This window comes from Tachyglossus aculeatus, chromosome 4, assembly GCF_015852505.1.
Source record: "Tachyglossus aculeatus isolate mTacAcu1 chromosome 4, mTacAcu1.pri, whole genome shotgun sequence".
Classification (NCBI taxonomy): domain Eukaryota; kingdom Metazoa; phylum Chordata; class Mammalia; order Monotremata; family Tachyglossidae; genus Tachyglossus; species Tachyglossus aculeatus.
Window position 1 is genome coordinate 112,249,197 of NC_052069.1, and position 119,598 is coordinate 112,368,794.

The 119,598-nt window shown below is 44.7% G+C and overlaps 2 protein-coding genes across 3 annotated transcripts; one reads left to right on the forward strand and one right to left on the reverse strand.

The window, feature by feature from the left end:
- Positions 1-2,984: 2,984 nt before the first annotated feature.
- On the reverse strand, positions 2,985-20,394 carry GTF3C4 (general transcription factor IIIC subunit 4). The gene is made up of 5 exons (XM_038745982.1): positions 20,162-20,394; positions 10,525-12,351; positions 7,624-7,754; positions 5,283-5,371; positions 2,985-4,614 (listed from the first exon to the last, which is right to left on the reverse strand). The coding sequence occupies exons 2-5, from the start codon at positions 12,271-12,273 to the stop codon at positions 4,550-4,552; spliced, it is 2,034 nt and encodes a 677-aa protein (XP_038601910.1). The 5' UTR covers positions 12,274-12,351; positions 20,162-20,394; the 3' UTR covers positions 2,985-4,549.
- A 193-nt stretch (positions 20,395-20,587) lies between these two features.
- DDX31 (DEAD-box helicase 31) lies at positions 20,588-112,561 on the forward strand. Of its 2 annotated transcripts, none has more exons than XM_038745373.1 (21): positions 20,588-20,670; positions 27,297-27,406; positions 34,046-34,302; positions 34,416-34,491; positions 35,347-35,390; positions 36,098-36,168; positions 37,542-37,606; positions 39,346-39,390; positions 40,692-40,733; positions 41,549-41,613; positions 42,792-42,911; positions 43,042-43,148; positions 43,771-44,006; positions 45,386-45,547; positions 52,092-52,151; positions 60,972-61,022; positions 62,018-62,157; positions 66,945-67,026; positions 79,612-79,723; positions 88,216-88,396; positions 112,189-112,561. In XM_038745373.1, the coding sequence occupies exons 2-21, from the start codon at positions 27,299-27,301 to the stop codon at positions 112,334-112,336; spliced, it is 2,172 nt and encodes a 723-aa protein (XP_038601301.1). In that variant the 5' UTR covers positions 20,588-20,670; positions 27,297-27,298; the 3' UTR covers positions 112,337-112,561. The 2 variants fall into 2 exon arrangements, with proteins under 2 accessions (XP_038601301.1, XP_038601303.1); XM_038745375.1 differs by lacking the exon at positions 20,588-20,670 and adding an exon at positions 20,756-20,819.
- Positions 112,562-119,598: the final 7,037 nt, after the last annotated feature.

Genomic DNA, 119,598 nt, shown 5'->3' on the forward strand with positions numbered 1-119,598 from the left:
TAATAATGGCATTTGTTAAGTGCTTACTATGTGCAGAGCACTGTTCTAAGCGCTGGGGAGCATACAAGGTGATCAACTTGTCCCATGTGGGGCTCACAGTCTTAATCCCCATTTTACAGATGAGGTAAATGAGGCTCAGAGAAGTTAAGTGACTTGCCCAAGGTCACACAGCAGACATGTGGCGGAGTTGGGATTCGAACCCATGACCTCTGACTCCAAAGCCCCTGCTCTTTCCACTGAACCATGCTGCTTCACGATGATAGTAATAATCACAATAATAGTAACTGTGGTATTTGTTAAGCACTTACTATGTGCCAGGCATTGTACTAAGCACTGGGGTGGATACAAGCAAATCGGGCTGGACACAGTCCCTGTCCCACATGGGGCTCATGGTCTCAATCCCAATTTTACAGATGAGGTAATTGAGGCACAGAGAAGTGAAGTGACTTGCTCAAGGTCACACACAGTGGACAAGTGGCTGAGCCAGGATTAGAACCCATAATGTTCTGACTCAGGCCCCCAAAGCCATGCTGCTTCTCAACTGGCAGGGAAGAGAGAGTGAGACTGGTCCTGTTTTAAAGCATTATTACCACAATCTAATCCTTCACCCAGGTTCTCGGTCCTGAAATCTCAGGACTGAAGCTCATCCTTTGTTCTTGATGGGAAATTCCATCATCGATTTTATTTTCTAGTAAATTAGGCTATGTACCAGTGGTAGGCTGGAAGATCCTTTCATAATCTGCATTGGTCGGGGGGAGGATAGGAGATGATAAGAACCATTGTTGGCTTGTCAATTTATATTTAAAGGACTGTTATCTAATAGTTATCAAGAAAGAGGGAGGAAAAGAGTTGAGAAAGGAAAGACTCCCAATGCCAATTATTTTTCCAGGCTAAAATACTTGTTCATTGTCCATCTCAATCTCTGGGCACGTAAAGCAAGACTCCAAATTCTGTTAGGAGTTTGAGGAACTCCAGAGAAGATAGACCAGGTTGTTTATTAGTAACCTGCATCTATTCCTCTGAAAAAAGCTATTGCTATAAGAGTCCAAGTACGGACCCACTTTCATACAACATTTTATTTTACACAATTATTTTGCCACTATTGTTTTTCCTTTCTTTTGAAAAAAAACCCCTGAAAATCAGCCCATACTAGATTCCTGAGTTTGTGCGATACAGTGGCCTGATGCCAGGGAGAGCAGGAGCGAGCATCTCCCTTGAGAGGTGAGAGAAATAGAGGGAATAAGCAGACAGGATGGTCATTGCCTCTTGGGTAATCAACCAGCACCAGTAGGGCATCACCCCATTCTTGGGAGAAATCCGTCATCAAATCAGACAGCGCAATTGCTACGCTCCCAGTAGATGTTCAACAAATTAAATGTTTCAGTTCAGATTTAACAAGCACCAGTAAGTGTCAATTTTTCTATAGACTTATCTGATGCTATTATAACTTCAAGAGAATATAGTTTACTTTTCAATCATTTCTCTTTGCCACTGTTTTAGCCTAATTAACCCATTAGATTTACTACTATATATCCAACCCACACGCTACACATTAAGAGCCCGATAAACTACTTAGGAGGTGGGGGAGGGAAATGTCACATTCAACCAAGAGCTTCGTCAGTGGTTCTAATAACTTCTGACAATGAAAAATAATTGGTAGTTTTGGCAGGTATTATAGTGGGTAGAAATCACTTGAAGTCTAGATGGTGGACACATGAGGGTTTCAGAATGAATATCAAGCATAACAAGCAATCAATGACTTATCTAGGATAATAGGGACAAATTAACCCCAGGCAGAGGGAATGTGATAGGTATGCGGATATCAGATTACCCAAATGCAGCAATGCTGTAACTGAAAAAAGCCTAGTTTTTTGTCATCTTTACTACTGCACTTGAAATGCAAGGCAGCAGCAATCACCTCCATGACCAATTGGGTCCTGAAACATAATTACTCCAGTGCTCCAACTGAACAAAATTCCAAATGCATCTACTTTAAAATGACTGTTTCTGGGAGAGAAGAATTTGCCCAGAACGTGGTCAGGTTCACAAAAATCTGCAACCAAAAGAGAGCTACCATCATCCAAGCACCCAATTTCCAAGGTTTCTCTTGGCTCAAAAATCTGCATGTGACCAAAGGCACTGGCCCCAACTGGTATTAAGCACCTAAAAATGGGACGAGACACCCCCACCCCCCCCACCCCCGCCCCCCCGACAGTAGCACGTAGTAACTGGGATGTGAAAAGCAGGTAGCTATTTAGTTTTATCCCCACAATTCACCACTGATGAATTGATGAAATGGGACATCAATACAGGAGCATCTTTGATGACATAAGAACCACCAGCCACCTCAGCAAAACCAGAGCGGAGTCATGTCATTCATTCACTTAATCGTATTTATTGAGCGCTTACTGGGTGCAGAGCACTGTACTAAGCGCTTGGGAAGTACAATTTATTAGGACTTCAGGATTTTTCTGATGCGATAATCATCATAATAATAATGGTATTAAGTGCTTACTCTGTGCCAGGCCCTATACTAAGCACTGGGGTGGAAAAAGCAAATTGGGTTGGACACAGTCCCTATCCCATATGGGGCTTCACAGTCGCAATCCCCATTTTAGAGATGAAGTAACTGAGGAAAAGTGAAGTGACTGGCCCTAGGCCTCACAGCAGACAAGTGGCGGAGCCAGGATTAGAAGCCATGGCACTGGCAGTGGCGAAGTGAAAAGGCAATGGGTGTAAAAATTTCTAAGACCACTTCCCCAAGACTGTATGTGTTTTAAGATCTCCTCGGGTGCTTGGTTCTTGGGCACTATTGCTTACTTCAATACCCTGGACCCCAGAGAGGGGTGTTCTTGGAAGAGGCCTCAAGTGAGAAAGACAAGCAGGTGAAGAGTCCTTTTAAAGCCAAAATAGTAAATGAAAACTGGTATCATTGAAAGGTTTTGTCCCTTAAAGGCACTACTATTGCAGGGTCTGGGTCTCGGGTTATAGATGTCTACCAGGAGTTAATCAAGGTACTCAGAGCACCAGTATTCGAGGTGTTCCGGGGTTTTAAAAATAAAGGACTAAAGCTGATTACAAAGAGTCTTTTCTTAAAAGACCCCTGTAAGTGGTCTCCACCACGTGTACGAAGCACTTCTCCATAGCAGGAAACAAATGCTCGTACAAGGGATCAGGAGAAACAGTACGGCCAACAGCAGAAAATCTTAACTGAAGAACTAAATGCTTGTCCATCCTATGCATCTTTCCCACAGATGAGAACCATTTTAGGCTCCTCAGTTACACACCTATTGACTGAAGCCAGATCCTATACATCCTATTTTATGAATTCAAGTCCACTACAGTTCCAGAATACCCCCGCTGACATTTTACTAAAAGTAATTAGCAACTGACATCTCTTTTCCCACATAGACAAAAAAAAAAAAGAGATACACATTCCAAGTGACTAGGAATGCTGCAGATGGGGCAGTTTACCTGACTTTGTTCAACTGGACTGAACACATTTGGCTTATTTGCAAGACAGACAAAGGTTTCGATTTCTTAGCTGCCTACCTCTTTCCACAAACCCCAAGAAACTTACATAAATGACTCTCTGGGATATCAGTGGCTTGCCTGAAAACAGACAGACAGACAGACAGACACACACACACACACACACACAAATACTAAAAATATATTTAATACAATAGTGGTTTTCTTCCCTTTCCTTTTTGTCCATACAAGTTTCTGAAAAAAGGGAAAACTGCAAAATAAAATTACTTCAAAACTGATGGGGGTAGGAGGTAAGAAGAGAGAAATTTGAACACTTGATATCATTATGTACTTTTAAAAGAGTTGGGCCTGAGGGAGGGTCTAATTACAAGGAGAGTATAAGTTACTTATGATTATTAACATTTAACAGCTTTCTCTGATTCTCATTTGGCACAACACAACCAATTTTAGTCTTTCATTCCCAACAGACTATTACCATGAGAGACTGCTTTGCTCACTATGCAGGGAAACACGAATTGAAAGGCTGATTTCTCCATCCATTGAAAGGAGACAGCAGGCATGCAGGCCATTTACTAAGAAACAAATAAAAGGATCACACTTCAGTATTTGGTAGTACGGTGAAGGCCAGGGCTTGTGGAAAGTCAACTACCAGAAGACTGAAAAACCTCTCTGTAAATCTTTCTGACTGTTCCAGCCCAAGCCTAAAATGGGCATATCTGATCTTACCTCTTACAACCTGTCTAGAAAAATCCAGGCTGTTTTGAGAAAGGACAAGACATGCTTATCCCATTTTATGTCCAATTCGGTCAAAAGACACATGACAAATAAGAAGGCCAGTTGAATCTAAAGGGCGGTGGTCACCTCAACACTGCTTCGGCAAAACCCGTTACCAAGTTAAACGGGGGCCTTGGGCCTCCTAGGTCTGAATTTCCAATGTTCTATTTACATGGACCAGGAAAGTGTCTCTCTTCCAATGCAGAGCCAAGTCTGGCCTTTTCACTCCAGAATGAAGCTTTCTGAAGTAGAGGAACTGACTTCTCCACTCCACCACAGGGGTCTAGAAAACTGGAGAATCACAAAAAGTGCAGGGTCCTTGCAACAGTCTCTTAATCCAATCAGGATCTGCAAATAGGAAAATGAAGAAATTTCAAGCACTGAATCTTCCAACCCCTCATTTTTCTTTTTGCTATCAGGAGGTAAACCTAGAGTGCATATAATGCTTTATCTTAAAACAATGCTTTATCTCATCCATATGCAAGGCTTTTTAAACTGCCCTTTATGCTGCTGATCATTTTTTCTGCCTTCCCCTAAACCCCGCCCAAAGTTACGCTAATGGTAAAATGGTCAAGCCTAGGCCAGGTTAAAAGTTGTGCCCAAAGATACGGATTTCTGCAGATCATGCATATCATCTCCAGTTAAGTGACACTGTAGAGGAGGAGAAGAATATAAACTTTTAAGTCTTCTCTTGCCCTCATCTTAGTGAATCAACCCTGATTCAGTGTGCCCACAGAAACCAATTCTTAGCTGTGACATTTTAGTTTGAATCCATGGTCAGCTGCATCACTCAAAAGCAAACTTTAGATCAACCATATTAGAATGCAATGTGAACTTCCACATGACATTCTCCAATTTCCATTTTCTAACTAAGGCTGTAGCTACAAGACAACGTAGTAGAGAGCAGAATATTACCTTTGCTCTCTATCGCTGTCTGCATACTAGTAAATGACTTTGAGCCTGACCCGTACCATTATATTGAGAACTGACGCGCTCCCAACACTTTCAATCCTCACCTTCTGGGGTTGAATGACGTGCGATGCTGTCATGAAGCAAGCACCTTCGGTATATCAAACTCTGGCAGGACTGATAGGTTAAAAAGCAACTGAAAAAAGATGAGGTTGCATTATTGATGGGAGAATTTGTGACCGATAAAACCTCCAAGCCACGTGGCTCTAACTAGTTTCGCCATGGGCTGGCTAATCACTTAGCAAATGTAAGCTCCTTGTGGGCAGAAAATGTGTCTACCAAGTCTGCAGTATTGTACTGTTCCATGTACCATTGACTGAAATGAACTTGAGTGAAGATGAAATCAACTGATAGTATTAACTGAGTACCTGATGTGTGCAGAGAACTTTACTAAGCCCTTGAGTGATACAGTGAAGGCAAGACATGATCCTTGCCTTCAAGGAGCCTGGATTTCATAAACTGATAGTTACAATGTATGGCTTATGCAAGAAAGTTGGTAAAAACCACTGTCTGTGCAGTGGTCATGGTAGAGTGTATGAATGAGAAGGTCAGTAATTATGGGTCTTGTTATTTGGTTTACAGTTGTAACAAGCACAGGGATGATAAGATGATATGCTAATGAGGTCACTGGAGCGAGGGAGAATTTTTTTTACCGTTACTCTTTACTGGGGGGCAGTGTGGCCTAGTGGAAAGAACATGGCCCACACAACAAGCAATTGACAAAGTTGGGATTAGAACCCAGGTCCTCTGACTTTCAGGCCTATGCTCTTTCCACTAGGCCATGCTGCTTCTCATACAGATGTACCACAAACTGACTGAATAGAAAATGTACAGATGACAAACACCCTCAGTGAGTGTTCCCAGAAAATGAAGGTAGCTTGGGTGCAGTGAGAAGGCTGGGATGATAAGTGGATTTATGAGGGAAGACTCGTGGAAGAGATGGCTTCTGAATTGAGGTCTAGAGAGTTGGGAGGGTTGGCAGGAGATGGGAGACTCACAAGCCGGGTTGTTCTCTATGCACAAATGAGAAAACTTAAGTGACACACTGGAGGAGCTGGAAGGATTCTGGCACTGAGAAATTCCAGAAGAGTATTTTTGTCACTGCCTTTTTTGATGAAGGCAGGCATTCATCTACAACAAAGAACCAGGCTACGTGTGTTCAAATGAAAGAATCTGAAATTCCCCCAAGAAAGATGTCAAACTCATTCCTGTAAATGGGCTACGTATTCAGTTACTTGTTCGTACGTGGGTCAAACTTTTCAAAAGTTGCAAATTACAAAATGGTTCTTGGAAAAAATGATTAGCAGCCTATAACATTATTAGAAAATGATTTCCCTGGCAAAAACAACTAATAATAATATTAATAATAATTATGGTGTTTGTTAAGCACTTACTAGGTGCCTGTTTTAAGAACTGGGGTAGATATAAGGTAGTCAGGTTGTCCCATGTGGGACTCATAGTCTTAATCCCCATTTTCAGATGAGGTAACTGAGGCACAGAGAAGTGAAGTGACTTGCCCAAGGTCACACAGAGCAGACAACTGGAGCCGGAGTTAGAACCCACGTCCTCAGATTCCCAAGCCCATGTTCTTGCCACCAGACCATGCTGCTTCTGTTAAGATTTTCCTGTACAGGCAATGTTAATGGGTGGGGCTTCTAAAGGAGTAGGAAACAAACAAAATTTTTTTTATTGTATTTGTTACGTGTTTACTATGTGCCATACTAAACACTCGGCTAGATACGAGCTAATTGGGTTGGACAAAGTCCCTGTCCAACATTGAGCTTAATCCCCATTTTACAAATGAGGGAACTGAGGCACAGATAAATTAAGTGACTTGCCCAAGGTCACAAAGTAGACAAATGGTGGAGCCGGGATTAGAACCCAGGTCCTCTCACTCCCAGGCCTGTCCTCCTTCCACTAGACCACACTGCTTCTCAACAATATATATTAGCTTCAAGTTGCAGCATGGCCTAGTGGATAGAGACCAGACCTGAGAGTGAAAAGGTCAGGGGTTCTAATTCCGGCTCTGCCACATGTCTGCTGTGTGACCTTGGGCAAGCCACTTCACTTCGGGCCTCAGTTACGTCATATGGAAAATGAGGATTGAGACTGTGAGCCCACTGTGGGATGGGGACTGTGTCCAACCTGATTTGCTTGTATTCACCCCAGCGCTTAGTACAGTGCCTGGCACAAAGTAAACATTTAACAAATACCACAATTATTACCATTACCGTCATGAACAACCTAAATTAACTCCCTTTTTCCAGGATAAGACTTAGACCACACATGCAGCTGGCAGTAATACAGGGAGAAAACTGACTGTTTTAGCATTCTTCATCTAAAATGGAAGAGGAAGCAACACAACTGAGCTGGTTTAGATCGGCTTACCGGAGCCAAATATGTCCATTGGAGCACACGGCCTGTTTGCGATCTGTGAAGGGCAGGATCTCTTTACACAAACTGCAGTGCTCTGGGAAAGTCTGTTTGTTCATCTTCTTCAAGATATGCCCAATCAGCACCTAGGAAGACACAGCAATCAGCGGTGTTTAGAGGTGACTGCAGCTTCTCCTGAAAGCTGGGAGGAATTTCACAGGAAAAAATCCCACCAAACTCCAAAAAAAAAACCCCAAAACAAAGCAAAAAAAAAAAAAAACCCACCCATCCTCTGCTGTAGAATAGCTAGGTTTGCATTTCTTTTCGAGCTCATCTGCCATCTGAAGGAAAAAGCTGGATGACCTGGTTGAAATGCTGAAATAAAATGGAACTCATTTGGCTGGGGGCGGGGGAAGAGGGCAGCATACATTGACAATGGGAACTGAATTTGCTAAGTGCAAATTAAAATAAAACTACCTTCAATTGTTTTAGAAATGAGAACTTTACAAGAGGTTGTAAAGTGGGGGCCGAGGGCATGGGAGTCAAAATGATGATTTACAGTATGGTATGATTTTAGAAAGGAACATACTCAAACTGTCCTAGTCAAATAAACACACCTCCCTCTGCAGAACTACAAAATTAGCTTCTATGGTGAGGCTGGCAATTTAAGTGCTCTCTCACCTCGTTAAAAAATTATGAACTTCCCAAACAGCACAACTTTACCCTAAAAATAGCATTGTACAAAGCTTTAGAGACCCTTAAAATAACAGCAGAAATGGTGGATGCATTCTTAAAATTTATCATCCTTAATTTCAACAGGTGGAACAAAATACATTAATCACATAAGGCACAGTCAACTCAGGTGAGGATAAGAACTTTATAATCAGAAAGCAACAAAAGCATAACATAAAATAAAGGTGGAAAATACCCAGGATACTCTGAAACTTACATTCTGAATCTTCTGGTGACTATCAAAAATATGGAACGGTGCAAGGTGAATTGGCCAGAGTGCCTCCCCAGAACATTAAAGGGGAAAATGAATGCTTAAAAACATAGATTTTCATAGAATCAAATAAACCATAGGATTTTAAAGCCCTTTTAATTAAAGGCAATTTCCAACAGCTTAACACAGCAATCCTTCAAGTCACATAACGTAACCAGCTCTCCCAAAAGACACATGAGTCATAATCATTATAGATGGTTCTTTACCTATAGGCATTTGGTTTAATCCCTGATTTAGAATATAAAAAAAAAATGGAGTCCCCAATTTTTATTCCCAAGAAATATTTTAGGCAATGAAACATGTAGGGTCATCTGAGGACATGAGTGGGGTCACACAGAGTTCATAGGGTCATTTGAGGTGAAAATGGACATTGAGCTGCTTCCTGAAAATTTTCCCAATTTAATAAGTGAAAGTGGGGTCATCCGAGGACATGAATGGGGTCACAGAGAGTTCATCGGGTCATTTGAGGTCAAAAGGGACAGTAAATGGGTTTCTGAAATTTTTCTCAATTTCAAAAGTAAAAATGGGGTCATCTGAGGACACAAATGAAGTCACAGAGAGTTCATGGGGTCATTTGAGGAGAAATTGGATATTGAGCAGCTTCCTGAAAATTTTCCTGATTTCATAAGTGGGGTCATCCAAGGACACAAATGGGGTCACAGAGGGTTCATGGGGTCATCTGAGGTAACGAGTGATGTCACGGAGAGTTCATCAGGTCATTTGAGGTGAAATGAGACAAACTGCTTTTTGAAAATTTTCTCAATTTCAAAATTGAAAGCGGGGTCATCTGAGGACACAAATGGGGTCATGGAGAGTTCATGGCATCATAAGAGGACACAAGTGGGGTCATGGGGAGTTCATGGGATCATTACTCTATTTATTTTACTTGTACATATTTACTATGCTATTTATTTTGTTAATGATGTGCATCTAGCTTTATTTCTATTTATTCTGATGACTTGACACCTGTCCACATGTTTTGTTTCATTGTCTTGTCTCCCCCTTCTAGACTGTGAGCCTGTTGTTGGGTAGGGACCGTCTCTATATGTTGCCAACCTGTACTTCCCAAGCGCTTAGTACAGTGCTCTGCACACAGTAAGCGCTCAATAAATACGATTGAATGAATGTATCATAAACCTTGGGCAGAAAAAAAGAAAAAGACCCCCATACCGATGATCTTGATGTCTCTGAACACTGCCAAGGATATGAAATTTCAATGGCAAAATGATAACAATTATATTGTGTTTTGATAATAACAGGCTGGACTAACAACTCCAACTAAGAGAAGCTGTGCTCTGGAGCTTTTTAGAGAAGAAACAAACAGCTCTGAAAAATGGAGGCAGAGAAGAGATATGGAAGAGGGAAGGAAAAGGGGTAAGAGTGACAGGAATATCGTCTCTCTCAGATTTCCTGTATCAATCAATCGATCGTATTTATTGCGTGCTTACTGTGTGCAGAGCACTGAACTAAGCTCGTGAAAGTGTTAAAACACTGAAAAGCCGGGCATATAACCTTTTGAACCAGCCGGGCGCTTCTTCAAATTTTCCAAAGTGCTTTCACCCCAATGATCTCATTTCTTCCTCACAACATCCTGTGAGGTGGGTGGGGGGTGGGGGGTGGATAGTATTACCCCCATTTTCCAGATGAGGAGACCGAGGCACCGGTAGGCCGAGTGACCTGCCCAACTCACACGCCCACGGGAGAGCCTCGCTACTCGCTGGGTGAGAGGAATTCACCCTCCTTGGGAACCCGCTGGTTTGCCACTTATCCTCAGGCATCAACTTCTTGGCCACGTCACCGGAGATTATGAGATTCAATGCAGCGATCTGGGAGCCGAATGTCTTCCCATACTTTGAAGGAAGACCCAGGCTTTCCACCCCGTTTCTCACAGCCGCCGACTGCAAAACACCTACCCGTGCTGTTCTGTCGTCATACCCTTCGTCGGCCATTAAGAAGTCGCAGACTCCTCTGGTGGGGATGCTCGTGTTCTCCGTGATCCACGTGTGCAGGTAGACCTCGCCCAAGACCCGCTTCATGTGTTCCCTAGTCAAGTGCATTTCCACGGCTTCGATCCTGGCCTGGATCTCCAGGAGCTTCTCTTCCATTGGCTCGGGGCCTCCCGGGTCCCCGGGCAGGGTGAGGGGGTCCCCCGCCGCGTCTTCGGGGTCTCCGGCTTTGCCCTGCCCCGGCAGGCCCTGCTTGCCCACCTGCTTGGAAGCAGTCCCTTCTTCTTCGTGCTCATCCTCGGGATTGCCCGCCCCTGGAGAGTCCGAGAGGAAGATCTTGGCATCTTCCTGGTTGGGTCTCCACAGGACCTCGGCGGGGGTCTTCTGCATCGACTGGTACAGAACCCTCAGAAGGAAGAGTTTGAAGCGCCAGAAGTAAGTGGCCCCACAGCGTTCAATCTTTTTATCCAAAGCCTCCTGAAGGAACTGAGGGATGTGTTTGTCTTTCAGAATCTTCCAGCGGACGAGGTCCGTCAGGTCCACCTGCTTAAAGAGGTTCTGGACAGAAGACTCCAAGAGCTGGGCTGCGGCCTCTTCGAACGTTTTCAGGGTGACGAACTGCACCTGGTAGCTTTTGTTCACTGGGTGGAGGCCGTTGGCCATGCCCTCGGAGGTGATGACCGCCAGGTAGGCGCCGCAGGGGCTCACCGCTATCCCGTACGTCCTGACCGAGCCCAGCACCTCCGCCAGCCTGATCAGCTGGTGCTCAAACTTCAACGCGACGTCCGTGAAGATGGGGATGAGCTGCCTGACCTTCCCGTCGCTCGAGCAGGTGTACACCGTGCCATTCTGCCTGTCCGCGGTCAGGGACACGATGGGCAGGCTGTGGAGCCCCGTGACGTGGGAGTTGTGGACGTTCAGACCCGCCTTGGAGATCAGGAGGAGGCACCAGAACACGTAGGGTCCCCTCGCGGCCACCACTAAGCTGCATGTGCATTTCTGGTACGGGTGGTACAGGGGGATGCACTTGATGCTGTGCACGGGCAACTGGTCCATCTCTTGCCACAAGACGACGGGCTGCCTCAGCGTGAAGTAGCCTTTGACCGCCTTGAGGTTGACGGGCAGGATCTTGACGGGCCCGAAGGCGCTCCCCACGATCAGTCCGCTCATCTTCCGGTTGCTGTGCTCGTACTCCCACCACGACAGGACGGTGGGGGAACCGACCCCCGACTCGATGGTGCTGCACGAGGTGATGGATTCCTTCCCGACGAAGGGGAGCTGGAACTGCCACACGGCGATGTTCCCGTTCTCAAAGAGGACGGCCAGCAGCACGCTGCCTACGTCGCGGCACTCGTTGTTGTGCTTCACCTGCTGGGTGGTGCAAATGCCCGACCACTCCATCCGCACTGGCGCCTGCATGCTGTGCCTCCTCTGGAACTCGGCGAAGTCCTCCAGGCGGCCCCTGGGGGCCTCGGTTTTGGACACCACGTAGCTGGCCTCCGAGAGGCGCTCCCCGTAGATCTCCGTCAGGTCCGCCAGCTGCGCCCACTGCAGCCGGTTGAGGTTGGCCTGGACGGTCAGTCGGTTGTCCATGGTTAAGGCCGCCAGCAGGCACCGCCCGTTGGCATCGCAGCCCAGCGGGGACCAGCTGGTGTACTTGAACCCTCGCATCGGGGGCAGGGACTTCCCCTCGGGATTGAACACTCTATCCAACATGAAGGTCTGACTGACCGTGGGGTCCTTAGAGGTGGCAAATTTTTCCTTGCATTCAGCGACCTCTTTTGGGGAACCAACCTGAAAGAGAGAAAACGCTTTAAATCAGTCTCAAGTCTGTACTGAGTGGGGAAGAACAGATGAAAATGTCTCCCAGATCAACGTAAGAACGGATGAAAATGTTGGTTTAACAATCACACTCGTGCACTTTCAACTAGGGAAACTTTTTTTAAAAAATTTACATCATGACTGGAGATATGTGACTAATATAAGGGATGATGCTTTCCATTGTTCCAAATTATGCAGCAACTTGCTTATAAAGAGAACAGAAAGAATCACCTAAGCAGTTTAAAAACAACAGAGTTGGACACTTGCAATATGTCAAAAGCCAAGGACAGTGTATATCTCTGAGAGTTGACTGTTTTAAGCTCTGTTCCCAAACTAAAGAATGTCAAACTCAGATTTTCAAATTGCATTTAGGAGTAGTAGTGTAGAGTAATAGTAGGAGGAGAAGAAGAAGTAGCAACAGCGGCATTTACTGAGCACCCACTGGATGTGAGCCACTGTAATAAGGACTTGGGAAGGGTAAAACAAAGTGACATGTCCCCTGCCCATAAGGCACTTTCACTTTAATGCAGGGGTAGGTCTCTCAGGACGCCAACTGCCTTCCTTCCAGGAAGCACAACAGAATTATTCCCCTTACAAGACAAAAATGATCTCTAAGGCTCCAGTTCAATCTTCAAGTTTCTTATTTGAAACTTCCCCACTGAAACTACGGGGACAGTCAACTCTTTCAACTTAACCGGCAGCTCTTTTCTCAACGGTTCTCCGACCTACGCAACTGGAAGTACTGTGTTTTGGACCAACTTGTCTAAACAGGATTATATTTGGCCCAGGGAGAGTGTTTGATTGCTCACCCAGAAACTCATCCCACTGACCCTCTAAAGGCTCAATGAACGTTTCTAGGTAACGGTCAGGACCTAAAGCAGAGGTCTGGAATCTAAGGCTGGCGGGACACAAAGGGTTCTTCTTTGGACTCAAATGTGTCTCTTGAGCAGCGGCTTTTACCACAGGCAGTCGTGGCACCACAAGGGAAATGCCTTTAGTTTTGCCTCCCGAGCAGAAAGTTATGCACACAGCTGAGGGCAGGGCGTACCTGGGCTGCCTGTTCCCCTTGAGCCAGAAAGCTACTCTCATCCCCCAGTCCCCAAGTACACTGTCCAGAGCGAGCAGACGTCAGCATTGAAGTATAATAATAATGACGGTATTTGTTAAGCGCTTACTATGTGCAAAGCACTGTTCTAAGCGCTGGGGGGGTACAAGGTGATGATGAGGTTGTCCCACGTGGGGCTCACAGTCTTAATCCCCATTTTACAAATGAGGGAACTGAGGCCCAGAGAAGTTAAGTGACTTGCCCAAAGTCACACAGCTGACAGTTGGCGGAGCTGGGATTTGAACCCATGACGTATGACTCCAAAAGCTGGGCCAGAAAGTAACAGGGCACAGGGCAAGTTTGGCTGTTATGCCAGGCAGCCCAGACACTTGTCAAAGGCTCCCAGGCATGCCAGGTATGGACGTAGTAGCAGGGTAAAGCAGAGGCAGAAATCGGCTGACAGAGTAAATTGACTTTTCTTTCTCTCCCCTCTTTCTTTTCCCTTTTTTTCCCTCTCCCATTCATTCATTCAATCATGTTTATTTAGTGCTTATTGTGTGCAAAGCACTGGACTAAGCGCCTGGGAGAGTACAATAACAAGCAAGACACACGCTCTGTCCAGAATGAGCTTACAGTCTAGAGGGGGGAGGCAGATGTGAATATACATAAAATTATAGATACATATGTAAGTGTCGTGGGGCTGGGAGCGGGGATGAATAAAGGGAGCAAGCCAGGGTGATGCAAAAGGGAATGGGGGAAGAGGAAAATGGGGCTTAAATCAGGGAAGGCCCCTTGAAGGAGATGTGCCTTCAATAAGGCTTTCAACTGCTGTATTTCTACAAGGCAGCCACCTGGCACAATAACATCATCACGCTGCACTGTGCTTGGAATGATGTAATGACACGTCAAATGAAGGACCATAAATTGTACGGCTGTTTGTGCTCCAAGGTTTCATTTTGCTTGATTCCTCTTCAGAAAGCAGGCTGCCAATCTCTGAACCAAAGGAAAGTGGTTTCTAATCCCAGTTCTGCCACTTGTCTGCTGTGTGACCTTGGGTAAGTCACTTCACTTTATTCAACTGTATTTATTGAGCACTTACTGTTTGCAGGACACTGTACTAAGCGCTTGGGAAGTACAAGTTGGCAACATATAGAGACGGTCCCTACCCAACAGCGGGCTCACAGTCTAGAAGGGGGAGACAGACAACAAAACAAAACATATTAACAAAATAAAAGAAATAGAATAGTAAATATGCACAAGTAAAATAGAGTAATAAATATGTACAAACATATACACAGGTGCTGTGGGGAGGGGAAGGAGGTAAGGCAGGGGGTATGGGGAGGGGGAGAGGAAGGAGGGGGCTCAGTCTGGGAAGGCCTCCTGGAGGAGGTGAACTCTCAGTAGGGCTTTGAAAGTTACCTCATCTGTGAAATGGGGATTAAGACTATGAGACCCATGTGGGAAATGGACTGTGGCCAAATTAATTAGCTTGTATCTACGCCGACGCTTAATACAATGCCTGGCACATAGTTAATGCTGAACAAATATCATTTAAAAACCAAATGGGAAGCCCTACGAAACTTAAACAGAAGCAATCTGTTCAGAAAAAGGTTAGAATGTCAGGCTATTTCCTGCCGCATGAGATAGTTCTAACATTCCAGCAGAATGAAAGCATTTCTGTTCTTCACATCCCTAATGTGATTCCACTTTCTGTCACTGTTATACTGTGTTGAATTGTAAGCCACAAAGCAAGCATCTCAGGGCATCATCAATATCAAATACAGCTAATTGTAGAGCAACCGACCCCCAGCCTCCAAGTATGACTAAATCTGCCATAATGAAATTGTCCCAGATGTAATAATAATAATAATGATATTTGTTAAGCACTTATGTGCAAAGCACTGTTCTAAGCACTGGGGAGGTTGCAAGGTGATCAGGTTGTCCCACAGGGGGCTCAGTTTTAATCCCCATTTTCCAGATGAGGTAACGGAGGCACAGAGAAGTTAAGTGACTTACCCAAAGTCACACAGCTGACAATTGGTGGAGCTGGGATTTGAACCCATGACCTCTGACTCCAAAGCCCGTGCTCGTTCCACTGAGCCATGCTGCTTCTCCTCTTGGGACAGTCAAAGACAAGCGTGCTTGTATTTAACTTCCCTGAAACATCATCCCTAGAACGACTCAAGGACAGATTCAGCCTTCTATATTTACACAGTTCCTGCTAATGCACCTACATTCTGATGTACAGAAGCCTATTTTAGCACTCCAAGTACTATTTAGCATTGACACACAATTCAATCCTGGGAATCTCCAACTACACTGCAAGTTGGAAAAGTAGCTTAAAGTGATTTGTATATCACACCCGTAGGAAATGGAAAGCAAAGCGCTAATTTCTTCTCACAAAGTCTTTCAAGACTTCTCAGGGGGAACCATAAGAACGTTCAATCACTTAACACAAGGGTAGAATGTGAATCAGTGGGTGCGCCAGATTTTTAAACTCTTCTACGAGGTGATCGGGAGATATTTTGGGAAAAATGCCAGGCTGCTAGATGAAGCACAGGGAGAAGGAAAACGAGCTCTCTTTTGGTAAAGGAATCAGTTGGAGTTGGGGTTGGTCCAAGCCTAGGACTCCCCTGGGAAGGGTGAACCCAAACTCCAGCAGACTCACTGAAGAACCACCCTGAGGCAGACAGGCCCAATAGGAATTCCGAAATATAGCTAACGAACTTGGGAAGGGATTGACTGCAGTGGCTACCAAGAAAACCCACCTGCTAAGTTATGATGTTCTGGCCCAGCGCCTTGGTAATTTCCGTCATAAAATGGGTCCTACCCGTGAGAAAAATCTTTGTGTGCACTTGGGGACCGGGACTGTGTCCGACCTGATTAGCCTGCAGTGCTTAGTACCCTGTTTGACACATAATAATCAAATATCACTTATTATTTCAGTGCTAGGAATATAGTAAGCCAATAGCATAATTACTATTATTACTTTGTAATAGGTTACACTCCATACCCCAGTGGAATCATACCTGACAGGAGTAAGAGAAGGTTCAAATCAATCAAATGATGGTATTTATTGATGATGGTATTTGTTAAGTGCTTACTATGTGCAAAGCCAAATGATGGTATTTATTGATGACGGTATTTGTTAAGCGCTTATTATGTGCAAAGCACTGTTCTAAGCCCTGGGGGGGATACAAGGTGATCAGGTTGTCCCACGTGGGGCTCACAGTCTTAATCCCCATTTTACAGATGAGGGAACTGAGGCACAGAGAAGTTAAGTGGCTTGCCCAAGGTCACACAGCTGACAAGTGGCAGAGCTGGGATTTGAACCCATGACCTCTGACTCCAAAGCCCATGCTCTTTCCACTGAGCCACGCTGCTTCTTATTGAGCACTTACAATGTGCAGAGGACGGTACTAAGCACTTGGGAGAGTACAATCAACAGAGTTGTTAGACCCATTCCCTGCTCACCAGGAGTTTACAAGCACTATCACTATAATCAATTCCACCACACAGGTTCTTGGCCCTGTAGACAGTGAAACAAGGCTCATCTATTATTCTTGATGGGAAACTCCATCATCAGAGTACAGAAATAGTTTGGCTCTTACTGATTTTTGTTTGTGAGTCATTGATTAGAAATAATCAAATAATCCAAGAACAAAAAAAGCTAGAAATGAAACTAGGTTTCCTTTCAGTCTTCTTCCTAGCACAATGTGTCTCAAACATCAAATATTCTCAACCTATGACCTAGGGGCTACATCTGAACCTAACTGCTCCTCAGCCCGTCCCGGCCCCCCCTAAAAAAGGCCCTCAGTGTCTCCTTATAGCACTGTGAATTGGGAGAGATCCAAAAGATGGAAGAGGTCACTTTATCCATTTCATAGTTAGTTACAGTATTTATTACATGCTTACTATGTGCCAGGTACTATGCTAAGCGCTGAGGTGAATACAAGACAACCCGTTCAGGCTCGGTCCCTGTCCCTCGTGAGACTCAGAATCTGGCAGGGAAGGACAAACCTACACAAAGATAAACAAAGAAAAGACAATGAGAGCTTTGGAAAAAAAAAAACAAGAAGTAAAAGATGATGGGCAAAACAGAGAGAGGAAGAGTACTGATGTTCTGCAGTCTTTGCTCCCAAAAGGCTGAAGTTTCCTAGCAATCTCACAGTTGGTAAGGCAGGCTGTTTCTGGATCCTGACTCAAGGCATTAGGTGGGGGGCCTGCCTCTGCCATGGTCAAATAGCTGGGAATAGAGCTGCAAACCAAGTCCTTTCAACTGCCTTAGAAATGGATTGGAAGTCACACAACCAGCTGTCTAGTTTCAGGTCTATAGGGTGTAGCCTAGGACAAAGCACTTGACCTCTCTGGGCCTCAGTCTCACTACCTCCTAATTCAGAGGAATGTGGCATGGGCAAATGAAACACTATATGTGAAGCATGAGATCCTTGGACAGAAGTTCTTCCATAAATTCAAGACAGCCGAACTCTCTGAACTAGAGACTTGAATGAGGTTGTAAAAAGATACTAGTAAGTGCTATATGAATTTTTATATATAAAATTTAACCAAAGCTCACTTGTATCCCTTCCAAAGAAGCCTACTGAACATATGAATCAGTCTTATAACTGATCATTGTTTCTAATTATTGAAGGTCCATTTTTGAGTCCTAATGTCCGCCTGGAAACTAATGTGCAAAATCTCCATAACTGCATATACTTCTCAAGATGGCTGCCCCTAGCAATAGGTTAAGAAATGTCAGGTATGCAGAAATTTAAATCCTTTATTCTCCACATGGTGAGGGCAAGAAGAGATACTCTTGAACGTTCAAACGCGCTGTTGGCAGGAAATGTGACCTTACTGTTGTAGTATACTCTCCCAAGTGCTTAGTACAGTGCTCTGCACAGTAATTGCTCAATAAATGCGACTAAGTAAATAAATGAATGAATAACACCTGGCTAACAGGATCTCAATGAAAATTTTTTACAAAAACTTCGAGGGTAAAAAGATTTAATAAAAATAAACAATGTACTCCAATTATAACTCCAATTAGTAGTTTCCAAATACTATAAATATGCTATACTACAGAAGCTTTTTTCCTAAAGAAATTTATGAGACAGCTCAATGTTTGAAACAAGGACAATCTACCTCAGTTTCCAATTAGGCCTATCCTTTACTTCATAATCAAGCTAACACTGTTTTTCATCAATTGCCTGGGATTGTTGTGGTTTTGTTTTAATCAGGTCAAAGAGCTCCTGCTTTGTTGCCCAGTGCACTTCACCCACATGCTCAGCACTCCAGGAAGGGGAAACTTTATCTTAAGATTTTTGGAATTATGGAAACTAGCAAAAAATGGGGGTAACCTCGTCTAACTCAGGCAGGGGAGGAAGGCATATTAGAGTAAACAAAGCCAGCTGCGGGCTTCTAGGAGCAGGCCCCAGACAATAGGAATAGGGATGCAGGCAGATCTGGCGCTGGGTCCTGGGGTGTGTATAAATTTTATATATATCTATATATAAAGTAAAACAGGAGGTGAGAAGACAAGGCAGGGACAGTCAAAGCCCAAAGCAGGCCAGGAGCAGCAGGGGAGTGCAGGATCATTGGAAGAGGGGTGGTTTTGATGGGGGTAAATTAGGAGGTTTATGGCAGAGGGAAGGATGCTGACCTCTTAAAAGGAGAAAGCACCCTGCAAATTAACTAGCCACTGCCTCCTATACACTACTGGACCACCGTGGCTGGGCTCCCGGAGGAAGACAGGAAGGATGCTGAGGGGGGAAGAGGAGGAGGAGGAGGAAAGGCCGGGGGGAGAGCAAGAAGAGGAGGGAAAGGATAAGGGACGAGGAGGAAAAGCCTAGGGAGGGAAAGGATAAAGGACGAGGGGGAAAGGCCTAGGGAGGGAAAGGATGAAGGAGGAGGGAAGGCCGGGGGAAGGAGGGAGAGGAATTGGGAGACGGGAAGGGGGAGGAAGAAAGGCAGGGGGGAGAGGAGGGAGAGGGAAAGGATGGAGGAGGAAGAGGAAAGGCGGAGAGGAGGAGGAGGGAAAGGATGGAGGAGGAAAGGCAGGGAGGAGAAGGAGGAAGAGGGAAAGGATGAAGGAGGAGGAGGGAAGGAGGGAAGAGGGGGAGGATGGAGACGGAGGAGAAGGCCGGGAGAAAGAGGGGCGAGAGAAAGGATGGGAGAGGGAAAGAATGAATGAGGAGGAAAAGCAGGGAAGAGGGTAGAGGAGGAGGAGAGAGAGGGAAAGGATGAAAGAGAAGGAAAGGTGGGGGGGGGGGAGGGAAAGGATGAAGGAGGAGAAAGAAAGGCCTGGGGAAGGAGAGAAGAGTGGGAGGAAAGGTCTGGGGAAGGAGAGGGAGAAGAGGAGAAAAGGCCTGGGGAAGGAGAGAAGAGGTGGAGGAAAGGTCTGGGGAAGGAAAGGGAGAAGAGAAGAAAAGGCCTGGGGAAGGAGAGGGAGAAGAGAAGAAAAGGCCTGGGGAAGGAGAGGGAGAAGAGAAGAAAAGGCCTGGGGAAGGAGAGGGAGAAGAGGAGAAAAGGCCTGGGGAAGGAGGGAAGAGGGGGAGGGGGAGGGGGAGGAGGCCCTGGGGAAGGAGAGAAGAAGAGGTGGAGGAGGAGGAGGAAAAGGATGGCGGGGGGGAGGAAAGGCCTGGGGCAGGCAGGCAAGCAGGCAGGCAGGCAGGCCGGCCGGCCGGCCGAGGAGACGGAGGGAGAGGATGAAGGCGCGGGCGCCAAGGGCGGGGTTACCTTGAGCAGGCAGCTGGCGGCGGGGGCGGGCACGGCGGTGCGGTGGATGACCAGCTCGTGTCCGGGGCTGTGGATGTCGCAGACGAGCTCCAGCACGGCGACGCTGCGGGCGGTGGCCACGGAGACGCGGTGGTCCTCCGACCAGGCCAGGGGCTCCAGCCCGCTGACGGCGTGCTGCAGGCGGACCGGGGGCTCCCGCCGGGACGCCGGGGGCACGAACAGCCCGGGGGGCCCGAGCACCGAGGACATCTTCACCGGCCCCCCTCCCCGCACCGCCCCGCACCGCACCGCCCCGCACCGCCGGGGAAGGACCCCGACGTTGCCTAGCAACCCCGCCCGGCCTGCCCGGCGCACTGCCTGCCTGCCTCCCTGCAAACCCATCCCCATCCCCACCGACCCAGGACCGGCACCGGGAGCATCGCAGCGTTCAGCGTAGAGTTGCTCTCCCACCCCCGGCCTGCGGGAACCGGCCGCCCCGACGATCGGCCTTAAAAACCCGGCAGGTGCAGGTAATTCCTTCCATCGTATTTACTGAGCGCTCACTGCGGGCAGAGCACTGGACTGAGCGCCTGGGAAGTCCAAGTCGGCAACATAGAGAGACGGTCCATATCCATAGTCCATATAGAGACAGGCGCTGAAGCATATGTAAACTGAGCAGGTAGGATGACAATAATAATAATAATGACATTTATCATACATTCAATCGTATTTATTGAGCGCTTACTGCGGAGCGCTGGACTAAGCGCTTGGGAAGTCCAAATCGGCAACATAGAGAAACGGTCCATATCTGTCCATATAGAGACAGGCGCTGAAGCATATGTAAACTAAGCAGGTAGGATAATAATAATAATAATAATAATGGCATTTATCATTCATTCAATCGTATTTATTGAGCGCTTACTGTGGGCAGACCGCTGGACTAAGCGCTTGGGAAGTCCAAGTCGGTAACATAGAGAGACGGCCCATATCTGTCCATAGAGAGACAGATTGCTGAAGCATATGTAAACTAAGCAGGTAGGATGATAATAATAATAATGATGGCATTTAGCATTCATTCAATCGTATTTATTGAGCGCTTACTGCGGAGCGCTGGACTAAGCGCTTGGGAAGTCCAAGTCGGTAACATAGAGAGACGGTCCATATCTGTCCATATGGAGTCAGGCGCTGAAGCATATGTAAACTAAGCAGGTAGGATAATAATAATAATAATAATAATGACATTTATCATACATTCAATCGTATTTATTGAGCGCTTACTGTGGGCAGACCGCAGTACTAAGCGCTTGGGAAGTCCAAGTCGGCAACATAGAGAGACGGTCCATATCTGTCCATATAGAGATATACGCTGAAGCATATGTAAACTGAGCAGGTAGGATAATAATAATAATGATGGCATTTGTCATTCATTCAATCGTATTTATTGAGCGCTTACTGTGGGCAGACCGCTGTACTAAGCGCTTGGGAAGTCCAAGTCGGTAACATAGAGAGACGGTCCATATCTGTCCATATGGAGTCAGATGCTGAAGCATATGTAAACTAAGCACGTAGGATGATAATAATAGTAATGATGACATTTGTCATTCATTCAATCGTATTTATGGAGCCCTTACTGTGGGCGGAGCGCTTTACTAAACGCCTGGGAAGTCCGAGTCGGCAACATAGACGGTCCATATCTGTCCATATCCACAGTCCATATAGAGACGGACACTGGGGCATATGTAAACTAAGCAGGTAGGATAATAATAATAATAATGGCATTTATCATCCATTCAATCCTATTTATTGAGCGCTTACTGTGGGCAGAACGCTGGACTAAGCGCTTGGGAAGTCCAAGTCGGCAACATAGAGAGACGGTCCATATCTGTCCATATAGAGACAGATGCTGAAGCATATGTAAACTAAGCAGGTAGGATAATAATAATAATGACATTTATCAATCATTCAATCGTATTTATTGAGCGCTTACTGTGAGCAGAGCGCTGTACTAAGCGCTTGGGAAGTCCAAGTCGGCAACATAGAGAGACGTTCCATATCCATAGTCCATATAGAGACAGACGCTGGGGCATATGTAAACTAAGCAGGTAGGATAATAATAATAATAATAATAATGGCATTTATCATTCATTCAATTGCATATATTGAGTGCTTACTGTGGGCAGAGCACTGTAGTAAGCGCCTGGGAAGTCCAAGTCGGCAACATAGAGAGACGGTCCATATCTGTCCATATCCATAGTCCATATAGAGACAGACGCTGAAGCATATGTAAACTAAGCAGGTAGGATAATAATAATAATAATAATAATAATAATAATAATAATGGCATTTATCATTCATTCAGTCGTATTTATTGAACGCTTACTGTGGCAGAGCACTGTACTAAGCGCTTGGGAAGTCCAAGTTGGCAACATATAGAGACGGTCCCTACCCAACAGCAGGCTCACAGTCTTAAGGTGTGCCAGACGCTGAACTAGGCGCTGGGGCATGTATAAACTAAGCAGGTCGGATAATAATAATAATAACATTTATTATTCATTCAATCAATCATTCATTCAATCGTATTTATTGAGTGCTTACTGTGAGCAGAGTACTGTACTAAACGCTTGGGAAGTCCAAGTCGGCAACATATAGAGACGGTCCCTACCCAACAGCGGGCTCACAGTCTTAAGGTGTGCCAGACGCTGAACTAAGCGCTTGGGCATATAGAAACTAAGCAGGTCGGATGATAATAATAATAATAATAATGGCATTTATTATTCATTCATTCATCCATCCATTCAATCGTATTTACTGAGTGCTTACTGTGAGCAGAGCACTGTACTAAGTGCTTGGGAAGTACAAGTTAGCAACATATACAGACGGTCCCCACCCAACAGTGGGCTCACAGTCTAGAAGGGGGAGACAGAGAACAAAACAAAGCATATTAACAAAATAAAATAATTAGAATAAATATGTACAAATAAAATAGAGTAATAGCGCTTACTATGTGCAAAGCACTGTTCTAAGTGCTGGGGCATATATAAACTAATCAGGTTGGATGATAATAATGATAATGGCATTTATTAAGCACTTACTATGTGCAAAGCACTTTTCTAAGCGCTGGGGCATATATAAACTAATCAGGTCTGGTGACAATAGTAATAATAATGGCATTTATTAAGCGCTTACTATGTGCAAAGCACTGTTCTAAGTGCTGGGGAGGTTACAAGGTGATGAGGTTGTCCCACGGTGGGCTCACAGTCTTCATCCCCATTTTCCAGCTGAGGTAACTGAGGCCCAGAGAACTGAAGTGACTTGCCCAAAGTCACACAGCTGACAATTGGCAGAACTGGGATTCGAACCCACAACCTCTGACTCCAAAGCCTGGCCTCTTTCCACTGAGCCACGCTGGTAAGCGCTTAGCCCGGTGCCCTGCACACAGTAGGCGCTCAATACATGCGACTGAATGAATGAATGAAAGGGGAAGGGCAGGGGTCGCCCCCCGGGAGGTGGCTGGCTCCCCCTCTAGACTGGAAGCTCTTTTTGGACAGGGGGGAGGGTGTCTCTTTATAGTTAGAGGGCACTCTCCCAGGCACTTAATACAGTGCTGTGCACACAGTAAGTGCTCAGTGAGTATGATTGAATGAATACTGCACTCTCCCAAGCGCTCAGAACAGTGCCCTGCACACAGTAAGCACTCAATGACTATGATTAAATGAATACTGCACTCTCCCAAGCGCTCAGTACAGTGCTCTGCACACAGTAAGCACTCAATGACTATGACTGAATGAATACTGCACTCTCCCAAGCGCTCAGTACAGTGCTCTGCACACAGTAAGCGCTCAGTGACTACGATTGAATGAATACTGCACTCTCCCAAGCGCTCAGTACAGTGCCCTGCACGCAGTAAGCGCTCAATGACTACGACTGAGTGAATACTGCACTCTCCGAAGCACTCAGTACAGTGCTCTGCACACAGTAAGTGCTCAATAAGTACGATTGAATACTGCACTCTCCCAAGCGCTCAGTAGAGTGCTCTGCACACAGTAAGTGCTCAATGAGTACGATTGAATGAATACTGCACTCTCCCAAGCGCTTAGTACAGTGCTTTGCACACAGTAAGTGCTCAAATACGATAGACTGAATGAACCTGAATTTTGCACCTTTTTTATGGCATTTGTTGAGCGCCTACCACATGGGCTAGTGGCCATGTGAGAGTCAGAGGACTTGAGTTCTAATCCGCACCACTTGTCTTCTATATGATCTTGGGCAAGTCACTTCACTTCTCCATGTCTCAGTTATCTCATCTGTAAAATGGGAGGAGGAAGACTGTGAGCCCCATGTGGGACAGGAACTGTGTCCAACTTGATTACCTTGTAGGTACCCCAGCGTTTAGAACAGTGCTTGGCACATAGTAAACGCTTAATACCGTTAGTATTATTACTACTATGTGCCAGGCACTGTTCTAAGCGCTGGGGTGGATACAGGCCGATGGGCACGAGTCCATGGCCCACGTGCAGTTTGCAGTCTTAATCCCTATTTCAATCAATCGTATTTATTGAGTGCCTACTGGGTAGTGCAGAGCACTGTACTAAACTCAGGCATGTCCCCCTGCCCACAAGGCAGCGAGAAGTTAAATGACTCCCCCAAGATCACGCAGCAGACGAGTGGTGGAGCGGGATTAGAACTCAGGTCCTTTGACTTCCAGGCCCGGGCTCTCTCCACTAGGCCACACTTCTTCTCTGGCGCTTCTTGATCTGAGGCTCTTTTACAGACGCCTACCATCTTCAGCTTTAAAGGGAAAATTAGAATATTTTATAAAGTAAATCAGAATCGAATCCGGGTTCTGGCTGGGAGAAGCTTTTGCAGCTCCAGCATCCCTAAGTTACTATCCCGCCCTCCCTACCAAAAAAAGGGAAACAAGGGGGGGAGTAGTTTGATTTATTTTTGTTTTTCCCCACCAAAAAAGGAAACAATGGAAGTAGTTTGTTTTTGGTTTCCCCCTTCTATTCGTCATGGGTTCTAATTCCAACTCTGCTCCCCATGCAACCTCAGTTTACCCCCACCCCACCCCCCCAGGGGCTGAATGCTGGGAAGGTCTGGTGGCTAGTGAAGCAACATGGCCTAATAATAATGATGATGGTATTTGTTAAGCGCTTACTATGTGCAAAGCACTGTTCTAAGCACTGGGGGGGATACAAGGTGATCAGGTTGTCCCACGGGGGGGCTCACAGTCTTAATCCCCATTTTACAGATGAGGAATTAACTGAGGCACAGAGAAGTGAAGTGACTGCCCAAAGTCACACAGCTGACAATTGGCAGAGCTGGGATTTGAACCCATGACCTCTGACTCCAAAGCCTGGGCTCTTTTCCACTGAGCCACGCTGCTTCTCTAGTGGCACGGGCCCCGGGACCCAGAAGTTTGGAAGCAGTGTGGCGTAGTGGAAAGAGCCCGGGTTTGGGAATCTGCCACTTGTCAGCTGTGTGATTTTGGTTGTTACTTAACTTCTCTGTGCCTCAGTGACCTCATTTGTAAAATGGGGATTAATAATGATAATAATGAATGCATTTATTAAGCGCTTACTATGTGCAAAGTACTGTTCTAAGCGCTGGGGAGGTTACAAGGTGATCAGGTTGTCCCACGGGGGCCTCCCAGTCTTCATCCCCATTTTACAGATGAGGGAACTGAGGCCCAGAGAAGTGAAGTGACTTGCCCAAAGTCACACAGCTGACAAGTGGTGGAGTGGGGATTCGAACCCATGACCTCTGACTCCAAAGCCCGGGCTGTTGTCATTAAGCTAGGCTGCTTCTCATAAGGCTTTAAAGTTGGGGAGATCTGGGGTCTGGTTATATGGGGAAAGGAGGAGTTCAGGCCGGATGCGTGGCTCAGTGGAAAGAGCACGGGCTTGGGAGTCAGAGGTCATGGGTTCTAATCCCGACTTCACCACGTGTCAACTGTGTGACCTTGGGCAAGTCACTTCAGTTCTCTGGGCCTCAGTTCCCTCATCTGGAAAATGGGGATTAAGACTGTGAGCCCCCCTGTGGGACAACCTGATCACCTTGTATTCTCCCCAGTGCTTAGAACAGTGCTTTACACATAGTAAGTGCTTAACAAATGCCATCATTATTATAATTCATTCAATTCATTCAATCGTATTTATTGAGCGCTTACTGTGTGCTTACTGTGTGGGAAGTACAAGTTGGTAACATATAGAGGCGGTCCCTACCCAACAGTGGGCTCACAGTCTAGAAGCCCTCAGTATAGTGCCTAGCACAGAGTAAGTGCTTAACAAATACCATTATTATTATTATGGGTTCTAATCCCTGCCGTGTGACCCTGGGCAAACCTTTTAAAAAATAGTAAGCGCTTAACAAATACCATCATGATTATTCCCTGCTGTGTCACCTTGGGCAAGCCTTCTAACAAATAGTAAGCGCTTAACAAATACCATCATGATTATTCCCAAGGCCCTACTGAGAGCTCACCTCCTCCAGGAGGCCTTCCCAGACTGAGCCCCCTCCTTCCTCTCCCCCCCCTCCATCCCCTCCGCCTTACCTCCTTCCCTTCCCCACAGCACCTGCATATATGTATATATGTTTGTACGTATCTATTACTCTATTTATTTTACTTGTACATATTTATTTTATTTTGTTAATGTTTTGTCTTGTTCTCTGTCTCCCCCTTCTAGACTGTGAGCCCACTGTTGGGTAGGGACCGTCTCTATATGTGGCCAACTTGTACTTCCCAAGCGCTTAGTACGGTGCTCTGCACACAGTAATTGCTCAATAAATACGATTGATTGATTGATTCCCTGGGCCTCAGTTGCCTCCTCTGGAAAATGGGGGTGGAGGCCCACGTGGGACAGGCCCGGTGTGCTCGTATCCGCTCCAGCGCTTAGTACAGTGCCTGGCACGGAGTAAACGCTGAACAAATACCATTATTATTATTATTATTCCCCCCGAGAAGAGGGGCGAGGGAAGTGGGGAAGGGGGGAGTCTGTAAGGGCAGCTATGGGCGGGGTCCTTTCTCACCAGCTGTGACCGCATTCACATGTGGACGGGGACCATTTGCAACCCGGAGCCACCTCGGAGGCGGTTGCACATTTCGATCCAAGTCGATTGATCGATTTTTTTATTGATTTGCACCCCCTGAAATCAGCCATGGCGGCCGATGAAGGTTTGATTCTCAACGTATCAGAGGGCTGCCCCTCCAGCCTCGCCTTCAGCCTGGAGAGGTTCAACAAACCCCGGGGAGCTAAGGAGAAATGGGTAAGTTCTCCTTTCGTTCATTCAGTCTCAACCATCGTATTTACTGAGCGCTTTATTGCGTGCACTGTACTGAGCGCTTGGGAGAGCACAGTTTAACAGTGAAAGCCATCGTTCCCCGTTCTTGGGTGTAAGGTGATCCTGATGAAACAGAGCTTGAAAAAATCAGGGTGCTCCATTATACTAAAACCAGGTCGAAACAACAGCTCCGTTTGCAAGAAACCCTGCCTGATAGGGAATGTGTGGTTATAGCTGCGTTTTACTCTCCCTAGCGCTTACCACAGTGCTCGGCACACAGCAGGCGCCCAATAAATATGATTGATTGATGGCAGACAACTGCGATCGAAGGAGCAGATCACTTGTTAAACTAAAATACTGACGCAGTAAATGTGTTCTTCCGGGAGATCAGGAAGGGGAGGAGCAAGGACCCTGTCTGGAGTATGAGGATTTGAGTTAGAAGATAGACTTGTGTGTCGTAGAATTGTTAGATCCAAGATTGCTTTCCCAAGGAAGTTTACGGAAGCACCCCTGTCATCTTTACATTAGCATCTCTAAGAAAAGAGAGGAAAATAAGATTTGGATTCTATATGTCACAGGAAGACATGGTCGGGGGAGGGAGCCGGGGAGTTTCAAAATTTGAAATTATGCCAAACTGAGAAATCCAGAAATCCCCGGGAAAGTTGAACTATTTACCTTAAAGCTATTAAGGTCAGATCTTTGGGTCCTAAAAAGTCCATTTGAAAGCATTATTGTGAAAGATGAGCAAAAACAAGTAACTCTCCAACTGCTTTAGACCAGTGCCTGAGAGGAGGAGCTTGTCGGTATGGCTTTCCAGAGTCCGGAATCTAACCTGATTCAGTTTTCCCTTCAAAAGCAGACCCACCTACCCCTGGGGAATAGGCAAGAATGGCCACATCCTCACCATGTGCTCACTTTAGTCAGCTTTGCCCCAGGCTGACTCTAAGGGAACATGGTGATAATAGGGAAAATTGTTTGAGTTCATAGTGTCAAATTGGTGTGAAAACACTGGAAATCCTGAGTTCATGTTACTGTGTTGGATGTCTTTCTTTAGAATAGTCCCAGATTGCTAATTGCCCCTAACGAGTTAGGCCACAGCACAAACAGAATGATAATGTTTTCCTGAGAAACCGCATGGCCGATAGAAAGAGCTCATGTCTGGAAGTCAGAGTCAGAGAATTTGGGTTCTAATCCTGGCTCTGCCACTTGCCTGCTGTGTGACTTTTTTAAAAATATGGGACAGAGACTGTGTCCGATCTTATTATTTTTTATCGACCCCAACACTTAGTACAGTTCTTGGCACACAGTGAGAACTTAATAATAATAATAATAATAATTACGATGCTTGTTAAGCGCTTACTATATGCCAGGCACTGTTCTGAGTACTGGGGTAGATACAGATTAATCAGGTTGGACACAGTCCCTGTCCCACATGAGGCTCACAGTCTTAATCCCCATTTTACAGATGAGGTCACTGAGGCCCAGAGAAGTGAGTGACTTGCCCAAGGTCACGCAGCAGACATGGGGCGGATCTGGGATTAAAATCTGGGTCTTTCTGACTCCCAGACCCGTGGTCTGTCTACTAAACCACTCTGCTGCTCTCTTAACAAATACTGCAATTATTATTATTATTACAAGGGAAGAGACAGATACAGAGAGTTGTTTAATGCTGAACAACTCCATCCTGCTCCAATGCCATACTGATTCACCATCAGATAATTTTTTAGCCCCATCTGCTTTTGACCCCATGTCGGGTGGTATATAAGAAGTTCTACAGATCCTTGTCCCCTCAGAATTTACATGCTTTTAAATCATTATCCCAAGAGCTGCCAGCTGTGTCTGTTCCAATTGGAATGCACTTAATAATAATAATGGTGGTATTTGTTAAGCGCTTACTATGTGCAAAGTGCTGGTGGGGGGGCTACAAGGTGATCAGGTTGTCCCACTTGGGGCTCACAATCTTAATCCCCATTTTACAGATGAGGTAACTGAGACACAGAGAAGTTAAGTGGCTTGGCCAAGGTCACACAGCTGACAAGTGGCGGAGCTGGGATTTGAACCCATGACCTCTGACTCCCAAGCCCTCACTCTTTCCACTGAGCCACGCTGCTGCACTTTCACATGAAACAAAATTAAAATTAGTTTTTGAGTGCTGTTTATCCTGTGGTGTCCTTCAAGACTCTGTTTTGGATTCCTTTCTCCTTGTGCGCTTACTTCTTCACTCATTTTGTGCCTCAGTTTCCATATCTGTAAAAGGAAGATTAAATACTTGTTCTCCCTTCCCCTTAGGCCGTGATTTTTACATGACCCTCAAAAATTTCAAGCTCAACATGTCCAAAACTGAACTCCTCATCTTCTCCCGCTGGCATAAATTCTCTCCTCCACCTAATTTTCCCATCACAGCTGACCATATTACCATCCCCCCCATCTCTGAAGCCCAAATCCTTGACATTATCCTCGACTCCTCCCTGTCCCTCAAGTCCCACATAGAGTCTGTTGTTGCCCAGTCCGGTCAATTCTTCCTCCCCAACATTTCCGGGATCCAACCTTACCTCTCCCTCCAAAAGGCCACCGTGCTGGTCCAGGTACTTGTAGTATCTTGACTATTACATCAACCTTTCCTTGGTCTCTCCCCTTTCCAGTACATAGTTCACACTGCTGCCTGAGGATTATTTTTCTAAAATGTCATTCTGCCCATCTTCCCACCCTCAAAAATTATGCCCATTCCTCTCCGCAGCAAAGAAGAAACTCCTGTCAGCTTTCTTTTTCTTAATTGTCCACCCCAGTTCAAACTCTTCGGTTCTGTCAAGCCAGCCTATTCACTCTACCTCATTCTCACCTCCCATCGCAGATTTCTTTCTCACCCCCTCCCCACTGCCTGGTGCCAGGGGACTCTTCATATCCATTAGGCTGCAGATCTCCCCCATCCTCAAAGCCTTTCTGAAATCACAAATCCTCCAAGCAGTCTTTTCTATTTAGTTTCTAATGTCCCTTCCTTTTGTCCCCCAGTTGCTACTTCAGCCCTTCCACATCACCTAAGCATTTAAATTCTCACAACCTTCCATAGCAGTTATGTGTGTATCTTATTTTCTCTATCACTTTGACCTGTATGCAGTTTATTTAAGTATCTGTTCCCCCTGTTATATTGCAAACTCCTTAATGGCAGGGATGAAGTCTACTAACTCTACTGTACTCTCTAAAATGCTTAATACAGTGCTTTGCACATAGTAAACACTCAGTAAATCATAATAATAATAACTATGGTACTTGTTAAGCACTTACCATGTGCCCGGCACTGTTCCCTGCCCTACATGGGGCTCACTCTTAATCCCCATTTTACAGATGAGGTAACTGAGGCCCAGAGACATGAAGTGACTTGCCCAAGGCCACACAGAAGACCAGTGGCAGAACCGGCAGTAGAGCCCAGGTCATTCTGTCTCCCGGCCCATGTTCTTTCACTAAGCCACGCTGCTCCTAAATGCTATTGATTAAAAAAAAAAAAACTGTTAGGAAAGTAGGAAGGAGGGAGAAATTAAGAACGTGGAGGTGGGTAGCTTCCTTGCCTTGGTACCAGTATTTTACATCTTCTTGTTCAAATCACTTCTATCCCATATTAGCCCTCTTCCCTGTTTTGGCATCCAGGTGATGACTACAAGATAATAATAATAATAATGATGGCATTTATTAAGCGCTTACTATGTGCAAAGCACTGTTCTAAGCTCTGTGGAGGTTACAAGGTGATCAGGTTGTCCCACGGGAGGCTCACAGTCTTAATCCCCATTTTACAGATGAGGTAACTGAGGCACAGAGAAGTTAAGTGACTTGCCCAAAGTCACACAGCTGACAGTTGGTGGAGCTGGGATTTGAACCCATGACCTCTGACTCCAAAGCCCGTGCTCTTTTTCCACTGAGCCATGCTGCTTCACTGTTTCTGTGAAATTTGCCACATTGGCACAGACTTGTACCTCTTAAGGCAGGGAATCTTTTCTCCCTGTCACTTCTTGTGTAGAGCTGGAGCTGAATGGCCAAGGATCTGCTGGAGGAAAATGAGTCTGTAGTGAGAGATTGTTCTAGGAGCCTTGATGAAAAGTCCAGTGCTACTATCTATGTCCATTTTTAAAAGAAAGTGTGCAGTGTACCTGGGGGAGTCAGATTTAATTAATGCTGATATTTTAAATAAAATAATAATAATAATGATGGCTTTTGTTAAGTGCTTACTATGTGCCGAGCACTGTTCTAAGCCCTGGGGAGGATACAGGGTCATCAGGTTGTCCCACGTGGGGCTCACAGTCTTTTTCCCCATTTTACAGATGAGGGAACTGAGGCCCAGATAAGTGAAGTGACTTGCCCAAGGTCACACAGCTGACATGTGACAGAGGCGGGATTAGAGCCCATGACCTCTGACTCCCAAGCCCGGGCTCTTTCCACTGAGCCACGCTGCGAGTCTGATGGTCATAAGTCATTTTGCTGTATTAAGAATCCTACTACCGTGCTTTCTAGAAAGGAAGTCTGTTTGGTTAACCTCATGTGAGTCCTGTAGTCTTAAATAATTTGGATGAGGTGAGTTTCATTTGGAGACTAAACATGTAATGAAGATATGCAGAAGGCTGAATCTGAGAGGGTCAAACTGTCTCCTGCTCCAACCAAGCAGTGGGAGATGAGGAATAAAGTTACTCAATAGCTGGAGGAGTGTGAAGAAGAGAGTTGTCTTCATGTATCACTCTCCTGTTGGCCATCCAAGAACAAGTTCTGTCTTCCCCCTTCTAGACTGTAGGCTAGATTCAGCAGGGATTGTGTCTATTTCTGAATTGTACTTTCCAAGCACTTAGTACAATGCTCTTCACATAGTAAGCGCTCAATGAATATGATTGAATGAATGAATGAAAGGTTTGCCATACTCGCTTACAGACGTTAACAATCAGGAGAAAGAAGTTCACATGTGAGGCAGAGAAATCTGGAAGGTCAGAAGGGTTTTATGGGTAGAACAGCTGAAACAAGTGGTGAAATTAACCTAGGGGGAACCATCAATCCTTAGCTTTTGTCTATTCTTTCCATGTCACCGCTCTACGGGTCAATCAAAATAGTAAATAATACAAAACAAGGGAGATGATTTGGCTCCATCTGGGCAACTAAGAAAGGTGGCTCAGGAACTGCCCCTTGAGAGGAGGGGGTCTAAAGAGCCGGCAATTTGCATACTGCAGATGCTATGGGTTGGGAGAGGGAAGGAGAAAAAGTGGCCCTGCTTTTTTGTTAGGTTTCAAAAAGACCTCTTGCAAATGATCTACAAAATGGACAGCCCACTCTGCTAATTGTGAGGTGATTTTCTGTAGGAATAGGAAGGATTCAAGGCAAAACTTAAAAAAAAAAAGGGCTTTCAGTTCTCAGTAACTTCAGAGGTATCAGTGGTGTCGCATTGGCTCAGTGGCTGATTAGATTCTGAATTAATTTGTGTAAGATTGAGAGAGGCCTATGAATTTTTTAGTTTTGAAACCGATGTAGATGGAGTTGACAGCATTTCAACTGAAGGAGACCCTGTCCGTTATTAAGATAGAAGAGCTATTGAGGAAAAACCCTATCTACTAGGCAGGGGAGAAGGAAAACGTGTGTAGTTGGAAGGATATGCCAAAGCTAGTGACTAAAATAAGCATGTGGGTAAGCAGAGAGGAATTAAGTAATGCAGTAAATAACGTAGGCCAAACGAGTTCAAAACCCCAAAGTAATAAGGCGTGATTACACGGGACGTTTTTGTGTAAGGTATTTATGTACAAAAAAGAGAGGAAGGTCAAAGAAAATATGGGAATTGGAATGGATCCTCCAGTGAGAATTTGAACATCACGAGTTTTGCCAAAGCTTGCTCTGGAGTCAGAACCAACAGGCAGCAAATATTGAATGTTGTAATCTGTTTCTAGGAGATCAGATGGAGAATTGAAAGGCAAGGGAGATTGGAAGTGATGGATGGAGAGGAATTCTCATTCAGAATTGGAACTGAGCATAGGAATTGTCTCCAAACCATCTGAATCAGGAGGAGCAGCTTGAGTTAGAAGTGATGACAGAGATCCAGGCGCCCTAGGAAAGAGTAATAATGGAGGTTTTCTACTCCCAAGGCATTAACTAGGACTGTCTTCCCAACCACGTGCAGTTGCAGACTTGCTTTGTGAAGTGCTGCTTTTCTAGAGACCTTTTCCATTTCATTCTTTGCCTGCCCACGGAAATGGGCAGTTTGAAGTAGCGTGCATGCTTAGACAATTTCTGCCTTTTTAAAAAAATGAATTAATTTACTTTGGCTGTACTAGCCTGTGGCATTTGCCTCCCTCCTGGTCCACCGACTTGCTGCTTTAAAAAAACCTGAGATGGTTAGTGACGCCTGGGAAGAAAAGTGTATTGGTTTTGATTACAAAGGAGGTTTTGAAGTAGTTCTTCATTTCCATTTTCATCTCTGTTCATGTGCCTTTCATTGTAGAAACTATGCATTCCGTGGATATAGTTGCAGAGCCTAAACTGTTGTTTGCCATATGGGTTTCATGGAATCTGCAGGAGGAATTGCAGTGCTCTGCAGATTGACATCCCGCATTCATGGACTAATAGATATCTATCCAATCTTCCTTCCTTTTTTGACCACAAAAGCAAGCTAAAGCGGCAAAAAGAAAATTCCCAGGAGCTAGGGAGGAACCTCCAGCCAAACGGAAGAGTGAAAGATCATTACCTCCAGCTACGAAGATTAATGTCAAAGAGGCTGATAGGACTATTAAAGGGAAAATGAAGAAAAAGTCTTCTCCAAAGAAGCTCTCACCTGGCAAGACTAACGGGAATGAAGAAGTCAGACCGTTCATTAAGACCTCCTCCTTGTTTAAGAACAACCCTGAGATTCCAGAAATCAACAGGTATGTCTCATGGGGATGGCACTCCTAGGCAAAAAGAAAAGAAAAGCACTTTTGCTTTTTTTTTTTCTTTGGGGGCTTGAAAAGATCCACAAGCCTTTATGTGTCCCTTGCAGAGCTGCAGTCAAACAGGTGCAAGAAAAGGTGTTTACTTCTGATTCTTTTGGTGAACTGAATCTCCATCCTCATCTGGTGAGTCCCTCTCTTGACTCAAGGGATGTTTTTTCTTATGAGAAAATGAGGTCCTTTCTTTAGGTTCTGGAGGATAAGAGGTGTTGCTGTTGGGGAGAAACTGGTGATCACCACTACAGATTAAATGGACTCATATTAGTATGCTAATTCACTGGACCCTCCGTGGAATGGGAGTGCGTCTATTTCACAGCTGGACCATCTTTCATTGTCTCTTGCTATTTAACCTAAATTTATAAGAACTCCTGAAACTTCAAAAGACCACAGTAATTGAGCTGGCACCTTGGCTTTACTGATACTGTCTTCCCTCCTCAGGAGGAGTGTTAAGGAGACATGTTGTATTCTCAGAAGGTGCTTTTACTCTTGATAGCAGGTAGTCTTACCAAGGACTCAAGGAAGTGAAATTTCATCCTGCTTAGGGAAAACCCTCATTCTGAAGTCATTTGGTTTCCTGTAAGTGGTTCTTTGTCTATTATGGATGAATCCTTCTGCCTTGAAACTAGATGGTCTGTTTAGAGATGACTGCCTACTCTAAAGAAAGGAGCTCTTTACATTCATGAGGGCCAGTGTTTAACTTTGTTTAAACTCTTCACCAACCTAAGTATTTGTCCAGTTAATTTATGCTCTGCTGCTCTTGGTAGTTCCAACAGCTGCCTTTAACCAATGGGGAATGCAATATTTCTGAAAACCCTTTCTCAGAGATTTAAGGGGAAAGAAAGTCATTGTGAGCCCTGTAATATGCATGGCCTCTGAAAGCTACACCTTATTTTTAAAATTTTCTGCTTTCCATTAAATACTGTTATCCTGAAAATCAATCTTCCAGAAATAAAAGTTGGTATTTTACTTTCATCTATTTAGGTGTCCACAATAACCTCGGTCTTGAAAATGTCTAGTATGACCAGGTAAGAGTTCCAGCCTGAACCTCTAGTGCCTTTCTAGCCCAAATGGTGCATGTTAGATCCAATGTAAGTGAAACAAAGAAGCCCTAGAAAGAGTTGTGAAATATAGGGTGTGCAATATATATATATATATGTATGTGTATATGTGCTTATATACATAAGCACCTTCTGTCTACATCAGTATTTTTTTCTATTAGCATTGGCACACAGGACAAGTGATGTGGCTCCTTTTCTTGAAAATGAAGTCATTAAAATACTAATTTGTAAAAGGGAACTGAATTTTGATTAACTTATCTCTGTAGTCCACTTCTGTTAGCAAGGATAAGAACTAATAAGAATAAGAGAAAGGAGAGAAAATGTTGATGTGAAATGAAAGGAAATTGAAAGAAAAATTTGTTTGGTAGCCCCATAAGAGCTCATGCTTCTTGGGCGTCAGCTGAACTGCAACTTGGGCATGACATTGTCTGAGTTGTGCAGCCCACCCATTTTGAGCTTTCTGTCTCTCCTGCCAATAACGGTCTCATGGAATGCCACTTCTGAAGATAAATTCAATCTTATGAGATTTTGACCATGTTATTCTAAGGACTTTAGTAGTGTGGCATACCTGGTATTCTTCCACCAAAAGATGATTGTATATATTCGTACCCTGTGGACATCCCTTTGGTAGTATTTCCCACACAAATGTTTGTTTTCTCTCATTTGCAATAAAGTGTTCAGAAGCAAAGTATTCCTGTCCTGCTTGAAGGCAAAGACGCACTTGTGCGATCCCAGACGGGTTCAGGTCAGCATTTGGTTTTCTATGAGCTCATTGTTTCCAGAGGTGGGGAGAAAAGTGATTCCATTTTCCTGTCTTCTCCTTCTTTTTTATTTTCTTGATAAGAACTTTTCATCTGCTTGTTTTATGAAAGGAGGGTTTGGATCGAAGGAGTTGGAATCAGAGATCCGATGAGCAGGAACTGTGCGGTTTCTCCCTTAGCCCAACACAGGCCACGCTAGTCATGCTAGCCTGCCACCTTGGGGCCCATGCTTCTTCCCCACGATTGGGGTTGGCAAAATCACAGTCCCTGAACTGAAATCTCTATTGCTAGGTAGACAGTGAGTAGGATATTTTCCAAAAAGAATGAGGCACAGATCTAGGAATGAGAGCACCCACACAGTTGAGGAAGTAGCATGGCATGTGGATAGAGCACAGGCTTGGGAGTCCGAAGGGCATGGGTTCTAATCCTGGCTCTACCACTTGTCTGCTGTGTGACCTTGGGCAAGTCACTTAACTTCTCTGTGCCTCAGTTACTTCATCTGTAAAATGGGGAGTGAGACCGTGAATGTGGGGCAGGGACTGTGTTCAACCTGATTTGCTTGTATCCACCCCAGTGCTTAGTACGGTGCCTGGCACATAGTAAGTGCTTAACAAATGCCACAGTGATTATTAATAATAATAAAATCCAGTTTGTATAGTCTTGCATTTTGATCCAGGGCAACTCTTTTGGTCTAGTCCAGTCTGAAATAGAATGATCTGTGCTGTTCCAGCCTCTTCCCTGCCTTTTAGTGGAAACCCCTCAGTCCATATCTGTAATTTATGTACATATCTGTATTCTATTTATATTAATTTCAGTGTCTCCCTCTAGACTGTAAGCTATTGAGGGCAGGAATGTGTCTCTTTATTGTTATAGTGTACTCTCCCAAGTGCTTAGTGTAGTGTTCTGCCCACTGGAATCGCTCAATAAATATGAATGACTGAATCCAAACTCAGGTGGGAGCCCCAACTTTTGACCATCTCTTTATTTCTCCTTTACCTTTGTTGGGGTGGGACTCCATTCGCCTTCTAGCAGCCATCAAATACTACTGAGAAACCCCTGCATTTCATTATCTCTCGACGGTCCTCTTGCCTTTGGATCGTTTGAACAATGAACTGAGACCATAGAAAATGAGCAATCCTCGGGCTTCTAGAAACAGCATCCAAATTACCCTCCCCATCTTTCCAGTATGTAGTGTGAGTTCCAACACAGACCTCAGCCAAAATTGTGATCCCCAATGGACAGAACAGTATTTTTAGCGGTGGCTTTTAATTCTATTTTCTGTAGGAGCCAAAGACTTCAGTGCCCACTGCTTTTTGGTCCTCTAACTGTTATTGCTCTACATTTATTTTTCTAAAAGGTAAAACTCTTGCTTATTGCATCCCTGTGGTTCAGTCTCTTCAAGCAATGAAGTCAAAAATACAGGTTGGTGTGAAGTGTATTTTTCTTTTTCAGTTCAAAATGAAAAGAACAAGCATTAAATGAAATTGTAATGAGCATATTGGGGCTAGTGGAATTTCTCAGGCACTCTGTCTCTCTTTAGTCACTTTAGATCTGCAGTCCTCGCCATCTCTCTCTGTAAATTAGACATGAAGGTAAAAATGGTAATAGAAGGAAATTATTTTAGTTCTTTATGCTTTGAAGTGGACACATGGAAGCCTGTATTTCTGTTCTTTTCATATCGTTATGTCTCCAACTCGACCATGGAAACATCTCCCTCAGACAATAGCTGTATAATATAATGTGCTGTTTAGAGCTGGAGACTGAGAGTTCAAACTCCTCAAGACTATATCTATTTTTACCATTGGCTAGCTGTTCTTTGGGGCCTCAGTTTTTCTCATTTGAAAAAGAAGAACACTGAGATTTGTTTTGTAGCACTTTGAAGTCCTACCATAAAAAGGCCTCTTATACAGGTACCATATTTGTCATTACTTGGGTAATATATCATCCTTATTTTATCACTGCAAAAAAATGTCTGTGGAATACAGATACATTTATTAACTACATGTCAAATTCAAGTGAAACCTTCCCTTTTCTGTGCTTTTATATTTTCAGGTATTTTGGGTTTGAATTTTTTTTATTATTGAATCAGCCCCCACTTCAATCCCTTCAGACCTTCAAGGAATTAATTTCCCAGTAATATCTGATTTCCACTCTATGTGATAACACCCTTTGAAGTGTCAGGTTTTCTTAAAGTCACCTAGTGGTGCTGATACTCTTGTACTAAAATGTTTATTTTTCAAAGCATAAGCATAAAAATAATCAAAATTGCTGTTTTGACCAGTAGATATTCTTGTACTAAAATGTTTATTTTTCATAGTATGAGCATAAAAATAATCAAAATTGCTGTTTTGACCAGTAGGATTCTAGTTTAAATTTCAACACTGTTCCTTTTAAGGATGAATTTGGCCAAGTCCAAATGTGTAAAACGAAGCCATGGGTACCCCATGTTGGCTCTCAGATCAAAAACCGGTTTTATCCAGCAACGATTTGGGTGATGGGCTCTCCGACACATCCCCTTAAATTCTCAGTTGTGCCAGTGGAGGTTTGCTGTGCGTTACAGTGTCAAGCAGGCCCTGGAATCATAGACAGCCAGGGCCGGAGGCTTGCCCACCACAGGCCCAACCCAGAGGCCTAAGGTCCGGCCGAGTCTGGGACACCGAGTGGTGCCGTTGGGTTCCGGCTGAACTCTGGTGGCCTCCGAGCCCCCGTTTTCGAGCCTCCTCCAGATGGCAGGGGGGGCAGTTGCTCACAGGACTCATAGCAGCTGTGTAAATGAATCATGCATATGCAAAAACCCCCGAGTGCTTACTGGAAATGCAGATCCCACAGAAGCAACCATCCAAGCAGGCTGCCCCACACTTTTTCTGCCCTGCACCTCCATCCCAAATGATGCCAGCCTGTAGCAGACCTGGCCAGGACTTCGGGGCCTCATTCTTGGGCCTTGACTTGGGGTACGATGTTCTAATTGGTGCCTCTCACTCCCTATCATTTATATTATTGTCTGACTTCCCTCCCCCCCAAGACAGTAAGCTCGCTGTGGGCAGGGAATGTGTCTATTTATTGTTATATTGTATTCTCCCAAGCACTTAGTACAGTGCTCTGCACACAGTAAACCTCAATAAATATGATTGAATGAATGAATTCTCACTCTATCTCAACAGCGCAGCGATGGCCCGTATGCTCTGGTGTTAGTGCCAACAAGAGAGGTAAGTGGCCCTTTCCCTGGAGCGAAATCTAAGTGTGTATCAACAAACGCCTATTAAACTCAATGCTCTTTCCTGGAAAGTGCTCTTGCCCTCTTAACTCAAAAACCATGTAAGGCACATGACCCAATCCTTTACCCAGCCCACCCTTCATCTTCTTACAATAACCAGTCTTCAAAGCCTAGAGGAAAATAGCAATAACCATTTTGGAAACTACACAATAGAAAAGGAAAAAATGTTTCAGCTTGCCCATGATTTAAAAGCCAAATGGCAGTATTGGAAAGGTTCCAAGCTTGGCTTGGGAAAGGAAAACTGTGGATGTAACACATTACAACTTGGTTCCAAAGTATAACCAGTTGGCTTTGAAATGTTGCCTTTTATTTATTTGTTTTATTTTCCAAAAGCCAACCCCATCTAAAAACTCATTTATTCCCAGGAAGGACAGAGTCCCAAGGTTTCTCTCCCTTTGAATTCACTTCAATTTGATTATTTTATTTGCCTAGAAAGACGTGTATCGATGTTTTCTATATCAAATGCTAATAACTTCCATGCAGAGAATTGATCTCAGGTATCTAGTTTTGGGCTCTGTCTTTTATACAACCTGCAGTGCTGTATCTCAACTTGATTCCAAGAGAGGAATAGGCACCGAAGCTATTTAAATTTTTACAGCAGCAAACTTGCTACTTCCCCAGGATGCTTCATGAATACTAAGCATGGAGAAAGGATTCCTAGCTTGGGTAAAGGGATAATGTCACAGCCTTTTTTGAGTTGTTAGGGCTTGGTAATCGGTATCTTTGTTTTTAATTTTCCGTGATTTCTGGTGGCCCAAAACCTTGGGAAGTGAAAGATTTTTCTACTCACCCCCCGCAGGAGCAGATCCATCCCCTAGGTTTAAAGTGGTGGTATCCCTCAATACACTCTCTCCTGGGCACACTTTCAGATCCATGATGATTTTGTTTCATTTCCTTCCATCTCTGGGCACCAAAGATGTATTCCCAGAGTGATTGTGCTCTGGGAATAACTACACTGAGCCAGCAGAGGGAGCATGAGACACTGTTATAGTATAGGTCCAAGTATAGATGGGTTGTCCTTGCCTAAAAGTAACTCCCTCTTTTCCACTTTCACCTTTGCCCGTAGTTCCTGAATTTACCTAAAGATAAGATGTATGTAGAATTCTATGCATTTTTCCCTCACCTCCCTCTCTTTAGCCTTAAATTGGGTTCAAAATCGGGGTTTGGAATACTCAGCAACTCTGATCTTATCGCCACTCCCCCTCACACCCTTTCACCTTTTGTTATTTGCAGCTTGCACTACAGAGCTTTGATACCGTCCAGAAACTACTCAAGGTATGAAGAGCCTTGAGCCGAGTTGTTTCTTTCTTTCCTTTTGCTCCAAAGACAATCAGCTACAGAACCTTCAGTTCATTCTCCTGCTCTCCCAGAGTCTTTCTACTCTGTTCTGACTTTGGACAGTTAGCCGGATACAGTTTGAAGAGTTTAACATCCTTATCTAACAACTGTGGGAAACTGTCCAGATGGGCAGGCATCCTTTCAGCATGAAGGAATAGCAAGCTGAGCATGCTGATCATATTCGGCTCTCTCTCCCTGGTACAGACTGGGTTGAGATGGGCTCACCTGTAGGCATTTTAAAAAGCTACCAGTGGTGCTTGTTTGAGACAGAAAAGAAGCTTATGAAACCTCAGAATCTTGATCATGTCAGCTGACTCCCAAAACTAGACAAAGGATCTGATTAGAATTTGAGTTTTCTGTGTTTGGGTGTGCTTTTTCTCTGCCTAAAGGGTAGTCGACAGCGTTGCACATATATATGTTTACATTTTGGTTTTGAGGGGAGGAGACAGGAGAAACCATTTGAAGAATTGAAAGAAAGATTGTCTTTCCAGCTTCTTAGCAGTGCTGGAAGCCTGCTATGCAGCTCATATTTGTGTTCCTACTGATATTAACCATGAATGTAGCTATGCCAGTGAGTTGTAGCTATACTGTTCTGCTGAAACAGATTTAATAGCAAACCTGAATCTTCTCTTTCCATTTGTTGTTTTTTTTTTAAAAAGCCATTTTGAATTAGTGTCTGTGCTCTTGGTTGTTTGTTGCTTTTTATTTTAAAAGTCCTCCAGTTAATCACAGATTTTTTTCTTTCTCTGTAGCCATTTACCTGGATTGTGCCTGGAGTGTTAATGGGAGGAGAAAAAAGAAAATCAGAAAAGGCCAGGTAGGGAAGAGACATTTTAAGAATTAAGTCTTGGGTCCTTTTTCAGTCCTGCCATCCTCTTCAAATCACTGCTATCCACAGTGCCTTTATATTGGGACGTTTGAGACTTTCGTCAAGTCTAAGCAGTTTAGTTCAAACACAAAGTTTGGATTAATCTCTCCTCTCCCCACCGTATTCCCCCTTCTAACATATCACCTAAGAACCTTGGTTGCTCATACTCCCTTTGTCCCCACTCTGTTACACTTTGGTACATGTCTTTATAATCTATTGCTATGCCCTACTTGTAAGTGTAAATGGACTAGATTGTAAGCTCCCTGAGAGCAGTATCACATCTGATAGCTCTATTGTGCTCTTGTAGGGGCTCAATGAATACTACTGATTAACATTAGGTCAGCAGGGATCATTCTCATTCTTACTTTAAAGGCTGATTTTAAATACATTGAAGAAAATCCTTGATGAGGTCAGTATTTTTCAGCAAACCCCTTCCAATTTTTTTTATGGTACTAAATGCTTACTAAATACCAAGCACTCTTCTAAATACTGGAATAGGTGCAAGTTTATCAGATTGGACACAGTCCACAGAGCCAGGATTAGAGCCCAGGTCCTCTGACTCCCAAGCCCATACTCTAGTAGGCCACACTACTTCCATTTGTCCTTAATTCAGTGTTAAGAACTTTGCCAATGCAGAAAGCTTTCCAAAGCAAAGCTTAAATTCAAAGACCCCTGTTTAATATCATTTAGTTTACTCTTTCCATAGTTATAGTACATGTAAAGTGCTTATCATGTGCCAAGGCTTGTAATTTGCACTCACGCTTTTTGTTCTAAACCTCAACTTGTCCTCAGATGGTCAATCTGGGCCCTTCCCCTTCCCCCCAGACCTGACTGCGGCACGATTTTGGTTTTTAATGGTATTCGTTAGGCGCTTACTATGTGCCGGGCACTTACTAAGGGCTGGGGGTAGATCCAGCTAATCGGGTTGGGCAATAGATTCAGGATAAAAGTTTGGACGCCATCCCTGTCCCACATGAGACTCAGTCCAAGTAGTCTATTCATGGTTTTAAGTGGTATAACATCGGTTCCAATGACAGATAATTTTCACAGGCCCCACTTCTTTGCCTAGAGGTTGTTCAGAAGTAGGACTATTCCATTTACTTTCAAATCCAATTGGTTTTCAACAGGTTACGAAAAGGGATAAACATCCTTATTTCTACCCCTGGGCGCCTGGTAGATCACATTAAGTCTACCAAGAATATCCACTTTAATCGGATCCGGTGGTTGGTTGTGGATGAGGCAGACAGGTGAGTACCCACTTGGTAGCCATGGAGCATGGAGGAGAACTGTTATGTCTCCTTTTCCTTTCAATTTAGCAGTCCATGAGCCAACAGATTTCCCCTCACATTGCCCCTTATTCCATTCTGACCATCACAGGATCCTGGACTTGGGTTTTGAGAAGGATATCACAGTAATCCTCAATGCTGTAAATGCGGAGTGTGAGAAGCGGCAGAATGTGCTACTGTCTGCCACCCTCACAGAGGGTAAGTTGGAGAGAAATTGTGATGTGTTCATTTTTAAAGCAGATAAGGACCAAAAGAGAGGTAACTGAAGTTATTAGCCCATATCTTTTGCTTATCAGGAGCCCCAAATGTACACTACATTTTGGGTTGCCATCTAGTTAGCAGGGCAGATTTAGTGATGCCTTCTGGCAGCAACCTAAAACAACATGTTATAGTGGATAGAGCATGGGCTTGGGAGTCAGAAGGTCATGGGTTCTAATCCCGGCTCCACCACTTTTCTGATGTGTGACCTGGGCAAGTCGCTTCACTTCTCTGTGCCTCAGTTACCTCATCTGTAAAATGGGGATTGAGACTGTGAGCCCCACATGGAACAGGGACTGTGTCCAACTTGATTTGCTTGTATCCGCCCCAGCTGTTAGTACAGTACCTGGCACATGAAGCACTTAACAAATACCATTAAAAAAAAAAAGACTAGGCTACTCACTTTGGAAAAAAACAGCCTGCTTTAACCCTCAGTTCCAGGTATATTAATGTAGTTATGCAGGGGATAGTAACAATGCTAATCCAAGGGGGTCCAATAACGCGTGGGTCTCAGACATACTCATGGATTCACAGTCAGTGTCCATTCTTCCCTCTGGTAAAGGAGTGACACGGTTGGCGGATATCAGTTTACAAAATCCAGTCAGTATCTCGGTGTTGGATGAAACTCAGAATCGACTCACCCCAAGGAACGAAGCAGCCAGAGAAGCCCCTCACCCTCCAACCAAAGCGGAGGAAGAGAACTTTGCTGTGCCTGAGAAGCTCAAACAGCATGTGGTGGTGGTTCCCAGCAAACTGAGACTTGTGACGTTAGCAGCTTTCATCCTTGGGAAATGCAAGGTGAGGGTGTGTGCTGGATTGGACCTTTTGTTAGAATCAGTTGACCATCTCTAGTCTCAAATGTCTGTTAAGCATAGGAAGCAGCATGGCCTAGTGGAAAGAGCACAGGCCTCAGAGTCAGAGGACCTGGTGTTCTAATCCTGACTTCGCTACTTGTCTGCTGTGTGACCTTGGGCAAGTCACTTAACTTCTCTGTGCCTCAGTTTCCTCCTCTGTAAAATGGGGATGAAATCCCACTCCCTGTACCTAGACTGTGAGCCCCATGTGGGATAGGGATTGTGTCCAATCTGAATACCTTGTATCTGCCCTAGTGTTTTTTACAGCACATGGCATATAGTAAGAGCTTAATAAGTGCCATAATATTGATAAGCATGACAGAAGTAATTTCAAGCCTAGTAAAATTCTCAATTGTGGTTGTAGTCCTTTCTCAGATCTGGTGCTGCATAAGAAGGGTAGAAATGGCCTTTATATAAGAAACAAATATCTTTGAGTATTGTCAGAGTTTGATAACTGGAACGAAATAAGGGCATATACTTGATGGAGAATTGAATTAAAGACAACATGGTATTTTTTTGAATTGTTGAATTTATGTCCATTTTTTTTTTTCTGGAAATGATTTCAATTCCTGCACGCAGATTCTTGGTCCCAAAGTCATGACTGGACCAAGGTGAATCCGTTGTTTTCAACGGAAGACTCCTTCAGGGATCCTATGAGGAAATTTCATCAATTAGCAGTATTTTATTGAGTTTTGACTGTGGGCAGAGCACCGTACTGAGAGTACTGCACAAGCAAAAGACACAGTAGTGCCTGTCCTCGGAGCTTACAAGCTAATGGGGAAAACCGGCAATCACAAATTAGTTACAAATAGTGAGAGGGGAGAGAACATAAGATTCAACCTGTAGAAGTAGGAGTATGGAAAGATGACTATCAGGGAGTGTCTCCAAATTCACAATTGACATCTACATAAGTGCCAAGGATTGTTGTAGAAAACAAAATTACAAAGGGAGGCTGTTGGGTTAGTACAATCCAGGGTGCTGGAATTTAATTGGGGAGCGGCTGCCTTCTGGAGGCATTCATGTCGAAGGTTGGCTTCTTAGGGAGTTAAGCAGGTTCTTGGCCAGTTTGAAAAAGGAATGCCTTTGGGGTGGCCTCAATTTGCTTTTCCCTAAAACCTACTTTAGAGTGGGCTGGCCCATAGAAGTGTAATTACTCTTCCCCCTCTCTCTTGGAAGGAGAGGTAGGTGTTAAATTTGTTGAGAGTGTAGTCCAGGGCCCATGTTAGCATCATTGTGGCCAGTTACACTAGAGACAGATCTGTTCTCTTACCAACCCGATCAGTAAAGATTTTAAAAACCTTCCACATTCTGTTCTTTTTGCAGTTTGAATCAAACCAGAAGATGATTGTCTTTTTCTCGAGCTGTGAGTTGGTGGAGTTCCACCACAGTCTCTTCCTCCAGATCCTTCTGGGCAGCTCCCAGACCCCAGCACCTGCTTCTTCACGCTTAAAATTCCTACGGCTGCATGGCAACATGGAGCAAGAGGTGAGACCACCTTTTCCTATCACGGAACAAACTATCCCGGTGACTAGGAATGGAGGTAAAAAGAGAAAGGCACCTCACCCATTCCCCAGGGTCGGAGAGGGGAGGTCTCCTCGAGGTAGTCTCCTGGGGTTAGGGATGAGCTCTCCTTCATCCTGAGTCAGGCCTCTGGAGATGGCAAATGGCCTGGACTGATTTTAATGACCTGGGGTAGGGAGGATCTTTGTTTTCTTTTTGCCCATGCACCAAAAGTTATCCGCAATGGCCCCTGGCTGCCGGCCTGTCTTCCACCTGAGAGATCAAGCAGGCCCTACTTTGGCCTGAATCTACCTCAGCCAGCTGTTACGGCAACAGAGCACCACTAAGTAGCTGGCACCAGGGAAGGGTTTTGCCTTTTTAGTACCCAGTGTGTAATTAGTGCTTGATGTCTTCAAATTAAGAGCATTAATGGAGCTAAATTGTGGATCCCATATGGTACTGCTGGGCCCGACTGCTGTCATTGTCAACAAGATACAGCGCTCTCTCTTTTTAAAAATTTTTGCTGGGAGAGGGTACAATGTGCCAGAGGGGGCTCCAGGACTCATTTCTCTTTGTCGGCACAAAATGGAGTGTTGTGTCAGGGCCCAAATAGGTTGGCTTGGCATATCCCCCCCTTTCCCCTCCAACTCCTTCCTTTTTGAAGGATTTGGAGAGTTCTGCCATCCGGCCCTCCTCTTAAAGCTGGGCCAACTTCGCAGGGATCCTGGGATGGGATTGGGGACAAAGCTATGGCACAGGAAATAGGAATGAAATGGGTCAGAAGCAGGCGGGAGAACTGAGAAATAAGTCTGCAGAGAGAGACCCTTAGATGGGAAAATTGGCTTAGAGGCCATGAGGCTAAGAGAGGAACTCAGGAAAAGGGCATTGAGGTGGAGCTGAACTGGGACAGGAACAAGCTCGGCGTGAGTCATGACTCAGAAACATGGATGGGGCAGTAAGCCCAACTACTCAGCTTTGTCCTTCCAGGGCCTGACTTCAGTCCTTGGTGATTAGAAGACGCAACATGGCCTAGTGGATAGAGCACGGGCTGGGAGTCACAAGGACCTGGGTTCTAGTCCTGGCTCTGCCACTTGTCTGCTGGGTGACCTTGGGCAAGTCATTTGACTTCTCTGTGCCTCAGTTACCTCTCTGGAAAATGGGGGTAAAGACTGAGCCCCATGTGGGACATGGACTGTATCCAGCTTACCTTGTATCTATCCCAGCACTTAGAACAGTGCCTGGCACATAATAACTGCTTCACAAATACTATTTAAAAAAAGATGGGCTTAGGTCACAGGAAAACAATTTTGCTGGTTTCTCTATTTCACACATTTTGAAAGTTTCTTGACAGACGTTGACTAGAGATTGAGGATAAAAACTACATACACTTTAGGGGAGACTCGGAACTCTATTAGTGGAGATCAAGATATGCTGATAGAGCTAAGGAGCAGGAAGGTTAAGTGGGGAAGATAGTGTTTAGCCTTCATGCAGGATTCAGACAACGTGTCTCAGTTCTGTGAACAGATTGACTGGAATCTAGTGTTTTAGAACACTAGTCTTCTTCCCTTGTATTGGTTCATTAATTGTCAACACAACTGGTGCAGCTGCAAAGTGGAAAGTGTATCTGGTTTATTTGATTAATACAGCAGAAAAACTAGGTAATTCAGGCCTCAAAGTGGAGGGCTTAAATTATACCATTGGTTGTCATCATAATCAAATCAGGGTAATAAGATTTATGATGGAGGAAGTTTGTAAATAATAATGACTTAAAATTAAAGTTAATATTAATAATGACAGAATTAAAATTAATATAAGGTAAATATTTTATATCAAAATGATTTGTGTGAGAACCCAGTATTTTTCCACAGAGCCGGGCTCTGATGGTCTACAGGACTTTGATGTGAACAGCAAGTAGGGTATAATGTGCATGATGAGGTACCAATAATTAGCTCTTTGAGCTTTGTCTGAAATTAAAGGCCCACTTGGTCCAAAAGAAGTTAGTAAGACTGGGCCGTAGTCACAGGACTTCCTCTCAGGGGTTCAGCAGGAGTTGTGCCAGGGACTCTGGAGTTTCTGGAGAGCTTTAAAGAAATGTCGCCTTCAGCTCAGCAGTTTCGCTGCCAGCAGATGGAGACGATCAGGGCCTCAACTGTCTCGGAGTCTGTGACTAGGGTACTGTCAGAATTTGTCCATCAGGAGAAGGAAGTAATATAAAAATCAGTGTCTCTTAAAGGCATTCATTATTCAAAGAGGAACCTTATCACAATAGGTTCTGGGTCATATGCCATATTTCCTCTTGATATTGGTCTATTGAGCACTGAACTGAGCATCTTGGGAGACTGCAGTACAGTTGGTGGACGTGACCCCTTGCCCTCAAGGAGTTTACAGTGTAGCAGGGGAGACATACGTTGAAATAAATTAAAGGTAAGGGAGGCACCTGAGTGTAAGGGTCTGTTCTTCAGTGCTGGGGTGGTGGGGTGAGTTCCTAAGTGTGTAGGGGGTAGGACTAAGTGCGTGGGTTAAGCAATAGAGAAGAGAAATTGCCTGGGGTGGGGAGGAAATGAGACATTAGTCAGGGAAGGCTTCCTGGAGGAGTTACAATTTCATTAGGGCTTTGAAGATGGGGAGAGGGCTGGTTTGTTGGCTATGTGGGGGAGGCAGGGTGTGAGTAAGGGGTCAGTGATGGGTGAGCTTAACACGAGGGACAATGTGTAGGTTAGTTTTAGAGGAAAAAGTGTTCAGGCTAGGTTGCAGTGGGAGATAAGGACAGCTGGTTGCATGCCTTAAAGCTGATGTTGAGGAGTTTGTGTTTGATGCTGAGGTGGATGGGCAACCATTGGCGGTTTCTGAAAAATACAAAGGGGTGCCCAGAAGGGTTTTGTTTTTTGTTGTTTTTTATTTAGAAAAATGATCCAGGAAGCAGAATGATGAATGGACTGGAGTGGGGAGAGGCTGGAAGTAGTGGGGTGAGGGAGAAGGTAAATGCAGTAGTTGAAACAAGTGCTTGAACCAGTGTGGTAGCAGTTTGGATGCAGAAGCAAATTGTAGAGATGTTGCGGGGATAGAATTGACAGGATTTAATGACTGAATATGTGGGTTGAAGGGTGGGGATGAGACCAGGAGAAGCAGTGTGGCTCAGTGGAAAGAGCACGGGCTTTGGAGTCAGAGGTCAGGGGTTCAAATCCTGTCTCCACCAGTTGTCAGCTGTGTGACTTTGGGAAAGTCACTTAACTTCTCTGGGCCTCAGTTACCTCATCTGTAAAATGGGGATGAAGACTGTGAGCCCCCCCGTAGGACAACCTGATCACCTTGTAACCTCCCCAGTGCTTAGAACAGTGCTTTGCACATAGTAAGCGCTTAATAAATGCCATCATTATTATTATTACTATTACCAAGGTTGTGGGCATGTGAGACAGAAGAGATGGCGATTTTGTCAATCCTGATGGGAAATTTGGTGAGGGAGGAGAAAGTTTGGAAGAGAAGTTGAGAAGTTTAGTTTTGGACATTTTGAGTTTGAGGTGATAGGGGGTGTAAGCTCTTTATGGGCAGGAATGATGTTTACCAACCCTGTTTTATTGTACTCAGTACAGTGCTCTACACATAGTAAGTACTCAGTAAATTCCATTGATCGGTTGATTGATCCAGCTAGAGATATCATGAAAGCTATAAGAAATGCAAAAATTGTGGAGGCAGGGAGAGGTTAGAGCTCGAGATGTGAATTTGGGAGATGGAGGCATAAAGATGGTAGTTAAAGTCATGGGAGCAGATGGACTTCCTTAGGGAGTAGTTGTTAAATGGGATATAGAAGGGACCCCAGAACTGAACCCCGAGGGACCTCCACAGCTTGGTGCGGGCCTGGAGGAAAGACTGAGAATAACCAGAAAGGTAGGAGAAGAGTCTGGAAAAGACAGGGTCAGTGAAGCCAAAGTGTGACAGTGTTTCCAGGTCAAGGGGGTGGTCCACTGTGTCAGAGGCACCTGAGAGATCAAGGAAAATTAGGATGGAGTAGAGCCTGTTGGATTTTGCATGCAGGAAGTCGTTGGTAATTTTGGAGAGAGCATTTTTGGTGCAGTGAAGTGGAGAGGGCGGAAGCCAGATGCCAGGAGGTCTAGAAAGGAGTTGAAGGAGAGGAAGTAGGGGCAGAAAGAGTAGACAACTCATTCAAGGAATTTTGAGGGAAGCGATAGCAGGGAGATGGGACAATAGTTGGAAGAGACAGTGGGATCGAGAAATGGGATTTTTGAGATAGAAGATACATGGGCATGTTTGAAAGAGAAGGGGAAAGAGCCATCAGAGAGTTGAGTGGTTAAAGATAGTGAGAGAGGGGAGGTGCTTTGCTCAAGTGTTTTAATAAGGTGCAAAGGGATGAGGTTGGAAACACAGATTGAAGGGATAGATTTGAAAGGTGATGGAAGATCTCATGGTGGACTGCTGGGAAGAAAGAGAATAGTTTTGGGTGTTAGAAGGAGCTGTGTTGCTAGTGGAAAGAGTGTGGGCCTGGGGAGTCAGAGGACCAGAGTTCTAATCCCGGCTCTACCACTTTTGTGCTTACTTTGGGCAAGTCACTTGAGTTGTCTGTGCCTCTGTTCCCTCATTTGTAAAATGGGGATTCAGTACCTGTTCTCCCTCCTACTCAGATTGTGAGTTCCATGTGGAACAGGGATTATGTCCAACCTGAATATCTTGTATCTACTCCAGAGCTTAGTGCAGTCCTTGGCACATAGTACGTGCTTAACAAATGCCATTATTATTTTTATTAGGTGGGTAATGGATGGGGGAGATTGGAGGGAGCTCATGCCTGATGGTTTCAGTTTTGTCGATGAAGTAGAGACCAGGTCACTCAGGGGAGGGGGAGATACTGGGGATTTAAGAAGGGAGTTGAAAGTCAGAAATAGCGTGGACAGTGGGCACGAGAGTCAGTAAGAGAGACGTTGTGTGTCTAGGCAGAGTTATAGCAGGAGAGGATGTATTTAAGATGGACTACAGCCTGATATTGGGATTTCTGCCAGCAGCGGTCTGTGGTGCCAGCAAATGAACAGAGGAGGTGATCCAGGGTTGCGGGTTGGTGGTCTGAGATTGGAGGGGACAGTGGAGCAAGGGAGTTGAGTTCAGAGGAGGGGCGCACCATTAACGGCATGGATTTATACACTAATGGCGCGGATTTATGTGTTGAGCTAGAGGAGGTTGGATAGGAAAACTAAATGGGGCAAGATGGCATGGAATAGGTCACGTGTGTCAAGAGAGCAGATATCTTCCTGGTAAATTCGGACAGTTTTGTGGGGAGGAGGTGTGTAGAGGAGAAGGCAGGTGAGGAAGTTGCATTTGAAGAGTGGGATTTCAGAATTGGTGAGGTTAGAAATTATACAATGACTAGAGATAATGATATAGTCTAGTCCTTAAAGAGATGTTTGTACTAGCATTTTGCTACTGAAATCATTTTAATGGTAGTAAGGCACTAATACCGAGCCATATTTAAACAAGGGGCCCAAGATAAAATGTTATCTCTGAGGTCTTTTTATCTTGGACTACCCATGCTTTAGGCAAGCCTGCTCAAAAGGACAGCAACATTGATTCATTCATTCATTCAGTCGTGTTTATTGAGCGCTTACTGTGTGCAGAGCACTGTACTAAGTGCTTGGGAAGTACAAGTTGGCAACATATAGAGATGGTCCCTACCCAACATCAGGCTCACAGTCTGGAAGGGGGAGACAGACAATAAAACAAAACATGTGGTCAAGTGTCAAGTCATCAGAATAAATAGAAGTAAAGCTAGGTGCACATCATTGACAAAATAAATAGAATAGTAAATAGATTCCTCTTCCTACTGTTGTCTTATCCTTTGCTCCGTTGCTTGGAGTTTTCTCCTTGGATGAAACTCTTAGTATCTACCCTTCACTTCAACTTTGGAGGCCTTACACTGTATTTAAACCCAAGCCATTGTTTTCCTGTCGAAGGATATGAAGAGCCAGGGCTGAGGAAAATTTGGTGGACTCCCCTAGAACAGAACTGGCCCTTTCTACCCTCTCCAGACCATGTGTGGCCTTGGTGCTTCCCAAGTGCTTAGTACAGTACACTGCACACAGTAAGTGCTCAATAAATATGATTGAATGAATGAGTGAATGGTGCTGGGAGTATGTCACCTTCCCTTCTCCTGCTGGGACTGTTAGCTCAGCAGTAGCAGGAACAAAGGTAAAGGTAGCAGTGGCAAGGGTGTGTGTAAATATGTATGTGTTTAAACAGTGCTAACATTTGGGATGACTTTAGTGGACTCCCCAACAATCCAGTGCTTAGAACAGTGCCCAGCTAGAACAGTGATTGGCACATAGTAGGCGCTTAACAAATACCATCATTATTATAGATGAAGTGTGTGTGTTGAGGGAGCTCCTGTGAGAGCATTACCCCTTCTCCCCAGTACTTAAATAAGCACTGCAGCTGAGAAACAAGAAATTGGGAGTGAGAATGGGATCCTAAAAGAACACCACTTGTTTGAATGATAGGCTGTAATGGTCAATTTTTCTTTATTTCTCAGGAAAGAACAGCTGTTTTTCTGGAGTTTTCACAATCCAAAACAGGCATCTTACTCTGCACGGTATGTATCCTACGGCGTCATGTAAGGAATGGATGATCAAATGAAACCTGCTCCGTAGCACGAATTCTCAGCACCCATTAATAGCTTGTATTCAGTAGGTGCACAGCTCAAAATGTTCTCAGTGAGCGGAATCAGGCCAAACATTTATTATATATTACATTGTGAAAAGTCAAAGGGAATGTTGTGTAATAAAGCAAAGGACAAAAATTCAGTAGCCCTACAATTAATCCAGTTTTGCAAACTAGCAAAGACCCACAGGCCCAAAGTATTTCGATAGAAATTTTTAAATTCTACCCACAGAACTGATACTATGCTTCTTCAAGTCATCAGGTGGTTTTGGTCATCAGATGGTTTGTCTTTTTTTTTTATGGTATTTGTTAAGTGCTTACTATGTGCTTGGCACTGTGCTAAGTGCTGGGGTAGATAATCTGATGGGACAAAGTCCATGTCCCATGTGGGGCTCACAGTCTTAATCACCATTTAACAGATGAGATACCTGAAGCACAGAGAAGTGTGTGACTTGCCAATTGTCACAAAGCAGCTAAGTGGCAGAGTTGGTATTAGGACCCAGGTCCTCTGACTCTCAGGCCCCTGTTGCTTCTCATTGCTTTGATACTACTACTGTTGGGAAGAAATGGGAAAAATTTCAGAAAGTTTTCATTCTTAGTGTTACATTCGCAGTGGAGATGTCAAAACACTGGATATCAGGGGCTTGTCTTTCGGATAAATCCATTCAATAACATGGGAAGGAAATAAGAATTTTCACCTTATTGAGAAACCTTTCAAATGAAGGGCCCCTCCAGTATTATATTGGACTATCCACTACCAATCTCCAATTCTGCCTCAGTTGAAGACTACTCTGAAGATGTGTGCCTATTTACTCATCAGCCTTGTCTTGTGATTTAGTGGTACTAATCTGGTCTCTCTAAAGTTTTTTGACAAGTTACTTCTTGGATTGTGTATTTTTAAATTAGGGGAAGCAGCATTGCGTCGTGGATAGAGCACAAGCCTGGGAGTCGAAAGGTCATGGGTTCTAATTCCGACTCCGCCACTTGTCTGCTGTTGATCTTGGGCATCATTTGACTTCTCTGTGCTTAACTTACCTCATCTATAAAATGGGGATTGATATTGAGCCCCATGCGGAACCAGGACTGCGTCCAACCCAATTTGCTTGTCTCCACCTCAGCGCTTAGTAAAGTGCTTGACACATAGTAAGCGCTTCACAAATACCATAATAATAATAATAATTCTTATTATTATATGTCTTGCAGTGCTTCTGGGGATAAGGAAGGGACTCAGATCTTTACTAATGGGCAGCAGCAGACACTGAAACTTTCTCTTCAGGGTGTTTTACACTGTAAGAGTTTTGTTAGGATCCCCACCTCCTCCCCATCCCCCTAGCAAAAAAGATTAACTCTTTGAAATGAAGCACCGGGAATTAAAGCTTCCTGAAATTTTCCCCATCTCTTCCCACCAGTAGTAGTATCACAGCAATTCATTCATTGTCAATCGGATTTATTGAGTGCTTACTGTGTGCAGAGCACTGTATTAAGTGCTTGGGAAGTACAAGTCGGCAAAATATAGAGACGGTCCCTACCCAACAACAGGCTCACAGTCTAGAAGCAGTGAGAAGCGGCGTGGCCTAGTGGAAAGAGAGTGGGCCTCGGAGTCAGTGGACCTAAATCCTAATCTTGACTCTTCCACTTATCTGCTATGTGTCCATGGGCAAGTTACTTACCTCAGTTACCTCATCTGTAAAACAGGGATTAAGACTGTGAGCCCCATGTGGGACATGGACTGTGTCCAATCAAATTATCTTGTATCTACCTCAGCATTTAGTACAGTGCCAGACACATAGTAAGCACTTAACAAATACCATAACAAAAAAGACAAACCATCGCATAACCAAAACCACCTGATGACCTGAAGAAGTTTAGTTATCAGTGTTGTTAACTCTGCAGATGATGTTTGTGGCTTTTGATGGGTTGTTACAAGGGAATTTGGGGAGACTGCTGGGGTCTTCCTAATACTAAGTTCCCTCCACTTCTGGTTTGTGACCTGACAATGCCACAGATCACCTGCTGCAACAGTGCAGAAGGCTGCACAATTTGCTCTCTAATAGTGGCAGCTGTTGGTCTGAAAATGTGTGAATCTTGGCGATTTCTACCCACGGAAAACTGTAAATTACAGCTATCGGGAGTAATTAGAGCTGAGAAACCCTTTCCAGTTCAGAGATGAGACTGGTTGCCACTGCACATTTTTCTTAAAGGAAAATGGGTCCATCTTGATGGATTTAAATGTATTTGTGTTTTTTTACATTTTCATCCTTTGCCCTAATGTTTTCCACCCAGCCTAAATCTAGCTGATTCCCGTTTCCTACTAGCCCAATGGTTCTCTCTCTTGAGGTAGTAACAGCTGACCATTCTGTCTCTCCTGGGCTGCCCATTCTCCAGGGATTTAATTTACTTTAGTATTTTCCTCTCTCGTGAAGGAATAATTCTTTTTAATTGCATAGCACTTTTTTTCCTCAAAGTATTTTCACATCAATTATCTCATTTTAGCCATGTGAGGTAGGGAGAGGTAGTTATTTTCTCTATTTTACAGAAGGAACAGGGGTATCAGAGATTAACTGACCTGCCCAAGGTCAGCCAGCCAGCCAGTGGCAAAGCTGAGGCTAGAATCCAAGTCTCCTGACTCCCAGCCCAATTCTGTTTCCTCTAGACCACAAAATGTTTTTCAGCAGATTCCCTTAGAGTATGTGACTTCACCCTCTGGTTGGCTATTTCAGCAGATCCTAGTTACCAGAAGAGGGGGAATAATAATTTCCCATCAAAACCTGTTTAGAAACATAATACACCAGGTTGAATAAATTATTAAGCTGTATTTGATAGATTAAATTCAAAGACTTTACTACTGTTTTCAAAAATAAATTTGAGAGTATCTTCCCTCCATATAGTTTGAATTATGGTTTATCAATGTGTCCACTATTTTCTTGGGGGTGTGCCTATGCACAATAGAGTATAAGGAATTCTACCTTTTCGACCTAATTTAGAGTCCCATAATATCCTGTGTCTACACTGGCAATCAATCAAAGTGTTCAGAGCAAATATATGTTCACTCACAAAAGATTTGGAATCTAGATTACAATTTTAGGACACACCTCTTATAAATTTTTGTTTGGTTCTACTTTCCAAAATTCCATAGTGGAGATATTTGACAATTAAATTTGACTTGTCTATAAAGTGAAGACGCAATCCAAGAGAATCAGTGTTAACAGCTACTCCCAGACTTTGTAATATAGTAACTCAGATCCAGGGGAAGATTCAGCATTGAAGTGATTGCTCTATGGGCATTGCCCCACTCTCAGTGTTAGAGAGTTTTAGAAGGCGGTGTGGGTAACACAACCTCATCTTCTGTCTAGATAAAACTAAAAAGCAGCAGGTGACCTCACTTTAAGATTTGAAAAGTAGCAAGTTGGACTGCAGAACGTTCTATCTTTGACCTTTATGCAACTGGGAGGTGAACAAGTAACTGAGTTGTTCTCTGGAAACTGTCAGATCCCTCAGTATATAAATAATGATAGTCTTTATAGTTGGGTGAGCTGCAAGACTGTAAGATGCCTACATGTAGCTGACGTTCAGATGCTTCTTTTTTTTATAACTCCACATGGAAGAATAGATCATTCCTGCCGAAATGAAATTCTCAGTTGGGGCCAAGAGCATGAGACGACTTCCCTGAGCTAGCTGCTGAAGGGAGGATTTGGTGCTTGTTAAAATAGCTTCGTAGTAGGGTTCAAAAAACTCAGCCAGATCTCAAAAACTTTCCCAGCCTGCATTGCCCTTCCCTGGTAGCATCACAACCTTGAAAAAATTCAACTTGTATGGGTGGTGCTTCATTTTCCATTTTTGAGAAGCCTCTTACTTGCCAAAAATCCAGTTGCTCTTATAGCTGTGATGAAAAGGCTGTTTTGGTGGGATCGAGGTGCAGATGACTCTGTGGGGAGCCACAACCCTCCCCTACTCTGTTATTTTGTAGTCAGTTGTATTAAGTGCTTACTGCTTGCAGAGCACGAACACATTCCCTGCCCACATGGAGCTTACAGTTTAGAGGGGGGTGACAAACAGTAATATAAATAAATAAGATACATAATACATACGTATCTGTAATAATTACAGATAGTGTACTCTCACAAGCGCCTAGTACAGTGTTCAGCATACAGTATGCACTCAGTAAATATGATTGATTGGTTTATACACTGAAATGAAGATTTCTGTCCCATTCATACCTGGTGGAATATATTGAGGGCTTTGTCTGGGGAGTTATGTCCTGTGGACACATGGGTCTCCAGTGATGGAAGGTTTCTCTATGTCCCCATGTCCCTCTTCCCAGATTTATTTCCTTAAACTGATGCTTCTGGAATCTGAGAACTGCAGGACTCCCAGACACATTGTAATAGATCATGCAGGGTTTAGACAGGGGGGGGTCCCACTCCACTTCCTTTTAAGCAGCCTGTTGCCTGCCAGGCTATCTGACTGCCCTCCAGGAGCCTCCTTCATGTTAATGAGGAACGAGGACCACGTCAGGGCAAGGCAGATGGAGATCTGGCTTTTTCAAAAAGGGAAACCGTGTTGTTAATTGTAGTACAGAAGCTTTTTCCCCTCCTCCCCTCTGTCTCTTGCTTTTTTGGTATGTCCCCTTGTGAACCTAGTGAAGATGCCACAAAAGTAAGATTGACCATATGAGGATTTGGGATGAGAGAGAGGAGGTTTTTGGGAAGGAGCCATTGATAAGTGCTGTCTTGAAGGATGCCATCTTGAAGCATTTAACCAGTTAAGTTTGGTACCTTGTGGATCCTGGGCAGCTAGGTTCTAATCACCAATTCCAGGTTGTTGTGGATTTGGGAATCTGGAGAAGGGAAACATTTGAAGACTCAAGATCCTTTTTATCAAGTAGAATTAATAAACCTGAGAGACAGGGCATAGGAATGTGGCATAGCCTCAAGCAAGGTTTTCAGTTCCTTGCAATGCAGAAGCCTTTTCCTCAGAAACACATGGCTCAAGATGGTCATAACTGAAATGGGAAAGAATCTGGGCAGGGAATGTGTCTGTTATATTGTTAAATTGTACTTTCCCAAGTGCTTAGTACAGTGCTTTGCACACGTTAAGTGCTCTATAAATACTATTGACTGACTGACACTTCCAATTATAAGACTGGAAATGAATGAGAGAAACAGGACTGCAAAGGGAGAGCCATGTTGAGAATTTCCAAAGCCCGCCCAATAATCTGGAATCAATTGCTCTGCCTGCCGGCGGGTGTCTAAGCTTGCCCTCGGAGCAGAAGAAATGCCCCTTTCCCCAAGGAGAGAAAAGGGAATCCTTGCTTGAATGGGTTCTCATGAATGGACTATGAATTCATTTCCCTAGCGGCACATACCTCAAGGCTTAACACCCTACTTTTATGAAGGATAATCAAATCACCTGCCTTGCTTTCTTCCAGCTCCTCGATTCCCTTTACTTGCATCACAGAGGCATTTATGTGCAATTCTTTATTGCCTCTTTTGCTGGGGCATTTTCACCAGGCCTGGATTCAGGAAAACAGAGCATTGCGGGATGTAGAGTCAGAAGAATGTAAGCCTCCGCAGGGCAACATTTTAGGTTTTTCTCCCAATTTCTCCTGGGATGCACCTTAAGCCGGCAGCCCACCTCCATTTTGTTTTTTTGGTGTGTTTTTTTTTTAAAATGGAAAGATCGTTTGGAGATGATTTGCTGTTTACTCAGTCACGCTAACTCATGTTGCCAGTTTTCTGCCGGCTCCAGCCAAGAGCTCTAGCCTCTGACAGCTTCTGCACTCTCTCCTTCCTCCTCTGATTACGCAGCCCAATCTGTCACCCTGACGACGGGGGCCCCTCCCCTGCTGATGGCTTTCCACACTCGGCAGTAATGACTTTTGGCAGGCCGGGAAGGCGTCAGCAGCAAGATTGCTCCGTCCCTCGCTCGGAGAGCCGTTCGACCCCCCCACTCTGTTAGTTAAAGCACTTTGTGAGGTTCTTTGGTAAATAAATGAGTCATTTTAATCCAACTGACAGGCTCACACCTGAGCAAGCTGCCTTCCATCTGTACTCCTAGGCTTCATGTAGGCAGTCAATTGTCAAGCTAGGGCCTTCAAGATCTCACCGTTGACTGTCTTTCAGAGCCGATTTTAGCAATCTCTTCTCTCTAATTAGATCTCCAAGAGTGGAAATTGGGGGAGAAGGGACGGGTGGGGAACCAAAGCCCTGTCCCTATGACAACTTCCATGTTATCCATTCAAACACCTGGCAGAACACCACAATTCCCCGTTAAACCAGTGCAGTGTGACAGACCAGCAGAGCAACCTTCTGTGGGATTGACTTGAGGTGCAGATGGAATTGGGCGTTGGATCTCCTGGTCAGGGGGTCGGTGGTGGTGAGAAGGATTTTAAGGAGTGCATCAGTTCCATGAAAAAACTAAGTCCAGGCTGGAAGGGCACCAGGAGTCCTTGAGGAGAGAGAGCTACTTGAAGCCTGGAGAAAGCTAGAGAGGAGTAGCTGGTTACTTCCCAGCTCTGCCAATTGTCAGCTGTGTGACCTTGGGCAAGTCACTTTTGTGTGCCTCAGTTACTTCATCTGTAAAATGGGGATTAAGACGGTGAGCCCCACGTGGGACAACCTGATCACCTGGTATCCACCCCAGCGCTTAGAACAGTGCTTTGCACATAGTAAGCGCTTAACAAATGCCATCATTATTATTCCAGCAAGGTCACCTCAGCTATTGTAAGAAATAGCACAGACAGAATAATAGTCTTAAGCCTTGTCCAGTCATCCACAAGCAGGGGTTGTGACTGGGGCATGAGACCTCATACGATTTCAAGGACGAGATCCCAGATCGTCAGGGCCATTATTTCAGCTTGCCCATCATGTTCCATTTGCGTTTCGTCTGCTTTCCTCAATGAATTTACTAAAATGACGGAGTATTAAATTTTCTACAAAGTCTGTCTGAAAAGTGTGCAAATCTGATGTCAAAATGTGATCTCCCTCTGTGGAGTACTTAAATGAAGTAAATCATTTCTTAGGAAGAACGTAGAACATCGAAGAACGTGTCAGTTTTTTTAAAGACATCAAGCGGGGTTGGTTTTAAAAGCAGCTCCTGCTCCTCTCCAGATGGTGCCAAACTTTAAATTGTGTTCTCTAAAGACCATCAGAACTGAAACATCAGCCTCCTCAGTGGCTTTGTAGCATATGTGGGAGTTTTATGAAAACACATCAGTGGATGGTTGACACGCTTTTAGTATGTTAGACTTCCTCTTCCACTCTTAATATATGTAGCTTTGCCACCAACAAAAAGGAACAGTCTCATCCATGGTGAGCTTAGTCTGTTTGGCTTCACCTCTCAGGTTCTCCCTAACTACTGGGTACAAGGGGAACTGTCCCAACACCTGTGCCTTGGGCCATTCAATCAGTCAACCAAGTAATGGTATTTATTAATAATAATAATAATAATAATGACACTTATTAAGCACTTACTATGTGCAAAGCACTGTTCTAAACACTGGGGAGGTTACAAGTTGATCAGGTTGTCCCATGGGGGCTCATTGTCAATCCCCATTTTACAGATGAGGTAACTGAGGCACAGAGAAGTTAAGTGACTTGCCCAAAGTCACACAGCTAACAAGTGGCAGAGCCGGGATTTGAACCCATGACCACTGACTCCAAAGCCCGTGCTCTTTCCAGTGAGCCTCGCTGCTTCTCTATTTATTGAGTCCTTACTATGTGTAGAGCACTGTACTGAGCGCTTTGGAGAGTACAATACAACAGAGTTGGTAGACACGTGGGCAAGTTCCCTGCCCACGAGTTTACATGCAAATGGTTCCTCCAATTTTCCCCCCTTCTTCCCCTCTCTCTTACCTCCTCTGCATATGAGACTCTGGCTTAAAAATAGTCCTAGCAGAGTTAGAGAGGGGAGTACTTGTGTGGAGGTGGAGATGTGTACCCTCCAGAGAAGGCAGGAGGGATGAACCTAGGCGGCATGCGGCTTTTAATGCACCAGATATGTCTTTCTCTCTCTCTCTCTCTCTCTCTCTCTCTCTCTCTCTCTGTCTCTCTCTCTCTCTCTCTCTCTCTCTCTCTCTCTCTCCCTCTCTCCCTCTCTCCCTCTCTCCCCCCCCCCCCCCCCTCTCTCTCTCTCTCTCCTACAGTGAAGTACTAAAAATGGTAACCAGACATGGCCTACAGTCTGATGAAGTTTTTGGAATGCACAGGTTGAGAATGCTTCTCCACAAAACTGAGGGCAAGAGATGATCACATTAGAACACTCCCTTAAAAATTCTAGTTTCCTAGAGGCATCATCTTTCCACTGAACAATTGAATTCTGAAACAAAAGCTTACTGTGCAAACTACTGATGGTCATACCTGATTGATTATTGGCTGTGAAGACCCTTTTGGGTCCAAGACCATAATGAGTGTCAATGTACCACAGCTCTTCCAGGGTCCCTCTTCCAGGGTTTCTTTGGGCCAGTCGTGTTCACCTGGTACAAATCAATCACATTTACTGAGCGCCTACTGTGTGCGGAGCACTATACTAAGTGCTCGGGAGAGTACACTGTAACAGTCATGGGCTTGCATTTTATCCATTTTTGCCCCTCTAGACTTTAAGCTCATTGTGGGCATGGAATCTGTGCGTTTATTGTTTTATTGTACTCTCCTAAGTGCTTAGTACAGTGCTTTGCACACAGTAAGTGCTCAATAAATACAGAATGAATGATCTTAGTGCCCCTTCCTAAACCTTTTTCTTTTCTATTTTAAAGGATGTTGCAGCCCGAGGATTAGATCTACCTCAAGTGACATGGATCGTTCAGGTAACTTAGAGTTTGAGCTTGAGGAGTTTAACTAAAAATGCTTACTCTGAGGGCTGTCACCTAGACAACCATTCAGGAAGTAAGTGACCATTCAGGAAGTAACCCTTAGCAGAAAGCTTCTTTTGGCTGATTTCCTCTCCATGGCCTACCTCAGGATTGCCACAAAATGAATATAAAATAGAATTGAAAAGAGGAGGTGACTGTTGGGGTTCCCAGGTCAATGGGTATCAGAAGCAAAAGTTTCAACAAGTCTGAATGCAATGTGAATGAGCCACGTCCTTGGTAGTACACATTGTGTCTAGAAGGGGAATGCTCAGCTGCCCAAAGAGCTGTGTCCACATGCACTGACCTACAGGGAGCAATTAGGTTCTTGACAGCATCTTTCACTTACCTCTAGCCAGTAAAACTTTGCCAGAGGGCACTGGTGTTAACGCAGAGTGTAGTGGTTTGGGCACATATTTGCTTTTTGTTAAACTGCAGTGTTCGTTGTTAAGACATTTCCTTGCGGAGGCTAGGGCATACACACTCTGGGGTTATCGTAGTTTCATCACATTTTAGCCTCCTCTAGTGACTAGGAGGAAAAATTCCTGGATCTACACACACTGTAGATTTATTTTCTTTCAATCTTATATTGTGACATCTGAATTAAAAGAAGAGGAGAAGGTGAGCTTCATTGTAATGATTGGAAGCCCAGATCTATGAATCAGATGAGCAGCAAAATGATTAGGTCCTTGGAGAAATAAAATTCAGAAGGAGACCCTGAGACAGGATGTCCCGTTCATCTGAAAGTTAGCCAATGCTGTGTGTCTGTTATGTCAAAGCCCTGTTATTTCTAATGAAGCCAGGGGGTTCAGGGTTGAGTGATTTCTTCCCCTGACCGTGGTAAGGAAAGCGTGGCGCCGGGGTCTGGGGTTACGGGTCGGCAGGCAAGTCTTATTGCTTGTAATGGCAGTCCCTTGATCAGCTCATTACTTAATTTTTGTTTCCCTTTTTAGTACAATGCTCCCGCTTCACCCGCCGAATACATCCACCGGATTGGGAGAACCGCCCGAATCGGCTGCCACGGGAGCAGCCTGCTCATTTTGGCTCCGTCGGAAGCAGAATATGTCAACTCGTTGACTTCTCACAAAATCAAGTGAGTCAGAAACCTGAACGAGGTTTCGGCTGATCTCTGCTAATTAACTTTCTGTCGGTTTTTCCAAAGGATGGGGCCTTGTAAGACTTCATGTGAACCATTAACCCTTGTGATCCCTAAATGAGTCCCAGAATAGCCAGTGGCAATATCAAAACCCTGTAACATCATCCTATGACAGTTTTCATTGCGTGTAAGCCTAGGTGATTCAGTGATCTGCCTAGTTTTTGTCTCCAGAGACCCAGATCCACATATAATTTCATTCACCAGAAAATAAACCTGTGCTATTGCTTTTATAAGCATGTATCTGCATCGCAGTCAGCAACATAACCTCTCACACATCATTGTCTGTCTTTTCCATTGTAATAACAATAATAATAATAATTGTGGTATTTGTAAAGTGCTTATTGTGTATAGTCAGGCACTGTATTAAACGCTGGGGGGCAGGGGGATACAAGCAAATTGGGTTGGACACAGTCACTGTCATATCAGGCTCACAGTCTTAATCCCCATTTTATAAATGAGGAAACTGAGGCCCAGAGAAGTGAAGCAACTGGCCCAAGGTCACACCGCAGACAAGTGGTGGAGCCAGGATTACAACCCATGTCCTTCTGATTCCCAGGACTGTGCTCTATCCACTAGGCCATGCTGTTTCCCAACCCTCTGGTAGCGGTAGGTTTAAAAGCCCAGAGCTGGACTAGCTTGTAATTGTTATAAATCCAAATTAAAATGGACAGGCGGAATTGTGTAGAACCTCTGGGCCTGGGACGGCATTGGGGATGGGGAACCAGTTCCAAGCTTTGTGAGAGAGTCTTAAACTGCGCATCTCTACACGTCCACATTACTGACCACCTTTCTAATACTCTGCAAGCAATTGGTAAAACCTCAGACTGGCGTAATTTTAACAGTACTTTTGCTTTACTTCTGGCATGCCATTCACCCTTAAGGAGCATGTGCATTTTTTATTATATTTGTCATAAAAATCACACTGCTATTTCTCTCTTTCCCCTTCTTAAATAACACTTTAATCCCAGGTTTCACATTCATTACAGGTCTCTAATCAGAAACTTGTTTGTTGGGTGGTTTAAGTTTTTGCTGTTGGTTTTTACAGTATTGGTTGAAGGTATTGGTACAGATAACTGTACTAGGTACTTGGGAATAGACACGAGGCAAAAAAACCATAATGATTTACCATCCTTTTTCTATACTTTATTGACCTCTCACTGCATTTGTGTCCTTTCAGAACAATAATTTAATGCATCTGTCCTTTCCATTGATTCTCCCTCTAATATCAAAATCTATTTGATTTTGATTTCTAGTGTGGTTCTCTATGAATTTAAAATTTTAAAAAGAACAGAGGTGGGGGAAGAACTTATTGGCAGCCAATACTGGTTTGTCGGTTTTGGGTGCACTGTAGAGGTCTGACAAGTAAATAATTATCTGTCAATCTGAAAACCTATCTATTAAGCAGTCATCAGGAAGATTTGGAGACTCATCTGACTGGGTTTTTTTCCAGAAGCTACAGCACTGTTGTTCAAGGTGACATCCTGTTTGATCACAGGTGTTCTTAGAGAAATTCAAGATCTAAAAGTCCTTGGCTATTTAAGCAGGAAAATTCATGCAGTAATGGGAGAAGTCACCACTGATCTTTTCTAAAAGTATTGAAGGGTGACCTTCAGGATCTATTTAAGGAGATAAATAAATAAATAAAGTTTATTTATGTTTATTACTGCCTAGCCAGAGAGGCCAGCAAATGGTCATCCTTTGGTGGGTAATTTCCTTGTTAGACTAGAGACAAATGTGAAGTATTTTCACCCTTCAGAAGCAGAAGACCTTTTTTATGTTCTGAACATTTGGTTAAACTTATTGCCTTCCTGTGTTTCCTTAATAAGAGGAAGTATTTTTAAATATTAAGAATATTAATAGTATTATATTGTCTAGACTGTAAGCTTGTGAGCAAGGGATGTGTCTACTTAGTTATATTGTACTCTCCCAAGTGCTTAGTACAGTGCTCTGTGCTCAATAAATACAGCTGATTGAATAATTGATTGAGATAAATTTGGAATTAGGAGGGATTAAAGCTAGTTCACATGATGGAAAATTTGGAAAACTGAGTAAAATAGGGTGTGGCAACCTCAAACAAGTACCCAACCAATAGTGTTTAGATAACCAAACTAGCCTCCATTAGAATAACCAAAATACTGGATGATCATATTTCTTTTATTAAGTTTGGGTCTCTGACATTCATCTGATCTGAAATATTTAGCTCTATGAGAGGAATGTGGTGATGGGTTTGGGGGTGCCTACATTTAGTAATCCTACACTCCCCAAATCAGATTTCCTGAAAAAAATCACGTGTGTGTGTGTCTGTCTGTCTGTGTTTGTACATGCATATGGGCACACATAAGAACGTTTGGGTATGAGAGCCAGGCAGCAGGATACTGTGGAGGCTGATGAATTGCAGAGAAGATTCAGAAAGGCAGGTTTAAGCTCTCGGGCAGCAAGGGCCATCACAACAAATTGCCACCTACCTTCATAAACGGAGCATTGCGGAGATAATCCTGACAATTTAATTTAGCATATAGAGCAAAAGACAGATGCACTGGACTTCTGCCTATTCCTTCTAAATGCTGATAACTTTGCCTCTGCATCCTTTTGACTTTGCCTTTGTATTTGCCAACTTCATAACTTTTTTTCTCCTTACCCTTAATTGTGCTCCTAGGGAAGGCCTCAACAGTTTGTTGAATTTTTTTTATGGAAATGCTGCAGCCAAATGTGTATTTCTTAGATCAGGCTCAAGACAGCTCCCTGAACTTCAAAGAGGCACATGAGATAATGCAGATTTATGGGTTGATAGACCTTCAAGTAGTCAGAGTGGGTTAGGTTTCTTTAGGAACCAGAAATGAGGACCTTTTAAACTGTAAATCATTCCAGTTAATTTTCATCTTCCATTAAAGGGGTGAGGATTCCTAATTTCTTCATAAAGTAATTTTCTGACTAGAAAAACAATAACTCCTTGCATTTTAGAAAACCACAGGTGGTCTCAGCTTTGTAATTTGTTCCATAAGGAGTTTTTGGTACTTCTGCTTTTCCTTTTGCCTTTTTTTCCCTCCTTCAAGATTATACTCCAAACTGTTCTGCTTCCAAAACACTCATGGCTTCCCCATTTTTCCTCTGAAGATAAAAGTCAGGGGCAGAATCGAGTCAGAGAGAAAGCTCTGCTTGCATCTTGGTTCCTTCAGAACTGAGTGCAATCTGCCAGTGGCAGCAATTTCAACAGGCATCGCATCATTTTGGTATCTTGTGAGGGCATCCTAACTAATTTATTAAGAAAAATGGGCCCCCATGAAGATATGAGGTTTCTTCCACCCCAGCCTCTGATGCTGCTCTCTCTCCTTTTCCATTCCTCCCCGAAACTCTCCCTGCTGTGAACCAAGTTGACATATCTGTAGGCCTGTGAGTTGGCAGCAAGCCAGAGGAGAGAGGCATGTATATATTGGGGTGGCAGGGAGGTTTGGTGGGGAAAAGCAGTGACACATTTCAAGACAAATCACTGTCAAACACTTGACATTTTCATTCAGAGCTGTGTCAGAGCTACCTTTAGGGGAAACGAAGGGAGCTGTCTCTTCTTCTCCATAAGAGGTTGCCATTTATGTTTTAATTTGCTGTTATACCTTCCAAAAAACAACACACGTAAAGCAATTTTCTTTTCAAGTTATGTTTCCCTCACCCATGAAAGAACAAGAGAGGGAATCATTGATTTCCTAGCTACCACACATTCTTCTATTCTCCATTCCTGCTTCCATATCCTGCCAAACAGAACAATTGGATCAAGTTGGAACTCTCTGGGCCAGCTCCATTTCTACTGACAGACAGGTCTTACTGAGTTACTCTTGTTTCTGCTATGGAACCCGGCAAACCTTCCTCTGATAAGTAGAGGTGGATTCTGAAATCATCTGTTCCCACACAGCACCCCTCGTCATCTTGCAAGATTTGTGCCCATTGGCTGGTTTGGCCTTTGAGAGGACACTGCAGTGCTCTATATGGCAACAGAGTGGCACAGCACAATCCTTTGCCGACTCTCAGCACCAACCTTGCTTTTTCCCCAAAGACCTCTCCCTAAGGATGTGTGTACAGTTCTCCTGGATGGCACAGGTTTATTCTTGCAAAACCTCACTTGTGCCATAGTACTCCTCCGTTCCGGTGTCACACACATGCACACAACCTACTTCTTCGAAATTGGATCAGACCCCAACCAAATAGGCTTGCACTTTTGGTAGAACATCTTCTGATTCCCTAATCACATCCGAGCCAAAACATTGGGAAAACATGTTATGGTAGGGTCGTGTATATATGGGAATATCTCTTCCCCTAAGGATCCTCTAAAACACTATTTGAAGTGAAATGAAGACACCAACTGAAATGCAGCTACTTCTGGGGACTAGTAAACAGTGTTAAAAGTTAAAGATGATGTTTGCCTGCTCTAGTGCTCTTACCCCGTCCTGCTGGAGTCAATATGGAAGTGTTATTATTTTGTTTCCAGGTATTTCCTGAGAAATACTGGCATTAATTTCCAAACTGGAAGACCTAAGCAAAGGAGGATTTTAAAGAATTGAGAGTGAAAGATGTGTCCTTAAAGTACGTCAGATCTACCTACACCTTTTTGAATTTTGAAAGGTTTACTTTCTTGGGTCTGTTCAAGCTTAAAGCTAAATAATTTCTATGCAGCAAGATGAAATGTTGTTAATATAGTCTTAATGTATTGTTGTTAATGTATTCTTCCCTTTCAGTGTTTCTGAGATTAAGATGGAAGAGATTCTGTCCATTTTGGCAATGGATGATCGTTTTAAAGGAAGAAGATGGGGAAACAAGGTGAGTATTCTTTCTGGGGCTTGTTGGTTTATTTGTTATTGCCCGTATGTGATGTTTCAGGATTGTTTCTCCCCTCTTTTGAAGGGTGTGTCAGTTCCGCTCTGTAGGATTTCACGGAACCAAATGATTTCTACATCCTGGTGTAAAATAGATAACCCCATTCTAAACTTACATGATCCTCAAAACATGGGGGGAAATCTGTTTGTGTTGGTGGTTTGTTTGGGTTTTTTTGGTTAGGTTGGTTTAAGAGAGAGCAATTTCCTTTGCTAAAAGAGTGGTTAAACTATCTGCCACCCGGCAAATTAAATGAGGGCAGTTTGGATGAGGGAGCATTGATTTCCTTTCCCTTCTTAAGTCTGGCAATGTTGCCAGTCTCATCCAGTTAATCAGCTGCAGTCCATACTGGAAACCTGCCACCCAGCAGCAGGCAGAATTAACAGAAAGGAGGTGGAGGCCAGAATGAATTTGGAGGCAGAAGTGTATTCTCAGCCACAGTGGTCTCTCTCTCTCCAGGTTGTCAGCAAGGTCCACTGACTCCTGTACCTCATCCAAGCCAGCACAAAAACAATAAATATTGCTGTCTCCCTTTCAAAGCCACTCAGTTCATCCATTTTTTGTTAAGATGGGCATACTCTTAGAAGAGGAGTAAAGTTGTGTTCATTAAGAAGAAAAATCTCTATTTTGCATGCAGCTCCATATGGAGGTACTGAATAGTTGTAGACAGCTTGAGCATCCTTTTCCTGCTCTGTCCCGCTTTTCACTCCTGCCAGGCAATAACTTTCCACTCTTTACTGCACAATATATTACATACAGACCTATGTGAAAACGCTCAGAGAAGCTATCTCTATTTTGCCCATGAAATATTAATTCCTTGAATTTTAGTTACAGGGGTTTAAATATTTTATGCCTATCTTTTCATGCCTAGAGATGTCTTGAAAAATCAGAGCTCAGAAGATCAAGATTAAAAATGGCCCTTATTTAGTACACATCTTTATTTAGCTTTACCTCAACTCTCATAGATGGTCAGATTTGCTATCCCTGTCCAAAATTCCCTTGTACTGTTGTTAGACACATTGAAAATGGAGACTCCATCCTGTTTATTTCTCACTATATGTAGTTCCACAGAATCAAGTCAATCAATCAGTCATATTTATTGAGTGCTTACAGTGTGCAGGCACTGTAGTAAGTGCATGGGAAAGTACAACAGAACTATATAACAGACACATTCCCTGCCCACAACGAGCTTACAGCCTAGAGGAGGAGACAGGTAGTAATGTAAATAAATTATGTATCTGCTCATAAGTGCTATGGGGCTGGGTGGTGAATAAAGGGAGCAAGTCAGGGTGACACAGAAGAGACTGGGAAAAGAGGAAATGAGAGCTTGGGGAAGTCCTCTTGAAGGAGATGTGCCTTCAGTAAGGCTTTAAAGGTGGGGAGAGTAATTGTTTGTCGGGTATGAGGTAGGAGGTCATTCTAGGCCAGTTGCTGGACATGGGAGAGAGATCAGCAGTGAGATAGATGAGATTGAGGTACTGTGAGAAGGTTGGCATTAGAGGACCAAAGTGTGTGGGCTGGATTGTAGTAGGAGAGTAGCGAGATGAGGTAGAAGGGGGCATTGAGTGCTTGAGAAAGACTGAGTGCTTTAAGTTGATGGTAAGGAGTTTCTGTTTGAAGTGGAGGTGGATGGGCAACCACTGGAGGTTCTTGAGGAGTGGAGAAACATGAACCGAACATGTTTGTAGAAAAATGATCCAGACAGCAGAGTGAATTAAGGACTGGAGTGGGAAGAGACTGGGGACAGGGAGGTCAGCATGGAGGCTGATACAGTAATCAAGGTAGGATAGGATTACTGTTACAGGGTAGCAGTTTGGCTGGAGAGGAAAGGCGAATTTTAGCGATGTTCCAAAGGTTGAACCGACAGGATTTAATGATGGATTGAATACATGGGTTGAATGAGAGAAAGGAGTTAAGGGTAACTCCAAGGTTAAGGGTTTGTGAGACAGAAAGGATGGCGGTATCTACAGTGATAGGAAAGTAATGGGGAAGGCAGGGTTTGGGCGGGAATGTAAGGAGTTCTGTTTTGGATATGTTTAAGTTTGAGGTGTTGGCAAGACATCCAAATTGAGATGTTTTAAAGGCAAGAAGAAATGCCAGACTGCAGAGAGGGAGAGAGATCAAGGCTTGAGATGTAGATGTGGGAATTATCCTCATAGAGATGGTAGTTGAAGCATGGGATTGAATGAGTTCTCCAAGAGAGTGGGTGTAGATGGAGAATAGAAGGGGATCCAGAACTGAACCTTGAAGGACCCCCACAGTTAGGGCCTGGGAGGCAGAGGAGGATCCCCTGAAAGCCTGAGAATGAGCGGCCAGAGATATTAGAAGGAGAATCAGGAGAGGACAGTGTCAGTGAAGCTGAGGTTGGATAGTGTTTCCAGGAGAAGGGAGTGGTCAGCGGTGTCAAAGGCAGCTAAGAGGTTGAGGACAATTAGGATGGATTAGAAGCCATTGGATTTGGCAAGAAGAAGATCATTAGTGACCTTTGAGAGGGTGGTTTCTGGGGAGTGAAGGGGATGGAAGGCAGATTGGAAGAGGTTGAGGAGAGAATTGGAGGAGAGAATGGGTGTAGACCACTCTCGTGGGTAGGAATCTGTCTGTTGTTGTATTGTACTCTCCCAAGTGCTTAATACAGTGCTTTGCACACGGTAAGCACTCAATAAATGTGAATGAATGAATGGTAGGAGGGAGATAGGGTGATAGCTGGAGGGGAACTGTGCTATCAAGGGAGGGTATTTTTAGAATGGGGAGACATGAGCATGTTTGAAAGCAGTGGGGAAGAATCCATTGGCGAGTCAACAGTTGAAGATGGCACTCAGGGAGGGAAGAAGGGAAGGGGCAAGTGTTTTGTTAAGGTGTGAAGGAATGGGGTCAGATGAGCAGGTAGAGGGGATGGATTTTCAGAGAAAGCAGGAGATACTGCTGGGAAGGATGGAAGAGTTGAAGAAAGGTCAGAAGGAGAGGAACAGGGGAGATCATGCCTGATAGTTTCATTTTTTTCAGTAAAGTAGGTAGGTCATAAGGGGCAAGGAATGGAGGAGGTGGGTGGATAAGGGGGATTGAGGAGGGAGTTAAATGTCTGGAACAACTGGAGAGAGTAGTGGGCATGGGTGTCAATAAAGACAGAGAATTGATTTTGCTGGGCAGAGTTAAAGCACACAAGGATAAACTTGGGGTGGACGAGGTCCGCATGATATATAGATTTGTGCCAGCAGTGCTCCGTGGCTTATTGACTGTGCAGACAATCCAGGGCTGTGGATTAGTGGTATGAGATCGAAGGGATAGAGGAGCAAATGTGTTGGGTTCAGTAGAGAGGGTGCCAAGGGCTTCAGTTTGGTTATCAAGGGAAGGAAGTTTGGGTATGAGTTGAGAAAATTGGAGGGGGTCAGAAGATCAGTCATCATTTTCCATAAATTAAGCAGTATTTACAGCACAGTACAGTAGTGACAGAGTCCCTCAGGATCTAGGGATGCTATTTGGCCATGTTGAGTTTTCTTAATGCCCGCTTAGCCATCAATCACTTTATTTTAACTTCCTAATATTCATGCCAAGTCGGGAAGGGTAGGAATTATTTTTGCCATTATACAGTTGTAGTAACAGGGCACAGAGTAGCTAAGTGATTTGCCTGTGGTCCCACAGCAGTTGGGGTGGCGTGACTAAGACCTAAGCCTAGATTCCCCTTCTCCCAAACCTGGACTCTCCACTAGATCCTGCTGTCGTTTTAACCACTTCAATCCATTAGTCAATCAAACACTTACTGTGCACTTTGTGTATGCAAAGCACTGTGTAGTAAGTACAATAGAGTTGAAAGACTTGATGCCTTCCCACAGGGAGCCTACAGTCTAGAGATGGAAGCAGACATTAAAATAAATTATAGGTAGGGAAAATGGCAGAGTGTAAGAATAGGTACATAAGTCCCCCAGGACAGAAGGTGGTAATAATAATTGTACTTGTTAAGCACTTACTATATGCCAAGCACTGTTCTAAGCACTGATGAATATCAGGTACTTAAGGGGCACAGATCAGAATGCATAGGTGACACAGAGGGGAGAGCAGGTAGGGCAAACGAGTGGGTAGCAGGAAAGCCCCCTTGGAGATGTGATTTTTAGGAGGGCTTTTAAGGTGGGGAGAGTGGTGGGCTGTTGGATTTTAATAACAATAATAATAATAATTGTGGTATTTGTTTAGCACTCACTTTGTGCCAGCTCTGTACTAAGCACTGGGGTGGATACAAGCAAATCAGGTTGGATAGAATCCCTGACCCACATGGGGCTCACAGTCTTAATCCCCGCCCCCCCCCCCCCCCCACGCATATTACAGACTAGGTAACTGATGCTCAGAGAAGGTAAGTGACTTACCCAAGGTCACACAGCAGACAAGTGGCAGAGCTGAGATTAGAACCCAGCTCCTTCTGACTCCCAGGCCTGTGCTCTATTCACTAGGCCATGGGGAGTTCCAGGTCAGAGAGAGATCGTGGGCAAGGGGCAGTGGAATAGATGAGATCTTGATTCAGAGAGTAGGATGCAATTACAGAAGTAAAGAGTGTGGGTAAGGCTATAGTAAGAGATTAGCAAGATAAGGGAGGGGGGGAGATAGCTGATTGAGTGCCTTAAAGCAAGTGGTGAAGAGTTTTTGTTTGATGTGGAGGTTGATGGGTAACCAGTAGAGATTTTCAAGTAGGGGGATATAGACTGAACAGTTTTTTTAGAAAAATGATCCTGACAGCAGAGCAAAGTATGGACTGAAGTCAGGAGAGACAGGAGGCAGGGAGGTCAGCAAGGAGGTTGATGCAGTAGTCAAGGCAGGAAATGATGAGTGCTTGGATCAGCATGGTATCGGTTTGGATGGAGAGGAAAGGGTGAATGGAGAGGAAGGGGGAACCAACAGGATTTTGTGATAGACTGAATGTGTGGATTAAATGAGAGATGTCAAAGATAATGCCAAGATTATGGGCTTTTGAGACAGGGAGGGTGGTGGTGTTGTCTACAGGGATAGGAAAGTCAAGGGAGGATAGGGTTTGGGTGGTAAGATGAGTTTTGTTTTGGACACATTAGGTTGAGGTGTTGGTAGGACATCCTAGTAGAGATTGCTTGAAGGCAGGAGAAAATACAACATTGCAGAGGAGAGAGATCAGGGCTGGAGAGGTAGATTTGGGAAACATCCATGTAGAGATGGTTGTTGAAGTTGTGAGAACAATGAGTTCTCAGAAGGTGTGGGAGTAGATGGAGCATAGAAGGGGATCCAGAATTGAGCCTTGAGGGACTCCCACAGTTAGAAGGTGGGAGTCAGATGAGGCGATGCTGAAAGAGACTGACAAGGAGTAGTCAGAGAGAAAGGAGGAGAATCCAGACAGGACAGTGTCACTGAAGCCAAAGTTAGATAATGTTTTCAGGACAAGGGGGTGGTCCAGAGTGTCAAAGGCAGCTGAGAGGTTGAGGACTAGGATTGAGTAGAGGCCATTGGATTTGGCAAGAAAGAGTCATTTGTGACTTTAGGGCTGTCTCTCTGGAGTGAGGGGAGTGGAATCCTGATTGCACAGGATTGAAGAGAGGAAGGGGAGGCAGTGGATGTAGACAACTTGCTCAAGGAGTTTAGAGAGGAATGAAGGAGATGGGGTGATAACTCCAGGGAGCTGTGGGGTCATCGTGGGGAGGGTTTAGGATAGGGGATACATGGTCAGGATTGAAAGCAGAGTGAACCGTTGGAAAATGAGGGGTTGAAGATTGCAGTCAGAGAGGGAAGAAAAGAGGGGGCAAGTGTTTCAATAAGGTGAGAACAAATGGATTCTGAGTGCAGGTGGAGGAGGTAGAATTTGAGAGGAGGCAGGAGATCTCTTGAGATACTGCTGGGAAAGATGGGGGAGTCGAAGAGAAGGCGAGAGGAGGGAGGGACTAGAGGGAAGCAGGGAAGATTTTAGGGCTACCATGCTTAATAGTTTCGATTTTATCAGTGAAGTATGTGGTTAGGTCACAAGGGGCAAGAGATCAGGACAGGCAGGGGGTTTGAGGAGAAAACCAAAAGTCTGAAACAGTTGTAACGGTCAGTGGGCATGGGAATCAATAAGAACAGAGAAATAATGATATGGGGCAGAAAATAATGCAAAGCTAAAGGTAAGGATGAGCTCGAAGTGGATGAACTTATAAATATCCTCCTGTATTTTGGTTTCCTATCCCACTGTGACTTCCACAGGCCTGGAAATCAGAAAGTCATGGGTTCTAATCCTGGCTCTGCTACTTGTCTGCTGTGTGACCTTGGGCAAGTCACTGGACTTATCTGTGCCTCAGTTACCTCATCTGTAAAATGGGGATTGAGATTGTGAGCCCCACATGGGACAGGGAGTGTGTCCAGCCCGATTTGCTTGTATCTACCCCAGTGCTTAGTACAGTGTCTGGCACATAGTAACTGCTTAACAAATACCATAATTATTATTATTCCTGAGCGGGCCACTATCTTGCACACCTGGATTTTGCTCCATCTTTGACAAAGTGAAGAGAGGAAATGAAAATCTGTACCATAAGTGAAAATAGCCTCTTCTCGTTGACTAGTTTCAGGGACTTTTGTGGGGTGACTTACCCACCCCCAATACTTTTCAAAACACCTTCACTTGGAGAGGCATTCAGGAAGATCTGTTGGGATGTGTGGGGTTCATTGAACTTCATTGTCATTCCGGGTTTTGCTGTACTTGCTCATTTAAAAGGCTATCCAGGAAATATTAATATAAATCGAATAGTGGGGGGAAAAATGTAGTGTATACACCAAGGGTAACTTTTAATTCTACTGTGCATGAACCTTTTCACACTCTTCATCTCATATAAATGATGTGGTCATTTCTAACGCACAGACGAACATAGGTAGTCATGTATGTTATAAGTGCAATTCATCATGCACTTGTTAAGAAATCTCATTATAATGCTACTCTTCCCTTTCCTGTTTGATTGAAGTCCATTGTAAGTACTCCTTTGGCGCATGCATTTTGGGGCTCCTACGAACAGACAGAAAGCGAGTGAGGCATCTGTAAAATGTATATTTCATATTTAGGTATATAAAATATATATGGATACGTCTTGGGGTGTGAATGTTCACACACCTACAAAGAGAATAAATTTGATCTTTCAACTTTGATGGGGAAAAAACCTCAAGGTTCTAGGGATTGCGGGGTTAGAAATCAGCCAAGCAATGAAGTGATTAAACTGAAATTTTTCATTTTGTTTTAAAACATCTCGGAAGCTTGAGATGTTCTGGCGTAAACTTTTAAAAGCACACATCCTAAAAATAACATTTCTGCCCTACTTATCCAGGGCTCACCTGTTCTATCTTTACAAAAACAAATGAAATATTGTCTTTGCCATGAGTTCTTGTTCCTATCAAGTATTGCTTTATCTTGTTTGTAATAGAAATCCTCTGATTAAAAACAGGCCATATAAGCAAAATTACATTAAAATGTATCAATTCAAACATTTAATATTTTGATTGCTTCTCAGCCATTCCTTCGCTGCCCTTTTCATAGTTCCATATCCATTTTCTCTTCTCCCCGTAGCCAATTCCTCATTTCTGTGTTTGTGTAATGCATTAATACTAGGAGCAAGTTTTAACTGCAGTTCTTCATTCTTGGTTTTAAAAACATCACATAGTCTTTCCTTATGTGTTAAACACCCCATCTTTTAGTCCCCCAACTTCTTGGCCCATATCATTCCAAAGCCTTTGACCATTTGGCAGCCCAATTAGACATTCCTGTGTTTCTGCTTCTTCAAACATTTTCTCAGACAAGGCTTTGCTCCCAGCCTTCCTTTTTCTTTCACCGAATCGATTTATGTCCTTTGCCAGTCAAACCATCTCTTTCTGTTTTCTTGTTCCCATAAATTGCACCTCTAAACTTTCCTAGCTAGTGGTGGTATTTCCTTTTGAATTATGTCTTTCCTCCCCAAGATCAAAGACCTCAAAATCTGTTGCTATGAATGCATATAGAATGGAAGGTGACTTTTAACCATCGTTTTTACCGTCCATTGGTTGCCGGTTCACTTCATTAACCAATACACTGAATCAATGTGCCTTTGAGGGAGGGGCATCCAGTCTTTGGGGCGTTCATATACCTTCAGTGGTCTGACCTCTTCTCATTAAGGGACCATTTTTCCTGGCCAGAGCTTCAGATTGTGTGGCAGAGCACTGACCCCTTCAGTTTTAAATTTACACTTAGACCACCATCCCAAGAAGACAACAACTCACAATTACCTTATGCATTCTCAGGAGGGGGAGTTTTAAAATATATGTCTTTCAGGAGGAGGTAAGTGAGGGTGAGACAAAGGTGAAAGCTTTTTCGTTAGTGTAATGTTTTCTACCATTAACTTTTTCATTTATTTTTCTCAGGCTGAACTCACTTCAAAACTGTATACCTAGTTTCATCTCTGATTTTCCATATATATTACACACACACACATATGTGTGTATCTATATGGAATATATATATATATATATATATATATATATATATATATATATATATATATATATTTTGCTAGGAAGAAAAGATGCCTCATTTTGAAACCTAAAGGGGGGAATAAGAAAAGCCCTTTGTAATATATTGCCATATTATCACTAAATCCCCTGACAGTTGTGACACAGAAGCAAGTCACCTGTCACTTAAGCTTGAGGTCTCTTTAATTTTCTCCTGGAATTCGCACCAGGCTGTCTTTAATTTGAGGCCTTTATTGGAATTCTGAAACCTTTCTGCCTCCCTGTCTCTCAGATCTATTCTGAGTGCTGTTACAGAATGTATACAATAACCAACAGAGGGATTCAGAGAGGGCTGAAGCTCTGTTTATTTAACACTCTAGAGGGATTTTCGTGCTTATTCGGTCCTGGCTGCCCGGCTTTCAATATCGCTTTGACAACCGTTCTGCCCTTCTCATTAATTTTAAACAGTTAAAACACAGGAAAAAGAGGAAAAAGTTTTCATTATTAAAGTGCTTTACTTTTTAATAACAGAGGATTCTGTCCGCCAGGGGAAAGGGCATCCTTGCTAATTTCACATTCATATTAAAAAACGCCGGGAAGGTGACAGTTGCACTGCTGAGATGGCTTAACGAAAGGAGGGCGGCAAAAAAAAAAGTTTGCATTTCACATCAGTTAAGGGGAGGAAAAAACGCCTTGTTAATGACAACAGCAAATGTCCACTTGTGTAACACAGCTCCTGGCTCACTTTTCTCTTGACGTTCTAGCGAAGAAAACCCTTGGGGGACCATGTACTGCGAAATCAGGCTCACTGTCATCAACTAAACAGGTGGCAAGGGATAATTTGACTAAACTAAAAACACATTTTCACATTGTTAAATCTCTATTAAACAGGGCGAGGTACAGTGATCAGAGAGCTAAGTCTTCTGGGTTTTTTTGCCCTCCTTATTCCACTGGCAGCAAAGTGAAAAAGGATCCTGTTGGGGTGCTGGGGGGGAATAGGGCTGGGGGGCAGCTGTCCAGTGCCGAGGAAAGTTCTTGTCAGTGCACTTCATGATGTTTGGGTCTGCCTGGTGTAAGTTCTGTGGTCTGAGGCTCCACGAGGCAGGCAGACCCAGGGGAAGGACTCAACCGAATGTGAGCAGGGACCGCACCGCCAGTAGAACTGAGATTTTAGGAATTATGCCACTCAGATCACCTCAGGACCCACCCCAGGAAGTGTGACATTATCAGGTCTGCCTGGTTTCCAGATATAGCATTTTGGGCCTTGTCAACCTCCAGCCGGTCCTTCTGCCATGCTGAGGCACCCTTGATGTGGTTTTTAATCCCAGCTCTGCCACTTGTTTGCTGTGTGACCTTGGGCAAGTCATTTCACTTCTCTGTGCCTCAGTTACCTCATCTGAAAAATGATGGTTGAGACTGTGAGCCCCATGTAGGACAGGGACTGTGTCTGCCCCCATTTGCTTGTATCCACTCCAGCGCTTAGTACAGTGCCTAGCACACAATAAAGGCCTAATACCACAATTATTATTATTATTGAAGAACTTAAGGCATCTCTGAGCCCCAGAATGGCTGGTGCTGGGGAGTTAACAGCACTAAGGAACTGCCAGTATTCCTGGCTGCTGCTGTTTACATTTGGGAAGACTGCTCAGCCAATGAAGAAGCCCACATGAAGGTGCAGTCACATAGCAAAATAGTCTGTGTACACCAATCAATCAGTCAGTCAGTGGTATTTGAGCAGTTTTCTTTGTGCAGAGGATTACTAAATGCTGAGGAGAGTACCATAAGAGTGGTATCAATCAATCACTAGTATTTACTGAGCACTTACTGTATGCAGAGCACTGTACTAAGCACTTGGGGAAGTACAGTACAACAGAGTTGGTACACATGATCCCTTACCCACAAGTAGCTTACAGTCAAGAGAAGGAGATAGGTATTAAAATCAATTCCAATATGTGTATAAGTGATGTGAGACTGAGGGTGGGGTGAATATCAAGTGATTAAAGGGTACAGGTCCAAGTGCATAGGTGACACAGAAGGGAGAAGGAGTAGGGGAAATGGGGGCTTAAGTCAGGGAAGGCCTCTTGGAGGAGATCTGATTTTACTAAGGCTTTTAAAGGAGGGGAGAGTGGTGGTCTGATGTATTTGAAGGTGAGGGAGTTCAGGCCATAGGAAGGATGCGATCAAAGCATCACCATTAAGATTTCTCTCCATACTCCTTGAGTGAGTTGTCATTCCTCTGCTTCCTTCCTCTCCTCCAATTCTCTCCTTGTCCTCTTTCAGTCTGGCTTCTGCCCCCTTCACTCCACCAAAACTGCCCTCTCACAGGTCACCAATGATATCCTTCTTGCCAAATCCAACAGCCTTTACTCCATCCTAATCCTCCTTTACCTCTCAGCTGCCTTCGACACTGTGGACCACCCCCTTCTCCTGGAAACATCATCCAACCTTGACTTTACTGGCAATGTCCTCTCCTGATTCTCCCCCTATCTCTGTGACCACTCCCTCTCAGTCTCTTTTACAGGCTCCTCCCCTTACTCCCACCCCCTAGCTGTGGTAGCCCCTCAAGGCTCAGTTCTGTGCCCCCTTCTAATCTCCATGAACACCCACCCCCTTGAAGGACTCATTCACTCCCCTGGCTTCAAACGCCATCTCTGTGTGGATGATTCGCAAATCTACATCTCCAGCCTCTATCTCTCTCCTCTGTAGTTTTGGATTTCCTCCTGCCTTCAGGTCATCTCTACTTGGATGTCCTGCTGACACCTCAAACTAAACATGTCCAAAACAGAACACCTCATCTTCCCACCCAAATCCTTATTGTGTGCAGATCACTGTACTAAGCACTTGGGAGAGTACAGGATAAAAATAGACACATTCCCTGCCCACAACAAGCGTATAGTCTAGTTTACAGACTCTAACCTGGGGTCCCTGTTGTGTGTTCTTTATTTGTTGGTAGATTACGCACCCATAAAAGCTTTAGGTATAGCTCCATGTTGGCCTGATGAGTCCATTGATTTCTGGTCTCTGGGTGGAGAATGCAAACCACAGGGGAGATGTGCTTTCGAGTGTGTTCTGTGAGAGAAGGGATGTTTTAAATTGAAGAAAAATACAACTCATTCACAGGCCATGCTAGTTTAGACCTACACTCAATTCTGCTAGAACATGTGTCTTGACTGTGCATTTGACTAGAAAGTCATTTAGGAATTAGGGAATGTTCAGTAACGAGACTGTTCTGAATACAGCTTGCTGTGTTGTCGAAAGAAATCTGTGTATGTGTATGCGTGTGTGTATGTGTACCTTTCCCACTGGGCTATAAGCTACCTGTAGTCAGGTAATGTAACTAGCAGCTCTGTTATGTGCTCCCAAGTGCTTAGTCCAGTGCTGTAAACACAAGAAGTGTTCAATAAATACCACTGATTGATTGCATGTGGCATTGGAGTGGGTGAGTACTTTAGCATGGTTTTCCTGAACATGGAGTTTAGCAAGAATGCATCCCTTATGTTACAGAAGAACTAGATGTACTCATGTATGTACTCACAATCCCTGAATTAAAGAGAAGTCAAATGAACACCGGTATACTAGGAAATCATGTCTGTATTTGTGGATAGAAGTAAATTTTAGGCCAAATATCAGACTGATCATTGTTGAAAGCTCCATCAAAAAAAGTTTGACTGCGGGAAAGTGAAAGGAGCATAAAATAGAGGAGCTACTCCAGATGGGTCAGGAATGTGATTGATTTTTTTTTTTTTTTGGAAACTGTTTTCAGTGACATTTTTAAATGCCTGAACTAGAACCTCGTGAATCCTTATGGTCACTGATGGGCTGACATTCTGAATTCAGGAGATAAGGGGTCAGAAACTAAAAATTAAAATGGGTTTGCTCTTCTCACAAAGCCATCCTCGTCTTTGCTGACTTTAACATCTTTATATATCCGTTTTTTTCCCTAGTAATATTGAAAGGATTACCCCTGTTGGCCCCTGGGTGGTTACTGTGTGATTTTACTGTTATTAAATCTATTATAAACTGCTTCATTATTCCTGACTCAGATTCTGTCTTCTCTTTAATCCTCATCCGTCCTCCCAGAAATCCAGCAATGTGGGCCTTCAGGAAATTCGCGAGCGAGCCACAGTGTTGCAGACGGAGTTCGAAAATTACGTGCACTCCAGCAAGGAGACGGTCTCCTGGGCAAAGAAAGGTCGGTAGATTTCCGAGGGGGTTTCCCAGACGGAGCCCCCGGCTCCTATCTGGTCTGGTTGGCCAACCAGCATTCTCCACTCGTCCAGGGGAGCCTTCAAGCCCGGTGGTTCTGAAGGGTTTCGAAATAGGCACAGAAGGCTTTAACACGATATTAAATGTTAATTTCATCCTTTCATGTGTTTTGCACAAACGAGTTCTTATCTTGGCTTTTATTAGGAGCCGGATCGACAGAGCTTTGACCTAACCACTTCTATCTTCAGGGTCTATTTTTCTTTTCTATTTTCTCGTGCCATTGCCTCTTTCTGTATTATGTCAGGAGCTCACCACTGGGAAGTTCGAAGGTCCCAGACCGACATCCTAGGACTTCTGAACCCAGGACACGTGGTGATTTGCTGTATAAACTTGTCAGGGAGGGTTGCTGTTGAGTAAGCCTTGAAACCACAAACTTTAGATAGGTCTTATCTCTAGTATGGTGGGTGGGGAGTGCAGAAAATAATTAAAAGGGCCATTTTGTACCTGAGTTGGAATTTGATGGAAAGAAGTTGATTTACCTGGTGTAGGTAAAATTAGCACTGAGATGTTAAAAGCTTGGAGGATCCCTTTCCTGGCCAAGCCTTTTGAAGCAGTTTTTCCCTCTGAAAGGATCTTCTGGTCACAGAGGAATGCAGATGCTAAAATGACTTCCTACTCAGAAAAATTGACCTTAAAGTAAAATAATAAACTCTTTATGTATTAATATATTATGGCCGGCTGGTCTTTGACCACAGCATATAAAATAGGTATTCCCTTTTCCCATGGAGGGCTTACATTCCAAAAGGTAAAAGAGATGTACTGATTTGTTTTTTTTAATGGTCTGTGTTAAGCACTTACTGGGTGCCAGGCACTGTACTGAACACTGGGGTAGATCAAGGTCGGACACAGTCCACACCCTATGTGGCACTCACAGTTTTAATCCCCATTTTACAGTTGAGGTAACTGAGGCACAGAGAAGTTAAATGACACCCAAGATTGCACAGTAGACAAGTGCCAGAGCTGGGATTTGAACCCAGGGCCTCTGACTTCCAGGCCAATACTCTTTCCATGAGGCCACACTGCTTCACATTTTGCTAAACACCATTCCTGTTTTGGATTTCTTTTAGAAGGGGTAGATGTGGTGAGTTAGGTTTCCAATGGGAAAAGAGGCATCCGGTCCTCTTCTCTCTCTGGGAGCTGAAATATTGATTATTACTTTGTGGAGTATAAATTCCATTAGGCCACACTGCTTCACATTTTGCTAAACCCCATTCCTGTTTTGGATTTCTTTTAGAAGGGGTAGATGTGCTGAGCTAGGTTTCCAATGGGAAAAGAGGCATCCAATCCTCTTCTTTTTCTGGGAGCTGAAATATTGATTATTACTTTGTGGAGTATAATTGAGTCTTTCCCGGTTTCTCCCTTAGACCTAGTTAAGTAGTTGAAAGCAGTAAAAATGAGAATGGTTATTGTTTGGTGGCTTATTATTCAACTTCCTGGGCTGAAATAGCAGGTGTCTGTTAGGTAACCAGCATCTTCTTTCATTGGCATTTGAAGAGCTCTCCTGCCCAATCCACAAACCCAGTATCGTTCTGGCAGCTCAGCTCAGGCTTTTTTTTTCCCACTGCTTTTTTTCCCCCTCCTAAAGGGAATTCAGTAAAATTCAATTTGTGCCTTCGGGCAATTGCCTGGCTCTATTCTCAAGAGTCTGGTGCCCAGGGAATCTGATATGCCTCTTAAATCTTAGCCAACTTGGGTTCAGTTTGGATTGGTTTCATTGGTTGAATATTTCCAAAGTGGACCTTTCACTTGTGTGAGGTGACCTAACTGGGTCTTTTGCTGCTGCCCTCCCAGTAGTCATCTACAGAATCTTATAAATTAAGGGTGATAAATAACTTCCAGACTCCATTTTGTTCTCAGGAACTTGGATTTTACCATTTTTTATGGTATTGCTTAAGCTCTTATTATGTTCCAGGCACACTGTACGGAACCCTGAAATAGATGCAAGCTAATTAGGTTGGACACAATCCATGTCCCACATGGGGCTCAATCTTAATCCCCCCATTTTACAGATGAGGGAATTGAGGCACAGAGAAGTTAAGTAATTTTTCCAAAGTCACACAGAAGACATGTGGCAGAGCCAGGATCAGAACCAGGTCCTTCTGAGTCCCAGACCTGTGATCTTTCCACTCGGCCATGCTGCTTCTCATAGTCAGAGATAATCAAAATTCTGACGAGACCACAAACTGTTATAGCAATCCTGCTCCTCAGTACAATCAATGGAGCTTTAATCCCAACAGAAAACATGGCGTGAAAACCTCTCTTTTGTAATTTTAACTCTGATCATGAACGTTATGTAATTTACTGACCAGGAGTCAGAAACAGCAGCTCAAATATTAGTTGACAGTTGGTGCTCCTCCCTGAGGACTTGAAAACAGTCCAGTTGTGCCCAAATGTTTTGAGGGATCTGTGCCTGTTTTCCAAGGACTCCACAGGCCTCGACCGGCCTAGATGCTTCAGAGAATCCTTGGGAGACAAGGGCAGAGTCGGTCTTTCTGACCCTCTCGGTGGGTTGGAGTTGCCCCCAAAAGGAGGTCTGAGGGAGGACTAAGTGAAACCAGGCTATCAGGACCATGAAACAGTGATCCAAGCCATCTTGAGAAGGGACAGAGGGTGCCCTCAGAACCTACTAGCCCAGCCCTGTAACTTTAGAGAAGGAAACAGAGAGCCAGTAATGACGTGACTCAGGGCTTCCTCCTCTCTGTGACACCACCCATACCAAGGAGAAAATTCGAGAAGCAACATGGCCTAGTGGAAAGAGCACAGGGCTGGATATTGAGAAACCTGGATTTTAATCCTTACTCCTCCACTTGCCTGCTGTGTGACCTTGGGTAAATCACTTAACTTCTCCATGCCTCACTTTCTTCATCTGTAAAATGAGGATTTAAGTACCAGTTCTCCCTATCCTTTACACAGTGAGTGCCATGTTGGAGGGGGACTGTATCTGATATGGTATTTAAGTGCTTACTTTGTGTCAAGCACTGTTCTAAGCGCTGGGGTAAATGCACACTAGTGAGGTGGACACATTCCCTGTCCCACATGGAGCTCACAATCTAAATCCCCATTTTTCAGATGAGGTAACTGAGCCACAGAGAAGTGAAGTGACTTTGCCTTAGGTCACACAGCAGATAAGTGGTGGAACCGGGATTAGAACCCAGGTTCCTGATTCCCCGACCCATGTTCTATCCAGTAGGCCATGCTGATATAATTGTACTGTATGTGCCCTAGTGCTTAGAAGCATGGTTGGCATATAGTAAATTCTTAATAAATACCACATTATTCTTGAAGACAAAGGAGAGGAACCCATTCCAAAATTTATACTTAATCAATCAATCAATCATATTTATTGAGCACTTACTGTGTGCAGAGCACTGTACTAAGCGCTTGGGAAGTACAAGTTGGCAACATATAGAAACAGTCCCTACCCAACAGTGGGCTCACTTACACCATAGTAAATCAGTGCCATATTGTAATTCCCTGTTTCCTGTTTGCCATCAAAGACCTGCAGTAGACTGACAAAAAGGAACCTATGGTGAGTCACACCATCAAATACCAAATCACAGAGGTGTCTGATAACAGCTCCGCCCATGTTCTAGTCTAATGACTGAGAATTTGGGCTGCTGGAGCTTAGGGTATACCACTTCCAGCCAGAAATACTCAATTCACAATGGCACATCAACCAGAACCTCCAGAACTGTAGTGGACATTGCCTTCTATCCAGTCCATCCCTCATGTGCAATCTGCATATGCAAATTTCCCACCTCCGACTCACTTGCATAAGCCCCCTACGTATTCCCTCTTGTAGCCAAACCTCATGAATAATTAACAAAGCAGCTGGCTTTTGCCTTTGTGGCAGAAAATCAATTGGAAGCTATGCCAGGAACACATTTGTTTTCCTTTTGCATTTCCTGACCTAGTCAGTGTTGATCACTAGGATTTCATTGCAGTCAGTTTCCAAGAGCCCTAGCCTCTTCTCTCTCACATTCTCTGCATCTCCTTTGCATTTGGTTTAGGTAAGTGTTAGAGTCGATGCTCCTGGAAGCCAGCAAAACAAATACACACACGACAACAAATCAGTTATCTCTCAATCAGCGTGGCAAATTACCGTGTGCTTGGAACCTTAAAGAAGTCAGGCAGTGGGCCTAAAAGAAACAGAATAAGTGCTGCCTCTCCTTTCTGTTATCTGTTAATTAGCTTTTCATGGGGATTGAGGTTTGAAGGAAGAACTGAGACTGTGCCAGCAGGCTGACACTTGTGTTCTCAGCATACTGCTAAGAGGAAGCAGTGTGGCCTAATGGATAGAGCATGGGCCTGGGAGCCAGAAGGAACTAGCGTCTAATCCAAACTCCACCACTTGTCTCCTGTATGACCTTGAGCCAGTCACTTAACTTCTCTAGGCCTTCGTTTCCTCATCTGTAAAATGGAGATTAAAACTGTGAGCTCCTTGTGGGACATGAGCTGTGTCCATCTGATTAGCTTATGCTTACCCCAGCACGTAGTACAGTACCTGGCACATAGGTGCTCAACAAATCCCATTAAAAAAGGAGGCCAGTAGGAAGGAGTGACAGGAAGAATCTTGATTCCACAGGGCTAGAGTATAAGTGGGGTGGTTATCATCATTTGAGTTCAGTGTTCAGGCCCAAGTTGCTGAGGATCAAGGAGAGAATAGTTTCCTTTTTTCTGTCTTCTCTCGTGTTTTGTTCACTTCATCTCTCCTTTCGTGAGAATGTAGGTCGCTTCCCCTTTTTAACCATGGGCCTCATCGGTGGTCAGAGAGGAAGACGTTCTGTTCTTCCCAAAAGTGGTTCCAGAGTAGATTCTAACCAGGGCTGTGCCCTATGGCACAGTCCTCTCTCCTGGGTGCACAGCCTCCTACTTTTTACCTTGGACAATGGCAGTGACTTCATGTTTGGCTTCAAGTACTCCCCAACCTTCTGCAGCTGCTACCAGCCAGTCAATCGTATTTATTGAGAGCTTACTGTGCGCAGAGCGCTGTACTAAGCGCTTGGGAGAGTACCATATAACAAGAAACACACATTCCCTGCCCACAATGAGCTTAATATCAACTGAACAGACAAGCAGCAGTGGCAATGGGAAAGACGGATGCTGACATCAGCTGAGATCTGTGTTGTCTCCCTCTCCCCCTGCTGCCTCCTGGGCATGGAACAACAAAGTATTAATAATAATAATAATTGTGGTACTTGTTAAGTGCTTGCTAGGTATCAAACACTGTTCTAAGCGCTGGGGTGGATGCACGCAAATCGGGTTGGACACCTGGGGCTCAATCTCAATCCTTATTTTCCAGATGAGATAACTGAGGCACAGAGAAGTGAAGTGACTTGCCCAAGGTGACACAGCAGACAAGTGGCAGAGCTCAGGATTAGAACCCTTGACCTTCTGACTCCAAGGCCTGTGCTCTACTGTGCTGCTTTTCTGTAATTTATCTTAGCAGTGGATCATGGGACACCCAGGAAGTGCATCCATGGCCGTGCCATCCTGGCCACATCTTTGATTCAGCTGTAATCAAAACCCAAGGGCGATTTCACCCAAAAGAATATAATGTCCTGACAAAATATATTTAGAAACATCCCTTAGCAGAGCTAGCTCAGGAAGGTCACCACAAACAGGAATAAAGATTTAAGAAAGCTCATTCAACAGCCACTTTTTCACCCTCTCTTTTCTGAAATAATGTCTTTTTCATGAATTGCTTTTTTTTTACTTGTGTGCTTGCCCTCCTGCTCCTGTTCTCCCAATGTAGTAGTCACTGCCAAAGTGAACTGTGTCCCCCTCCCAGGAAGGTCAGGCAAGCAGCTGCTGTTGCATCTGAAACTCATGCTCATCTGAAGATGAATGTCCATGCAGGGAAGGAAGGATAACCAACAGTGACAGTTGCTGTCCCATTGAACCAATAAATAATATTTCTTAAGCGCTTACTCTGTTCAGTAGAGTTAAGAGACATTATCACTGCCTTCAAGGAGCTTACAGTCTAGCGGGAAAGAGAGATACTAAGATAAATTACAGATTGGGAAGACATAGAGTTTAAAGATGAGTGCAGAAATGCCATGTGGTGGATATCTGCAGCCAAGTACTCAGGGGATGCAGAAATGCTGGAGTCTTTATGGTTGTATTGTATTCATTCATTCATTCAGTTGTATTTATTGAGCGCTTACTATGTGCAGAGCACTGTACTAAGCGCTTGGGAAGTACAAGTTGGCAACATATAGAGATGCAGTCCCTACCCAACAACGGGCTCACAGTCTAGAAGGGGGAGACAGACAGCAAAACAAAACGTGGACGGGTGTCAAGTCATCAGAATAAATAGAAGTAAAGCTAGATGCACATCATTAACCAAATAAATAGAATAGTAAATATGTACAAGTAAAATAGAGTAATAAAACTGTACAAACATATATACAGGTGCTGTGGGGAGGGGAAGGAGGTTGGGTTGGGGGGAGGGGGAGGGGAAGAGGAAAGAGGGGACTCAGTCTGGGGAGACCTCCTGGAGGAGGTGAGCTCTCAGTAAGGCTTTGAAGGGAGGAAGAGAGCTAGCTTGTACTCTTCTAAGTGCTTAGTACAGTGCTCTGCGCACAGTAAGCTCTCAATAAATATGATTGAATGAATGAAGAGTGGGCGAGAGGTTGGCAACATATAGAGACAGTCCCTTCCCAACACCATCTGATTCCCAGACCCATGGTCTATTACAACACCACGCTGCTTCCCGAACTTAAGGAACTTAAGGAGAGTTGGCAAGTTCGGGGTGGCACAAAGCCATAACCTAGCAGGCTCGGATAGTTTCCGGGAGCATCCTGTTTTAGACAGGGAGCCCCAAAGCTCCTTCCAGGTGTAAATCTAGGTTTTTCTGGTTTGGCACCAAATAATTCCATTTTGGTGCTGCCACAATTTATCCAGTGGCCTGTGAATGGCCTTGGTTCTCTGCACTCTCCCAAGCACTTACGCTTGTTCAGAGCAACTGAACTAGCTAGCACAGTTCAGAGGCTAGCACAGAGCAACTGCTCAATAACTATCATTGATTGATGTAAGGGGAAAAAAACTACTTTTTTCCTTCCATCACCAGGATCATTCAGGTCAAAATAGGAGTTTTGATCTGAATTATTTGGATAATCGTGACTGTATAGACCTGACCATGAGGACCCCAGCAAGGAACCATGTTCTCCAGCTTCCTGTCTCTCCAGGGACATAGAACATTAGAAATGGTAAAAAAAAAAATCCAGGAAACTCTTGTCTCCAGTTATTAAAAACGGGCCACGAGGGTGGAAGTGAGGGGTGAGTATAGGAGAGTTGCCTTGGTTATTTCTCATCGATTGAGAAAAAGAAGTTCACTTTACTCGGTAAATAGAGCTTTGATGGATTCCCAGGATCCTTCCAAGAACTGATCTGCTAAAATGACACTTTTTATTACTGTTCATAAACGCCAATCTCCCAATGCTGCCAAGAGATTAGGCTTAAGCTGTGGGCAAACTTGCCAGTCCAGTGGCTCAGTGAACAAGGGCAGGGGAGGTTGATGTTTAATGTTCTCTCTTGTCATAGAGGGCAGGGGCAGGCTGGCACTGGGAGACTGGGGCTGTTTGGGGGCTGAAAGTGGGGAAGATCTCTTTCCAGAGGACAGCTATTCAGAACAGTTCCTTCCTTCTTGCAGAGCGAAAAAGGCATATACTTAATCCTCACTATTAGTGCAGGATATTCAGAGGGTAAGATTCCCACTGGGTGATTCCCAGAAAAGAAGTAGAGCCTCCTAACTAAGAAATGGAGTTCAGGAATCCTGGATTCTACATCTGGTTCGGCAGCAGTCTGGTTACATCATCTTAAACAAGCTTCTTATCTCCTCTTTACCTCAGTTTTTCTAGTTAATAGTAATGATAATTGTGGTATTTGTTAAGCACTTACTATGTGCCAGGCACTGTACTAAGCACTGGGTAAGGAGGGGTGGTGGAATACAAGCAAATTGGGTTGGGCACAACCCCTGTCACACATCAGGTTCACAGTCTTAATTGCTATTTTACAGATGAGGTAACTGAGGCCCAGAAAAGTGATTTGCCCAAAGTCACAGAGCAGACAAGTGGTGGAGCTAGGATTAGAACCCAAAACCTTCTGATTCCCAGGTCCATGCTGTGTCCACGAGGCTATGCTGCCTCTCTGTAAAGTGGGGCTAACCCCATCCTGGAGTGAGAATTTTGGTCGGTATGGAGTTTTTGAATGCAGTTTTACGTTTATTCTTGCTTTTCATTCTCAGTTTTGAATCGTCCTCTTTCTGCTTGTTCCCACTCTCGGCACAAGCTCTCTCATTCTGATGCCCTCTCCAGCCCCAGTGGTCACTGATTTTTGTCTTGAAAGCCAAGTTAGTTGAAACAGGCAAAGAGCCATGCTGAGTCTTCAAATTTGATATCCCATTTCTCTTTTCAGCTCTGCAATCCTTCATCCGAGCCTATGCCACCTATCCCAAGAACCTGAAGCACATCTTTCATGTCAAATCCCTTCACCTCGGACACGTGGCCAAAAGCTTTGGGCTGAGAGATGCACCCCAGAATCTAAGTGCCTCCACATCTGGAAACCTAGAAAAGAAAAAGAAATTGAAACTGAAAAGGTAAGAGATGCCTGTCCTAGCCAGGGGCTTTTTCCCCACCTCCAAATGGAAAACAGGACAGAAACTAATGCAGCCAAGAAATAATAATATAATAATAATATTTGGTTCTTTCTATGTGCCAATCATTATACTAAACACTGGGGGTAGATACAGTATATGCAGATTGGACATTGGACACAGTCTTTGCCCGCCTGTGGGGCTCTCAGTCTGAGTATGGTGGCAGTGGGTATTGAATCCCCATTTTTGCAGTGCTTTAGAAAACTGAAGCACAGAAGAATGAAGGGACTTGCCTAAGATCACACATCAGGCAGGGGGCTGAGCTAGGACTACAACCCAAGTCCTCTCATTCCCAGTCCCATGCTCAAACCCATTGGGAAGTGAGATCAGGGCAAGCTTGGCAATGGGTGTGTGGTGTTCTACCCCTTTTTCTTCAGTATAAACACTTCCACCTTTAATTGCTGTAGAGATTATTAGCAGAATCTGACTGGATTCACTTAAATCCGTGGTTAATGTCTCTTTCCCCCGTAGACTGTGAGCTCCTTGTCAGCATGGATCATATCTACCAATTCTATTTTTTTAATGATATTTGTTAAGCACTTAGTATGTGCCAGGCACTGTACTAAGTGCTGGATAGATTCAAGCTAATCAGGTTGGATACAGTTCCTGTCCCACATGGGACTGTCTTAATCCCCATTTTACAGATGAGGTAACTGAAACACAGAGAAGTTAGGTAACCTGCACACAGCAAACAATGGCAGAGTGGGATTAGAATGCAGGTCTTCTGACTGCAAAGCTCCATGCTCTTTGCACTAGGCCATGTTACCTCTCTCCCTAGTGATTAATGCAGTACTCTGTGACCAATAAACATTCAGTAGAGAGTCAAAAAGAATAACCGTGATTCTGAATGGCACCCACAGGAGCAAAGACCTGCTAGGCTCAGGTCCACACTAAGACCTGAGAAGCAGTGTGACTCAATGGAAAGAGCACGGGCTTGGGAGTCAGAGGTCATGGGTTCAAATTCCGGCTCCGCCAATTGTCAGCTGTGTGACTTTGGGCAAGTCAGTTAACTTCTCTGTGCCTCAGTTCCCTCATCTGTAAAATGGGGATTAAGACTGTGAGCCCCCCGTGGGACAACCTGATCACCTTGTAACCTCCCCAATGCTTAGAACAATGCTTTGCACGTAGTAAGCACTTAATAAATGCCATTATTATTATTATTAGTATTATTATTTAAGACTCTTGCAGCAGAGTATCAGTCCATGTTCTTAACTTCCAACAAGTGTACTGGAGTTTTCTTGTTTGGTTACATCAGTATTTATTGCACTCCAACTGAGTGCTCATCAACTTACTAAGCACTTGGGAGAGTACAGTAATAATAATAATAATAATGATGGCATTTATTAAGCACTTACTATGTGCAAAGCACTGTTCTAAGCGCTGGGGAGGTTCCAAGGTGATCAGGTTGTCCCACAGGGGGCTCACAGTCTTAATCCCCATTTTACAGATGAGGTAACTGAGGCACAGAGAAGTTGTGACTTGCCCAAAGTCACGCAGCTGACATTTGGCAGAGCTGGGATTTGAACCCATGACCTCTGACTCCAAAGCCCGTGCTCTTTCCACTGAGCCACGCTGCTTCTCTAGTAACCAGACATACATTCCCTGCACTTGACAAGCTTGCACTTTCGTTGGAGGAGGGGAGCAAAAACAAAAAGTGAAAGCAGGAGGAAGAATAAGGACTTATCAGGAATTTGTGCGACTATATCAGAGGATAACTGATTCAATAATTGAATGGACAAATGACCTATAAATAAAAATACATGTATGTGAATGCTGAGGATAGAAATAAAGTGCATAAATACTAAGGATAGGTGGTAGGGTGATGCCACTGGGGAGATGTGAATTAATCAGGGAATGCTTCTGGAAGGAGAAGCAGCATGGTCTAGTGGATAAAGCACAGGCCTGAAAGTCAGAAGGGCTTGGGTTCGAAACCCAGCTCTACCACTTGTCTGCTATATGACCTTGGGCAAGTCACTTCACTTCTCTGTGCCTCATTCCCTGATCTGTAAAATGGGGATTAAGACTGTAAACCTTATGTGGGACGTACTGAGTCCAGCCTGATTAGCCTGCATCCACCCAAGCGCTTAGTACAGTGCCTGGCACAAGTAAGTGCTTAACAAATACTGCAATTATTATTTTGGGAGGGTTTTTGACAGCTGTGGTCTGGTGGATTTGGAGGTGATGAGGGAGTAGTTGGAAGTGGGAGAGTCAGGAGTGAGATGCAGTTGGAAGGTGAGTTAGAAAGACATGTGAGCAGAGAAGCTCTCCAATAGAGTATGTATAGAGTAAGAAGAGAAGGGGACGGAGAACAGAATTTTGTAGGACACCCAAATTTCGGGGATGGGAGGAGGAAGAGGAACCAGAGAAAAAGACTTCAAAGGAATGGTCCATGAGCTAAGAGGAAAACCAAGTGAATATCTTGTTGGTGAAAGCAAGGTTTGAAATATTTGAAGGACGAGGAAGTGGTCTATGGGTAAGCGCTCAATAAATACGGTTGAATGAATGAATATGGTGTCCAAGGCGGCAGAGGTGGTAAGGAAGATTGGGACAGAACCTATTGAATCTGGCTATGAGGTGATCATTGGTGATTTTGGAGAGTGCACTCTCAGTAGAACAAAGAGGTCATAAACCTGATTTTACAGTAGATCAAGAAGAGGGTTGGAGAGAAAGGCAGCAGTTGACCACAACCTCTTCAAGAAATTTGGACAGGAATGTGAGTAGGGAGACAGGCCAGTAGCTGGAGGGTGGCAGTGGAATCCAGAGAAGGCATTTTTATCATGAAGGAGACTTGGACATTTTTGAAGGTGGCAGGGAAGGAGCCATTCAAAAGTGAGAGATTGAAGGTAGGGCTAAGGGAGGAGAGTAGAGTGAGAGTAAGTGCTTTTAGCTGAAAGGGAATGAGGTCAGAGGGAACAGTAGATTTAGAGAGCAGACAGGAGACGTCCTCTTGAGAACAGCTATCAGTCCATGTTTCTCCATCCCTCAAGAACTTCCAGGGTTGCCCATCCTTCTCTCCAGTGGCTACCAATCAATCTGCGCATCAGGCAGAAACTCCTCACCCTGGGCTTCAAGGCTCTCCATCACCTCGTGCCCTCCTACCTCACCTCCCTTCTCTCCTTCTACAGCCCAGCCCGCACCCTCCGCTCCTCCACCGCTAATCTCCTCACTGTACCTCGTTCTCGCCTGTCCCGCCGTCGACCCCCGGCCCACGTCATCCCCCGGGCCTGGAATGCCCTCCCTCTGCCCCTCCGCCAAGCTAGCTCTCTTCCTCCCTTCAAGGCCCTGCTGAGAGCTCACCTCCTCCAGGAGGCCTTCCCAGACTGAGCCCCTTCCTTCCTCTCCCCCTCGTCCCCCTCTCCATCCCATCTTACCTCCTTCCCTTCCCCACAGCACCTGTATATATGTATATATGGTTGTACATATTTATTACTCTATTCATTTATTTATTTATTTATTTTACTTGTACATTTCTATCCTATTTATTTTATTTTGTTGGTATGTTTGGTTCTGTTCTCTGTCTCCCCCTTTTAGACTGTGAGCCCACTGTTGGGTAGGGACTGTCTCTATGTGTTGCCAATTTGTACTTCCCAAGCGCTTAGTACAGTGCTCTGCACATAGTAAGCGCTCAATAAATACGATTGATTGATTGATTGATTCTCTGCAAACAGAAACTCCTTAAAATAGGCCTTAAAGCACTTAATCACCTTGTCCCCTTTTACCTTATCTCCCCAATTTCTTACTACAACCTAGCCCGCACACTTTACTTCTCCACTGCCAACCTGCTCACTCACTGCTGAGTAACCCTGACTGTGAGCCCCGTGTGGGACAGGGACTGTGTTCCAACCTGATTAACCTGTATCTACCCTAGTGCTTAGAACAGTGCTTGACACATAATAAGTGCTTAATAGATACCATTTAAAAAAAATACACTGGATTAAGCATGCTCCACATTACTAAGGTACATATTCTTATACTCTATTTCCCCTCTCCGGAGTCATTTCTAATGTTTGTCTCCCCACTGTAAACTGGAACCTTGTGAGCAGGGATCACGTCTATACCAACTCTGTATTTTACCTTCCCAAAAGTTTAGTACACTTTTCTGCACCCAGCAAGCCGCAAATACCATTACCGGACTGATTGATGTGGAAAAGTGTAGCAGAGGCATGATGTAGCAGACCCATTCCTAGCCTACAAGAAACCTTCACAAAACAATTACAGCTACTAGATTCAGAAATAATCAAATGTACAACTGAAATATACATATATAACACTGTGCTAAAGAAGGGTATAAATTCATAAGTGATGGGGTAGTTGTTGGGGTGATATGATCTAAGGTTCTGGGAATAAATTGGAGATGGTTTGCTGGAGAAAGGGGGATTTTAGGAGGGCTATGAAGGTAGGGAGAGCTGTGGTCTGGTGGATTTAGGGGAGAGATGGGAGTTCCACAGGGCACAACTGAGTAGTGTGGGGAGAGGATGATGATGGCATTTGTTAAATGCTTACTATGTGCCAAGCACTGTTCTAAGCACTGGGGTGATACAAGGTCATCAGGTTGTCCCACGTGGGGCTCACAGTCTTCATCCCCATTTTCCAGATGGGGGAACTGAGGCTCAGAGAAGTGAAGTGACTTTCCCAAGGTTACACAGCAGACATTTGGTGGAATCAGGATTAGAACCCATGACCTCTGACTGCTAAGCCCACGCTCTTTCCACTGAGCGATGCTGCTTCTCTTGGATCAGGTGCAAGGTACAGTTAGGAGGAGAGGTAGCAGGTGAAGAGAGCCGATTTGTAAGATGAGAAATGGGAATCATTGGTGGAGAGCCTTGAAACCAATCACAAAAAGATCGCGGCAACGGAACATGCTTTAACAGAGCTTCTCCAAGAGGTTTCTGTCAACCACCATGATACTGTTTCACCACAACGTCATGCTGTTGTGAGTCTGCCCTGGTCCCTAGACCAGTTTTTAGGGGGAGTGAATACTTTTCACTGAAACAGATTCCCAAATAAAATCCTCGAGTTCCTAGAACATAGCGTGTCATTCCTCCAGCTGTATAAATGCCAGTTGCCACTAAAAGCCTTTCTCCGCTGGCCCTCTGGGCATTGTTGACAAAGGCCACACTGTGCCACATGTGCAAACACAAATGTGCTGTAACGTCTATCCAGCTTGTCCACCAAGATGTTCTCAACCTACTTCCCTTCAGCCTGTTTCGATTACCCCATCTGCCTGCCAGTAACTGGTATCTCTGGAAGACAGCTAAGGTAGCCTGACTTAACATGCTAGGGATCCTAGATCAGGGAGTAGGATACAGTTGTGACCTGAATCTTTGCTTCTTTCACTTTCGAGAGAGAGAGAGAGAGAGAGAGAGAGAGAGAGAAAAAAAAAGAGGCAGACTAACCCTGTGGGCATTTTCAATTTCTGAATTTGGGGAATTCCTTTATTTTCATTAAATCCATTCAATTGCTGTAACAGAGTCATATAAATCAGTGTTGCAGGAGCCTTTCTAATCATGTCTCTGCCAGAAGCTTTATTTTTACCTGCCTCCAAGGAAGTGGGTGGAACTCTGCTCTGTTTCTCTCACCATGTTGGTGACATCTAGAAGTGACCAAAGGGGGTTGATGTCTGCAGCCAGGCTGGGTGACTGCCAGTGACTGGGTGACTGTCTTCATCATCATCAGTGGTATTTATTGAGCACTTACTGTGTGCAGAACACTGTTCTAAGCTCTTGAGAGAGCTTTAAATTATATAAATTCTTACATTAATGTCCGCCTCCCCCTGTAGACTGTAAACTCACTGTGGACAGGGAACGTCTGCTAACTCTGCTATATTGCACTCTCCCAAGTGCTTAGTACAGTGATCAGCACATAGTAAGCACTCAGTAAATACCATTGTTGATTGATTAGGAGAGTACAGTACAACAGAGTTGGTTGACACATTTCCTGACCACAAAAGCTTACGTTCTAGCGGGGCTTCATTACTAGGTGGTGGACCTTCAAATTATGGAGTGATTTCATATTCCACAGTTACCTTTTTTGTCCTTTATAATTTGGGAGGTAAGGTGGAGTAAGGATTTTTAATGAGGAACCTGAAGTGACAGAGGAGTTAAGGAATAGTTAAATTAAGACGTTAAGGCCTAGTGAAAAGAAAACAGTCCTGGGAGTCAGAGGACCTGGCTTCTAATCCTAACTCTACCACCTGTCTGCTGTGTGACCTTGGGCAAGTCACTTCACTTCTCTGGGCCTCAGTTTCCCCATCTTTAAAATGGGAGTTAAATATCTGTGCTCCCTCCTGTTAATAATTGTGGTATTTGTTAAGCGCTTACTCTGTGCCAACCACTGATCGAAGCTGTGGGATAAATATACAGATTAATCAGATCAGACACAGTCCCTATCCCTAAATATAGCCTGTGAATCCTGTGTGGGATAGGGACTGTGTCCGCACTGGTGATCTTGTATCTACCCAATCACTTGGTACAGTGCTTGACACACAGTGTTTAACACTTACCATTATTATTGTTATTATCTTTATTATGTAAGCTTGTTGTGGACAGGGAACCCAGCTACCAACTCTACTGTATCGTACTCTCCCAAGTGCTTAGTACAGTGCTCTGCACACAGTATGCACCCAATAAATACCATTGATTGATCATTATTATTAGTAAAAAAGCAGGTCAGTGACTGGCTCAGGACTAGAAAGTAGGTCTTGTGGCTTCCAACCCAGCACTTTTCTCTTTCTGCCTCCTATGTGGTAAATGATCTGGTCTCCTGATTATAAACTGTCAGCTCTTTTAAATTGTCCTCTCTCTTTTCTCAAGAGTCTTGGACATTAATCTCCCCATTTTTCACAGAAATAAATTGAGGCTTAGAAGTGAAATGATATCACTTAGATCATAGAAGTGGCTGCCTTGAAACGTCAGTGACTCTGAAGAGAAAACAGTAGCTACTCAAGTGGCGATGTGTCAGGAATCCAGGCCAGCATATCCTGCTTCATCCTCACCCAGCAATCAATCAATCGGGCTATTTATTGAGTGCTTACTATGTGCAGAGCACTCGGGAGTGTACAGTATAACAGAGTTGGCACATGTTTCCTGCCCTCTATGAGCTTACAGCCTGATGACAACCAGAGAGCAATGGCAGCACTTTGTATGCCTTCAGTCTAGTGTCTTGAGTTCAATATTAGCAGAAGGCTCCTTCAGTTTCGTACCTAGTTAACCCCTGGGGCTTCCTGACTGGTTGGGGAACTGTGGCCTCAGTTTTACCGTATTTAAAATGGGGCATAAAACAATGGAAGACTAAGTAGCCCTACGAAGTCTAATTGATAATAAATGTGTTTCTTTAAGCTCATGATGGGAAGGGAACGTATTTGCTAATTCTGTGGAAGCAGCATGGCGTACTTGATAGAGCACGGGCCAGGGACTCAGAAGATCATGGTTCTAATCCTGGCTCTGCCACTTGTCTGCCATGTGACTTTGGGAAGTCACTTAACTTCTCAGTGCCTCAGTTCCCTCATCTGTAAAATGGGGATTGAGACTGTGAACCCCACATGGGACAGGGACTGTGTCCAACCTGATTTGCTTGTATCTACCCCAGCGCTTAGAATAGTGCCTCCCACATAGTCAGTGCTTAACAAATACCATAATTATTATCAGCATTTAGAACAGTGCTTGGCACATAGTAAGCGCTTAACAAGTACCATAATTGTTAGTATTATTACTCTCCCAAACTCTTAGTACAGAACTCTGCCCATAGTAAGTGCTCAATAAACACCATTGATTGATTGATTTGCTTTCTCCCCCCCCCACCCAAAAAAAAAAAAAGCAACCCACAGCCAGCCTTTTTAGTGAGTGGCCAACCTACACTGCACTTGTGAGTTTCATTATCAAGTGCTAATCAAAATCACAATTCATAGGATTGGGATGTCTTCAACTCCTACCCAGACCCCTGGAAAATGAGGGTGGGAAGAGGGGAGGCTCAGAAGGGAGAATTAGGGACCTCATTGTCCTTACCTTGAGAAGCCACCAGGGAGAGAACAATCCTTCGCCTCCTGCTTCAGCTGACCCTCGCAAGCAGATGGGCAACAGGACGGGTATACCCTTGTGAGCAGGGGATTTAACAGGGCTTTATTTAGGAAAGAATAGGCTGATTAGCCGATAAAGAGCATGTAAGATGGTATGGGGCGGGCTTTGATGTCTCGCTGGCTCGGCAGGGATCCTCGTGATGAGTGACAGCAGCGTGTCACAGGATTACTCAGCTCCTGACAATGCGGCTCTCTGTTCTTTCCATGTTGCTATTCTGTTACAGCTACTTTTCCCGTTGTTATGTGCCTCTTTTGAAGGCATTCCCCCCGCCTTCCCAGCCTCTCCCCCAGCTCCTCCTCCCCCTCTATGTCATAGACGGGCTCTCAGGATACAGTGGGCAACTTTTTATTTGGGGAAAGTGTTGTCGCTCCTAGGGTAAGAGTGACTTCGGAGCTAATCTGCTGTCGGACCGTATAATCGTGGCCGAGTGGAAGCGGCCGAGAAAACCTGACAGATTTTCCACACCTCGTCCGGGGCTCGAACAAATGCCAGTTTCTTGCTTTGCAAGGGCTGCGGAGAAAAGTCCCTTAAACCCCACAAGATCAGGAGTTAGGCGGTGGCAACAATTATTGTTCCGGCCTGAAGTGACTCTTCTGAAATCCATCTGTCGAGGAAAAGAAAGAGTTTCTCCTTTTATTCGCAGAGGGATAAAATAATACCACTTGCATTCTTTACACTCTCTTCTTCCCCTTTTTATCATGTTTACCCTGTGATTCCAACCAGTATCAGTTGTCCTCGAGTAGTTCTATTTTGTATACAAACATCTGATACCTTTTCAGCCGACCACAAGCCAAATCCCTGCCCATCACCTGCTGCACAGTAAACAAAGTAGTGAGTTTTTCAACCCAAAAACTAACTGAAAAGAAGAATAAAAGCCAGGTTAATCTCATTAAGGGTTTTCATGAAATGACAAAGGAAACTTTGCTTCTGTTCCTTTTTTAAAAACTTTTTTCCTTCGCTCACTATTGGAAGAGTGGTGTCTGCTTACCTTCCTTCTAAATTTTGAAAGTGAGCTCCAATTTCTTTCATTATTATTAGTAGTAATATAATTATGTGCTTATTGTGTATCAAGCACTGTTCTAAGCACTGAGGTAGAAACAAGTTACGCAGGTTGAGCACAATCTCTCTCCCACATAGGGCTCACAGTCTAAATAGGGGAGAATAGGATTTAATCTCCATTTTACAGATGGGGTAACTGAGACACAGAGAAGTTAAGTGACTTTCCCAAGGTCACAGAGCTGACAAGTGGCAGATCCAGGATTAAAACCCAGGTCCTCCAACTCCCAGGCCCATGCTCTTTCCACTAGGCCACGCTGTTTCTCTATCCCAGGACTTAGTAGTAATTCCAAGATAGTCACTTTGATCAAAACTTGGGCTTTTTCTTCTAAGTTTCCAACCTAAAAGCACTCAAATTCCCATGCCACATGTAAATAGGTATTTAATAATGTGAGGGGGCAATCAAGTGGTTTATTGGCAACATCCATCCCTGAAAATGGTGCTCCATGTAGGTGAAATGTGATTATTTTGATACCTGTCAATTCCTAAGAAACAACTTCAACCCATTCTCCCAACATCCTATTTTTTCACCATAGTTTTTAAAGAAGCCAGCTGTTGGGTCCTCTAGGGGAATCTGTTTTCTTTAGAAAAAAGAAAAACAGCAGGTTAGGTCGTGGAATTAAAGCTGTTACTTGCATGATCTCTGGGCAAGTATAAACAATAAGTAGAATGTAGATCCAGTAAACAGTCCCCTTCTTGACTGTGAACCTGCTGTTGGGTAGGGACCATCTCTATATGTTGCCAGCTTGTACTTCCCAAGCGCTTAATACAGTGCTCTGCATACAGTAAGCACTCAATAAATACAATTGAACGAATGAATGAATGGTAGAGGTGCCATGGGGGACATGACTTTTTTATTTTTTTATTCGTCTGACGTCCTCTAGAAAATAGTCTTACATGATCACTGTCATTATGTCTTTAAAAAAAATTATGTTGCCATGCTAGTTTCTTGAGATAATTCTGCTGCTTTCTAGACCTCTGTCCCTTCTAGCCTATATTCAGGACCAGTCTTTTTCTCTTCAGAGGGTGTAACCCACATGAAGCCAGACTTTTAGTGAGGCTGATTCCCTCCTCACAGTATTTGTGTAGCGGCTGCCTCTCACTGGGATTCCTTCTGACTTCTGCCATCCTTTTTCTCCCCAACATTGTACATGGGTTAGTTAGGTATTCCATTAGGTGAAAAGCCTTTTCCTTGACTCTTCTCCTCCACTATAGCTCCTACTTCAAAGAATGAGCCAAGCAGTGCCAATATTGGACTTATTCACCTAGGAAGCTCTTTCGTTTGGAATTAATAAAAAGCAGCCAGCTGTTATAAATCTCTTTGGAAAATCAGGGTATATGCTGCAAAGAACTCTTTCCTGTGGATCGGTGGTTCTCTCCTGCCTCCCCCATACTTGCAAGAATTTTTTTAAAGGGTAGGGTGTTAACTTGGAAATGTTCTAACCTTTTTATTAGCCACCTTTGAACTTTTCCCTTTTTGGGTGACAACCTTGAAAATGCCACTCCAACTCCCCCTAAAAATAGCATTAAGAAGCTGCAGCTGGATCTCCCTGTAAAGCAATAATCTAATCATTAGGAGCAGCTTCCCTGCCAATTTTTATGTGGCATTTACAACCTCCTTAATATCACTTAATTAGCTGAAGACAAACCTGGGCGAGAGCCCATTGAGAGATTTCTCTCAGTTTGATGGATCCACTCATCGGTCTATAAAAAGACAAATTGGGCCAAATGTGAGATCAGAGAATGGATGAAGTCCCACTTGGGAAAGGCAGAAAGTTCCCAAAATGAAAGGTGGTGGTAGTGGAAAAACAACATTTGGGCTACAGAGGCCAATGTGTAGTAACCAAACAGTAATATAGGAAGATACTTTGGCCCGTGGAGTAACGAAAGCTAAGGGATAACAATGGCACTACCCAGCCACTTGCTCACCACTCACAGTAAAAATTACTTTTTTCTCCAGCACATTAACCATTGAATGCCCTCCCCAGCCCATTAGTAGCCCTGTTCATGCGTCTTAGAATCCTTAGGCTCAAAAGGATGTCAGAAAGCTATCAAGTTCAGCCCCTTGACTCCCGGCATGACTGCATTCACCCACCACCATCTCTTTTCCTATCACGGGTAAAGATGAGACCATATCCTCACATGGTAAAACGTTTAGGTTTTCACAGTCCTTACAGAAGGAATATTAAAAACTGTGAACGGTGTCATTCCTGAGTAAGCCCAATCACCTCTCCAGCACAGTACATTGTCTCCAATGTGGAGAACCCACTACTTGCAGGAATTGAGTTCTTTTAACTGTGTGTCATCCCCAAGCCTCCTACCATCTCTGAAACTCCTCTGAACCATCTCTAAGTTCTCCATGCCACCTTGTAAATGGAAGTGCATCTATTATAGGAAGAGTATCCCATGAAGGCTGCTGGAGGTTTCTGTCATCTGAGTTTGTTGGTGGTTGTTTTGGGGTTTTATTATTTAAATGGTATTTGTTAAGCCCTTACTATGTGCCAGGCACCGTACTAAACTCTGGGGTAGATACAAAATAATCAGATTGAATACAGTCCATGTTCCATGTGGGGCTCACAGTCTTAATCCCCATTTTATGATGAAGTAGCTGAGGCACAGAGAAGCGAAGTGACACAGCAGACAAGTGGCACAGTCAGGATTAGAACCCAGGTCCTCTGACCCCAAGGCCTGTGCCCTTTGCTCGAGGCTACATTCCGTCTCCACCCCTTCACCTTTAGAGGAGTTTCCTACCAGAAAAGTCATCGGGTAACCTAGCAAGGGGTAGATGCTGAGATGTTTCCAGGAGGAAGTCTTGAAATCGCTTGCCTTTTCAATCTCACAATTTCAGGATACTAGAGCAAGATGACTAGTAGGTTTCTTATGTCAAGCCTCTTGAATATTTAAAGTATTATTCAAGTGGACCAATACAGTGGTCTACAAAGACAGCTCTGCTTACCCGACTCCATGGGAACAATAGAATTGAGGAAGTTTTTCCTCAGTCTTCCTGAGTAAGCAGGTGCAGTGACCAACAACCTCAGCCAGAGGCCATCTGTTGAAGTGTCTAAAGAAACATGGCTCTTCTGATGAATTCCTTCCCCAAAACTGGGTTCCATTTCCTGCAGATGGTGCTACCTCCATTAAACATAGAAAAAGCAGGTGTTCTAACAGCCTTGGCCCACAGATCCCCCAGTCTTGTGGCATAATTTCAACCTCCGAGTGGAAGTAGCTATTAGAATCACTGTCAAAGAGATGGATGGTTTAACCAGTTTTAAGACACGCATTTGGATAAATAAACCCTCACTGGGTAGTCTCTCTCCAAACCTGCTGGTGAATACAGTGCTCTGCACACAGTAAGTGTCCAATAAATACCATTGATTAATTGATTGAGTCTCCAGACAAATGGCACAACTTGATGTTCTTCAATCTTGTTGGAAATCCTCTGGAAATCTCAAGGATTGTGTCCTACAGGAGAGGGAGGCAAGATCACACCGCATAACTTTTCGCACTGAAGCTAGAAACAAAGGGTGAAAAGGTGCAACAATCCTTTATTCATGGGTATTGGCTTGCCGGGGGTCACGTCACTCAGAAGAGGGTAGATTAGAACCAGTTTTTTTTTCCCTTCAGAAAGAGCTGAGCAACAACAAAACTTCAAGCAAATGACAACGAATGTAGTGATGAAAGGTGGTCTTGGATTTAATTTTTTTACCTGCCTGATCAGCGGTGCTGTGGCAGTTTGTCCCCTTTAATAAGATGTATGTATCCCTCTCCCAATTTAGGAATGTCCTTGGGTGAAACTTTCCATGTGGTGAGTGTTGCAGGATGTTTTCAATAGAAGAATAATTGTGGTACTTGTTAAGCTCTTACAAGAACTATACTAAGTGCTGGGGTAGATCCAGGATAATAGGGTCCTACATGGGGCGCAAAGAGTACATAGAATGGAGAAGGAAGTGAGGCACAGAGAAGTTAAGTGACTTGCCCAAGATCACACAGCAGGTAAATGGAGAAGCTGGGATTAAAACCCTGGGCCTTTGACTCCCAGCCTGGGCTCTTTCCACTAGGCCATGCTGCTTCAGTCCTGGAACCCTGAGGGAAGGAAGTGGGAGATGTCAGCTTAGAGATCTGTGGCATTCCGTGGGTGGTCAAGGTCAGGGAAGAATTGGGATTTCATGCCCTTGGCCTGGAAGGATGTCTCAATCAGCAACCCCTGCTGATTGATTGGCATGTCAGAGCTACTGGCTAGAGCTGCCTGACCTCCTAAATGGAGATAATAGGTCAGATCGTAATAATTAGAGAGGAGGAAGCTTCGGTAGCCACCAACTTCCTCTTCAGGCCAGAAACCCAACTTCAACCAAAAAAGACTAAGAAACAGTAGTCGGAACTGCTCGTGGATTAGCATAATAGAAAAACAGAAAAATAGGAAAACTGTAAGTATAATCTTCAGGGGCCCAATTCTTGCCTTCCCCATTATTTTGGAAGAGGTTGCCGTTTGTTTTTATACCTTTGGACTCTTAACCAAGTAAAACCATTCTGATAGTAAATTTTATTCTGTTATTTATACTGTTTACCTTTTACAATCTTATTCTTCCCCTCCTGCACCCATTATTAGTGAATGCATTTTGTCACTCTTGCCCATTAAATAATCAGTTCCTTGAGGGCAGGGACTTTGTGTCTTGCTTCTGTTGTATTCTCCCCAAGCATCTAGGACAGTGTTTTATACTCAGGGGTTGCTCAGGAAATACCATTAATCGATTGAGAAACCGAAATGTGGAAAACTAGGCCACAAAATTAACTTCAAATTGTGGTCCTTGCACATAGGAGAACTCTGCCCTCCAGTCAGGGGCTAGGAAGAAAAGCCCTTTGGAAATTGGCTGGATCTTCTCAACACATACGTCAGTGCCAGTTAGACTCAGTCTGCGACCCAAAGCAGGTGTCCCTTGTGGGATCTTCTGTCTAGGAGTAACTTTTTTGTTGTTGTTTGTTTTTGTGGTATTTGTTAAGCACTTACTATGTGCTAGGCACTCTTCTAAACACTTGGGTAGATAAAAGATAATCAGGTTCAACACAGTTCCTGTTCCACAGGGGTCTCTCACGCCCTTAATCCCCATTTCACAGATGACTGAGTTGAGGCACAGAGAAGCTAAGTGACTTGAATGATGTAGTGAATAGAGAGCACAGGCCTGGAAGTCAGAAGTTCATCCAAGCGCTTAGTACAGTGTTCTGCACACAGTAAGTGCTCAATAAATACGATTGAATGAATGAATGGGTTCTGATTCCAGCTCCACTACTTGTCTGCTCTGTGACCTTGGTCAAGTCACTTCACTTCTCTGGGCCTCAGTTACCTCATCTGGAAAATGGGGATTGAGACTGTGAGCCCCATGTGGGACAGGGTCTGAGTCCAACCCGATTTGCTTGCATCTAGGCCAGCGTTTACTATGTGCACAGCACATAGTAAAGCACTTAAAGGATACCATAGTTACTATTATTATTGTCCAGGGTCACACAGCAAACAAGTAGCAAAATCAGAATTAGAACCCAGGTCCTTTGGACTCTCAGGCCCTTGCTGTATCCCCTAGACCACACCACTTACTCCATTTGCTCCAGTTGAGTATTTCTCCATTTGTAAAGCCTGAAGTCAATCCTGTTTTCCTTGGTTTTCTTTCCTTCCATTCCCTCTGACAGCCAGCCAGGTGCTGTGGGGGTCCCCTTTCCGGCTGGATGTGGTTTAATTACAGGTGGGCACATGCAGGTGGTTACACCTGGCCTCTTGTTCCTACCAGTGGCTTTTTCCAGCTGACACTAAGCAATTACAAGCTTTCCACCCTGATTGCACACACCCACACCTTCATCCCCACCCTGCTAATGAGGTGATTAGAGAGATTTCACCATGACCCAAAGCTCATCCCACACCTGGGTGCTCTTTCAGCCTAGCAGTCACAACTGGCAACAAAGAAGAAGAACCCTACCACCTTCTCTTGGGAATAGCTGGAGACCTTATTGAATATAAAGGCCAGTTGAATTTGAGCCTGGGCATTAGGTAGGAGGATGTGCTTTTCGGGGTGCCGTCTTGGTAACATAGAGTTTACCATTCCTTCTGCCTAATGAAGCATAGAAGATGGCGGTCTTCCAAATTAGCACTTGGGAAAGGAACAAGAGGCACAAGGTTCTGTAAATTTTGCAAATTCAGGGTAACCAGTTAGCGTGTTGGATAATAATAATAATAATAGTACTTTTTAAGTGCTTACTATAGATAGAGCATGGGCCTGGGACTCAGAAGGACCTGGGTTCTAGTCCCGGCTCTGCCACTTGTCTGCTGTATGACCTTGGACAAGTCACTTCACTTCTCTGGGCCTCAGTTACCTCCTGGAACAGGAACTTTGCCCAACCCAATTTGCTTGTGAGTACTTACTGTGTGCAGAGCACTGTACAAAGTGCTTGGAAAGTAGAATTTGGCAGCAAATAGAACAGTCCCTACCTAACATCGGGCTCACAAAGCACATAACAAATACCATCATCATCATCTTAACTCTCCCCATCTTCAAAGCCCTAATAAAATAATATCTTCCCCAGGGAGCCTTGCCTAATTAATTTCTCATCTCCCCACCCCATTTTCCCTCCCTTCTTGTGTCACCTAGACACTTGAGTCCATTCTGCCTCAGCTATTTTATATACATATATATACATCCTTTTACTCTGTTTCCTCCCCCTACCTGTAGTTTATTTTAATGCCTGTCTCTGTCGCTAGATTGTAAGCTCCAGAAGGACAAGGATTATCTCTGCCTACTTTATTGTACTCTCCTAAGCACTTAGTACAGTTTTTTGTATGCAGTAAAAACATCCAATAAATACCATTAGTTGATTGAGTAATTGATTGGTCCATTGGATTTGAGGAGTTCCAGGCCAGGCATGAGCAAGGAGACCATGGTGGGTATAGTCAAAACCGAGGTACAATTAGAAAGTTTGCTTAGGAGGAGCAAAAAGTGTGCTGGAGAACAGTGGGTGAAGTAAGCAGATAGGTGGCAGGGGGCGGGGCAAGTTGATGGAAAACCTTGAAGCTAATTGTGAAGGCTATTAGTTTAGTTTGATATGAAGAAAGGAAGCCATTGGAGGGTTTGGAGGAGAGGTGCCATAAAAGCCAAGCATGTTTCAAGGTCATCTGTGTAGCAGTAACAATAATAATAATAATTTTAGTACTTGTTAAGCACTTACTATGTGCCAAACACTGTACTAAGCACTGAGGAAGACACAAGATAATCAGGTCACACAAGGGGCTCACATTCTAAGTAGAAGGGAGAACAGATATTGAATCCTCATTTTGCAGATGAGGGAACTGAGAAACAGAGAAGTGAAGTGACATACCCAAGGTCACACAGCAGGTAAGTGGTAGAGCCAGGATTAGAACCCAGGTCCTCCTACTCCCAGGCCTGGGCTCTTTCCACTAGGCCATGCTGCAATGTATAATATCGATTGGGGGTGAGGCTGGAGTCTGGAAGGCCATGAGGAGGCTGATAAAGCAGTGTAGCCACGGAATAATTAGAGGAAGGGCCAACTTGGTAGCTGTTTGGATGGTGAAGGAGAGGAAGATCCAGAAGCTGTTGTGTAGGAAAAGCCAGCAAGATTTGGCAGTTGATTGAATGAGAGCATAGTTCTTTTGCTTTGTTTGGTTAATACTCAAGGGATTTACTACCCACTCCGTATTTTGATCCCAAAATAGAACCCAAAGGTCAAAGGACCATAATTTCCCTCTCTCCCTTCTTTCCCTAAAGGTTCAAAGGGTTTGCTAACATGCTCCCCATCAGCCAGTTAAATTGTCTTCCCACGCTAGTGGAGACTTTACCTGAACTACTTTGTTGTACCAGAGGGACCGCTTGTCAAATTCTCCCTGGAGTAGTTTGTTTCTCCTTCTGTAATCGGAACTCACCCAAACCCTGTTCAAACATCACTTCCTTTTCTTCCTCTGTAGGAGCTGGGGGGCTGGAGGAAGGTGGGGGGAATTGGGGAAAAGGGGAAGTGGGGATGGGACAGAAAAAAATTTCAGCCATCACCAGGCTATCTAGAATCATACTTTTAAGTAAGGATTCTTCCCCTCCCCACTTGGTGTGATTTCATACGAAGGATCCCTTGGGCCTAGCCTTGTACCTGGATAGGTTGTTTACAAGATGGGTGTTTCAGATTTGAAAAATAACACTTTATCAGATTTCAGTAGCCCTCAAAGAGTTTAGTTTTCACGTAAAAAAGCAGGAGAGGGTGGGAGAATTGTAATCTCTGCAGAAACAAATGAAAACTCTTCCCATCATTTCCAGAATAGGGTTCAGTTTAGATTTTCAATTCTCCGTTCCAAATTCCACAACTTCCTTTGAAGAATAACCCATGAGCTAGTTAACACTGAGCCAAGAACCCTGGCTTTTTAAAAAAATAAAACCAATCACCACTCTCCATGTGGGGCCTGCCAGCAGCAGAGGGTCTGTTATAGAATCGTCCTTTCCTCTGAGTCACAAACTGACCGACTTCATAACCACCCCCATTCTGCTGTTCACCATAGCAGGGTGTATTGATTTTCTAATTGGACTGTAATTTCACCTGATTGGTAGTTAAAGAGGAAAATGAGTCTCCCCGCTGAGCTCAAATCCAGCCTGGTAACAACCAATGGATTTACTCACCCTTAGCTGCAGTGGCGTTCCCTGTAATTAGATTAACTGATCTGTTGCCCCGGTAACCCCCAGATTACTGCTACGGATGCTTGGAAACCCAGTTGGTCAGCGGAAGACTCTAGTGGGTTCAGGGTAGCCAACAGGTGGGAACTAGCCTCCAAGTGGCCACGGGACATTATGGTTTGGAAAATGTCTTCTTTTCCCTATCTGCCTTATGCCTTGGATCACCAGAAAGGCCCTCACACTGGGAAAGGAAAGGCAACAAGTTGGGTTTTGTTTTGTTTTGCTTCGATTTGGTTATGCTTTTTAATGGTATTTGTTAAGCATTTACTATATGTCAAACACTGTTCTAAGCACTGGGTAGATAGAAGTTAGGCTGGAAACAGTCCCTGTCCCGCATGGGGCTCACAATCTCAATAGGAGGAGAATAGGAGAACTGAAGTACAGAGAAATGAAGTGACTTGCCCAAGGTCACATAGCAAGCAATCAGGAGAGCCAGGATTAGAATCCAGTTCCTCAGACCCCCAGGCCCGTGCTCTTTCCGCTAGGCCACGCTGCTTCTCCATATTCCAGAGTCACACAAGCTGGCTATATTCCTACGGAAGTGACCCTCTTTGGGCCTCGAGAAGAGCAAATCCTCAGTTGGCTGACACTGAACTTATCCCTCTGAGAAAGAGAAAAAACCAAAGTCACAGCCAGGAATTTGATCACACACATATTTCCTTCCCCATTTCCCCCAGCCTCCTCCCTCTCTACTCTGTGGACAGACAGGATGCCCTGAGTCAGAGCCTGCATCCATGCAGATTCCTCTGTACATTTCACAGAGGAAGATAAAAATGGCCGGGCTAGACTGGAAATTGTAAACCACTCTAAAAAATGCCCAAGATGGGTTTCAGTTGTAGCCATGAAGAGGGCAGGCGACCTGTCTTTAAATCCATGTTGTCTGCCACCAAGGCAGCAGTGTGCTTAGCCTTAGACATCTGGGAATGGAGAGGCTTGAGGCACAGGTGAGTTGATGCCTGTCCATGTCCAAGACTGAACTCCTTGTCTTCCCTCCCAAACCCTTCCCTCTCCCTGACTTTCCCATCTCTTTTGACGGCACTACCATCCTTCCCATCTCACAAGCCCGCAACCTTGGTGTCATCCTCGACTCCGCTCTCTCATTCACCCCTCACATCCAAGCCGTCACCAAAACCTGCCGGTCTCAGCTCCGCAACATTGCCAAGATCCGCCCTTTCCTCTCCATCCAAACCGCTACCTTGCTCGTTCAAGCTCTCATCCTATCCCGTCTGGACTACTGTATCAGCCTTCTCTCTGATCTCCCATCCTCCTGTCTCTCCCCACTTCAATCCATACTTCATGCTGCTGCCCGGATTGTCTTTGTCCAGAAATGCTCTGGGCATGTTACGCCCCTCCTCAAAAATCTCCAGTGGCTACCAATCAATCTGCGCGTAAGGTAGAAACTCCTCACCCTCGGCTTCAAGGCTGTCCATCACCTCGCCCCCTCCTACCTCACCTCCCTCCTCTCCTTCTCCAGCCCACCCCGCACCCTCCACTCCTCTGCTGCTAATCTCCTCACGGTTGCTCGTTCTCGCCTGTCCCGCCATCGACCCCCACCCCATGTCATCCCCCAGACCTGGAATGCCCTCCCTCTGCCCATCTGCCAAGCTAGCTCTCTTCCTCCCTTCAAGGCCCTACTGAGAGCTCACCTCCTCCAGGAGACCTTCCCACACTGAGCCACTTCCTTCCTCTCCCCCTCGTCCCCCTCTCCATCCCCCTCATCTTACCTCCTTCCCTTCCCCATAGCACGTGTATATATGTATATATGTTTGGACATATTTATTACTCTATTTATGTATTTTACTTGTACATATCTATTCTATTTATTTTATTTTGTTAGTATGTTTGGTTTTGTTCTCTGTCTCCCCCTTTTAGACTGTGAGCCCACTGTTGGGTAGGGACTGTCTCTATATGTTGCCAACTTGTACTTCCCAAGCGCTTAGTACAGTGCTCTGCACACAGTAAGAGCTCAATAAATACGATTGATTGATTGATTGATGCTGGGATCGTAGCCCCAACACTCCCTTACCTGTGATTCCTCTTCCTTCTAGGCCCTCCCTATTCCCTCTTCTCAATTGTCTGAGAGGGGACTGATTCCCTGGGCTGATGAGAAGCTGTCAGTGTAGCTTGAGTTCATTCATTCAGCCATTCATTCAATCCTATTTACTGAGCACTTACCATGTGCAGAGCAGTGTACTAAGCACTTGGGAGAATACAGTATAACAATTAACAGACCATTCCCTGCCTACAACGAGTTTACAGTCTAGAGGGAGAGATCACTGGGACTGAGAATCAGCAGGCCCAGATTCTAATCCCAGCTCCTCCTTCTGGATGACTTCAGGCAAGCCACTCAACCTCTCTGTGCCTCAGTTTCCTCAACTGAAGAGTGGGGATGATAATACTAATGATGAGGATAGTATTTGCTAAGCACTTACTATGTGCCAAGCACTGTTCTAAGTGCTGGGATAGATACAAGCTAATCAGGTTGAATGCAGTTCCCTGTCCCACAAGGGGGTCACAGTCTTAATCCCTATTTTACAGATGAGGGAACCGAGGCCCAGAGAAGTTAAGTGACTTGTCCACGGTCACACAGCAGACAGGTGGTGGAGCCGGGATTAGAACCCAGGTCCTTCTAACTTAGATCCTGAATCCCACGTGGGACAGGGACTGTGTCTGATCTGATTATTTTGTACCGACCCTAGCACAGTGCTTGGCATACAGTAGGCGTGCAGTGTAAACAAGAACTAGCTACTTGTGGCAGGGGATCCAAGATAGAGTTTTCAAAACCCTTGACTCTCCCTGGGCTCCATGTCAAAGAAGAAAAGTTCACACCGTCCCAGTGTCCTTGGCTGGAAAACTTGGTGGCAACACAGCCCAAGGCATTTCTGTAGGCATTTGGTGTATTAATCACCCAAATAATATTATATTTATTTATTTTCTTTTAGCAGTGGCAGGAGAGATCATTGAGGTGCAGGAGATTACACTGGAGAGGAGATTTTGACTGATGTTTTGCATATTTTGAGACCCAGCGTGTTACATTTAAAATTATACGGAATGTGAGCCCCTGGCTTCGAACAAGGGGGAAGGAAAAGCATTCCTTCCTGTCAGAACCCTTTCACTCTGTCTGTCATATAACCTGACTAAAAATAAACTGCAAGTACATAGAACTGGCAGCCATCAGTTTGGAACAAGTTAAGGTTTCTTAACTGCCGGGCCTGTCTCCTGCCTCTTCCAAATCACAAATCAACCCTCTCGCAACCTGGTCCGCAAATCAGGGCACTGTATACAGAGAGTACAGGAGGCCGAGGCACCAGAACAGAACCAGTATTGTCCCTCCGAAGGGGATCACAGGAGAGGGAGAACCGACTGTCCAAAACTCAGGAGTAGGAAGGAAAATAGAGCCCAGAAAAGGTAATTTATTAAAGACCATCTTCTACTAAGTAAAGAGTTACCATTTTCCATGTCACTCTTCTCACTACATCAGGTGGGCAGATGCAGTTTAAACCAGAGAAGAGATTACAAGGTTTGGGGAAGGGATTTTCTAGTAACAGTATCAAACCTGAATCCAAATTCTTTCCAGACCTTGACCCACAAGTCAGACTCTCACCAGGACCTTCCACCCCATAGGTGTGTTTGGCCTGGTCTCCCTAGACAAAACAGTGGGTAGCTGAGGCCAGAAATCAAGCAAGCATTTCACTGAATTATCCCTGGGGGGGATACTTTCTTTTTTTAATCTAAATTATCCAGAGAAATGCCTCTTTTTTCCCCACTGCTTGCCTTGGGAGAGGGACTGGGCCAACCCAATTATCTTGTATCTACCCCAGGGCTTAGAATAGTGCCTGGCACATAGCAAATGCTTAACAAATATCATTATTATTATTATTATTGCCCTCTCTAGATTGATGCATGTCCATATTTGTACATGGGTATATAAGGATCAGGACTGCATGTTCACTTGGCCATCCTAGTACTAATAATACTAATAATGATGGTATTTGTTAAGCACTTCGTATTTGTCAAGCACTGTTCTAAGCGCTGGGGTAGATAAAAGGTAATCAGGTTGGGCACAGACTCTGTCCCACCATGGGGCTTATGGTCTCAGTCCCTATTTTACAGATGAGGGAACCCGAGGCACAGAGTAGTTAAGTGATTTGCCCAACCTCACACAGCAGACAAGTGGCGGAGGTGGGATTAGAACCCAGGTCCTTCTGACTCCCGGGCCTGTGAGCTATCCATTAGGCTATGCTGCTTTTCACTGATACATTGGAAACTCCTCGGAGGCAATGTGTATTTCACTCTAAAACCATGTGGAATGCCTCAGTAAGGTTTCATTAGAGGTTGCTCTCCATTAGGGTTCGTCCATGGTGTGTTGATGATAAGCCCACACCAGTTTATGCTTGTTTATTGATAGTGAATGTTTTCTTTTTTAGTTTTTGCTTCCTAAAGAACCTATTCCAGTATCTGAAATATAAAATATTTTATCTTGTGATTTACATAATCATTTTTCCTCTATTTGACTGAATTTATGTACATCTCCTCTGGTGATCCTCTGATCAGTTATCCAGGTGATCCCCCTTTGAAAACAGCTCCTACATTGAGAAGCTAAAATTGTTTTGGGAAGGTTGCAGCTGGGTGAAGGTTGCTCTCTAGTCCAGCTGGCCCATAATGAGGAATGCAGGCATAGCCCAGCTTTTTTTAATGGTATTTGTTAAGCACTTACTATGTGCCAGGCACTGTACTAAGTGCTGGAGTAGATACAAGATACAGTTCCTGACCCACACAGGCGTTCCCAGTGTTAATCCCCATTTTACAGGTGAGGTGACTGAGGCACAGAGAAGTTAAGTGAGTTGCCCAAGGTCACACAGCAGACAAGTGGAGGAGCTGGATTAGAACCCAGGTCCTTCTGACTCAATCAATCAGTTATATTTATTGAGCACTTACAGTGTGCAGCGCACTGAACTAAGTGCTTTGGAGACTATGACACAACAATAGAAACAGACACATTCCCTGCCCATAACGAGGTTATGGTCAAGAGGATGAGCCACTTTAGCTTCTGAAGTGTAAGAGCTGTTTTCAAAGGGGGATCACCTGGTTAACTGATCAAAAGACCACCGGAGGAGATGTGCATAAATTCAGTCAAATACAGGAAAAATTATTATGTAAATAATGATAAAATATTTTATATTTCAGCTACTGGAATAGGTTCTTTAGGAAACAAAAGCTATCCATTAGGCCTCACTGCTTCTCATTCAGAAACAAATCAACCCACCCTTGTGCACCCTGGGTTTGGTTCTGCAGTGGCTGAAAGATTTAAAAAAAGCCTTCTCCCCCAGCTGAAGAAGTGCCTGCTAACTAATTCTCACGACAGTCTGGACCATGGAATGATCCGTTCAGAATACCAGTCAGACATTTGTCTCTGGAGAGCTCGAGTCCTTATTACTGTCTGTGGATTCCTGGCAGGGGGAGCTGATTTTTAGCCACATTGGGGTTAGTGCAGTTGCTGTTCCGGTATTTTGATTATTTGTTGATGTTGGATTTTAAGGTGCTTTTCCCGCCCCATCCTTTAGAAAACTGCTGTATCATACACCTCATTTGCCGACAGAAGGCTTCTGGTTGTTTTGGGATTTTTTTTTTTAGTTGTTTTGCTTTCCAGAACAGTACAGAACAAAGCCTCACTTTTTAAAATGCTGTGAGATTTTGCCACCGTTAGGAAAATCCATCAGAGCCGCAACTAATCTTGTGGTACACAGAATATCAAAACAAGCGCTTTTGAAGGGATTGTAGTCCCGTTAATACAAAAATGTCAGTTTCATTGCCAAGAATCATCCTCTCTCCAAATGAAAGAAATATAAAGTTTCTCTTTCTTTTCCCCCGCTTTTGGTTACTGTCCTCCCAGACCTGACCTTCATAAGAAGACCAAGAATAAACACCGACTCGCTGAAATCTTGCGTTCGGAATACTCAAGTGGAATGGAAACCGGCGTCACCAAGGTCAAAAAGCAAAACAAACACGGAAAACCCAACAACCAGAAATTGCAGAGCTGAACTAGAGTTTGCAACCTTTGCTGTGGGAGAGGGAAAAAGAAAAAAAATCAACCACCTAACAACTCTGGGTTCTTGAAAGCCTGAAAACTCCGGAAGATATGCTTGTGGGACAGTGAGTTTTCTGAGGACTGAGCCTCTTGGAGGCCCCGGGGGTGCTGAATTGATAAATGCCTTATTCTTATCAGAAGATTTCTGTTAAAAATAAATGTGAGTTATTTATATGCATCCCAAGTCTCAGCTGAATCGCAGCTGTTATCTTTAGGTGGGAAAAAGAAAATCAGAAACAAGAGTCGGGAGTCAGTTCACCCAGAAGAAACTATGGTTTGGCAACTGATTTTGCATGTGAGATCATTTCATTGACTGTGCACTAAACAATTCCTGAAGAAGAGGTGTTATAAAATATTTGCCTTTCGAAACTTTTGCCGGTCGGTTTTATTTGCCACACATAAACCGGAGCCCAGATGGCATGTATATGTATGTATGTAAGGGAGAAGGAAATATTTCTTCAAATATTTCAGTCAAATGAATTGACTGTTCCAAACAAAATGAAAGGCGGGGGAAGGGAGCATTATAAGGCATTTGTAAAAACCGACTGCAAAATGATTTGTTAAACTAGGAGTTGGTAAAAGTGATTACAAAGTGGTTTGATAAACTTGGACTTTTCCTGTTTTCTGTAAGTAGAGGGCTATTTTTTACAAACGCATTGCATCATTCATTCTTTAATGACTCTCTGAAAATATATTCTTTCAGGATTAATTGATTTACTAGTGGCTTTTGACTGTGTGCTTTGAAGTCTAAAGGCACTGGTACCCCTGTAATGTTTTCACTATCAGCATCCTATCTCTGTTCCATGAGGGGGCCTGGGGCTCTTTGTGATATGACCTGGGCAACTGCCACCCACCACCCCAACCGTATCTTGCTGGAGGGCAGTCACTGTGGTTGGTTTAAAAGAAGCTGTCTGGAAATAGCAGTTTCCCAATAACCGTAATATCTGGAGATGGGAATCTGGGAAAGGGAGCCAAAAATGAAAGGGTTAAAAAAAACCCAGCACTTTTCAACTTGAGGCTTATTCTTGCGGTCACATCACAGAACCTGGACTTGCTTTGGGTTTTTTGGTGTTTTTTTTTAATTGAATCTCTCCCCACTCCCTCCTCCACAATTTCTTTGACTCTCTACAACAGCACATTGGAATCCTTCAGAAGCAACTCCAAATCAGAATTAGTCAAATGACAGGATAGGTTGATTTTAATTAGTCGTGCATTTAAAAAAAATTAAAATTAAGGTACAAAGGAAAAGCTTCTGCCCTCTCATAGAGGGACAGTCAGAGTCAAGGCAAATGTCAACTAAAAAAATCACAATAGAAATGACTCAGCGTGTGAAATTGAGTGAGACTCTGGCAAGAATTGATCTTCTGCATGTGGAAAAATATGACCTCCTCAGACTCGGCTGTCACTTATGAATTAATAGTGATTAATAATTAATTGGTGAAATTTATAACAATAATAATAAAAACCCCTTCAGCACATGTCAGGCTGACTTTTGGCAATCCTGCCACCTTCTCTGGTATTTTGATGCATAATGGCATAAATTATTGAACTGAAATACAGATGCATCAAACTTTATAGACAAAAATTGGCTACACAAGAAAGATTAATGCTAGTGATTGGGAATAACACATCTTTTTTTTTCTTAAAGAAAGTATCAGCCCTCTTAAAATGTATTAAATGTGCCCAGTCCTCTGACATTCCTGAGGTGAAAAGTACTGTAGGAAGTCCAAATACGAATGTGTTGTTTAGATTTTAAATGATAGATGATAATATGTCTTCAGGATTCAAACCTCCAAAATCCAACTTAATTTGCTTATGGTGAATTGAGGGTTTTCTTCCATGGATGTTAAGTTAACATCTTGCCACAATTCTAAATCGACTTATAGAGTCAATATCCCGAAAGAGTTTTATCATCTTGCCCCCAGCTAATAAGCAAGGATTTAACAGTTTTAGGGTTAATATTATCCACATTTAAATAACCTTAAAATAAATCTCTCTCATTATGGTTCTTGACAGCTTATTTGTCTCAGGCATCAATTAGACAACACCTCAGCCTAATTCCACTGTACATATTCTGATTTGAAGGATATTTTTAACTAAATGTGTCCTTTCTAATTTCCCAAATTTGACTACCTCCTTCCCACCACTTTCCTCCTCCTCCACTTTCCTGAAGCTTCCTATTTGAAGACCCCGAGATATTCCTGGCCCATAAGAGCCTAAAAGTTCTTTTCTTTAAAGAATGCCATTCCCACATCCCAAACACCTCCAGGTTTCTCTGACGGCTGCAGATCTTCTGAAAGGACCCTCATTTCCCAGCCAGTGAGGGCCAACGACCTTTGACAAGCCAGGTGCCTGTGTGCGAGGAGCTAATTAAATCAATGCTGATGGAATGCAAACAGCATCTTCCATGCCTATGGAACTCAAGTTCAAACTAAAATATCACCAAGGAAGATTTTGACAAAGCTCCCTCCTACTCCCTCGCATTGTCCCCTGGGGCTATTTCAGTCTAGTTCGTTGGGTGGGAGGGGGTGGGAGAGAACCATTTAATCAGGTGCATTCCGAATGAGAGTGTCTAAGATTTCTAATGTCACAACCTCTTGGTGTTTTACCATCTCGGGCCCTATTCAGTGATAATGATTGTTTCTCCAAGAGAAAAGGCGTACACTTTCCAAAGAAGGTGCTTGCTTTCTGTCTGTCAGGCAGCTTTCCACTTCTGGGCTGTTCAGAAGACACTGCCAGATTCTCAGGATCCTTTCTCTAAAAGCCTTCACCTTATACCGGGAAAACCGTAGGCCGGGCCATGTAGCAGAGAGCAGATGAGGCACCTTCAAAGTTGATCTGACTTTTTGCTGCAGCTGGACGATCTTTGCTTTGAGATGGGCTGGCCATTTCTAGGAAGGGGTCGAAACTTTTCCTAAACTTTGCCAAGGGCCTCCCGGAGGGATTCGGCTTGATGACTTTTCCTGTTGTAGAACCGGATTGGACTTTGTTTCTGGCCTTTTGTGGTCTCCTTTGCCTCTCGTCAATTAGAGTTTGCCCAGTATTGGGGAAGGAGCATCTATTTAGCCTTTGAAATGGATGGAAGTGAAAACTTACCATACAAGAAAGGTTGTAAAGTTATTGCAGATAAGGAAACTGGCAGGACAATTTTAAATATCATAATTATAAACTTGTAGGGAAGGCTTGTTCTTCATTAATGTAAGATATGAAATCGCCTCCAAGGTACAAGGACAATTAAATAGTAGAGAATATGTCTATGATTTGCATTGCTGCTGTGTAAATGTAAGGATGGTTGCTCTGTTCTATCTTCTTCACTTTCACAAAATGAAAAGCACACCAGTGCAAGTTGTCCTTTGATAGATTTTTAATATGATTTTAAAGAGTTTTGTTTGGTCTCATTCTTATTCAATGAGATTAATTTAAAGCACTTATCCCCTGGGTTTAAGTCAATCCATGTAGGATTTGGACAGGGTTTGTTGCACGGAGGGGAAAGAGGGGGGCGGTTGGGGGGCGTTGTTTGCAGGAAGCTATGAGAGACTCCTTTCCCACTTCATTAACCCTGAGCTGGGGACAATTCCCCCTCGCCCCCACCGCATTCAGAGCCGAGGATTTACCAAACCCCCATTCACATGCAAAAGAAGCACAAAGCAAAGGGGGAGGCTTGACTTAATTAGCTGCTGTGCATTTTGCAAAATTATAATAATACCCTTACGGCCCCCAGGAAGAAAGGAGTTGGGGGTGGAGGCCAGTGTTAGGGGCTGGTGAGCGGAGGCCAAGGGGGTGCTTAGGAAACAGTAGCAGACCAGGATCCGGGTGTCGTTTTAATGAGGATCCCTATTCGCATCCCTCCCTGACTCCCCCCCACCCGCCAACTTATCTTTCTCCAAAGCATCTTTTTTTTTCTTTTCCCAGATCTCTGCAGTCAACCAAACTAGAAGAGTCTAGTTATTGTTCCCCCTGAAAGGCGGGTTCCCAGCCAACTGCTTCTCCTTTCCCAGGGAGCCGGGGACCCTCTCGGGGGGTCAGCAAAGCAGCAGGTTGGAGAGTGGCCAACTGACCGAAGAAGTACAAGGAGGTTCGGCCTTAACAGATCTCTGTCTTCCTCCTCCTTAGCCCCTCTCCCTCTTTGGAGTCCATATGTGTTGGGGAGGGGTTGTCCCCCCCCCCCCCACCACCACCTCAATTCTCTCCTTTGTATCCGGGGGCAGAGGGGGAGACAGGGAGGGCAGGGAGAGGGATGAGTCGGATCTGGGGGGCGGGTGGATGTTGGGAGGTCTGCGGGGTGCGAAGCCTCGCAGACCTGCTGGCTTGGGGAAGGCCGGAGGCGGGCCAGGCCCGGGGCGAGGGGATGGGGGGCGAGGGAAGGGAGGGGAGGGGATGGAGAGGAGGGGAGGGGGCTGCAGCGGGCTCAGCCTCGGCCTCCATCTGTCGCTGCCCGCGGCCGGGCCGGGCCGGTGACCAGCTGCCGGGGCGCTGGGCCGGACAGATGAGCCCGCTCGGGGAGGGCATTGCGGATGTCCGAGGGGGGCAGACTCCAGTACCCGGACCCCCTCTCCCCCACCTGCACCCTTTCCACCCGACCCACACCCATCCCCCCTGTCCTCCCCATCCCCACCCACCCCCTCCCCACCTCCACCACTTTACCCTCCCCACACCCATCTCCACCTCCATCCACCCCCTCCCCACCTCCACCACTCTGCCCTCCCCATCCCATGCCCCCTGCCCTCTCCACCGCCACCCACCCGCTCCCCACCTCCACCACTCTGACCTCCCCGTCCCCATCCTCCCTGCCCTCTCCACTTTCCCCCACCCCTCCCCACACCACTCTGCTCTCCCCATCCCCATGCCCCCTGCCCTCTCCACCACTCTGCCCTCCCCGTCCCCATCCCCCCGCCCTCTCCACCTTCACCCACTCCCTCCCCACACCACTCTGCCCTCTCCATCCCCATGCCCCTTGCCCTCCATCCCCATGCTCCCTGCCCTCTCCATCCCCATGCCCCCTACCCTCTCCACCTCCATAACTCTCCCCTCCCCATCCCCGTGCCCCCTGCCCTCTCCACCACTCTGCCCTCCCCGTCCCCATCCTCCCTGCCTTTTCCACCTTCCCCCACCCCCTCCCCACACCACTCTGCCCTCTCTATCCCCATGCCCCCTGCCCCTCCACCTTCACCACCCTGCCCTCTCCATCCCCATCCCCCTGCCCTCTCCACCTTCACAGCTCTGCCCTCCCCATCCCCATCCTCCCTACCCTCTCCAGCGCCACCCACCCCCTCCCCACATCCATCCCTCACCCCCTCCACCACTCTACCCTCCCCATACCCATCCTCCCTGCCCTTTCCACCTCCACCACTGTACCCTTCCCACCTCTATCAATCTCCACCTTCACCCTCCTCACCTCCACCACTCTACCCTCCCCATACCCATTTCCACCTCCACCCACCCCCTCCCCACCTCCACCACTCTACCCACTCCACACCCATCTCCACCTCCATCCGCCCCCTCCCCATCTTCACCCGCCCTCCTGTCCCCCTCCCTCTACTGCCCCAAGTCCTCCCTTCCCTCTCCATCTCCACCACTTCGCCTCCCCACCCTCCCCTTCTTTCCCCCTCCACTTCCTCATCCCCGTTCAAGAGCGACTATCCCTCCTCCCCAGACCCCAAGGACAGAGCCCCCCACCCTGGCCTGGGAGGAAAAGGAAAGAGAAAAGGGGGGGGGGGAGCGCTAAAGGGAGAGAGGAAGAGAAAATAAGGGAGGAGAGTGGGATCCGAAGGAAGGGAGGAGGGGAACAGTGGGACCGTTGGACTTAGGCTAGAGAGAAGGGGATGGGGAAAGGGAGAAGCTGGAGCGTGCAAATCAGCGACCTGTTCATTTGTAAGAAGTTTATTTCGACATTTAAAAAAAAAGAGCGCGAGAGCCCGAGGGAGGGACGGCGGCTCCAGTGGAGGCCGAAGCTGGAGGGAAGAAGGGAGAGAGGAAAGGAGGAGGAGGAGAAGGGAGGGAAGGAGACAGCGGTGGAGGCCCCGGTGGAGGCCGGAGCGGGAGGGAGGGAAGGAAGGAGGGAGAGAGGAAAGGAGGAGGAGAAGAAGGGAGGGAAGGGGACAGCGGTGGAGGCCCCGGTGGGGGCTGGAGCTGGAGGGAGGGAGGGAAGGAGGGAAAGAGGGGAGGAGGCACTGATGGAGACCAGAACTGGAGGCAGGGAGTCTGGGAGAGAGAGAGGGTCAGAGCTGGAGGCAGGGAAACTGGGAGGGAGGAAGGGAGAGAGGGTGGTGGCCTCGGTGGAGGCCCGAACTGGAGGTAGGGAGGCTGGGAGAGAGAAGAGGCTGGAGCTGGAGGCAGGGAGACTGGGAGAGAGGGGTGGCAGCCTCGGTGGAGGCCAGAGCTGGAGTCAGGGAGGCTGGGAGAGAAAGAGGGCCGGAGATGGAGGCTGGGAGACTGGGAGGGAGGATCGGTGGCCCCGATGGAGGCCGGAACGGGAGGGAGAGAGGGGCGGCGGCCCCGGTGGAGGCAGGGAGGCTGGGGCGGGGGGGAGAGAGAGACGGAGCTGGAGGCAGGAAGACTGGGAGAGAGGGGCGGCAGCCTCAGTGGAGGCCAGAGCTGGAAGGGAGGAAGAGAGGGGAGGCGGCCCAGATGGAAGCCGGAACTGGAGGCAGGGAGGCTAGGAGGCTGGAAGAGGGGGGGAGAGAAGGGAGAGAAGGAAACAGGGAGGGAGGAAGGGCGGCCCCGGTGGAGGCCGGAGCTGAAGGCAGGTAGGCTGCGGGAGAGGGAGGAGAGAAGGTGGAGAAGGAGGAAGGGAGGGCGGAGCGGCGGGCCCTTGCTGCCTAGCCCGGGAGGGGGGGCACAGGGCGGACGGGCGGTGGGCTAGCACACTCACAGATTCACGGACACGGTCACGGGTTCATGGGTCACGAATAAATAACTTCATATACACTTTGCACACGGTCTGTACAGCTCTGGGCCCGGGGGTCTCACTGGGAGGAGAGGGGGGGCTGCGGAGGGGTGGGTGGGGGGGTCTCTGCACCCATAGCCTCTCCCTGGAGGCCGCTGGATAATAATAATAATAATGATGGTATTTGTTAAGCGCTTACTATGTGCAAAGCACTGTTCTAAGCGCTGGGGTGATCAGGTTGTCCCACGTGGGGCTCACAGTCTTAATCCTCATTTTTACAGATGAAGGTAAACAGGCACAGAGAAGTGAAGTGATTTGCCCAAAGACAT

Excerpts from the sequence above, each read along its gene's own strand:
- GTF3C4 (XM_038745982.1), bottom strand. The coding sequence starts at position 12,273 with ATGTTGGATAGAGTGTTCAATCCCGAGGGGAAGTCCCTGCCCCCGATG. Across the intron at positions 7,755-10,524 it reads ATGACGACAGAACAGCACGG|GTGCTGATTGGGCATATCTT; the intron begins GTAGGTGTTTTG and ends GTGTCTTCCTAG. Across the intron at positions 4,615-5,282 it reads ACGTCATTCAACCCCAGAAG|ATCCTGATTGGATTAAGAGA; the intron begins GTGAGGATTGAA and ends TCCTATTTGCAG.
- DDX31 (XM_038745373.1), top strand. The coding sequence starts at position 27,299 with ATGGCGGCCGATGAAGGTTTGATTCTCAACGTATCAGAGGGCTGCCCC. Across the intron at positions 27,407-34,045 it reads GGGGAGCTAAGGAGAAATGG|CAAGCTAAAGCGGCAAAAAG; the intron begins GTAAGTTCTCCT and ends TGACCACAAAAG. Across the intron at positions 88,397-112,188 it reads AAGAAATTGAAACTGAAAAG|ACCTGACCTTCATAAGAAGA; the intron begins GTAAGAGATGCC and ends CTGTCCTCCCAG.